General features: G+C 40.6%; 2 long non-coding RNA genes across 2 annotated transcripts; both read left to right on the top strand.

Moving 5' to 3' along the window:
- Positions 1-33,647: 33,647 nt before the first annotated feature.
- On the top strand, positions 33,648-80,853 carry LOC135422639 (uncharacterized). The gene is made up of 3 exons (XR_010434535.1): positions 33,648-33,993; positions 76,030-76,114; positions 79,628-80,853. It is a non-coding gene; the product is annotated as an uncharacterized LOC135422639 (long non-coding RNA).
- A 25-nt stretch (positions 80,854-80,878) lies between these two features.
- LOC135422638 (uncharacterized) lies at positions 80,879-139,218 on the top strand. The gene is made up of 3 exons (XR_010434534.1): positions 80,879-85,457; positions 86,495-87,339; positions 138,367-139,218. It is a non-coding gene; the product is annotated as an uncharacterized LOC135422638 (long non-coding RNA).
- The last annotated feature ends 4,008 nt before the right edge of the window (positions 139,219-143,226 follow it).

Here is a 143,226-nt window from a genome sequence, read left to right as displayed (position 1 = left end):
TATCTGAAATCTGACCTGTAGTGTGTGTGTGTGTGTGTGTGTGTGTGTGTGTGTGTGTGTGGCCCCCCCAGTCAATAATCACATTAGCACATCTGTGTGACAGAAATAATAGCTTTTGTCTCCCAAAGACGCAGAGTCCTGTTGCCAGGCAACTCCATCCTGAGGCACCAAACCAGCGAGGAGCGGGTGTGTGGGAGGACCGAGCCCGAGTGCAAGAACTGCTGCTTGTGCTGCTGGTAGCTATAATTGGGGGAAGCTTGGAATATACTGTTTTAACCAGAGAGTCGGGATAACAGAGCCCTGACAGGCTCAAAACTTTCAATTAGGTGGCTACAGACTGTGCCTGGTTCATCTCTTCTGTTCTTATGCTACTGGAAAGCTTTGGAAATGCTGCAGATTGGGGTGGCTCCTATCAGAGGTGCTAAACCCACTGCAGCAAAAGGATAAACACGGTCAGCCTTCCCAAATTCATGCCAGAACACATGCTTTGATGGTTGATCCTCCTCAGGGGCCAGGCTCTTTCTGCCCTCCACTGTCAGGGATTGCAGCAGCTCAGATGCTCTGATGTTATTCATGTGCCATTTTGGTCACAGCCTGGCAGTCTCATCATCATGCAGTTAGAAAAAAAACATTTCACTTGATAATCAAGCCTTGATCAATCAAATATAACCCCATTCATCCCAGAGAGAAAGAGGAGTCCCTAAAATAATATGGATGGCTGTTGATATAGATGGGATGGGAATTTCTTTTGTCTCTTCCTAGATAAAAGAGGAAAGACTGAAGCATGAAAAACCTTGGAGAGGGGAAATTCTCTTGGATAAAAGGGTATTGCATCCTTAGGGACATCAAGGAAGACCCAACAATTTCCATCAAGAGAAAAACAAAGTTAGAACTGCATTTATTTCCAGGTCTAAGCCTCTGTCCTGTGTTTCCATAAGTGCATTTATCCAGATAGCCCTATGGGATGCAGTCAGAAAGGACACTGAGGAAAAAAAAGATTGAAGAAATGGAAAAATTAAAGGTGGCTAAACATCTTGAAAAGGCAAAAATCATCCAAGATAAAATGAATGCTGAGGTAAATGCAAACACTTGAGATTACCATTAGACAATATCCTGAGCAGAAGGATTGGAAACATCGACAGGGTCCAATTTTGGTCATCTCTAATTTACACTGGGTGTCTGTTCCAGTGGTCCTTTATCAGAGCTGGATGTGGACAAACACTAATGCACATGCAGCTGCTGCAAACTGATACTTGGTAAATCCAATTTCAGCCCTGGGATATTCATAGTTGTGTGTCTTCTGCATATGGGGTACATCTTGAAACACATCTCTTTGATCTCAACTTCACTGAGGGGAAGTGGAAGTTTTCCAGTGACCTAAATGACCTGAAATCAATAGCAACCAAGCTCTAAAATGTCATCACTGGATTCTCACTGCATGATGACAGCCAGGCACAACAACCCCCCATGTGTACGGGCATTAATCAAATAAGGGCTTCAGGAAAAAAAAAGTTAAGAGATTCCTTGCATAAATTATTTAGTGATTGTTATTCAACCTTCTCCATTTACACATAAGTCACTGTATCCAACCGGGTAAAAAAACCATTTTCATAACCTGTCTTGTACTATAAAGCATCTTTGATACTTCCCACAGAGACATTTGTAGAGTATTTAGGATGGCAAAAGTACACAGCTCCACGTCAGGACGCTTTTGCTTCCACATGAATATTTGTTTTGCTGGTGCTCAGTGGTTGAGTTGTTGAACACACCACATTTTTTACAAGCTGTCTCATGTTTTACAGCAGCATTTAAGCTCATTTCTTGTTCAAGACCCCACAAGTTAACAGAGGGGTAACTGTGCTGGGCACAGCCATAACGGGAGAAACTAAGCCTTGGATATTAGACAAGTGTGAAGAGTACCATGTTAGATTCATGTCTTGGATAGCACAGTTGTGGGTGGCCATAAATTTGGCTTTTTTTTCCTTTTGGCTTTCCTGTGAAATTTGGTTTATGATCTGAAATACAGGTAAGAAAGGAGGTCCTATTCCTTTAAAGACACCACATTTTAAAGGGTGAAGAATAATTATTTCCCAGTTTATAAAGAGGAAACAAGTAGGGATTGTGTCTAAGTCCTACAGATGGTGAGACACAGATTCTACCTTAAGAAATCAGATGGCACAGGTTATCTAAGCTTTGCTGCCTTCTGGAAAAAGGCAAATAAAGACATGAAAAAGCCAAGTGAACACTGGGGAGCATGGTGGGAAGCACAGAGTGCACTTCGGGCACAAAAGTTTGGAGGTGCAGAGACGTATCAACTTCTCAGTGCTTCAAAAGAAGTAGATGGAAAGGAAGCCACAGTTATGGGTCAGGGAAACTACTCTGAAGACAGTCTTTGAAATACTACAAAATCTTCCAAAACAGTTTAAGAGAACAATTCTGTCCATGTCAACCACTGTTTGCTCTTTCATCAGCCTGGGAAAAAAACATACAGGCACCCACTGAGCAAAGATGTGCAGTCAGTTGAAATCACATGCCTCTGGGTCTCGTTATAATAGTGCTGTAGTTATTTGTTAGCATGAAATGCCTCTCCACTGCAACGGGGGGCTTTACTGCAGTACCTAATTTAATCTTTCAGTGAATGTACTCCCTTGAATTCAGTGTATTTTGTTTGACAGTTCTTAAACGCCTGGATGAATCTAAACATCGAAGAACTGGAGTACACACATTATTTTTCCGCAGATTCATTTAGCTTTCCAAGCTAACAGCCAGGTTATTAATAACGAGTTAAATAATATACTTTTCAAAGGTTTGATGGGCATTTGAAATCTGAAAAAGAAAATATAACATTTGCTACTCAGCTTCCCTCTGAAGGTACCCAGGTATCCCTTTAGGAAAGGTTTTTTTTTTCCAGGTTCATACTTACATTTAGGAAACTAATTGCAAGGGGGGAATATGAAAGCACTGTTAATAACTTTCCTAACATACGTTTTGCAAAGCCACAGAGCTATTGTTAAACCAGAATTTTGGCTGATAAAATGGCAAAAGCTTCCTGACCTCTTGACTGCATTCCTTCAAAATCATCAGCAGTTCTGCAGTATTTTGCAGATGCAACAACTGACAACCAACCCATCCAGATGTACCTAAATTAGATTCACAGATTAACTTTACAGCTCAGCTACTAGTGGCAGCCTGGCTGTAGAAGCCAACCCCTATAGAAGTAAATTTTTTTTAAGAATATATCATTGTCTTATGGCTCAACTTCTCCTGTTGGCAGAAGTTATTATTGATCTAACCTTTCTATTCCAGTAGCTCTTTGGAGCTCTGTGGTGAATTGAAGCCTTTAGCATAACACCACAGATGCAGGGAAAGATGGTCCCTTTTCCTGACCACTTCTGTCATTGCATCAGTTAAAATAGATTGAAAATAATAGACAAAACACTGAATTCACAAACCTTTCTGCAAGATCAAAGCATACTTCAAGATAAAGGCAGGAGCAATTGTTCTGAGTAATTCAGTTGTGTTTGAGGCTTGCAGAAACTGAGCAAGAAGGATGGGTTGTACATGTGCAGCATGGGGGTCTCAGGGGTTGAGACAGACAGGTCTTAAATATTGAAAGGTGACAACAGGATCTAGAGAGTTGCAGAAAATAATATCTTATACAATAAACAATTGTATCCAACTGATATTCTACAATTATTAATATCCAGAGAGCTGTCAATCTTAGAAGTGAGCCAACGAACACAGTAGCTCAGCAGATCTGCTCCTGGGCCAGAGTCAGGTACAGCTGCTCTGTCAGGTGAAGAGCCCAGATGTGTTCTGACCCGGCTCAGGAATGCCAGAACATCTGGGTTTCTTGGAAATCTTTATTTTTTTTCCATCCAGAAATTCCCTCCAGTCAGCATTAGAGGATTTTCCACAGTTGTGCCATAGCTCGGACACAGTCAGGGATTCCAGGCTGGGCCCATTGCATGTGCTGTGAGAAATGGGCAGCAAGCCTGGAACCTTCTGGTCTTGTTGGGTTTATGGCGCTTTATGGAAACATCAGCTCTCTACGTGCCTGTTGTAGGTGAGAGCTTTCCATAAGATCAACATGGTTCACATGCACAATCTTCTCCAAAGAACGTCCTTTGCAAAGAAGCAAAGATTTTCTTCTCTCTGCTCCCTGCCTTTTATTTGTTAGCTTTTTCAGGAGTGTTTGAACCTGTCCTCTCACACTTAGCTGCTCTCTATTTTTGCTGAAGATTTCTCCCTTTCAGTATAGGACACAAAAAACAGAGGGTTTCATTCATTATTGGCTGGAAGAAAAATATTCCTGTCTAAAACAAAGCTACCAGCAAAACAGAGAGACAAAGAGAGCAAGGGGAAGAGATAGTGTCCCTTCAGGGAAAGGAGCTTAAGGAGAAGTGCAGGAGGAATACTGACTCCAGATCTGCTGCAGGTCTATTTTCCATAAAGATAATAATAATATGGGCACAAATTCATACTAATTAGGGCACAAAATCATACTAATTGTTGAGTGCTTCTCTGCAGGATTCTCTAGGAAGGAAAGAAACAAGTGGGGCTGAATGGCTCCTCCTGGGGTTGGCACTGAGACAAAGGTTTCCCAAACTCACCCAAAGGATCTCACTGCTGAAAGTTAAAAATATGTATTGGAATTTCAAAGCATTTTTTTTTTTCCCATTATAAATTCCCCTGGACCATGTGTGAAAAGGCTGGTGAGGGTGTACTGACCACTACAAGACCACAGACAGACCTATCCAGGTACTGAAAACCAAGGATGCATAATCCACGTTGCTTCCAAAGCAAGATTGAACATTGAAAACTAGCATCTCTGCACCAGGCTCTCATGATAAAATGATTTCTTGTCTTTTACACTCAGCCTGTGATGGGGACATCCTTCACCTTTCCATTGCTATGGGCTCTGCTCCTTGCTTTCTTCCAAAAACACAAGCAATGCTGTAAATGTCTTCTGCAGCCAGCATGACATGAGCAGATTCCCATGTTTGAAGGGAGAAGGATCCAGTTTGTACAACCTTCTTACACAGAGATGGAAAGGGAATTCCTCCTTATTCAGTGGTTGAGTAACTTTCCAGAGGGACATATAACACAGACCTGTTCTGATCTCATTCAGGTACTGAACAACCAGTTGTCACTACATTGGATTTATTCCTCATTGTTTCTTACCCTCTGTCGAAAAATACATTCCCTCTAATTTTCTACATAGTTTTCTTAAATAAGGACATCAGTCTCCCTGAAAGAAAATCTTTTATTCAAAGTTCACAGTGTTTCTAGCACGTGTATATCTGTAGTTCTGCTCAGAAGAAAGCGATTGTTTTCAGAGTCCTTTATCATATGCTGCATCAAAAATACCCATAGTCAAAGAAACTGCTTAGCTGAAAATATTACTGGGTAATCCCTTCCCTAGGGTTGTGGCTGTAAGCTTCACTCAACTTTAGGTGGTGATTTTCCAGAGATTTTAATCATTTTAAGGTTTTGTGCAACAAAATCACTGCAAAGTGCTTAGGACTCACAGCTGAAAAGGGAATTTGAATTAGAGTTAGAGCAGTGGAATCTGGAAAACCTGCAGGCAAGCGATGCAGACAAAACATAGCAGCAGAAACTCCTAGACTAAGCCTGATGTATTAGAAGAAGAGATTGCCCTTGTTATCAGTCCTGGAGCAAACAGCCTTTGTTTTAAACATGAAAGGCTCTACTGTGAGATCTCCCCCACCAGTTTCTCCTCACTGTCCAGCCACACCAGAATCTGAAGGACTGAACCACACTTCTTCACTGGATAATTCCTTTTCCCCAGCCTTGGACTGAAGGGTAGTGGTGATGGTTATCACACACAGATGTGTTCTTCCTTCTCTGGGGAACAGGAGCTCTACATTTCTTAGATGTAGCTACCAACTCCCTGGCATGTTCTGACATTCCCACACTTAGTCCTGCAGTACCTCAAAAAAACCAGTAATGAATTAGGTTTTAGTATCCAAACACCTAATTATTTGTCACTTGTCCTGAAATCACCCTACTGGCAGGCCAATACAGACAATGCAAGTTCTGAGGCTCGGAGGTAAAAGCAAAGGTATAAGTGTAAGATGAATTTAAAAGATTTTCCTCACTCTGTGTCATCCATCGAACCATCTGCCAAGATGTTTATGCTGCCTTGCAGCGGGGTTCTGGTCCACAAGCAAAACCTTCACCTTGAATACAGCTTTCACTGGAGGGGATGATGCTTTGTGCCTGTCCTATTGTTATGCACCCAAACTCTTTAATGTGATTGTATCACCTTCAAGCTTCCTCCCCAAGCGTTTTCTCATGAGTCACCATTTAATCAGGGGTCTCATTTTAACACTCCTCACATGGGATGGCTGACTGCATCTGTCTCCTGATAACAGTGATGCTTTTTGAACATGAGCAGGCAGGATTATCTGCTAGCCAGAACATCCTAATGAATGTTTCAGTATTTAATTGTAAGCAGACGTTAACCCATTGCAAATTAAATGTACTTTTCCACCTGGGAGGGCAATACTTACACCTCAGTGCACAGCTTTTTAATATAAAACTATAATTTATGTAAGGTAGCAATGATTTCTTGAGCAAGTTCAGATAGATGAATAAGGTATGTTGTTCATTACTAGGTTTTGATTGTGATAGATTTTGTTTGGGACAAAAAGTTCTTTAACTAGAGTGATGAGAGATATTGTGATGGAAGTTCATCTTTTCAATAGATTAAAAAGGCTGAAGAGGTGCTTAGAACTTCAAATGGTCATTACTAACAGATCTTACAAAAATCAGTGAATAAATATTATGTAATTATATTTATATAGAGAAGCAAGTGAAATATAACAGAATACTTGTTCTCTATTATGGTCTATCTTAATTTACTTTCATGCTTCCAGGAATCCACATAAAAGCACTAGACTAAAAAAAAAAAAAAGAAATAGAAAAGGTATGAAAGTTTTCTGGTTTAAATAAATTGTTTGGTAATGACATCTTTCTTACCAGTTGGTTGTTGCTGAAATTAAATTGTGGTCTATTGTTTTCAGACAGTTTCAGACTTGACCACACTCCCTGGTGTTAGAACTGTAAATCAGTATTGTTACAATAGATTTGCAGGTCTTCACATCTTAAAAACAGTTGCATTATCACTGATTGCTGAATTTGAAAGTTTCAGAAGGTTCTTCTCATCCTAAAATCTGTCTTGTGTATGGATCTGTGCTGCAAGAAACTCTGCCCAAGGGTATTTGTAGAAAACAATCTTTCACCATCACTTTACAGATGATGAATGAGAGAAGGGAGAGATTAAGTGCCTTCTAGTGAGAGCAAATCTTTTGCAGAGCCAGCACTGAACTTACATTATTTGATTCCCTCTTCAACACCTGAGTCATGAGCTCATCCTGCTTCTGTACTGACATTATTGAAATAACCACAAATGGGACCATGACAAAACTGCAAAGTTCTCATGCTTTGGAGATTTCCTGGAGGTGAATGCAAAGGCCTCACTTTGGTACCCCTTCCTTGGTGTCCATTTTGGCAAGTGTGTAAGTATTAGTCAATTAATCATTTTTGAAGTTTAATCAAGGGCTGAAGTTGTAATCAATTGGCAGCCCAATACAACACAGGGATGTTTTTCTGCCTGGCTGCCCCTCGGAGCATCATTAGCAATTATCTCTGCTGAGTGACCCCTTGATCCTGCACAGTTTAGCTGAAAGAGATGTATCCAAGTAGCAATTTCACCTTTTACCTTCATTGTATGGTATTATTCTAACTGTTTATTCAATTTCCAGCCTTTCCACAGCTTGCACAATAGGAAAATCTTTAGTTAAACGTGCAATTACTGTAATGAGAAGATATAATGAAGTTATTAAAGAAGATTAAATATTTTCTTGTTTTCCCCTCCCCCTTTATTTATAATCATCTTTTCACTCCTTCTCCTCAAATTGCAAAGAACTAGCAATTTTAGTAGAACTCACCAAAAAGAATTTGTAGTAAAAGTAGTAGCAGAAAGAACCACAAGGAAGGAATCTCATGTCAGTCCATCAGGAGGTTTTCTGAAGCAACCCAGTTCCTCATAGTTTTGCAAAGACAGATCTCAAATTCTGTATCTTACTGCCATGTTATCAAATTATGGCATTCCCTGTGAAAGGCAGGGGACATAGCTGTAAAATGCTTTGTTCTAGCATATTTAACTATTGTATATTTATTTAATTAAAATTCCTGTTTTCCCACCTTTCTATGAAGTACCTCTGTAGGCAGAAAATGTCCTCTCAAAAGCTAGAAGTGAATCACTGGAAAATCAGCCTTAATTTGAGACAAACCACTTAGAAACCGCAAGAAAACACTGAACACTTTATAAAATGTGGAGAACACATTTTAATATTGGATAAAGACTCTCATACTTGTGTAACTTGTTGAAAAGGCTAAATAAACACAGCAAAAGGAACTAAAACAACCCCTTGTTCCCAAAACGCTGGTAGACTGGTCAAAGAGCATGCTTTATAGCAGATGCTGAGCACTCCTCCCAGACACCGACATCAGCTAAAGAGATTTAGCAACATTACATCTTCACAGACTCAGCCTACTTCTACCACTGAAAAAAAAATCCATGTTTATTACACGCCCAGATACTTGAATAGCTCTTGAGCTTAACCAAAATGTCCTGCCAAAGGCACTCTGACAACACTCTCAGCACAATACCAGCCTGTCTGGGATCTAGATCACTCTGCTGTAGCGGGACTAGTGCTGTGGAAAATATGTACAAGGTAGCAAAGACATGATCCAAAGTGTCTCATCTAGGTTTCTAAACCTTGGTTGTGAAGATAATCTCCCCGGGGTCATGGATTTGACCTTCTCCTCCCTCTCCATTCTACAGAACGGAAGAAGAGACCAAGATTGCAAGTGCATATAGGGCAACATGAGGACAGAGCATCATTGGAGGGGTTTGAAGATAAATAGCAGTAATACCACAGCTGTATGAAACTGTCATAAGCAACATTCTCATTGGACAAGCGGATAAAATACTGACTTTACACTGAGCAATATTCCTGGGAGAAGGCCCCTAAATTATTCCTTGGGGTATCTTGCTGCTACAGAGGCATGATGGATATCCATGCATTAGTGGTGCCATCTCAAGCCATCAGAAGTGTTGACACAGAAGAAGCAGTTTGATTAAGTGTTCCTATTGGGCTTTATATATAAAAAACTGTATTGGATGGAGAAGCAGAATCTCACCTTTGCTCCGTCTTTATTTGTATTCTCAAAATGTAACAAAAATAGAATAAAACAACTGAAAAGACAAGACTGATCTCAACACCCTCATGTTCACTGGAGGCAGGACCTCCTTTTACTGGCTGTAGATCCATCCAGTTCTCGGGGTTTTCATTTCTTTAAGTGACTATCTATTGATGTCCTCTTGAGGTTTTAATTGCTACCTCTGCAATAGATGATTTGACTGTGCAACACTCAGCACAGTGGGGGTTTAGGCATGTGCAGGTCTTCTAAGCAAATAGATACTTCTCTGAGGCTCCTACTGAACAGATGATGATGATTCCTCTTCTCTTGTCCCTACCTTTTCTGTGCAGGATCCCAGGAGAAAAGTCTGCTAATTAGGAGAGGCTGTTGTTGATTCTTCATCTGCTTCAGAAACTACTGAAGCCCTAATGAAGAGCTTATGAGTGACAGCTGATTTGCACAGTTTTGGGAACTGAACCACAGAACATCACACAGGTCAGAGCATCGGTATTTGCCAATATCTGTTGTCTTTGACAGACTGTTGTGCCAGGTGTGTAGAGGGCATTTGCTGCTAATAATGATTTAACAAGAGCAAATAAAATCTCCCAATGCAGAACAAATTAATAGGCAGGGCAATAGCTGTAATGAGGTTGTAAAATGACACTCAACACCCTCAAACAGGGCTGTATTTTCTGGCTTCCCATTTTCAGGGATCTGATTATACTTTGTTTTGATATCACCTGAACTGGGAAAATTGGAGCTACATGAATTTTGAAAGTAGATGTTCTCTGTTTTCTTCACCCGGAAAAGGACAAAGATGACATAAACGCTGGAAAGCACTATAGAATAATCACACTCATTTAAAACAGAAATAATGGTAACATATATTACATGTACATAAGTGGAAAGACTAAAGACTTATTTGGTAAAATAAATTAGGCATTGGCTCTCTTCCCTTGATCATAAACTACATGGTAAAGACAAATCTCAGTTTCAGTGAGTGTATGGAAGTGCACTGAACAAATTTCAATAAAAATGCCGAAGAATTTGTTCTTTCAATACTCAACAGAGTAGATGTTGGAATGAAATTCAGTATCTGAGTACAACTGACACAAGCACTAGCTGACTGCTTCATTTAATAAACCAGGAGACCCAAGACTGACTCCAGATCCCATAATGGACATCCTGAGTAGAGACTGACTGAAATAGAGTGCACTTGTTGTTACAGAGGATTTTAATGACTCACTGAAGTGTTTGAGCTCACAGATCAAGAAATTGGAGGTAGGGTTTGAAGGAGGATGGAAAGTTAAAATCAAGTAGAAGACTGAGGTATCTCCCAGCTCTTTTGAGGGCTTGTGAAGCTCAGTGCTGTGCTGTGTGACAGCTGCTGACCCGTGTTTGTCGTCCCTCCAGTGCTTCCATTGCTCCTTGCTCCTGACCCCTCCATGCAGCCACACCTGATGTTTGGGGGATGCAAGCACCCATACACTTCAGGCTGTCCTGACATCACTCTGCAGCGTGAGTTGTTCAGTCTCCTGTTCCTGTCTGTATTATCTGACACCAGTCCCATTGCACTCCAGGGTTATCACAGGTAAAAGCAGGTGTCACTTCTCTGTGAATTCTGCCTTTACAATGGTTATCACAAAACCAAAGCATTAATGATAACAGTGCAAACTTCTCTACCATCTATATCTCTAATGATATGGCTTGTGTGTCCCTAGAGGAGGGAAAGATATTTGGATCTCTCTCTCAATTATTTTTCCGGTCTATTAAACTGTCTAAACTCCAGGTTCTCAGAAATATATAAATACATAAATATTATGTATTTATACAGAGAGAATAAATGAAAATTGAGGCCTCTGCTCATCTCACACAGCATCCTGGTTGATCATCCCCAGGAGACCTCTTCAGAAGCATGGCTTTATGACCATGAGAGAAAGTAATGATGTGCTGAGAAAACTTGCAAGGGCACAACCCTGTTGCGCACGAAATGGATCCCCTAAGTGATTCATCATTACCATTTGCAAAATAAATAGGGATGGGAGAAAAGGAAAGGGTGGCTCTGTTTAATTTGGTGTCTTCACACAGCAAGAAGCCGCTGAGGGTGGTGAAGGGAAGGGACAATGGCAGGAGTGACAGAGAGGAAATAACTTCGTGTCCTCACAAAACTAACCAATTGAAAGGAAGTGTGTTCCCAAGGTACAATGATGTAAATATATATGCCATGGAAGTTTAGCTATCCCAGCCTGAATTTTATTTGGCTTCCTGCCAGTGCTCTGAAAAAATGCCCTTATCTGTGTCTGAGACTCTGAGTGAAGGTGGCACCCTGCCATACACAGCCCATTTCAAACACTGCAGATCATATAGATTAGTTACATACCTGCTTTTTAGTGCATAAATGTACTTGTCCATTATTAGTGAGATTTGGTTTCCCATCTCTGGTCCTGTGTGGATTTTTAAGGAAAAGAAGGTGAAGGGACAAGGTGCAGCTCATCACAGCTGTCTTAATTACCAAGATTATTTTTGCCTGCATTTATCCCATCATACTTTAAACACCCAGCTCATGTACCTATTCATCTTGTAAGGCCCCAAAGTCAGTGAAGGTCCTCCACTCCAGTGCAGATCTGTCACCTTTTTGAGATTCCCTTTTGTCTCTGCTGTCATTCTGTAGCATGGCTTAATATTCCTGTTGATCCCTTCTACCTCTGCTTTCCAGAGTGTGCCTGGCTGGGAAGCTGATTCATTAAGTGAGGAGCAGAAAACAACAATTTCATGTTCTGAACTTGTCCTTACCTTCCTGACAAACTCCTGTGCAAGTCACACCTCGCACCATCTCACAGAGATGACTTGCAGGCCAGGTCCCTCGTCTGCACAGCACCAGTTTGACATCTCCAGCACACACTGAAGTGACTCCACTGGAAAATTGTATCTTCAGCTACTCTTTCCCATGGGTTGGAAAATCAGATTATATTTTCATAGCTTTCAAACAACATAACACAGGCAGCTTGCAAAGCAAATAATGCTGAAATAATCATGCACTTTTTAGTCAATCATTTCACTGAGATGGACCATGGTTTAACTTAAAAATGTTGAAGAGGGACAAGGCATGAGCAAATACATGCATAGAAAGAGTTCATTTGCTGTGGTTTTCCATTCCCTTCACTATGCTGTTGTTGCTTATATTTCACACAAATCAATTTAAGAGTATCTGGGGAAATCGGAAAGGCTCATATGTCCATCTGCCTTCTCTAGCATTTATTGAATGGGTTGGACTTTGGGTTATAAATCTGCTCTTTGGGGAGGGATGGGGAAGCTTCTTCCACTCTGATAGACTACTGGAGCTCACAGTTTTCCCCTGCAGAACATCTGCTGCTCAGCTCTGTCCCAAAAATAGATAAATGGGGTAAGTAGGCTAGATTTACCTTATATCTCATAATGGTCAGTAGTGAATATTTAGGGGAAAAGGGGCAACAAAGATCTTTCCCTTGGTAAAGTCTTCTAATGCCTCACAATTTAGGAACTGCTAGAGTTTGAGAGTGTGCTCCTAGAGACCAATAAAGTGATTGAAAGGTTTTTGTCTTCCCTTATTAATGGAAGTGATGTGGTTTAGAAAACTGAAACCCTTGTAAGCTTAATCAAGTATACTAAGAAACTGAATATTGTAAGAAATCAACATTTCGGGGTGTCATGCCATACCACTGTTCAGCAAATACATCTTCATGCCTTTCTTTTCCTACAGCATTAATATTAAAGACACTATTTTGAGAAGGTTCTTCTTCAGGATATAGTAAGTGAATCCTTAGTCTTAGGTCATGAGGGCTGAAGTGGCTGTTTTCTTGTCAGGGGAGATGATCCAAACTCAGAGAGGAGAAATATTGTTGGAAAGGTGACAGTCATCCTGCTAATCTGTCTCTGCAGTCACACAGTCTACTTACAACTAGAATCTCTTGGCAGCTTCAGAGAGAAGTGAAAACCACTTGTAAAAACTTTTCTAACAAACACAGGCATTACCTCAGGACAGAACAAGTAGCAACCAGTCCTTTACAAGTTATAGTTTCAAAATGCTATGTATTTCTCTTTGCCTGAAAACAACTGAACACTGTAAATAACATTACTGTTTTGGGACAGCTTCCTTCAGAATCTGAGAGCAGCTTCAAGCTGGTTAGCCAATTTGGAAGGCAGAAGATGTGAAAAGTTTCATTCTGGAAGATTGTCATGAGAAGTCATGAATGAGATGTTCCCATGATCTGATACAGCAGGATTCCAACAGAGCATGGCAGTGCAGGAAACATGCTAGACAGAGCAGACTGAGAGCAGTGAGGGTGGTTAAACCTTGGAACAGTGTCCCAGAGAGCCTGTGGTAGTTCTGCCTGTGGAGATATCCAGAGCTGGCTCTTCCCCGGCTGGAAAAAGTCTAATAAGTTTGAAAGTAGATCGAACATTGAACTTGACCCTTCTTTGAATAGGGGCTTGATCAGATGACCTGTAGATGTCCTTTTCAGTGTAAACTATTCTACAATCCTATGAATCCAGACAAGCTCATCAGCAAAGCTACTTTCTATTTCTGTGCTTCTACTTTCCTCCCTGGCATTAGCCTGGCTGGTCTGTTTTGCTCAGTACTCATTGCAGAGGTCTCTCTACACCTCTATCATGTCCAACGTGACGAAGACTTTGACCAGACCCTCAAGGTGCTATAACAGCAGTTATATCCCTTTGAAAAACAAAGGAATTCCTTGGTTCATGCACAGATGGTGTTATAAATCTGAACTGATCTAAACAGTGAAAGCCAGTATCACAAGTGTATGCTCAGTTTTTTCCCTTCTTAAGCTGTAGAAAAATATCCAGTAATCTATGCTTATGCAGAAGGATGAAAAATGCATCAGCTCTGAGAAGAGCACGGTAGTACCTACAGGAGAACATTAGGTATGAAAAGCATTCACAGCATGAAGAGACAACTCAGTTTCAGAGACTGCAGCACAGGTAGCTCTGTTGAGGTTTCTTGGAGCAGGTTTGGCACATTTTGCTAAATTGGTCATAGCTCCAGCACTTTCCCAAATGTGCATCTGTCACAAGCTCCCATGCCAGTAAGGCTTTTCACTGGGTGTTGGTTGCATCTGCATGTTTTCCTGCAACAAGAAAAACCGTATGTTTTAAGTAGCTTTTTACTTTCTTGGCATTTCAAAGAACAACTGGAATAAAATAATGATGAAAATAATAAAAAAAGAGATCCAGAACTAGGTTGGCAAACATAATCACAAGGTATATTTAAAAGCCAAACGTAGCTCAGTGCTTTGAAAATCAAGCACCATGGGAAGCTGAGGATGTGTTGTCCCTTGGCTTGATGTCACCTTTTAAAAGAAACACAGTAATTGAGTAATCAGCTTGCTGGTTGTCATGGAAATCGCTGCTGGCTGCTGCAGGGAACCAGCCTCCACTCTTTGTGTTTGTGGTGCTGAGGGCAGGCACCCACAGAGGGCAGCACCCACTGCTGCCCTCAGCACCCCTGTGCTCGTGGGCTGTCCAGCCCCAACACCTGCTGCTCTCACAGCTGAGCCCTGGCCTCTGCATTGAGCAGCAAAGGAGAAAAAATATAACATGGGCATACCATGTCCTGGAGGAGGATTCAATTCACAAACCCAATGGCACCTTCTGCTGTCAGCGATGACGTGGGTTGTGCTGTTTATCTTTTCACAGATGGCAGTGCCAGTGAGGTTTGGATCTCATGCTAGTCAGGGGCTCGTGGGGTTAATTCCAAATTTAAATGCAGTGTGGAAAGGGAAAAGTACGTACAGGATCCATACCAGGAAAGCTGTTTGTCAGTGGCTTTACATGGTGATTAAAGTCAACTCATGCTGATCAGCATTTAAACTTTAAACCAAAGGGCAGATCTGCAAGCAACAGGACATATGCATGTGGATGAAAGAAGGAAAACAGGTTAAGTTGAGGTTTCTAAAGTGCACAAAGGAAATTACTTCTATTATCCACAGCTGGATTTATTTTTAATTTACCTGCTGTTTCTCCCAGGGAACCCTCTCATTCGGAGCTAGAGAAGGTTTTTGAAGAGTGAAATGACTGTATTTTCTGGAGAGAAAGGCGTGAGAGAATAAATGATACTGTAAATAAGAGATCTGTTCAACTGAGAATAACTCAAAATCTTCCATTTTGCTATCTCCTGTCGTTCCTAGTTGCTAAATTGGCATTCTCTCACCACACCAACCTGGAGCCATTAAAAGACCTTTTCACAGGGTTTCCTTCAGTTACAGGATGGAAACATCTGAACTTTCCATATACTGAACAGGAGACAATGTGTAATGCTCCTTGCTGACAGCTGCCACAAACAAGGAGCTGCATGAGGCACCCAGAAATGGAGCACTGTATCAGTGAACATCCCTACTTCAACATCTTGTGCTTCCTGTGACACTGCCCCTGGCATGAGTATTTCTGCACTCGCTGTCCTGAACATAGGTTGAAGTTCCCCTGAACCTGTAGTTTGACCCAAAACAGTGGTTAAGGTCAGGTTTTTCTAAGCATGCCTTCTACACTAGGTGAGAAGGGCACTCCATGGAACAGATGTGCCCTTTGTCCCACTCCTCTTTGAACATGACAGGCATGATGCATGGTCCATGTTAATGTGTTAATAAATTCAGTGCTACCTTAGCTCCTCCCACATGTGCTGGAAAACACTCCTTGGTCATCAAGTGGCACTTTTAGATTTACAGCACGGAGTCCAGTCCAAGGGCTGCTGAAGGATCATCCTCATTGCCACAGGCTCATGACCAGCTCAGAGCACTCATGACTCCAGGGCAGAACTGGTGCAAACTGGGGCAGTGCTGAGCCAGTGGGAGCACAGTGATGAAATATTCCCAGGGAAGGAGTCCCTGACCTGCAGTCACCTCCAGAGGCACATCATTAGGACAATATTTGAGCTTCATTTCTCCATGCAAGCATCTGCTGAGGTTTTGGCCTTAGGTCTCCAGTTGCAAACTGAACATCTCCTTGATAGGAAAACAGATAATTTATCTTGATAGGAAAACAGACAATGCACTTTGATTTATCCTTCTTCAGGCACTGGTATATTGTGGCTATGACATATACATATACAGAGAATCAAGGCAAAACCCAAAGTCCTTCAAACACATAATAGCCAAATAATGACTGTAATGACAATGCTATCACTCCACAAAAGCTGAAGTTTGTACTAAAAAGAACAAAGCACATATTACCTGTCCTCCTAAATGACCAAGCAAACAATCTAATAGAGACCAACACGTGCTTCCTCAGATTAAGGTTCTTTTCAATATTTTTTTTCAGTCATGCTGCATCTTAGAGTTTCATAAATAAGGTCTAACCTAAGTGACCGACGAAAGACGTTTGTGTCTCCAACACACTAAAAGATTTCTCCCTAATATGTCTGATAACATCTCAAATTAATATAGTTTCATTTGTTTGCTGCCTCCTGCATACTCAAAACATGTTATCATAATTCTGGAAATTCTCATTATGAAGCTGATTCTAGAAGCGCCAGAGGAGACTGCATGATACACTGTTACTCAGCAGAGTTTAAGTAAATAGTATTTATGTCCCTCCTCCATCTTAAAGGGTAAAATGGTGTGTGGTTAAAAGCTAGCTGAACTCAGAGACATCTGCCAGCACAGCACAGGAGAGTGAATATGAAGGCTTATCAAATTTTACTACACCACAACTCTTGAAAATGTCCTTTAAAAATTAGTCCATGCATACTGGAAATATCATTCTCCTATTTGTAATAATCACATTTCCCTTTGCTTCTTTTAGTTTAGCACACTTTGTTTTGCACTCTGCAATGTCCTTTGCAGAATATGCCATGCTCAAGTTTATCTACCAAGTTGGAACAGTGAGAGCAATTTTAATTAATCACTGTAAGGTTCTCTTTTGCATGAAGATGGCTCAGCCTCTCTGACCCATTAATTAAATTGTGGAATTTACAGTTCCTTGAAAATGTTGAAGAAGCAAAAGATTAGTCAGATCTGAGCTGTGTTTGAAATGGAAATTGAGACACATTGGACTGTGGATAGGAAAGAGCAGTGACATGTTGAAAAATACTTTTAGTTCAACAGACATCCACTAAGCCAAATCCAACTGGAAACATGAATCCTCAGTGACAAAAATAATAGAGTAGCAAGAGGCAACAGGTTAGATCTTTAGGGGTGAATTGGCCAAGCTCCTTTAATTCCAACAGAAACTCCAGCTTCCACAGCAAGAATTTGGTTTCCACACTTCTGTGAGTGAAACAATCTGAATTATTCCTCTTTGTTAACAAATTAAATCCTGACACATTTGGGCAGTGCCCTGGAGAAGAGAAAGCCAAGTGATGAAGAAGAAAGAGCAAAGAATATGGGTCCCCGTGGCCACAGCTGAGCTCTAACCCACAGAGTGTCTCCAGGAGAGTCACTGCACTTTTCATGCTGCAAATGAACCTGCAGATGGGTGAAAATACCAGACTCTCATTCTAATTCAAAATATCTCTCCATGCTGAGGTAGGAAAAGTAAATGTTTTATTGAAAAAGTAGTTTCTTATAAAGTTAATTCATCTATAAGAAAGTTCAGATTCCTTTAAATTCCTTCTGTTGGTTACTAGCATCAGAATCAGTTTAGTAAATCCAGTTGCTATTTCTTCTGGGAAATTTTTGTGGAGTACAAGAGAGAATTGTTTATATTTCCCTGTTCTCTCTTGTAATATTGAATTAATTAACATGGACCTGCTGTGGATTCCACTCAGACAAACAACTGGAACTCCAACTCAGGTGAAGCACATTAACATCTCTCAAATCACTAGTGCTTGTCTGCATTCCCAAAGCACTGAACATCTCTGTAGTAAGTGCATCATAGACATGGAGTATGATGTTTCCTGTCTCAAAGCCTTGAGGGATTGACACCACTTTAGTCCAGGAAAACATTCTAGGTCTTAGTTAAATTCATGCGTTTGGGTTCAGTTGGATTTGGGTGTGTAGGTTGTGCCTGGCCCCAAGGGGAACTGGAAAGGAGGATCAAGCAGGTCTGGAACATCAGGAGGAGGGATTGCAAAGCATATAATTCTGATTGTGTGATTCAGTTGATTTTCTGAATCTTCAGGGCTTTTATCAATAAAAATATGCTTGATGAAGAAGTATGGCTGTAAGTTAATGACATTTTTTAATCTACTAAGATTTTTACAGTTCTTTTTCCCCAAAAGAGGCCAGGAGAGATCTGTATTCAAATTGTAGCTGAAAAACTCCATATCAGCAAAAGTAATTTCTTCACAAAATTTAAATCATTGCCAGTATTTAATATTAATCTACTTGCTTTTAACCTCCACAGACTGTCCATACTTGTTGAATTTATATGTGTCCCAGCCCCAGGTATGTACCCTCCTACTCCCACTCCTGGTATTCCCTATTACCACCCTGTATGCACAACAGCTGCTCCAGGGCATGCACATAGCTAATTTGGGCCAGTGGCCAGGCAGATCAGACATGCAAATATTCAGCTTTGTAATATTTGGAGGCTCAAACTGCAGATGCATTGGGAAAACCACTCAAGAAATTTGATTTTGTATTTGTATTAAAATGATTAGAGTGACATTCTATTCTGCATGACTAGATATTTGTTTTCCTAAAATCTTTCCTAAATGCAACCATATTCCCCTCCCCTAGACAGGGATGTTTCCAGGATTGCTTCAACCAGTCATTATGTCTAGGACAAGTCTTTGGCCTCCTTAATCTTGGCATGACAGTATTAACAATCCTTACAAAAAACATTTATCCACATCTTAAGCCTTCTTGGCAGCATTAAATCATCTCCCATCCCACGTATACAAGCTGGCTGATGGATGTATGCAAATGCTTGGCTGTAGGGAAAGACGTTTTAATATACAGCCCTAGTAAATTACTGAGATTATTACAAGAAGGGAAAAGGCATGATAAGTTGTTCTGTTGTTGACTATATATTCCCAGGATACAATGGTGATAGACAGGCAGACAGGCAGGCGGATATGTTTGGGATACCTGTCTAGCTGAGAATCTCAAATACAAATAATGCCCGTGTTACCCAACCATTTGCTTTGTAGCTTCTCAAGGTCTATGAGCACTGCTCTCCTTCCAAGTCTCACAGGTTTCTAATTTAAGTGAATAAAGAAGTAAGCCTTTCCATTTCTATTTGCTTCTTACAAATAGCTCCCAGCACAGAGTACATTGTGGAGCAGTGGGTATTTAATACCTGTGAGTGGTCCTTTGCTGCTTGGGCTATGCCTACAACATTCTGTATTTTGCCTGTGCCTGGGAATAACATCAGTCGTTCATGTGTTAGTGCAGTGCTGATAAATCCAAGTGCATTGGTTGCCCCAGGGCTGTGATGTTGGACCCTGCTGCATCACTGCCTGTCAGGTTTGCTCTTGTGTTCCCCACGAATCACTTCCTTTGCAGTAATTGAAAATAAAATTAATAATTAACCCCTCCAAATAATTAATTAGAATTATTCGCGGCTGTAACTCACACGGTGGCAGCAGGTGGCGCTGAGGAATCCACGGAACAGCTCGGGGCTCCGGGGCCGATGCTTTGCCCTGCACATCTGGATCACACCAACCAACTTCACCTGCCTCACTGCTGCACAGCTCCCAGTGCTACTCAAAGAAAGGGAATAGAGGAGGAGGAACTATAAATCCCATTTTGAAGTGCAGTTTCATCTTTACCTCTGGCTTGGTAAGAAATTTGGAAAAAAACCAACACCATTCTACAGAAAAAACATAAGTTTGTAGTATATTCTAGCAGCTTATAGAAAACTACTTAATTCTCTACTTGAAATCCTTTTGGACATCTCCATAGAGGAAATACTTGCATGATGGAGATGAAAAATACATTTCCAGATTTGGAGAGCAGAGGGACAAGAGAATTAATTACCAATACCTCTATTATTATTATTATTATTATTTTGCATTCCGTGGAGGATTTTTTTCAAACCACTTAAGTTACTTTTGTGCTGTTATTTTTATTTAGTTGCCTGCTTTTTGAACCAATATCCAAGCACTTACAGGAAGAGTTATGGATCTGGAAGCAGGTTTGTTGTCAGCTGGGCCTGCTGTGTAAATAGAGACCTGTGCCTGAGTGGGTCAGCAGAATGGACTGCATAAAAGAAAGAAAAAAATATTATTTTTGAAAGTAAAAAGAAAAGGGAGATAGAGGGAGATTACATGCATATGTTGTTTCCACAATTGGCAGCTGACTGTGCTCTGCATTTCAAGCAGATTAAGGTCTTTGTCCCTTTTAACAACAATAAATAAATAATAATTTAATTTTAGTGTTAGTATTAGACGTCGTACTAGGACGTACTAGGGGGTTTATTACAAATTTTGTCACTGAGTGTGCTCTATAAAGTAGAATGAAATCTTTTAAGTGACTATCAGAACTTGGCCTCCTATGCACAATAACAGAAATGTTTAGCGTTTCTGCTGCTTTTGGCAGGTCAGAGCTTTCTGCAGACCTTAAGTACAACTCCACAGGAGACCTTTCCATGCTGTGTATGTCAGCACCAGCAGAGCTGGCAGGCAGGACTTTCCCAGCACTCGTGTTTACGAGTGCCAGCCTGCAGGGAGTGGGCAGGGGCAGGTGCTGTGGGAAGGGGCTTCTCAGCAGAGCATGGGCACAGCTGCTGGCCCTGCACCATCCCAGTGCAGATGGCATCACTGGCTGCTCTCCCAAGCTTTGTCTATACAAACCTGAGCTACTGGCTCAGGAGCTCCCCAAAATCTCCTATGCTTGTATCTTTGACTATCTTATTTAACTCCGTGTAATGTGAAAAGGGGGCAATCTTGAACTGTCCTGTGGGCTTGGCATCAGTCCAGAGATCCTGCCAAGGAGCAAAAATGGAAAAGAAATGAAATTTGTATCTGGAGCCCAGGCCATACGTGAGGTTTTCTCTACGCTGTGTACCAGCTGCTGGCCCTACCTGTGGCCTCAGTTGCAACTGGGATGTGTGTTTGGCTTCAGTACTGCTACTGAACCCCAGTGCTAGCACAGCCCTGCTGTCAGGGCTCATTGTCAATTTGAGAAATATCTGGGGAGAAAAGGGAGTTAAAGTGAGTTAGACTATTGATGAAAGGCTTAGACAGTATTTCAGGAAGCTGTCTGTGCCAAGACAGCTGTAGCTGAGCCCAGGAAGTTGGGTGGAAGAGCGAGTAGCAAACTAGCTTTGACTATAGTAAGGAGACATTAGTGCTAAATAGTCCCTGGTTTGGGTGACACTTTTTAGAAATGTACACGCAATTCTTCCAAAATAAGAGGTCCATAATAGACCTTGGACTGGGGAAAATCTTTAAGGCCTTTTCATTAGGTTTTCTTCCAAGGGTCAAGCTCAAGAAAACAGGTTTCAGTTTCTACATGCGTTGATTCAAAGGGACATTTGAAGCATCAGCTACAATCCCTGTTGCTCACACTAAAAGCCTTAGAAAAGGTTTTCCCAAAGCACCTCCAATGCTGTGCCTGGAGTTAGCATGCTCTGTGGAAACTTTTTAAAACCTTGCTCTTCTCACTATTGACTTTGCATGACATCTGCCTCACCCTGTAATACGAGATCTGTTACTAGTCTGTAACATCAGTCAGCAACTTAGCACTCAATACTGAAGAAAAAAAAAGCTGTTTATGTGCTTATGACACAAGTACATAACAATTTTTCAACTAAGAGCTTTATTGCCTGGTTGACCTCTCATCCTGTAAGGACAAGGGAGTCCAAGATCGGGAACATATGCTTAAGATTTCTGCTGTCAGTATTAATAAGATCAGGCATAGAGCAGTATCTGTGTAAGAGTGGGAAATAACAACATAGCTGTAAAGCTGCTCATCCTTAAATCAGGGTGAAAAGGTTTTCCCTTGTGACCAGAAGACTTTGCTTTTCTTATTCACTGACAATGTTTTCTGCAGTTATCTGGCTCCTGGGAAGTCCTGCAGCATCCTGTAGTATCACCATCTTCAGTGATGTTATTTTATGTTATTTAAGGAAGTGAGCCTTCAAAAATGTAAAATCATAGCAAAAAATGTTCTTTCTAGTTCCTCTCAGTGCCAGTATAATTAGGTCTGTTTTAAGCCTGGTTTTCCAGCTATGATGGACATTTGCATTTCTTTTGCACCCTGCGTGCACCTGCATGTACAGTTCTGGCAGAGGCTGTACCAGGTGACAGTTCTGTGCACTGCTCTGGAGAAGTGAAAGAAAACCTCCTATTTCTTTCTGTTTGCTTGCTAACCCTTTAAATCAGAAAAGATTATTTGATGACAGCATCAGGGTTGAAAGCACTACTCGTTCTGTACCCGCCAGCTCATGGCCGGCCTGACTCAAACCATTCAGGACAGCAGGACTCCCTTGGGCTTGGCTGGTCCCCAGCTTTTTTGGTACTTCTGGGTGTTTTCAGTTTGTCTTGACCTGAGCTTTAGTGAGCAGCACCTTACCCCTGTGCTGTCTGAGCACTGCTTCTTCTGGAAGAGACAGAGAGAAAGCATTTCAGAAGTACTTACATGAGTTAAAGGCACCACAGGGAAGGTCAGGGTGTGCTGAAGACTGACTTCTGCATACTGCAGAGACAACCACACAAACCCCAAACTAATGACTGTGGGTTGCAGCAGTAGTTTAGATGTGGTAGCACAGGGATTAGAGCTGGCTGCCAAACTCTCTGAAGGGGCAGGGAAAATGAGCTGCCTGCTGGGGCCTCACTGACTCTGCTCGTCCAGCTGGGCATTGTATTTCCATACATCAGTGCCTCAGATAACCACCTTCCCTGAAAAAAACCATCACATGAAAATATTCCAATAAACCATAATTAAAAAAAAAAAGGAAGATCATCTTGGGAAGTGTGATCTATTGCAGGAAGCAAGAAGCAGAGAGCACATAGGTAAAGGTTTCTGGAATAAACCTCCCCTTGTCTTAAAAATCTGTGAACAGAACCCACAGCATACACCTGTGATAATACAGGCAGTCTCTGGCACTGGCTTGTGCAGGTCCCCTCACACTGCAGGCAGCTCTGCTGGGGCACAGTCAGTGCTCAGGACAGTATTTTCAAGAGAAGTTCTGTCTTTGTAGTGGTTGAAGGAATTTCTCCAGGCATTACATTTACAAAACACACAGGGATGAGGTAATGTGGTTCTGCTTCTTTCAGTGTCATTTAATTTCCTTCACTTAGTGTTGCCCCATCTTTTTTCATTCGTGCACTTCATGTCCAATTTCCATCGACCTTTCATTTCCTGTGAGTTTAACTACAAAGTACCTGTCTTGGAAATTTCTCTGTAGATTGAGACTTTATATTCCCCTCTAGGTATTTTAATTTTTAAATAAAAACAATTAATAGGTGAAACCATCTTCCTTGATACTGAAACCTCCACCTCAATGAAACATTTGCCACATACATAAGAAGTTATAATCTATTTAATTCCTATAACTTTCCATAGGTACTACAGAAGAAAGGTTTTTCTACTGCTTCATATTTGTAATCCTCTATTTTTTTTATTCTCAGAGGGAGCTATCATATGAGTTAGATTGTTAGTCTGCAGAAGGATCAATTTACTTTCCCCATCATTTTCCCTGTCAATTGCTTGACTTCAAAAACCAAAACATATACAGAAGCTGAGCAACAATAATTTTTAAATTCTGACCCTGTGTCCTTTGCACCTAAACTCTACCATCAGGTTTCATTGCAGGGATTTTTCACTTTTTGCATTTTGTCTTTCCATCTCAATCCTTACCTTTTTCTTTTTAACATTTTTCTTTTCTCTCTCCTTTCTCTTTTTCAGCCTCATGGTGCATTGGTCTGCATAAATGCAATAAAACTGGTTAAAAATATATATCTTTATGTACCAACACACTAATTTTATTTCTATCCACATTTCAAAAGAGCAAATTCATTTTCAGACAGAAAATACCTATGATGCAATTTTGTTTTAGACTGTGGGTAACATGCTTCAGCTTTTGACAATACTTTTAAAAAGATAAACCTATTCTGTAGCATTAATCTTTACCCTTCACACATAAAATAGTCTGGATTTATAAGTGCCAAGATACTGATGAAAACTGGAGCAAGAAAGGGAAGGAAGAGTGAAAAGAAAAACTTCCCAGGTTACCCAAAAATCAAACACTATTAATTTTTTTGGAAGGTGACTTTCATGGGAAAGAAAATGCTAGACCTATTAATACTCATCTGCAGCAAGATTTCTCTTCCTCAGTAGCACTGCTCCATCTCAAACACACTGGGACTGTATCAGAGTCCCCTCTCCTGGGGCCTCAGTGCCTGTTCTCTGCTCCCTGCTCCAGCCATGGGGCTCAGCTCCTTCATAGGAATGTGAGGATAAAAGAGGAATCACCTGATTTGTGCCTGTTGTTGACAAGCAACTACAAAGAACTTGTCCTGCTGCAGTTCTGTGTCTTTTCCCTCATGCCAGGAGATGTTGGTCTTTGTCCAAAGAGACTCCAAAGCACAGAGAATTGCTAAGGACAAGTGCTGGGTCTTGGGTTGGAAAGGAGTAGGAATTCAGTCTATCTCTTTTCTTTTGGTAACAGAAAAGTCCTCTCTCATGAATCATGGAATCAACTGGGTTGGAAAAGAGCTCTGAGATCATCAAGTCCAACCCTTGATCCAACCCTGCCGTGGTTCCCAGACCATGGCACTGATCCAGTCTCATCTTAAACACCTCCAGGGATGGAGAACCCACCACCTCCCTGGGCAGCCTATTCCAATGTCTGATTACTCTCTCTGTAAATAATTTCTCCCTAATATCCAACCTAGACCTCCCCTGGCACAGCTTAAGACCGAAATTCCCATGCATCCAGGATGGGTCACCTGGACCCTCCAAGGAACTCACCACAGCAATTGCCATGCTAATAATGCTCATGAGGTAGGAAAGGAACACCATGGCACCAAATCTGTAGCCTCTACAAAAGCCTCTAAGCTTTGCCCTTCCTGAGTTTTCAAAAAGGCTCTTACAATGCTAAGAGCACTTCAACAAAATAATACCACAAAGGTTTAGTCACCTTAAATATAAAAGTTGATTCCTTCTCTCCCGTTATTCTCCCCTTAACCCCCCAAAAAAAGAAATGGCTGTATTTCATTTTTATTTGTACTTTCTGAAGAGTAATGCATTTCCAAGAAAAGGATTAAATCTCCCAAAGTGAGGTAATAAAACTGAAGCTGTAATGAAACTCACTGGATATACAGGCAGATATTTCATTTAGGCATTGGAATAAAATTCTAGTTACAATCCTGATCAGAATAATTCATGACCAAAATGCCTCATACTATTTTTAATTGTCCTTGTTTTTCAAATAAAAGTTAGAGATGGTTTGACTAAATCATTGTCTGTCAAACTTTGGTTGTGAATGGCTCAGTGAATCCCAAGTGACATTTTCAGTTTTTAGAGCAATTCATTTATTTATTTGACTATACTAATAAACCACATATCCAGAGATTTATATTCTTATTCTACTACTAAAAATGTATGAACCATATGGAGGTGACAGCATGGAACAACAAGAAAGAGCTTATACAGAAACTCAGAACAATATTGCTAATTTTTTTTCCTACCAAGACTCGAAAAAAAAGAGCTTTTTCTTAGAATTCTAGAGAAGAATATCATAGTTACATAATTCAGATATATTCCTGCTTTTTGAAAAAATATCTGAAGCGCTTGATTAAATCAAGAATCGAAGAATCACGGCACATTTAATCTGATTTGTTAATAATGGTTGTAAATACACTGTATTTAGTGACCTGACAAAATAAACTTGTTTGGAAACTGAAACAAGGAAAAGACACAGCATGCTCATAGCAGAGAAACATACAAATAGGAGAGACACAAACCAAAATGCAGAGAGAAAGCTATTGTGTCTTATAATGTACTTTTCAAACCAGAATAGTTACATTCATTTTAGGAAACATTGTTCCCTTCAGAAAGATTTGCAGTAGAAAGGGAGGTAATTGTCTTGTTATCAAAAACCAAAGAGTGTTTTTCCTCTGCTGAAAGAAACACTTTTCTACCAGAAGCTTAATGGAAGACCATATAGATTCTTTTTCTCTCCCCAATACCCAGAAAAATACGTGTGATATTCCAGCAACCTTGTGAATTCTTGAAGTAAATTAACTGCATCTTTGCATTCCTCAACTTTTATAACTCTGTGACTGACAACTAAACCTAAATTTCCCAGATGTGTTTCAAGCATGACTCTCTTCCTTTACCAGAGAGGCACACAGCAGAACAAGCCAAGATTAGATCAAATTTTCTTTCTGGCTGCTCCTTCCACAGGAGGGTTCACTCCCTGAACTTTTACTACAAGCACCAGGCATCACTCTTCCTTTTTTCCTTAACCAGGTCTTTACCCATTACCCAATATTAGTGCAAAGTACTCCACAGGATTTATCCATCAGTACTTGTTTCTCTTGGTTTGTTCCCACCAACAGCCACAGCTCAAGTCCAAATTCACCACTCAGGTGAGTTAGTTCAATGAGTAATGAGTTCAGGCACTCGTTAGTGAATTAGTTCAAAACATTACAAGACATCCAGCAACCAGGTCCAAACAAGCCATCAATCATTTCATAGACATATAATCAGTTTCTCAGATGACAGATCATGTATTTTCCTCTTGATTATTCTATCATTTCTCTATCAAATGTTTCTGAATCAGTTAATTATCTATGCCAGGGATGCACATAAGCCCCAATCATTACTACACAATTTTAGCTGCTATCTTCCCATCTGCATGTTCCCATTTTTATTGTCCTTTTTCCAGTCCTTTCATAAACTGAAGAGATCTTGCTCCTTAGTTTACTTTCCAACTTATCCTTCACACTTTCAAACATCCCATAGTTTAGCTGCAGAATTAGGATAATGAGAATTACTGTTCTTCAGCCCTGTATGGCACTAATTTACCCTTCAGACCTAACCAATGTGGTCTTTCTCCAACCCTAAACACTAACAGTGTTATCTTTAATAAATTACAGATCTACTTCAGCATACAAGGCCTCATGCAGAGCCAAAGGAAGATGGGAAATCTGTCTCTACAACTAAAGTATCTTTGAATCAGAAACACCGTTCACTCTGCAAATACACTTTACCAAAATATGATGTATATCTAATATAGGGATCTAAAAAAAAGTAAATCCTGTGTTCTTGGTATTTGGTGTGACAGAGACCAATTCTCACTCACACAAATGATGATTCTGATGTAGCTACTGCAAGGAAAAAGTATACCACTGGCCATGGCATGTGGACTATATTCATTTCTCTGACTAACTCTAGAAAAAAAAAAAAAGAAAAAAGACATCAAAGAGACATTGCTGATGAATGAAGGATTTCTATTTCTGCTCTTCCACAAGATACTTCTTTTGCAGCTGGACTGTTGAAGAAGATTTGTCATAAAATTTTAGAGCATCTTCCATGTAGTTGTGATGTTAAGAGCACATTTGCTCTTCATTACCCTACACATCTTAAATTGCTTCCTGTAGCTCTGATGGACCATTGTTCACTGTGCTATTGTTGGGCAGAAGCTGCAGCTTGAAGATGAGAAACTCACAATGGGAGGCTGAAGTTGTTCTCTTCATAACAAAACTGAAAAAACAAAACCAGGCAACCCAAAAACTGCCATGCAGGATAAAGTAGGAGCAAGAATCTGAGCAGACTAATCATTTCAGATGCTAAACATCTCACCAAACATCTGTTTATCTCAGACTGTGCATGAAAGCAGGGGGAGGTTTGTACAGGAGTGGTTCTACCACTGAGTGGGGAAAGCCATCACACCAGTACAAAGCAAATGCAAATCTGCTGCTGCTTGTAAAACTTAATCAAGCCCACGGAATCTTATTTCTCAGCTTCTCTGAAGATAAGTTTGTCAGATGGACCAATGTTAGTGATGAAATAAAGATACAGAAACAATATCTGGTGAACATAAGGATGTACCCAAAATTAATATGGTTAGAATAGGATTTCAGCAGAGGCAAAGAAAAGTTATATCCCAATTTAATACACTCTATAAAAGAAGAATGCCCTTTTCAAGTAATGCCCAACATAAAAATACAAAAAGTGGGGAAAATCATTGCACAGCTATCTGTTTTCCCACACTTACTTACTCCAAATGCTTAAGTATCTTTCTCTGAGTAAGCAATGAAAAAAAAAATTAAATATTTATCATAGAATCAAATACAGGAAAGCAGTTGATTTTGACTGTGGGCTCACACACAAAAAACCCAAAAGTATCTGTAGCTTACCACTTTCCAAAGTCATATGAATGACAAGGTAAAAAAAATGGTTTTAGTTCATTTAGTTATACTTTTTCTTGTTAAGGAATAAGGAGCTGAACTTAGAAAAGGGGGAAACTAATAACCCCTTAAAAATGGCAGTGTTCAAAAACCAGCAAAATAGAAACAAAAGTGCAATATGTTTTCCAAGATAAAGGCAGTGAGAATATTTAAGACTATAAAAGAAAATAGAAATTCATGATGAAGAGGCTCACTGAGCTATCTCCAGCTCTATTATCAGTAGTGAACTATCAGGCAGATGCACTCCATGGCATCTGTCATTGCAAATGGATTCCAGTGAATTTTATAAAAATAAAAAATAAAACTTGCCTGCAAAACCAGCCAGTACCTTGTCTGACCTCAATCTGACTGTATTTGGCTATAAAGCCAATTTAAACTCACAAGGTTTAACGTGAGGCTAAGTAGCACAGCCATTCCTGACCATGGAGATGGATGAATTATTTTGCTCTTTATGTTTAGAAGGTGATCAAATGCCAAAACAGAGATTTTACAGCTGCCATAGCCTCACCTCCCCGCCATTCGTACACAGGTTTCAAACATTCCTGTGGTGCTCAGGCAGTTCAGTTTGCAGTGCAGACACATTGCAGCAGGTCAGAACACCTGCTCTGTTCTCAGAAATCATTTGACTTTTCACTTTAGTTACACAAAATGACACATGCAGCTACCAAAGCCTAAAATTTCTCTGGGTTTTGCCTCAACAGAGTTTGCTTTCTGCTTAACACAGTAAGTCTCCAACTTTCCATGAAAGGTAATGTGTTTCTAGGGAAAAGATCACTCACCGGCTCTCCAAACACACCAAGTGGGGCACCATCTCTGGTCAGTGAGAAAAGATGGGGAGAGAGGAAGGCAGAATGCAGCCTGTGCCCTGTGCTTGTCACACCTGCTCGGGCTGGGGTTTTGGAGACTGTTTTTGGTGTGCAGACTGTGCCTGTTACCCCTGCTTTGTTCTACCACGCAACAGGGATCCCCCAGTCATCCATTTACATTTTTGAAAGGTTCTGGAGAATGGGGAGATCCTCCACAACTGGAGAAAGGCCAAGAGACAGAGGACATACATTGAAATAAGAATGTTTCAGATTGAACGGAAAGAAAACCCCCTTCACTTGAGGGTGATCAAGCCATGGAACAGGTTGCTCAGGTTTGCGTATCCTTCATCTTTGAGGGTTTAAAGACCCAGCTGAATAAAACCCTGAGCAGCCTCATCTGTCCCCACAGCTGATCCTGTTTGGAGAAGGATGCTGGACTAGAGACCTCTTGTAGTCACTCTCAATTTGCATTATCCTATGATGTATTTTTATTTCCTCAGTCCTTCTTATAGACAGATTGTCATGGAAATGCTCTAAAAGTGAAGGCATAGCAATGTTAAAAGCTCACAGCAGCATTGCAAGTAATTTAACTCAGAAGGATTACCTCATGGCCACACATGATAACTAGACAAAAGCTGTGTTGACATCTTTGTCGTCTCCACAAGCATCAAAAGCTCAAGAGATTAAAAAAACTTAGACAAAGTTTTCTAGGCTTCAAACTCAGAACCTTAAAAGACTTAGCAATGTAGGGAGTAACTGGAAAGCTCAAGTGGTCACCTGGGAATGACCAGAACAGGCTCACAAGATCCCACATTCCATATATGACTTGTTTTTATAGTTGCTGGTGGCTTCCAAATGCCGAGTACTCTAAATACCTCCCCTCTAGTACTAGGAACTGTGTTTTTACTTATGCCCTGGTGACTCTTTGAAATCCCTGCCCTAATTCTGAAGGCATGCAAGCAGTAAATCAGTAGGATCATATCTACTGCCCATCAGCCCTCAATTCACACTACAGCAGTCCATGTCTCCTTCAGGAAGCTTTTAGTAGACTTCCAGTTAAACCAGCAAAAGCTGAAAGTCACCAATTTAAAACAACTGACAAATTTATGAGGTACAAGTTCACTGAGTAGAAACCTATCTCAAGAAAAAGCAAAATCCATGTTTCCGATTTAGATAAGTCAGTAAAACACTCAGAACTGGTGGAACCAGACCTGCTCAGCCAGTGGATCTCCCTGGTCACATCAGTTACTGTCCCTTCCTGAGAGCTGTATACCCAGCTACCCACTCCGATAATGGATCCTGGGTTTTAAACTGTTCAGACAATACAAATAACTGTAATTCATATTTTTCCATCTGAGAAATGTAAATGACATGAGCTGCTCAGTCAGCAGAATGGAGAAAGGAAAGAAAACCCACACATAATAAATTGTGTTTTATTTTCCACAAGGTTTCAATGTGCAGCAGAGCAGGTCACTTTTAGTTTCCTGGAAACGTTTCCAAATGCCTTAAGACGACTCTATAACTCTTTCTCCACAGTTAATCAAGCTTGGAGTAAGTAGATTTTATAACAACTTAGCATTAAGCTAACCCTTCCAAGTAGATGTTAATTGTAGATAGGCAGCTCTATTTCTCTATCAAATTTACATAAACTGATTTCCATTGTGCTAACCCAGGCAAGGTGCTGGGCAGACAGGATTTATGTTCTGCCCACCTGCTAGGTCTTAAACAAGGAGGGAGACAGATGGAAAAGACAACTTGCCTGCAGTATTATTTATCTCACCAAAAGGCAATACTGCAGTTTGCCATCCTCTTTTACTATGGCTAGTGCTTCCCTGAACTTGCCTTTCTCTCCTCTCTTGCCCAATATAGCCTTTATTCACCAATTCCTGCAACAGAAACTTGGTTGGAAACACCATAAGCTGGAAGGGTAAGCAAGGCCTGAAAGAGGCAGAAAAGAAACGTGGCCCAACCTGCTGTGCTATTCTCCACAAAAGCCCAACTCTCAGGAAAAACAACCAGCAGCCCCTGAGAAACCACGAGCCTGCCAGGACGGCCGGGTGCTGGCAGGGGGGTAATGATGGAGAACGGAGCAGCCTGGGCAGCTCCATTGGAAATCTCCGTGTGCAATTGAGCCACCAGCATCACTAAACAGCCTGAGCAGTACCTGGGTAATGTTTCTCTATTTGTGCAGCATGCAGCTGGAATCCCAGGGCCAAGAAATTAAAAACCAATCAGCTTTATTGGCCTGCCGATGCCAGGGCAATCAACATTCATTTCTGACAGCATATGCCCAGGCACTGCTCTGCCTTACATGAGCACATCTCCCCCAGCCTGGGCTGCTGCTCTGCTTGCTCAGGGCATGGCAGTGGCTGCCACTTCTTGGAGCCCCTCTTTGGGCCCTCACTTCTGCAGAGATAGAGAAGCAACGAGGTTAGAAACAACAGCATCCTCCATCATCCCAGAGGAATTTCAAAACATCTTGACAGTTCCATTTGGATCAGTAAAACCAGCAGCACTAAAAAACTTGTTTTGTTAAGTGGAGAACTAAGTTTCAAAGACAGGAAGGGGCATTTGGGGTGAAAAATGCGGAGGATTCTTGTTTGCACTCTACAAGAGGTTTCCCTAATGCTTTAATTAAGTGCATATATTTGGAAGTGCTTAATGGTTAAATTAAAGCCTAGATATTAGTTCTCTAGGAGGAGCCGTGTTTTTATATCAGAGTTCTGCATTTATAATTGAGTAGATCACATCAAAACAAGATGTATTTAAATCAGAATATACTTCTAAATTTACCTAACCTCCACACATAAAAATTCCCAGCAGGTGCCTTGTTAAACAATAAGGAACATAGGAGGTAGATTGCTGTTCTAAAGCCTTTGGTGAAAACTAACTCTAATTGTGTGCTTACATCCTTTTTTTAATCAATTGTAATAGTAAATCTCTCTCTGCTACAAAAAGAGACTTTTGCACTTTAAGCCAGCAAGCTAAGCAGTGTGATTTCAAGATATCATCTGCCTTAATATTTAGGACCTAAATCTCAGAGCATTAATATTTGATTCTGTGAGCACCAAAGTATCTTTGAAAGCATAAGCCTAGTCCCAAAGTCTTTACATGTATTTTTTTTCCTTTCATGCACCAAGTTCAAACACATAAGACCCAGGCATTATTCAGAAGGAAATCTTCACCTTCATGCTCATGGAAAAAAAAAAAAGACACAACAGATAGAGTGGACATAATCTAAACATTACTGGACATGAAAAAAAACAAGCTCCTTATACAAACCTTATGGAAAACGAAATACTCTGAAGTTAATTAAAAGCTATTCTATTTCGCTTCACTTTCCCTCCTCCTTTTATTAAAGCACTTAATGAATCTGCTAAGGTTTTTCAAATGCAGATGCTGACTATATTTACAAGCAAACTCTGACAAATACATGAGGCTCTGAATCCTCAGCTAACCCAGACCATAATTTGATCAGCAGCCTGAAGCAAGAGAGGCACACACACTTGTTTGTAAACAGCTTGGAGATTTTTCTCTTTGTAATGCACATTTTGCTGCTTGACTCCTTCCTACCAGAGCATAACTGTGAATTTTGCTACATCTCAAACCCCATTCTACTAAAGGCTGAAAACCAGAAAATTTTGGTCATGCCAACATAAAGCTTTAACTTAATATTACCCTCTTGTAAATGACAATAATAAACTATGAAAATAAAAGGCTGAATTATCAACTTCAGAAATAGCAAGAATACTGAGATTACAGGTACTTTATAAAAAAAAAAAAAAGTTCTTTTAGAAGCTACTGTCTTTTACTCAAATAATAATGACAACCTACAAAATGGCACCACCACCCTCCCAAATCATCTGAAAAAGCTTTGGTTGGTCACAAAGCCTTTTATAGCAGGAAATTTAGTGTGAAATCTGATCTGAGACCTGTGGCCTCTTGGGAAATGTAGTTTCCTAACTGGCTAACCATCTGTTTGCAGGCCTTGTTTTCATCACTGAAGAAATGAAAGGAGACATTTTTACTAGGAGTTTACTTTTATTTACCTTCTAATCCTGTGTGGCAGGTCTCTAAGTAGTCTCTTTTTGGATATGACTTGACTGAGCCTTTTTCTAAGGGAAAGAAAATTTGAATTCCTAGGGAGGGGATTATGGGTAATCTGCTACTTTAAAAAGGAATGAGTGAGTGTTTTTCTGGTTTAATTTAATAGGGATTGTATGTGGAGCTCTCAGGAGAAAGAAGTGCTGCTGCTGGCATTTAGGCAGGAAAGATGGATATTCTTTTTCATCAAATGAGAGCTTAGAGATGGGATCTTTTGTTAGGGGTCTTCTTTGAGTTGGACAGCCTGTAGAAACAGGAAACCAAGTTATGAACAGCTTTTAGGTCCAAACAGAGGGAGTAGTAAAAAGGCTAGCAGGGAATGAAAGGAGCTAGTGAGATTTTGTTGCCATTTTTTTTTGTTTGTGTGTTTGTTTTGATTGGTTTGCTTTGTTTTGTTTTTTGGTAGTTTGTTTCCTTTTTAATATTTATTTATTTTAGTCTTTACTTTTTTCAGGCTATTGAGGAATGCTCTCTGTCCCTCTTCTGACCAGCCCCTAAGTGTTAGACTTACAAATGCCTTTTCTGGAGCTACACGAATCTCTTACAGAAAAGGTAAGTTATTAGACTGTAGTTGGTTTTCCTCCATTACACTGTTGACCCAGCTCTGACCTTCATCTTTGCCTGGCCAAAGCTTGTCCAGTAAAGCCTTTTTGCCGAAGCTTGAGGGGTCCCCACACTTTGGCCTCACCTGAAAATGCTTTGAGTGTTTCTGGTGTTAATAATGTCACATTAATTTTTCAGGTAACTGGGTTATGTGTAGAAGCAAAAGATCATCACTTTTGGAAATGCTGTGCGAGGGCATTTTCTTTACTGAAGTCTGACTGTAGTGACTATGCTGAAGTAAGAAATCTTGCCTCATCCACTTCTCCTCTCTTTTAGGAGTTCTAAAGAGATTTGAGCTCTGATTGTTTTAGCTGACAGGTAGATGAACTGGTTCCCCTTCATCTGAGTTGCAGCCTTGAGTGGGTGTAATGTAAGAACAACTCTCCTCTCAGCTGCTTCTCTGCTCTATGAGAGCCCATGACACTACATTGTTGAGGGTAAAAACCATCATCCTCAAGGCATGTGTGTGCTTGGGGCAGAGGGGTACAGGAGGATTCCATGCTGCTCACCAGGCAGCCCTGGTTTTGAGCAGGGATGTCCCAGAGCTTTAAGCCTCCCAATTATTTTTCCTTGGTCTTTCTCAGCTTTTTAATTGTTGCTGAATGGGGAAAAAGAGCACAGGCATGGGCATGCTTAAATCAAATAATTGTCCCAATTCCACCCTCCTGCTCTGCAGCACCTTCTGGGAGGTGGGATGAACAGCACCACCCAGTAGTCTCATTTATTAGAAAATATAAATGAGCACATTCAATCTGAAGTGAAGACCCTGTTGTGCATAGGTCAGCTTCATTTGAAATCTAAGGATACCCAGGGAACTGGTTTACTGTAAGATGTTAATTAGTTTTATTGAAAGCAACAGCAGTTTAAGAACACAGCAAAAATACTTTTTCTATGAGTGTTTTGTCGAGAAGATAAACTCACAACTAGTGACTGGGAGGGAGAGCAGAAAGATAACTATCTGATTGAAAAAGACAGAAAAATATTACCATGGGTTTAACAACTTATTATAATAGCCAATGATATCATCTTGATTTCACAGTGAAACTCAATTTTATGTGTCAGCAAAGCAATCTTAAACTGCTGAGCAGATGTCAGCTGCATATCTGCCATGTCAGTGATCAGGAAAGATGTTTTTCATGAGCAGTAGCAGTCATTGCAAGCAATGTTATTTTTTCATGTACTTTGCAATGAATGTGGAGGGTTGCAAGGCTTTAAAAAAGTAATTCCTAGTCTCTGCAAGTCATGGATTTTGTTCATTTATGCAGTTTTTATAGAGAATATTTTCTACAGCTATTGGGGGAACAAGTTAGAAGCCCGGAGGAAGCATTGGATAAGGGGCATTTGGAGAACACTTTAGGTAGTGCTGGTATTTCAGTTCATTATTTTCAAACTAAATTCCATTGCAAATCTTCACAATCTTTGTAGAGCCTGGGCAAATTCATAAAATTCTTCCCTAAAATACTTGCTCAGCCTTTTTAAAATTAGTTCTGCACCTGAGTATCCCATTTCAGCTTCCTCTTGGCTGGCGCTGCTGTGACTTGAGTCTTTACTGATACACACAGTTCTTGAAATTGCAGTTTAAATTCTTATACATGAGTAATGATACTAGAAAGGACCTTCACCCATCTCTCACTATTACAAGTGGTATATTTTTGCTGGAAGCTAGGTAGGGCTTTGAAACAGTGAGCAGGAGATGGGAGACTGGTGCATTATGAAAAAAATAAAACCACTGCTTTTAAGAACCTGGGCGGGGGGGATATAAGTGAGCATTAAAATTGAGAGTATTGGATGTTAAACAGGGAAGCTGCCCACTGCCACATGACTGGATCTGAATAGACTGCACTCAGTCATGATATCAAGATAGATTTCCAGGTTTGCAGTATTTGACCAGACATATTTTTTCTCTGTGTGTTCTCCCTGATGTCAGAGACTGGCTCAATAACCTCACAGATCGCTTGTAGGGGATTGTGTCTTTTTTTGGTTTTCAGTTCAGGGGTTGACTTTCAATTCCATTTCTTCCACTGGGATCAGATATTTTGAAGATTTCAAGATTTGTTACTCCTCAAGGGTGCAAAAACAGGACGTAGTGATTGGTGTGAGCTCGGTTGTGCTATACCTTGACTCAACTATTGACTCTGCCTTGAAATTTGAAGGCTGCTTCCAATGCTGCATCTTTTATTTTTCCTTTTTCCCTTTTTTATTTTTAAACTTTGTTTTAGCTAAGAGCTTGCATTGCACAGCAGAGCTTCCAGCCTCAAGACACTGAAGCAGAGAGAACATTTGAGCTGTTCTTTTGTCCAGTGTCTCATTAGGATCAGTGATTTCACTCTCAGCATTGCAAAAGATTTCTCAGCAGGTGAAATTAATCTGATTTTAAGGTTATGACTAGTGATTCTTTTATTTTCCATATTCAGGTCTTCACCCTAGAGAATGCAGACTGAAATGAAAAATGTTGATCTTTAGATCCAATGCAATAAATGAAGAGCACTAGCTAGAGCAGCACCAATTTTGACAGGACAGCATGCACAATGAGAGAAGGAAAGGAGTCTCTATCTCATTATCTATAAATGATGCAAATGAATATTTGAATGGGAAAAGATGAAGCCACATGATTTATTCCTTCTCTTCCCAATGGGATGGATTTATAGTAACTGCTGTGAAAGGATCTGTGAGTGACTGGGCATGTCAAGTGAAGGTCAAGGTGGATAGCTGAGGAGTGCAGTCATCTGTGGTATTATTTACTGGTCATGAACAGTAGAAGAGGTAGAATTAGAACTACTGAAACTTATCTTTATGTCTGAATTGTCATTGTACATGGAACCAGGTGCCCTTTACAGAGGTCATGAGCAGTAACATCCTCAGGCTCTGCTCTCTTTGTCTGGAAGATGCAAGTTTTCCTTACAAACTGTTCAGTTCTTTGACCACAGCAGAGTGTGCTTCAAGCAGGGCTTGGAAAAATGGGAGGAGACACTTCCCATTCAGACACCACCTTGATTTTTGTTTTCTGAGATGAACAAGAGCTGTAAATTCAAACTCAGTTCCTGAAATTCAGCTTTTTACTGTTGCTCCCCCAGGCCCAACAGCACAGGAAATCAAAGGGTACCAATTCTCCAGCCTTGACTTGCAGCTGCCACTGTCTACAAGCATATGCAATATCTGGGAAACATTCTTCCCATTGCTTAATCTCTTTCCTGTTATTTATCAAATCCTGCTGGCTATAGAATTCGAAGGCGATAGCACTGATCTTATTCCGCTTCTCCAAATTTAGTGGATTTTGAGGTGAGCAGGCATGCTGCATTGGGCTTCTGCATTCTGCTGGCCATTACCATTCTCGGGAGTCCTTCAGCTTTCTCTGCTGTTTCATAACAGAAGAGGGCCAGGAGGGAGGTCAGGAAGGTGGCACAAGCCCACCTTCCTGCCCCAAGGCAGCAACAGCTCCTCCTGAACAATTGCTGCTGGGTGTTGGTCCAATCAGTCCTTGTTAATCCCTACAAAGGTGATTGCTACAAATTCCCAGGCCAGCCTATGCCAGCAGTTTCCCTTGCAGTCATTAAATAATTAGTACTGTACTTTAACCTGATGAATGAGTCAGGTTTTATCTTTCATCCAGTGGTTGTTTTTGTGCCTTTATGAAATACTGAATAGTCATTTACCACTTGGTATCTTCTCCCTCTGAATATATTTATGTGTTGTATTCAAGTCACTTCTGGGTAGCCTAAATAGATTTTGATAAGTTAAATAAATCTTTCTGCTGACGCTGATCTCACAGATTGGATTTGAAGTATAATGGTATCACTCTAATCTGCCCATGAGGAAGAAAAAACAACATTTTTCCAAAGACAGAGTCAAACATAGGATTGCACATCCAGTCCTTGCTATATCATCAGGTATTCCAGGGAGACTACATTTGTCTAGACTTTTTATAGCTGCCCTTAAAAAAATCCCCAAACAAAAAACCAGCCCGAAATCAAAAAGAAAACTCTGCTTCCTGTGTTTTAACCTGACATTGGTGAAAAAATTGTTTTTATTTGACCCTGATGACAAGTCCCAACAACTCAGCTGAAGGGTTATTTCATGGCAGATGAACTGTCTTAATTCTTAAACATTCTTGTAAAAGAACATGTGACTTAAGACACTTTCAGTCAGATTTGTGTATATATATATAGCATAGGCCACTCTCCTCACCATTAGAAAGTTGATCTGTTCATGGTATCATATCTGAATTGCTACCAAATTGGACAGTCTCTCAAGGTTTTCCATCTGAAATGCCTGAAATCTGATTTAGCAAATTCGTTGCATTGCAGCTCTGGCTGCGAAAGTAATCTCTTGTGAAGTGTGTGTAACCTCCCATGGAATTTGTCTGCAACTGAACAAATACCTTGTGCTTTTCTTAGAAGGAAAATATGTGTTTTAGAAAATTTCCTTCATTATTCTTTACTGCTCACTTTTGTTGGAGTTCGGGAAAAGGAAGGGGACAATTGGAGTAGGTCTTATAATGTTACATTTTTATTTTCCAATTTGAATAGCTATCAGAAGACTGTATGAGAAGCAGAAGTCATTTGTGATGTTTGCAACACAAAGACCCACCCTGGATGATTTACAAATAAATGATGTCCTGAAAGAGAAAAGAAATTACTTCCATGGGGTGCTGCGTTTCAATAGTTCCAGATAATTGCAGTTAGTAAGGGCAATTGCCGCTGATTGCTGCCACGGATCAGCATTCACATTGCACTAACACTGAGAAACGAAGCTTCAATTATAACTCCAATCTACAACCCACTTCAAATAATTGAACTATTTCCCTTGGCTTGAGTGGACTTTACTGTGCAAACAAGCCCTCACTGCTGAGCTCTGCAGGGGAGGCAGAGCAGCCGGACTTTCTTACACTGGTTTTTGAATTGCCTTGGCAGGTCAAGGAGCGGGGTCCAGACCCAAAGCACAGCTCACAACAGGGTCTGCAGTCCTGAAGACCTGGGAGACCACTGCAGCCAGTGTGCTCCTGTCTCCCAATCCCAAAGTATCCCATAGGTTCTTTGTCTGGCCATTCGTGCAGTGGCATGTCATACTAGTGGTAGTGCCAACATAGTATGGAGGGAGAGAGGAGTTGGAAGAAACAGCTCTAGAGCTCCTTAAAATTTCCATGCAAGCTAAAAGAATGTAGATATATATTTGTCAATTGCTGAACACTTTGGGGGAATTGCATGGACTGAGTAAAAGGAAATATTCCAGGGTGAATTCCCAAGTAGATTGCTAAATATACTCTATGGCTACAAGAGTAAGATCTGCAGTAAACTGCCCCATTCCTGTTTTCTTCTTGGTCTTTCTAATACTTGTTCTAGGTTCAAACATCATATACCATTCATTAGACTTCTATAGTTAAAGGAAAAATCTATTTCTTATCCTTGATGGAATACGTGTAACTCCAGCTGAAGTCTGGGAAGGGGCAGGAAATCAATAGGATTCTGTTTAGCATAAAATTAACAGTGTGGAATATAAGTGACTGCCTTCTGTACACAATTTAATTATTGGAAACACAACCACCTTTGAAACTGAGCCCAGGACACATTTTCTCTGTAAATGAATGAGCATTCTCTTACAGTGTAATGCACTGGAAAAGACTGCATTAAAATCAACTTGCTCTTTTCTCTTAGAGTAGTTCCTGTAAGTGAGGAGCACTGGGAATCCTCTTCCAGTAAACTTTGTATTGAGTACAGTACCATTAGAATATTCTTCTTCTCCCTATTGTAGCCCCCATTCCCAATCACTGGAAGGAACTGGCAGTTTCTATATACTTTGCAGAAAGTCTGTGCTCTTCCTAGGAATGAAAAAAAAAGAAGAAAACAAGGAAATGTACCTGTCTGGTGAGGAGAAAATGTCATTAACTGTAATATTGTTTCAGTTTCTTTCCATTATTTCATTAGAGAAATTAATGTTCCGTATCAAGTAAATGTTCAAACAGGGAATCATGTTTTGGTTAACATAATCCGAAGAATGGGACTATTCTTTGTCTGTGCCTTTTATTTTTATTTTTTTCAAGGACTCCACCAGGGCTTGGAGGTCCCCGTAGGGTTTTTTTTTTGCTTTACTCACTTTTAGGATTTAATAACTGAATTCTCATTTTTCCCATTCTCTTTTTTTTTTTTTTGCATACTGAACTTAGTATTTACAATCTATTTGTGTACACTTGAGTTGTCCATGAAATTAAAAGTTCAGTGAAGAAATTACTCAGGCATTTGAGTAATTAAAAAAAAAGGGGGGGGGAAAATTCCAGCATAGAAGATTGTTAATCTTGATAATCTTTAGCATGCTCAAGACACATATTACATGGGTTGTTCTTAAAAATTCCACTAATAGTGCTGGAGGTTTTGCCTCCCCCCAGCCTATAAGTCTATTTATACAGTCCCAAATGCTGTAAACACCTTTGTATTCTACTTTCCTGACATAATGTAGGAAATAAAACATGTGGCTGTTAAGTGATACCCCAGCCTGGAATTATGATGTTGTTCCCCACACACCTAAGAGCAAACACATATTTTAGGTGATGATCCTGCTTAGAGATTTCCAGCATAAAAAGCTGTTGTCCAAGTGTAAATGATGCCCTTGTGATCCAGTGAATCACAATGCAGAAAATGTCTCCTTTTAGTGTTATGATTAAAGCTCAAAATATTCCAGAGACTTGCAAATGAAGAACACCAAAAACAAATGCTACCCATTTTTAGCTGAATCTTTGAATTCCCCTGGGTTTGCAGAAGCAGAATACAAATTTCTGAAATACTCAGCTCCTCTTCCATTAGCTTTTTGCTTTTTCCATTTTCTCCAAATAGAAGAGGCGGAGGCACATGACAAGTTTTGAATATATGTTTAGAATATGTCTCTTGGAGCATTTTAGCTGAAGCCTGGACAGAAATGCATTTTCTCTGAAGGACTGAAATTATGACTTAAGTGAAAGAATTTGGATCAATATGAGATAAATGCTTGGTTTGTGCCTTCTTTTGCTGTGTTTTGTTTTTCTAATACAAATAAATCAGAGCCCACAAAAGGAGTGACTGGTACAGGAGCAAAAATGAGCTTAGGATTCAGGGGACTGCCTCCAGTTCTCTGCTGTGATTTTTAGCCTTTTGAAAAATCTAACCCTCACCGTATGCAGGTTTGGGTTTCTCATTTGCCAAGTGTCAGTAGCAATTTGCAGGGTGTGGTGACAATATGCACAGTGTGGATTCTTGCATGTTTGGCTGTTTGGAAGGAAGGTTACAGATATTCCATCATTTCAGCGCTGTGTTTGTGCCTTCTTTCTCCTGAGGACATCCTTCATTAACTGTCTTGCAATCTCCAGTGGCTTAGTGTCCCTCTATTTTGTTTCCTCTCTGTGCTAGAGGCAGACATGCTCATGAAAAAACACGGTTGTTTTTCACAGGAGGCTTTAGCTGCCATGCTAATGCAGGCACTCCAAAAGCCCTGAGAAGGCAGGACTGCTTCCCAGTGAGACTTCAAACAGCATCATAAACTGTTTGTTTCTCACCACAAGATCCCTTCTAACTTTTGAAAGCTTCACTAAAGCATTTTCTATGTTTGCATTTCCAGATTTCCTACTTGAGGGAAAAGGAGGGAGGCAAAGCATTGCTGTAGCAAACTGTTTAAAGTGAACTTTTCAATTTCCCTGCAAATGAGTGAATTTGCTACCTCAAGGGAAGCTCCAATAAGAAATCCCCAGAAAAGAGAAGGAAAAGGGAAGTATAAAACTCTAATATTCTTTCTCAAATTTACTGGGCCTGCCAAAATTTTTAGAAGTGTCTTTAAGTTTCTGAACCTTTTGATATTCAAAACTCTCCATTCCAAACCTCAAAAACAAGGAAGAACTCAAGAATTTTTGACTTGAACAGTGAATACATACAAATAAACTTATTCAAGATATAATCATAATAAAAACTGTGTGTAGGCAGGATTCTAAATTACTAGGCTTCAGGCAGACCCCTCCACAGGGGAGGGCTCAGAGGAAACCTCTGGAGGACAAGCTGAAAAGAGCTTGTGCCTGAGATAGCTTGTCTTCCTCTTTTCTTGCTGGAAATGAGATGTTGGATTAGAGTCTAGCACTGTGCTGGGGTGGTAATTCCTTTAGACTTCTGATTCAGGAGTTAAAATGAAATAATCAAAGGTAATCTACTGAGAAAATAGGGGCTAAAGATTTTATTGTTTAGTGTAATATCACTTAATGCCAGAAAATGACTCATCCTTGTGTACAAACCTCTATCATTCATCTGCATTCCATGGTATGTTCAGCAATTATTTTTATTTGGATAGAAAAGTAAAACTGGGAGATCTATGGCTAGGTCATAGAAAATGAAAACATTTCCTTTTTCAAAGCATCTTTACTTTCAGCTGCTGGAGGTTTTGCTGTTTTGTTTTGTTTTTTAATAAAGAGGGCCCAATCCTTCAGTCCAGACTGGATCTACCAGAGCAACTTCACCAGTTCTACTGCCAGCTCCTCATGCTCCTCTTAATCTGGAACCTGGAAGCCTGCTCTGTGTTCCCTCCTACCTGTTCTTTTCTGGGGGTGGGAGAGGGTGGGGTGGGCTGGAGTGTCCTGTGAGATGGGAGAAAACCAGGAACATGTTCACCTGCATTTCAGTTGTTTCCTGTGGCTTGATGAAAGGGTAGAAGCTATTTATTATCCAGCTCTGCACTCTGCTTATACCAGAATTTTGAGCACCGTTGGCTTGAAACTTTTAAATTGCACTATGTATGCATTTTGGAGATTTACTCTTTACCTGAAGCCGTGATTAGGGAGGACATTTTAGATACAAGATGCATCAGAAAAATATTGTTGTTCTGGAGGCACAAGAGAAGTGCTTAATTTTCAAACCTGAGATGATACAGGGTGACAGGATAATAAGATCCCTTCTTTGCATGATTTCATTGTGAGCTCTCAGAAAATACTATTTATTTCCCAAACCCCTCGAACGTCTGCAAATACCTGCACCTGGAGAATAGACCAGTTTGGTCCTGCTGCCATGATCCCAGCCTCGGAGGGGCAGAATGCACCACTATCCATCTCCTCTCCTCGGGATCTCAGCTTTGCTCAATTAACTATTTTTGGTACTGCTGCCCCAGAAAATGCTTTAACTGTGAGGCTTGTTTCCAGCTGCTGCAGGATAACAAACAATTAAATAAAAGTCAAAACTAGTGAATCTGAAGGAGCTGACTTGTGAAAAAAAAAAACAACCGTCTCAACTTTTTGTTCGTGGTTGATGGGGTAATATTTTACAATGTTTTCTCAGTTTTATGGTTATATATGCCTGGTGACTGAGGCAAGGCTTGATTTGTGTTTTCCCAAAGGTCCCATACAATGGCTGTAGTACCTCATCATCCCTTGGCCCTTGCAGTTTTGAGGGAACAGCTTCTATAAGAAATGCTCTGGGTTTCTAGAAATGGCTCACGCAGTAAAGACTTGCCAAAAATGTGCTGGAGAGAGGTACTGGCTGTATACAACTAAAGCCAGTGGATTAGGGACTACAGTCCTCTTCAGCAAATCTGGCCCTGGGTGTGAAATCAGGTTAAATTCAATTTATCCAGATGCCTCTGTGGATGGCATAGCCTGTAAGGATGGCACATAACCAATAAATGAGCTACTATGGAAAGAGTAGCCCCCAATATTTGTGATGGTATGACAGTGTTAGGTAAATACCATTTACATATCTGAAACTAGAAATGGACGTGTTTGTCACTGAAAATTGGGAGGTCTATAGATTTTAGACTTCATTTTGCAAAGTAATTGAAAGGAGTGTGTTGGTAGGAGGTAAGACCTTGCTAAACTCTAAGGCTCAGAGAACTGTAAAAGAGAAGAGATGAAAAATACAGTGTTCTGACTATAAAGTTGGAAACTTGTGCTTGTTTTCTTCCTATTCTAGGGGGGGGGGGTGTGGAGTGGGGGAGGAGAAACCTCTATTATGAATTATGACAGGGCTGACACTGACTTTTGCTTTTCTTGAAAATGCAGATTGCACATTGATTTTCTGTTCATTACAGGTATTAGTTAGTACATTTAACAACCTCTGGCTAACAAAAGAGGTACGAGGTATGTTTTTTTACACCAAAACCTTGCTTCTTTAGACAGTGTCCAGCACAGAGGATCCCAGTCAGGGGAAGAGAATCCTAGAAGGCAGCTGTTTTAGCACTGTGTGTCATAAAGGAGAAATCAGAAAGAAAGAAGAACTTCATTCTTGTACAAATTTACTAGCCCTTAGGACACAGAACACAGAGTACTTATCTGTTCCTTGATGTGGAGCAAATTAACCCACAAGTAGAAAGTGAAATGATTTTCTTGTTCATTTAGTACTTGGTACTGGTTTGGAATCTGGCCCCAAACCGGGTTAACTGCTCACCTGTGTGGTGGAGGTATTTGAACTGCTGGAGGTTGGACCACAAACCTGTTTAGGTTCCCAAAGTAGAAAGGTTCTCCTTCTCACAGAATTGAAAAGGATTTCAGCGCTTGACTAGATTCTTACATAATCCTGGCCTGTGATACAGGATTTCTAAAACTGTTTTAGGAGATCAGCAATTGCACAGCAGGAAGGAGACACAGGTCTCATGAGATGTTAGGAGATAAGTGGAGAAGGTAGGAGTAAATGCAGGAGGTACATATAGGGCTACGGGGTTAATTTACTTCAGCTAATTGATTTCTTAAGATACATTTCAGTTTGTAAAAGGATTTATGCAACAGGAGACACTATAAAACGTGATTTACCATATGGCCTCAAAACAGATGGAGATATGGAGAGACTGGAGAGTGGAATGGAAAGGAGGAGGTGGCACATTACACCAACTTCAGGCCAGACTCTGTCTCCCCAGGAGAGAGGATGTAAGCATGTAATCCTGTAATCTGTGTGTCTTGGTTGTACATCTCCATGAATAATGCACCAAAAATAGGAATCTGCTATAGCCTTCATTCTGGAACTTTAGTTCCTAATTCCTATGTAGAAGTCCTTGCCTTTCATTCTGGGGACTGATTGTTCAGTCACATTTGCCAAGTGAAATACCAAATGTTCATGTTGCCAGCAACTGAAAGAAGACAGACTTCTAGAGGTTGGAGGAATTGTTTAATTCTCCTTTTTCCTCTCAGAAAGTTTTTTTTTTTAATAATGTGAATGACAATATTAATTAAAATGTTTAATGCTAACGTTGGCTTGGATATCATGGCAGACTTAAACCTCTGCTTTAGCTGAGAGTGTGTGTGTCAAAAGATCCTTCTGTGCTGCTTTTATAATTCTGTCAAGGAAATTAAGTTTTCCTGGCACACTAATTGCTGTGTGTCTGTGAAGTCTAATAGGTGTGCGTTTCCTTCTCTCCCTGGGCGATTCCTTTCCATGATGAAAACTGGCAAGAACTGTTGTGTGCAGGGCACCACATTTGCCTTTCCACTTAAAATGTGCCCTCTCCAGCACGTCTCACTCCTTCTGCAGTTGGAGTTTATAGGAGGAAAGGTTTTTTTTTTCACCCTGAAAATATTCAAGGCCATCAAACTCCTCTTGATCAGAGCAGCACTTTCAGTTTTTGTCCCAAAGGTGTGATAAATCCCTGTGGACTTAACCCTGATTCCAAATTGCCGTATAGAGAGCAAGAGCTCTTTCTCAGACATACTCTAAATCTATCCCCCCTGATCATTACTGATTTGAGGGTCTGATATTTCACTGTCATCTCTGCTTGAGTTGATTAAGTCTCTCAATCTTTAGTCTAAAGGAACTGATATGAACTACCCTGACAGGACAAAGTCTTCCCTCTTCATCTCTCCTGCATTTCAAAAGAAGCCTGAAATGAGCTGATAAATGGGATTTCAGATGATGGAAGAGGCCAGTCAGCAAAGCCTGTCATGCCAGACTCCTTCATTTTCAAAGGTTGCAAAGATGCTGACTCCTGGCAAAGTTTTACAGACCTTGGATGACTAAGCAAGCTTCATTAACTCAGATTTGACTAATTGCTCGTTTAGGGAAAACAAATAGAAACAGAAAAACTCAGAGCCAGCAAGCCAAATGGTGTGAATAGGATATAGAGAAAATTGCTTGAAAGCCAGCTTCAGGACATGTGCAACCCTGCGTTTATTTGCTGCTGTTCTCATCTTTTCTCCTACTGCATTTTTGTCACTAAAAGCTCGTGTATCAGCCATGATTTTCACAGCTATTGCTTTGTTATCCACTGATTGCACTCTTTTCACCTTTCTTCATTCTCTTATTTAGACCATTTCAGTAAAAAGGAGGCAACAGAAAAATGTCATGCCCCCTCAGAGCAACACCTAATTAAAATTTGCAAAAAATCTGGAGGATGAAAATCAGGTAGTCAAGATAATCTATCTGTGACCCGATTTTCTATTCACCACTGCTCCTCAAACACCAGTGTAAGTAATCCATGTATTCTTTACTCACCTCCTCTTTTTACCATCCCTAATTTGGTCCTAGTCTATACTGTTAGTCTAGCAGTTTCCAGAAGTCTGATTTAGTCGCTGATATAACCAAAAGTATTGCTCATCTTGCAGTTTCTTTCCTGACATGGTTTATTGTCTTGGAAGTTTAGTTTATGGGTTTAGTGGGGCTGGAGATTTTTTACCTTTCTCTGTTTATAGTTTTTATACAGTTCTTTGCTGAGGCCCTTGTTCCACCCACATCCCCAAGTACTCCAGTAACACACCTCAGAAAAAAAGGGAGAATGTGTTCATCTGGTAATTTATTCATGATGAATAATTAGCCATTGTCTCACACACCAACTTGACTGTCAGGAGTGCTCAGATGGTTTTGTAATGAGCTTTGAAAGGTGCTTTATTTAAAGACAGACAGTTCTTCACGGGCAAACCTTGCTTCACAATGGGAAAATAAACATGGCACTTAACATCTTTAGTACCTTATTATTCATGTTATCCTGGGCAGCAGAAGACTTCCTGGATTGCCCTTGTGCCCTGCATGACCAGGTGCCTGATTTCACTTTTCTTTATATGTGGGGAAACAATTTCAGCTGAAAAACTGCTGATTGTTGGCTTTGTAGTATCTCACTAATCTTAGAGAAGTGCTGTGGGTTTGTGTTCACTTTAATAGACTGAAAGGAAGACCTTTTTTGTCTCTATGTGTCTGGTCCAGTTACTACTACATGTTCCTCAGGGGCTTGGGGGGGATAGTTCCAAGTTTATTTGTCAGCTGCCCAACACAACAGCATCCTGGTTCCTGCTGTTCCTGAAAGGTGTGACTTCAGTGTCCATATCTGTTACTGGAGAGGAGATTTTTATTCTAATATCAATTTATAGGCCATGGAGGTCTCAATAGGTGTTTTGACTCATTGTGGGATGGATGATTTGGAGGAAGTCTCACCCATCCTGCCTCATACATGTACCATGTGCAATTACAGTGTGACTCCCTCCCATGGAGTATTGCCAGGGTCCCTCAGGCCCCCTTGGCACTTCTCCAGACACTGGGGAATAGGCACCAGGGCAATGCTTGCCTTCATCATTGCTACCCATCCTAAATACTTCTGTGTTCTTTCTTGCTGAACTCTTTAAGCCCTCTGATGGATCTCACTTAAAAGAACTAGCCCAATTTTTTTTCTAGGCAATTTGTGAGCATTTTAAGTGTCTATCCATACATTTCCAAAGGTGCTTTTTTTTTTTTGCGCTTCCATTACTGTAAGTTATGAAGACCCTCTGAGATGAACTTTGGTAGTTTGATTTCAGTGGGAATTAAGCCTCTGAATACGTATTTAGCATCAGGAAATCAGTCTTTAAGCATTAAATAACAATAGCCAAATTCTTATTTTTTTGTTTTAAGCTGAGAAACCGAGTTGTTGCTTTGCCAATTCAAGACACAATTTCTTTTTAAACATTCCCACAAGCTTACAGGAGACAACAGGCACAAATCACTTTATGTGTTTTGGTAATTCCCTTATTTTTGCAGGCACCTCTCATTACTGTGAATTACTAATATTTTTGTTAAATTTATTATTATTATTATTATTATTATTATTATTATTATTATTATTATTATTATTATTATTATTATTATTATTTTAACTAATGCTTGCCCTGAATCATTTTCATGGCTCTGGATGGATGGTCTTTTTCTGTCTCTGTTCTGTAAACAGCAAAACGAAGCTGTTGCTCTGCCTTGTTTTGGAGTCTTTAGTGCTGCTGTGCACCTGTCTGCACACTTCTATGTTTTGCTCCTCATAATGAAGTCCAACGGCTGCCGAGCCAGTTGAGGAGGGAGAACATTTCCATTCAACACCAACATGCTGAACCATTTGTTCAAAACTGCAACTCCTTTAATCACGTCTGCTGCATCTTAATAGAGAGCCTTGTTGAAATTAATTATTTCTGTTGGTATGCCCCGGCACTCGAGATGTTCTGGAGTGAATCATGATGGAACCTCTCCTAGACTCAAGATAATTTATTAAACACTACATTCGTTTAGAGGTGAAACATTGGCAACAACCTTTAATTTAAATCCTGTGATGAATTTGTCAGTTTTATACACTGTGTAGCAGTGGGGGGGAAGGATAGAGGAAATAATTGTAATTGTCATAGGAAGCACATCAGTAGGAATAGAGAGAAATAGCCCCTATGGACTGGAATGAGAATCCGTGCTGTTCTTTGTGCCTGTATCGACTGCCTTAAAAAGCTGGGCAACTCAGAATTACCTACATTCACCCCAAATTCCTGCGAGAAACCTAGAAACTAATTCATGCTGGAAAATTCTAGCAAACCCAGATTTCTGAGCCCCACAGTAGCAAGTGAAAATGAAGTTAGGTGAATGCAAGGCAATTTATATTAGACAGAACAATTTATTAAATAACAGTGGAAACAGCATGCAATTGTATAAAGCAGTGCTGGGTTTAAGATGTATATTTGTATTGTATCATGTTACTCACAGAAAGCTGTAGAATGGCCCCCAGGAGGAAAGAAAGGAAAAAAATATTCAATTAAGTGGTTCTGTAGGTTTTTTTTACCTTGACTGTTACAATATATTTTACCTGGTTTTAGCTTCTGAAGATGGCAAACAGCCTGAGCTGAAACTTTATGTAAAAGCTGAACTGCAGAAGAGAATTTATGTCCCAATTGTTGTTTGACAATTGAAAATGAAATTTTATCAGCAAAAATGCCAATCAACCTTCTCTTTATGGGATGTTGCTAAATTCCCCTATGCTTGTATGATAAAGATAGTTGCAGTTGTGTGTGATTACAAAATACAAAAGTGCAAAAGGTTGCCTGAAGAAGTAAGTCTGCTGCACATATAGAGAAGGCCAAGGAAATACTGATTTAGACAGCTGAAAATTAAAATATTTGCCACTTCCCACTTAGCCAGTTCCCAGCTGGCTTGAAGCGAGTCACATTCCTTGTGATGGAATGGTCCAAGATGAAAGTGTTACTGGGGATGTGATCTTCCCCTCCTCCAAATAAAAGCAATCAATTATTGAAAAGAATGAAAAGTTATATGAAAGCAACAGTGGAATGGCAAAATGCCAGAAAGGGAAAAGACTTGGTTTCATTTTGCTTTTTTGTTCCCATAAGACACATCAAATGACATTCCCACCATAACATACACCCCTAATAATGGCAATAATAGCAGCAATATGTCTGTCTTATTGCATACAGTACCTGTGAGCAGATGACATTCTTAGAGCTTCTCAGTGATTTAAAAGCTCCTGCAAGATTAAAACAAGGGGCAATTAAACGGAATTCAATACAGAAATAAAATCAGTGTGCCATTAAGGGAATTATTTTGAAATTAAACCAAAAATACCACATGTATAATAATAGTGATATATGATTCTATCTGGCCTTGTAACTGCTTGCAGATTTGCCACCGAAATCAGTGGTAATCATATAACAAGGTGTATGTCAGCTCTAATTCTGTTTTCTACTTAAACATGTAAACAAATGGAAGGGAGTTCCTACTGCAGTGATGTGCATGTCAGGGAGGTGAATGTTAATTTTAAGATGCCTAATGCAGTTACAACTGAGGGGCTCCCTTAGTTTCCATAGCCCTGTTTCTGCAAGCAGTGCTGTGAGGGAAGGAGGAGGGTGGGAGCAGATTCCCATCTGACCTTCTCTGTACACTGAAGATGAGGAGTTGCAGCCAACTCTGCCAGGCTGGGAACAGGGACTGCCCAACAACATTCAAAGGCCATCGAGAGGCAAAGCTGTCCCAAACTCCAGCTGAGTCTCCACTTGTGGTTTCTTTCAAAGAGATGCCACCACCCTGGACTCGTGCTGACTTTAGAGCACTTGTTTACATATGCTGTTCTGGAGGCAGGAAGCTTGGAGAACTTTTTTAAACCCTAAATAAGGTAGGGTAATCAGTGTTACAGCATTGAAAGGCTCAACAGTTTGTCTGATGGCATTAATAAGAAACGTAAAACTTAGCTTTTGAGCTTTCAGACAAACAATTATCTTCCTTGTGATGGAAGTTGATGATAATTGCAGGCATGGTTTAGAATTTTTTTTTTAATTGAAGAAACTATTTTTTTAAAGAATTTGTTCACATAAGTCAAAGAAATGAGCTTTCTTTTGAGCAGACAGGTTAACTGTTTTAAGGTAACTTGTTTGCAATGAATGCAAATACTCATCCATGCTTAATTGCACTTTTAGAGCCTCACATTAGTAATATGACATCTCTTCTAGATCTTCCTGCCAGTTCTCAGGCTTTCATTAAAAAAATAAAACTCATGCTTGGCTTTCAACTTGGAACTCAGAACTCAGAAGATGCTTGTAAATTTGCACTATAGGAATATCAGCTTGAGAAATCAGTATCTACAGAGTATTCATTTCTAGAAATCTATGTTCTTTTAAATCTAAACAAAAAAACCCAAAACCAAAAACAACCAAAGAAAACCTCTCTGGGAACTGCTCGGTCCCTGGGGGTTTGAAATACATGTGTTTCCTTAGGTTCTGTCTGCTTATTTTGGTGCAGGCTCCCATGGTGAGGAACAGAAGATGTGCTTTGGGTGCACAGATTGTGTTTTGGCAGATCTGTGGGCTGAGGGGAGCAGCAGCATCCCTCACAGCTGTGCAGCTGGGACACAGCAGAGCTGTACTCCACTCCCTTTGATAAGCTTTAGGATTAAACCCCATAATTTACATTCAGGCAAATCTCCCATGCAGCTCGGCAGGTTTTCTCTCCTTCAAGAGAGAGGAGTAATGACCCAACTTCCTGAGAACACCAAAAAGGAAATTTGCTTACATGTCTTTTTCTTTTCCCTTTCCCTCCCCTTTCCCTGAAAGAAGATTCATTTGAATTTTTCCTGATGCCAGACACCAAAACCAAATCCAGCAGTGAAAAGCAATACTAAGCACAGTCCCAGAGAAAAGAAGTGCTAGCAGATAAAAAGCTTGAAAAAGCCATTAGAGCACCTGATGTTTTCTCACATTTTTTATTTCCTTCCAATTAATTACTAGGAACAGTTGCAACTGTCATTACCTTGTGTTCCCCAAATTCCCCATGCAATCATTCCATAAAAAGCCAGTGTATCTAGTGGACATAAGTCTGATTTCTTTCTTATCATGTAATGTTACAAAATCTTTCTGTCCTTATCATACTGGTGATGAACATATTTCAGCAGGTAAGGAAAGCACATCCAAATTTGGGATGTATCAATTCTTCTTCCCTTGTTTCTTTTCTTCATGGATGATTTTTTTCCTGTGGAAATTGTGAATTCTTAACTATTGCATGGCAGGAGCAGCATGCAGACCAGCAGCTGGTTTAGTAGGTCTCCAAAAATAGATTGCCCTATGTTCTGATGTGTGCACAATCTGTCAGTGATGTAACTGATGTTCTTGGGACACTCTGAGCTTTAGTAGATTGTGGATACACTAAAGTAGATATGAACCCAATCGAGTTCATTATTAGTGACAGTATGACAGTGGCAGAACAGAGCACAGGGCAGGCAAAATACCTGTGTTAGTTCAGAGTTTGGGAACCACTTGGAAGCCTGGCCTAATGTCTGTTTGCCCTGGGTACTCTGCTGGATTTTTGACTCCCTTGTAGCTTTGAGAGCTGCAGGTGCTGTTCCCATAACACAGCTGACTTGCTTTTATGCTCTATCTGCCACGCTCCACTTTAAGTGCCTTAGCTATTCCATTTTTCCCTAATGAGATGGGTACCGTGCATCTATCTGATGTCAACTGATTGCAGAAAGAGCATTCAGTTGAAGTTTAATTAGCATGTAACTGATAAGTCCAATTACTCAATAATGATTTGGAAATTACATGAGCTACATATTTTGTGATTGTGGCCTCGTGTAAAACATGAAACTTGTGAGGAAATTTTAGCTATTTAATGAACACTTGAAAAAAACCTTATTCTGTGTTTAATCAGATATCAATTAGTTGGAAAAGGGAAATCTTAAATTAACATGTATTAACAGTGTTAATTGGCAGGAGCCTTCGCACTGAGTCAAGTGCAGCATGGAAACCCATTTCCACCACGGTGTGTAGCATAGCACAGAAAGTGCAGTCCATGCAATGCCTCTTACTGTGTCATAATTTTGTAAGAAATTCAATTAATCCCTTATACTGGGGGTGGCTCTGACACATAACTAATTCTGACTTGTTTTAAAGGATGCCTATGAAATTAGGAATGCATGGAATACATTATCTCTGGCATATTTTTAAAACCTTACTAGTTCCCCTTTGAAACTAACCCTTGGTCTTTAATTAACAGACAACGTATTGCAATATTAAATTTGACACGTTGCCATTTTGGCAGGATTTGAAGTGAATTTGTTCATTATGGTTGCCATGGAGCACACTTCATTTAATTTATGATCATGTGTCCTTATTGATGGAAGAATATCTTGGGGACAGCACCCACAATGTTACTTCAGAAATGCTGGCTTATATTTAAATAGGCGCTCTGGAAATCAGAGTAATGTGGGCAGTGGGAGTATTTTTGCTGCATGTTTCTGGTGTTGCATGGTTATTTCCCCATGAACTGTGCAAGAGCTTTTCTAATAATTTTTGGTGTCAGAGATTGAAATTTTGGGAAGGTATTGGAGCCTACCATTCAATGAGAGTTAGAGAAAAAAAGTTTTCTGAGACAATTAAGGATATGAAGGTTAGGTACTTTCAGTGAATTGGCATCTGAAGGAGTATGACTCTTTTCCCATTTAACCCTGCAGGGATCCCAGCTAGACTGGTCATTCAAGTTAGATGCTAAATTGCCTAAAGGTATGTTAATACCTTAAGAGGTTGTTAATAGTCACCAACAGACTCAGAATTGTTCAAATATAAGTATAACCTGGAATTAAGACAGCCTAACATGCCTTTCCTTAAATAAGTTGGTAAAACCACAAAAAAACTGCAGAAAAAAATTTGTGATTGTTGAATTTTCTCATTAAAAAAAAGGCTTTCATTCCCTTCTGCTTGATCTCTCTTAGCCTCTTAAAGTCACATATGACTCCTGCTGCTTGTGGTCCATCAAAACATCATTAAAATTTAAAAACCCCAAATATTCTGCATTTATTCATGGCAGAAGGAGGGAAGGGGAGGGTTACAGACCTATTGTTTCTCTCTTTACTCACAACCAAAAGGTTTTTTTATTTTCTAGATATATTTGGGTACCAGATGGCAGATTCATTTCAAACTTGTCAAGCAGATTAACTGAAGTTAAGATCCTAAATCCATTTGAGGCCTGATGATCCTGCTTAGCAAAGATGACAATGATCTCACCCAAAGTTAGGCATTTTGTACTTGAGAAAATAAGACAAGTTTATAAGTCAAAATGTTAACTCAAATTTAAAGCTCTATTCTGAGAAAGGAATGTTAGACTCTTCTGAAACAGGAGGAGGCAAAATGAAGTGTCCCCCACTGAAATTTTTCCTTGGGTTTCTGTGACAAAGACTTTTGATCTGAATTCCAGGAATACTAAGTTTTTGCCTTCCCTCTCTGAGCTTTCTAGAGAAGCATATTCGTCTTGTTACCACTGCTGATGCTGCCCAAAATTCATTTTAGGCTGAGTGATTACAGCTGTTGAATGGTGCTGAACACTTGAAGTAGTGTAAGGTGTTGCACTGGTATTGGGTGATATCAATATGGATATTAGAAGTGCCTAGAAAGCAAGGTAATTCCAGTTGGCTTTTGGGCTGCCTCTGGTATAGCAGAATCCTGTCATGAAGTCAGCTGGGGATGCTGACAGGGTTCAGATGCATTGCTGTCCTGCTGTCAGAGGTTGGCCTTAATGGAGCAAGACTGTCTGATTAGAAAATGCTGCCTAATGGTGGCTGTAATAACCACTTTTGCTGAAAATAATTTAGAGCTATGCATAAAAGAGGCCATGGGGAAACATTAGCTTTACACGGGAAGGGACCCTCTTATTGGTTTATGGGTTGATCTGGTATTCCAGAAGAGATAACACTGTTTTGTGGGGTTGGTTATTTTCAATTATTTTTTCTATTTCTCCAGTAAAATTTCTCAGGATGTTGAGACAGAATAGAAAAAATGGGGGAAATTCAGGCCAAAGTCAATATTTCAAAGTAGAAATAAGTATAGGTATGTTGTGAGTAATCCTTAGTTCAGCACAGTCTGACCATAAAAAACCCACAACCTACCAAAAATATTGAAAGGAATTTTTTTTTTTTTTTTTTTTTTTTTTTGCTGTAGAAACATTTTATGGAGTGTGAAGATTTGTGTGTATATGTGTGTTTGTGCTCTGGCTCCAGACTCCTTGTGTCTGGTTGGTCTATAAGAAACAAGACAGGGCTGAACAGCCTAATGAGGCTTTAAAACCCGTGTCTCTCCCCAAGCCTGACCCCAGCGTGGCAATTTGAGAGGCTGAGCAAGAGACTTTGCTTCACTTGCAGGGTGAGGTGTGAGCTGTGCTGTCAGCCCAGCCTGCAGGGGCTGGCTTTGGCCTGAAAAAGCCCTGTCACCTCAAGGCAATTCAGAATATACTGCAGAATCCTGGAGAGAGCATCACTTCTCCCCCTTTTCGTTACAAAACTCGGGGCAAAGTGGTGAGAGATCTGCAAGTGTGGCTTTAATGAGCTGCAAACATGGCACAATGATTCAATATGAGCCAGAAATTAGTCAGGCTGAGTAGCAAAATGACACTTTCTTTTAAAAACACCACAAAAGCATACTGTAATTTTGTATAATTACTGATCAACTGCCATTGATTTATGCCTCTCATTTGCCACCAAAGGACCAGCCAGAATTTAGCCCAAGCACCAAAAAGCAACTAGATGCCTTTCTAACAGAATGTACCAAATAATTATGCCAGATGCACCTGGGCTTCAGGACCACAGGGACTTGTGCCATGGGAAATTGTAACCTAAGAGCATGAGTTGCTCCTGAAAATGAAATACTTTCTCCAGTGGAGCAAGTCTTGTCCTTTGCTAACACACTGACTCCTATTTACCCTCTTGCAAGGACAAGGAGTCCCACATAGATTTAGCACTTTATTGAAGAGTCTCAGCTGGTCCCCAGGTGTTATGGGCTCCTTCTCTCACTAAAAGTAGGTGAGATGTCTTCACTGGTTGCCTAATGCATTATGAACATAAATCTTTTCAATCCTGACTGTCACAGGCACTGACTTTTTTAGCCAAACTTCTTGCTGCTTTTATGTCCCGAATCAGCACTACCTGGACTGTATTTTGTGTAATAGTCAGGGACATGATGCAAGGACTAGGATGGGGCTCCTGACCAGCTGCTATTCAGTGCTGCTGGTCACAGCTGGTACCTGTGGCTGTGGGCTCCAACGCTGAGCTGCTGCTGCAGGCTGTGGGTCTGTACAGGGAGAATATCCATTCCCCGGCCAAAATAAAAGCTCTAGGTGGCATTGTTGAGGCCAAACATGTCAATCGATGAGGATGTGAATAATATGTTCAGATCCTGACCTTCTGATAGTTTTGTGGGATAATTTAAATCAATATTGCTGTGTGGCAAATTATAATTTCTGTTGTCTGACACAATGTTCTGTGGGAAAAATTTGCCTCTCTGAGGAGCACAGAATGTGAAATGGAAAGAGCAAAAGCTTGGTTTTCCTTTCTGCTGGCTCCCTGGACACCGAAAGGAGACCGAAACCTCAAGAGAAGTGACAGTGTGATTTTTGACACACCACCTGTATTTTCAAGTGCCACTAGGCTGTGTGTGTCTGGATGTGTACAGGCACTGAAGGTCTGTATGTGAAGTAAACTTGCATGGACTTTTTTTTCCCTTCCAGCTGTGATAGTGGAGATTTGAATTGATTCTTATGAGGGCAGAATTTAAATAAAGTGAAAAAGGCAACAATTCCACAGTGCAGGGTATTGATTTAAAATTTCCTTTTTGAGCAGAAAGTGACAGGTTACAGGGCAGAGAAGTACTATGAGAGAAAGCAAAAGGATAAAAAAGGGTTAGAGAGAAAGGACAAGAAAAAAGGTTAAAAAGATCAGCTATAGAAGAGGGAGAGACACTGCAGAGAATGGGGCTTGCAGGAAAAAGGCATCTCCAAGAATGCTTGGGAAAAATGTGGAGTAGGGTAACAAAAGGAAACGAAAGATCCATCGAAGTAGAGGGTAGGCAAACCAAACAAAAGATGAGGTAAAAAAATAGAAGTAGATAACAGGAGCTGAACCACTTCTTCTCCGTGGTGAAATCTAACCCTTCTCTGCTTTCCTTGGCTGTTATCCGTACAGGGCTGGGGTTCTCCAACACCACTGGTGGAGGCTGCTCTCTCTTAGCACCAGCTGGGTGCACTGGGCTGCTCAGCTGGACCAGTCATGGCTCCTACTAGTTTTTCTGATGAGTGGTTCCTAGCTCCAGGGCTGGAAAGTTAAATCTCTAAGGGCAGTCAGAGAAATGAAGTGACTGTCCAGGAACTCTGCATGGTAAATGAAGAGCTAGTTACAGTACAGGTAAAAGAGACTCATTAATAAAAATGACTGAAGGTAAAAGCAACACCTTAGGATATGTATTCAAACCTGTAGTCCAGGGTCTCATCTTTGGAGACACAGCACTTGTAGGACTTTTTTGGCTAAAAGACAATGGAGGGCCAGGGTTAAGCCAAACAAACTTTCTCTCAAGGCATATCGGAAGTTAGGGAGGCGGGGAATGATTCATCATTCCGAATTCTCAAAATAGATTTGCTAAATTTACAAATTCCATGTTAATTCCGATTCTCTTCTCCAGCCTTGACTGGCAACAGCTGTTTCCTTTGTTCTGCTTCATTCCTTGGCTTCATAATTTTCCTATCAAAATGTACCTGTTTGTGTGCTGTGAGATGCAGAATTGGTTGGGAAGATGATGGCAGGAAGGGAATCAGTCTGTATGTAGTGAAGGAAAGGAAGAGAATTATTTTTTGCTTTGTTTCATTTTCCACTGCCCATTTTCTGTAATTACTCTAGCAAAGATTGTTTGTAGGCATAATTCTGGAAAGAACAAAGTTTTGATGATTGCAGAATATTTGGACAAAGAAAACTTGCATTTCTTTGAGAAGCTTCTTTGAGGCTTCTTTACCCTCTTTCAAACACAGAGCACTGTGACCTTGTTGGTCAATCAAGCAAAGCAAATTAAATTTGAAGTAATTAATACTTGTCACAATGTGCTTGGGAATATGCTAACAACCAAGAACTATTTGCAAAGAATTAGTTCAATTAATTAAACAGACAAAGATGAAACTAATCAGATAAATTATTCCTTTTGTCCAGGTCTAATGGTAAATGTCAGTGACAGATTTCTTTTGGCCATTGCACTGCTAATACATTGCCTCCTCAAGTAAGCAAAAAAAAAAAAAAAAAAAAAAAAAAAAAAGAAGAATAAAATGTAGCATTCTCACAGTATTTTTATTCTGGTTTAATTTGGAATTTTGAGAACCATCTCCTGTCTTGAACTTCTATATTTTAGAAAGAATGAGAGTTAATTAATGTTAAGTGATTGCAAATCTCAGAACCAGAAAGATGAGGAGAACTGGGGCCGCCCAACTTCTAGAGAAGGGGAATGCATAAAGATTGCACAAAAAAACTTCAAACGTGGATGAGGATAAACTGTTTTGTATACTGGCTTGGGCTGGGAAAAATTACCATGGAATAAAATAACATTGAGAAGTTCTCAAAAAAAATATTCTAACTGGAAGGTTAATTAAACCTGGAGGAGATAATCTATAGTCTCCACCCTTGGAATATTTTAAGAACAGCCTAGGCATGACTCTAAGTCTAATATGCTCCACCTTGAGACAGAGGGATAGGCAACATGACCTTTATCCTTGTTACTGTCATGTCTGTGATTCAAGTACGAGTTGTGTGAGGAAGTAAGAATTAAAACAGTGAGACTATTTGGTTTTACCCGTAATATCTATGGATCGAAAGTCATCTGAGCATCATCTACTTAAAATTGGTATAAACAAATAAAGGGGTTTGGGGAGGAGGAGAAAGTAGCTACACTGCTTTGTATACATGCTTTGAAAAAAGCTTTCCCTGTTTTAGGGGGTTATTTTCTATCTGTAAGCCAAGTTTAGCTGTGTCAAAATCCCCTCGTGTTAATGCACCTCACCTGTAATGAGACGCAGAGGCAGGTGGAGACAGACATGAAGATTGTTCATTCCTTTACCAGGAACTGCAATATTATGTGGACTGGAAAACAGAACCATTTTTTTGGTTTTGGGTGGTGAGATCTGCCATGCTTTCTTCCCTGTGGCTTCCAGGCTACTTCATAATGGTTTTGGAAGGTCACTGTCAGTCATGTCACAACCCACCTCCATGCCTCAGGGGCTTCTGATGTACCACTGGTTGCAAGTGAATTTTCCCTTCTGGATCATCCTTCTTCCTTGACAGTGCCCACCTTGACCCTTTTGGTTATTTTGAGGAGCTGCTCCCTTACCCAGGAGCCTCTTTTGTTAAAGATGGACATGGGATTTCTCAGGAGCTTCTGCAGGAGTGTCTCAGGGACTATTCTCACTTAGGTGACAAGACAGTGACACAGAACTGAATGTACCATAATGCACCCAAGACAAGTTTTTGAGACACTACGTTGTCACAACCAGAACTAACTCCAGAGACCATTATATGCATTTATTATACAGTACTAAAGTATGAAAGACTCAATTAAAGTTTATTTGATATAAAATTAACACTCCTTTCTTCCTCCTCACTGTGCTGATTACGTTAAAACAGAACAATGAGGCAGCTGCAGTGGAACAGTATCAGAGAAATTTCTGTCAGCATTTACTATAGCCCAAATTACAAGGCTGGTTTTTCTCAGCCAGTTCAGCCAGCCAACTGGCTGCACACACTGCAAATGCTTTTTCATACTACCACGAACCTCAAAAAGAATACATTGAAATTTTCCTCCTTTTAAAAAAAGTTAGAGAATGGTGCAAACACAGGAAAAATTTCCATATTCAGCTCTTGCATTGTGCTCCTCCTCCACAGCTTCCCAGGGCTCGGGTCCAGTGAAGCTTTGCCGTGCTTGTACAACTTTGAGCAGCTACACAGTGCCTTTGAAGTCCCCGTGACTCTCTCTAAAACAGTGCAGCTAAACACACATCTCACTTAAACTTTAGTTTGATTTTGAATGTTGAAATTTTCCAAAGGAAAATACTGTGTTTTACAATTAGTTCTATTCATGTGATTTTAGTAGATAGGGAAAATTGAATAGTAATGATCATCTTTGAAAACCAGTCAATGAAAATCAATTGATTGGACTGTGTTTCTTTTACTTTCTTTTCATGATAAAATAAAACTTCTCCAAACAGGTTTACTTTTACAGGGTCTTTAGCTGAATTTCTCTGGAAGCTTTTTGGATCTACTCCTATTAAATTTCATACACTTCTATTCCAGTGAAAAATAATATTTCAAATGATAAGTCTGTTGAAACCCTTATTTTTTTATCATAAGGATTTTTTTTTAAACACATCCCTCGATCTATTTTTTTTCCTCTATGATGGAGCTGGAATAAGAATAGTAATTTGACAATGTAAATTTGCATGGAAATATGCTGCCTAAGAACCCATTTATTACACCAGTTATAACTCAAGCAGATATGAAATGGCCCAAAGGTAAAACAGAGCTGATGGCAGAATAAAAATGAGCATGCAACTTTATATGGGCTGAAGTTTGTTGACTTTGTGATTATTTTCATTTAATATGTCTCCAGATGAATATTAACTTTTTTTTGCTGGATGTTTCCTTCTGGCTCTCTTGTACTGGAATTGGAATAGTGGGTGATCTGATTAACGTTTTCTTTAATTTAAGCCTTTGTATTAGAAACAGAACTTTATGACTTTTTTAAGGGTAATTTGGTTTTTCTATTTCCCAGTGACTCGAAGGGGATATTCCTACACCAAAAGCAGTCACACATTGTCATTAGCCACTGTAATTTTTCTTCCTTTGGAATAGTGGACATGTACTTCTTTCCTTGTGTTCAGATTCGTTGAACATGATGTCAAAAGAACAGAGTTCTATTCCAGTTCAACTTTGGCATTTTTTTCTTTCCTATTTTCCATTCTTATTGTTTCCTGACTTGCAGCTGATAAAATTAATTCACTATGAATTTTTTTCAAGGTATGGAAAAAGTAAAGTGAGTGTTTAATAAGAGAGAGCAGCAAAGGTACCTCTTCTGAAGATATCCGAGCCAGCTTCTACCTTGCTAAAATACGCTGAAAAGTCTGTGGATCCTCAGCTGACTTTAAAGCTTGTGCTTTCTATGTGAAGGTGACATTTCCTGGAGTGGAGACAGGAAGAATCTTAAGAAAAAAGGATGAGATTTTAGATTTTTTTTTCTACTACTTACGATGTAGTATTTTTTCTCTCTTATGACACAGACTCTAAGACATGGCTCTGAATGCTAAAGCCAGTTAGTTGTTGATTCTGTGCATCTTGCAGCCCCCACTGAAGTCAGATAGTGCCTGTCTTCAGTAAAGTCTTGCTATCCTTCTGAAGAGTCATCAGGCTATAAAACCAAACTTTGAAGCCGAAAATGAAGCTGAAATGTCACAAGGGTTAATTGGACAATAATTACTTTTCTGGTCTCTTACTCTCTGCTAATGACAAATGGAAAAAACAAAAAGAAGCCAAAATAGCTGATGTTTCTATACTGCAGACAACAATGACCATCACATGGGTTGTTATAATCATCACAGACTTGTGGTATTTTTCAGCTGAAATAGTTTACTGTTATTTTTTATCACTGACTAGTGTTGTTTGCTGCTTTAGAAATTAGCTCTGTAATTTTAAGTATCTTTTTCTCCCATGTATTATGGCCATATAAATAGGGTAGTATTTTTCTCTCATTGCTTTTGTTTGGTTTTCTGACTCCTTCCATATTGATTTGTCTCAATGCTCTGTGAAACTGATTACATTTTCTTGTTTAGAAGTGAGGCTTCTGGAATTCTGCATTATATTTACCACTCAAGAAAAAAAAATGACAACAAAACCCCGAGTTTCTTTAAAAATGAAACAAAAGCCTCATTCAGATGAGAGTTAATTTAATGAAAGTATTTAATCTTCCTCTCCTCCCTATCCTGAAGCAAGATGTTATGGCATTTCTTTATTTTAAGATCTCCTTGCCATGTTTATTCTGAGTCATTCCCAGTGTACTGGCAGAAAGGAATTTTTATTCTGTTAGGCCTGCTGAGATTATCCTGCTCTGTAACAAAAAGCTTTAGTCCTTCTGGTTTGAGTATCATCAAGAGACAGAACTAAAGGTCTCGTTATAGTTTATTAACTTAAATTTAGTACTGCTTGTCACACGAGTTTCTATTCCTTTTTGCATGACCAGAAAAAGCCATAGAACCATTTGGGCTGGAAAAGACCTCTAAGATCATGGAGTCCACCGTGGAGGGGAAGATGGCAATTGTTTTTGTGGCAAGTTCACGTTCTGCCAGGTTTCATAGAATCCTAGAAAGGCTTGTGTTGGAAGGGACCTTGAAGATCCTCTAATTCCAACCCCCTGCCATGGACAGAGACAACTTCCACTATAGATCAAGACAAGGATGGCTGAGTGCTCTTCTGGTGGTGGGAGACTCTCTGAAGTGGAACAGCCTCTGCTGTTCACAGAGGAGACAGATGAGGTTTGGTATTCCTGGTTGCATGATGTCAGCCTTTTTGGAGACAAACAGACCCATCTCCAATTCTCTTGGGAGCTGTAGCATATTGCAGACAAGCAAATGCCTAATTCTAATGACAAGAGGCAAGGCAGCTGCAGCCCAGCTGCGTGGGAACCTTTTACCAATATCAGGACTGGGATATTTTTTATCTTACAGCCTAGAAACTCTGTTGGAAAGGTTTCCTGATGCCTTTTCTGCTTTTGTTTTGTGTCTCTGCAATAGCAGAGAACACTATAGAAAGGCCATGTTTATGGGCATACCACTCTTAAATCCAGAAAAGCTATTTACCATCCAGGTGTAACCATGCAGATGGACACAGCAGCCCTGACTGTCAACTATTTCTTCTCTTGTTATAAATCTTTATCTTTACATACATGTGACAGTGAACATTAAACTTGATCTCAGATTCTGGAGATCCATGAGAGATGGGCACATTTATTTCCTGAATGTTGATCTCCACCACAGGGAAGCCTGGACTCCAGCCAGCAGGTTTGGTTCCTCATCTGGCACTCCACAGCATGTACCCACCCAGAGTGCTGACAAATGCAGAACATGATAAGGAGCTTTAGAAAGAGAAATAGTTTTGTAGCTCTGCATTACAGTTCCATTTAGCTTCCAAATTGCTTCTGTGGAAAAAGATCAGATAAAATATGTTTCATGGAAAGGTCCTGCAGCTTCATATCATATGCCATGGTTGTTTTTCCCAGTATAACAATATCATGTCCTTCAGGTACTGTGAGAGGGAGTGGGGAGAGGTGGGAGTGAGACAGAAGAAAGAAACACTGGGTCTCTGTGTTAGCTATGTGTTTAGGGACCCAGAGTTTGAAGTGGAAACTAAATCATCCCTCAATGTAAAGTATATCTTATAGTGGATTTAAGAAATTCCACAAATGAAAAATGACCACAAGTCAGGCTATTCTTTCTCTTTCTCCCACTTTCTGCCACGTTTTTATAGCTGTCATTGAACAAAATCTGTGTCAGAACAGATTAATCTCTTGAATTATTCTCCCAAGAGCAGGAAAAAGTCTTGGGCCCTATGTGAGCGGGATCAACAAGGTGTTACAACAACCTGCTCGTAGGTGGCTGCTGGGAGAGGATCAGAAACAGGGCTGCTCTGAAAGTGCTTTGTCGTGGAGGGCACCTTTCCAAGGGATCACTGAAAGAAGCAAGAGATGGAAGACCACTTCTGTGTGGTGTGATCAGCCTCAGAGGGCTCAGACACCCCTTTGCAGCGGGACAGAGGTCAGGGAGCCAAGGGAGAGAAGATGCTAAAAACATGACCATGGCAAAAGGCTGGTGGTTGGCAAGTTGGTTGATACCTCAGTTTGTAGAGCTGGAAATGCAGTGTCTGCTACAGAGACACAAAACAGCAAGGGCAAGAAGTGAATGGAGACAGATGGAAATGTCTTGCAAAGTGATTTGCTTGTGTCAGAGATGGATAATACATGGCTGATTGGGCAGAGGTCCTCAGTCAATTTTTGTTGAATTTTCACCAGCTGAACTGCATTTCAACCAGGATGGGATCCAGAAATAGTTTTTAACACTCTGGAATATCTTAACCCCTTCTTTCTGCTCCACTGCTTAGATTCATACCCAGGGGCTTGGAGGAAATACCATGGTCCTTGTCAACAGCTGCTGAAGGCTGCAAGTCATTAATGGCTGGCATACTCACTTTGCAGTACTTGTGACTTCCACCATGGACTGTTTCAGATAGTAAATAAAAGCCCAAAAGTGCCTGGTTAGAGAAAAATATTAATTTGTCTGTAGGGAGAATTTTTGTAGTGCTTGGTCCCGACGACAAAATCATTACAGTTGGAGTATTAAAAAAATGGAGGCAATCTCTTCATGACAAGCAAAGAAATTACTTTGTCCAGTACTTCATGATCTTTTAAAATCTGTATTAACTAATATAAACTAGTCATCAGGGATTTTTTTTCAGTGCTGTATTATTGACAAGAGGGTCCATAAAGCATGTGCTCTCAAATCATTACTATCTCAGGATGTAAATCCTTAATGATACCATATATATCAAGCCTGTATATTATATAGACAGCTATAATAGTTCTGATGTTCCAATGAAAACGCACTCTGAACAGAAGTCACTGCACTCTCCACTGCATACTTAATCAGATTTTTGGTCAATGTATTGTGAGCAAGATTTTAAAACTCCCAAAACTACAGTTTATAGAAAATTATGTTTGACAGAGTAAAAACACACTCCAAGTCACTGTCTGCAGCTGAACTACACCTTCAGAATATCCTTATGAAGTAGGGAAAATTCATAAATGCTGTTTTGTAGATGGGGCAATGTGGCTGCAGACAACATAAATTATGTTCTCAGGGTTGTGACAGATTTCCCCCTATTTGCTCGTCTCCCTGGATGTAGGATGTGGTAACATAATCATACTACACCACCTTTCCCCTCTTGCAACTTGATAGCATGAGCATTGTCTTCAGATAGGACCAGAGCTAGGCTGACCCTCATCCTCACATTTGGTGCCTCCTGCAAGAGGGAGAAGGTTGTTGGAATAACCTCAGAGTAAATCAACCCAGTGTAGCATTCATGAAATGACAGTCTAGTTTTCTCTAGTCTAGAGAAAAAACAAATGAGCATTTCAAGAGGCAAAAAGAACATTAAGCACGGTTGCTTTTCAACTTTTCTCCTTTCTGTGCTGTGGCAGGAGCCACGAGCTCTGGTGAGGCCCCATTTTTGAGGGACACAGAACTGGGAGTGTGCTGGAGGGTGGCTGATTCACTCTTTTATTGGGCATGGCTTTGCCCACCAGCATGGATCACCTTAGCATGCAACACGTCTGCAATCTGCCTGCCTCACTTCTTGGATTTTGTGGTAGCAGTATGATTTGTACCTCTACGGGAAGTCAATGTCCCAGAAAATCTTCCTCCGGTATTTCTTCTCTCTCAGATGCTTATAAAAATACATACTTTTAAAAAGAGGTCCCTCAGCTCCATCATGTGAGGGATTTCAATAGTTCCATTGGGGAAGAAGAAATTACAAACATAGCAAACTGAATTTTATATCCCAAACCTTAAATAGTTTTACTGGGGGAGAGTGAAAGGGGCTGTGCATCCCCCTCATTTGCCTTCCCTTTCCAAAATAATCTCTATCTTCATTTATATTGTGTCTTTGTGGTTAATCTTCTCTCTCATGTCACATGCTCTGAAACATCTCTCATCTAGAAACACTGCCTCCTGCATCCCTCCATCTGATTTCCTCTTGGAAATCAGCCAGTCTCAAATTAATCTTCTGGATAGAAAGCTGGCCCTTCCTGACTGGCTTGATGGGTGACTCATGTCTCTGCTTCTGCCTGCACACCAAATATGGCAGCCTGAGTCACTGTCCTTCATCACATCCCTCGCTCTCTCTTCCTTCCCTCCCCCGGTCAGAAATTCTCAGCCGATGTGTGCATGAGATGCCTGAGATGTGAGACAGTCCCAGCACTGACGTGACCCACAGGCTCCCTGTGACCCTCATATGCTGCCCTTCATCTCCGTGGCTCAGTGCTGCACCCAGGGACAGACTGTCTCATCCCACATCATGTGGGGAGGGGTTAGTATACTGATGGAAGTTACAGAGTAAGTCCCGTCTCAGAGTTTGGTTCTTCAGTCACTTCTGGACATGATCACTGGAGCTAATCATCTAGTTAATTGAACTGTCTCAAATATATGCCAATATTGAGCCTTGGCCCAGACCTTTTGTTTATGTTTTTGACCACCCCCAATTCTTCCTTTGGCAGTATGTCAAAATGTACAGATGGGTCAAAATAGCTCATCATTTCCCAATAAAATATGATTCTTTGCAAATAGCAACCCAGAATGTCACAGTTGGTATTCACAGGACTTGAATTATACATGTGCAAGCTGGAAGTGCTTTGAAGGCTCAGCCATCCAGAACAGACACAGTGTTCACACGGAACACTCCCCAGTCACATCCTACCTGCTGGCCCTATGTCCCCTGTGGATGTGGTGGGAAGGCTTCTGTCCTTCACCCAGACTGTGTTGGCCTCATACAGAGCTCAGCCAGTGAAAGCTGCTACTGTCAGAGAGATGCTCACCAACAACTCATGGGTACCCTCCACTCAGAGGAGCTGTCTGACATTCAACCACTGAATGGTCTTCAGCAAGCAGAAAGTGTCTAATTTAGTCAGATAACTTATTCATTGTAAATAATTTGTTCGGCTCCAGTACCCAGCAACAAAAGTGTTTACTTCTCCTGCCTTCCACGCAATGAGGATTCTTCTCTCAACATTATTGGGGGAGATCCAGAACAATCACATTAATATTGAGGTTTTTTCTTACCTGCATGTTCTTTAGGAATGGATATAATGTAAAACTGTAGATACATTGGTGTTAGGTTCCACCTCAGGGAGCTGTGCCGAGAAATCTCTACTGGGCATATACAGTGGTGCACATTCCAGTAAGAACATATTTCACAGTTCAGTGGGTATTAGAAATTACTCTTTTTGGTTATAGCATTTTCACGTAAGTGACACCTTTAGCTGTGTTGTGAAGTCTGTTCTCTATTCCCCTAGTTAAGAACATAACAGTGTAAGAACTGGGTAAGACTGAAACAGTGTGTCAGTGGGTGAGACTGAAGCTCCAACTAGTCGAGTCCAACTGTCCAGCAGCAAGGAAGACTGATGAGAAAAGAATGGAAGAGTAAAGCAAGCACAGAGCAGTGCTTCCCCCAGTTTCCAGAAATTTACAGCTTGGGGTCATTATGAGTTTATGTGTTTATTTAGCAATCTCCGGATATCTCTTCTAGGAGCTGGTCTAATGTGTGTGTGTGAATTCATATATGGCTTTGGTCAAGTCCTCCCTTTGTCATTGTTTAGATTTACAAATGTCTTCTACTCTTACTAAAAGACACAGTGAAATTTTTTTGTTCATCCACTTTAACATGTCAGTACTCTGAATTTCCCTTTCAACCTCTTCCAAAATGCTTGCAGAATTTCCAAGAAAAGAAATATATCGCTTCATAATGTCCTGTCTCTTTCAGATGTTTGAAAAAAACTCTGTGATTTACAAGAAAATATGTAGCAAATTCCAAGGCCAAGTAACTTACCTTTATTGGTTTTATTTCTGTTGGTGTAGCTTATCTCAGTGGCCATTCTGTGTCTCCAGGTAGAAAAGTACTTTGTCTTTAAAATCAATAATTACACCTTTAATGAATATTTTTGCACTCTGTATTCCTCTGCTGTCATTACCTTCTCCCTTTCCTTGTTCTTACTCACATTCTTGTAATCTCAGCATTACTATTCTTCTGGCAGCCCCGTCCCAAAGGTAGGCATGACTTCAGAAGCCACCTGGATGACTTCAGAGGAGATGTTGATAAATAATCCTGTATTTAGGCTGTGTAAATGGAGCTGAACTTTGGTCTGCTTGTTCTTTGCAGCCTCCCAACTAAACAAGCAGAGAAGAAAGACTGTATGCTCAGCGACCTCAGGCTATCCCTTACTGAAAGCTTTGCTCCAAAGTTACTTGAAAGGGGAGAGAAGCAAATCTGTATCTGTAAATAAACAGCAGGCAAATCAAAAAGATAAACATCAGAGGATGTTCATCAAGGGTAAATAACAGAACAGTTAGAAAGAGAGAGAGATAACTTCTTACGCACTAAAAAATTCCCATGGTATCTATAAATAATTTGTCTGTGCCAAGGAAGAATAATGAACAAATGCTGGGCATTCGGGTGCAAAAGGCCCCTGTGCTCAGTTCCTTTCTGAAGGCCTCCCTACTTTCAACCCATGGTTGTGTTTCACTAAAGAGCTGGCAGTAGCATTTTCTAGGATTTAATGTGGCCAAATATTCAACCATGGAACTTTCCACTCAGTTTGGGAATCTCAGCAAACTGGAAACAAGACGTTTACCATCCCAAGTCACCCAAGTGTTGAGACTGAAGAAATAAAAAGAGATGGAATAGCTCCTTTTGGTGATGTGGATGAGGAACATACACGTAATTCTTGACCATTAGGGCCAGATGCTCAAACAGTGGGCCAAGAGGTGCAGTTAGTGGTCTGTAGTTGAACCAGGTACATTCATGGACAAAGAAAACTCAAAAACTGACAGTGTAGTGTGGTATTTAGTTGATCTGTGATTGTACTAGACTCTTCATGGCCAAATGTTTTACCAGTTCAGCTTGGATATGAATCCTCAAAGATGGGTTTCACCTGATCCTCTGGTTCTTAATTGCTATTCAAAAGAGAAAAATTATCTGCTTCCTATTCATTTATCCTCACCTGCCCCTGCCACTGACTTTGAGCTAGGCTAGAGGTTTCCTCAAAACTTTAATCTGCAGAGACTCCTAATATTTACTGAAATCAGCATTTCTACAAAGAACATTTCCTGTGTGCTCAGTGATGTCACCCCTGTGACAGCTTTGCTTTATTGTCTATAAAGAAATTGAGATTTATGGAGCATGTTGCTCCTTTTTATGAAAGTTTATTTTATGGTGTGGCTGATCTTATGGCAAACAAAGCTTTTGCTTGTATTTCCAGGTTTTTTTTTCCCTTTCTGTATTCAAGGAAAACACAGGAAACAGAGTGGTTTGGAAGCTATAGCTTTTTAAGAGTTATTAATATTTTTTAAAAGCCTTAAAGTATAGAATTGCTCAAAATGGTCTTGTGGCAGCCAATTTGTCATTATATTATGATGCATTTATGCACCGACGCTCATTCAGCTATTATTAGTACCTTCACTGAAGTAATGTTCAGGCATCTGCTTTCTCAAAGGAGTAGAAATCATAAAAAAACCCAAAGCCAAACCAACAAAATTTGCTCTCTGAACTGTTTTAATCACTTCTGTGGGAAGGAGTGTTATCTAAGAAACAAGGTCACAAACTGGTTTCTCCATGAGAATGGCAAACACACAGTCCTTTTGAAAGGAGGGGAGAATAGAAGGCAGGGACTCTGATTGCAAAAATACTTTTTGTTCCCAGTCTGCTCTGGTAAATGCAATGGTAATGGCTGGTACTTCATGACCTCAAAAATTTATATTTATTACTCAAGCCTTTTTATTGAAATATTGCAAAATAGCCAAATCCTTCCTGCTCCACTTTCCAAAAGAGAGAATAACTACTGTTCCCTTCATTTAAGCCACATTTTTTACCATGAGTAGCTATTAGTTTAGGTTTTAATGCTGCAGAGGACATAAAAGGAGGAAATCTTTGCCCTTAAGTATTGAATAGAAAATGGATATGAGAACGGAAGTCAGAAGGGCAAGCAGTGTTAGCTCTACTTTATTGACAGGAAATGGAGAGCAAAGGATGAGTATTTCTGTGAAGTCTTTCCAGAGAAAAATGGTGATGCCAACAGTGTGTCAATGTAACAGAGTCTCTATTGCCACAGAGACAGTGGAACAAAGATGAGGATATTAGATTTCACAAGAGTGTGACCAAAGCTACTTTGAAATAAACAGCAACCTTTGGATCGACTCAGCAGAATCTGTTTTATTTTTAGTGATTTAGTCAGTGACTGGGGCTGAGGATTTTACCTTTCACAGACTTCTGTCTTGTTTTGATATACTGATATCCATTTTGCCTTTCAGCATCCTTAAATGTGATGCAACAAGGAGCATTGCTTCTTTATGAATCTGTGTGGCTCCCAGTACACAGAGTGTCTCAGGACTATTGCAGTATCCATATGGAATGATAATAACAAATTACATGTTCAAAATCATATATTTAATCCAAGGTGCATCCATAAGCTGAATTTCTGCCAGTCTAGTGGCTCAGTCCTTTTCACCTAAATTTTCCCCAGCTGACTATCCCAGTGTTCTGCTATACAAACAGCTTTGTTGGAGCTGTCACTGCCTTTTGTCTTGCAAGTCGTTCTCTGTGTGTGGCAGTGGCAGGGGTGCATCATATTTGAATTTCACTTTCTCATGGGGCTTTTACAACTCTGAGTTCAGACCTTGCCCAGATGGTCCCTCTGTGTCAGAATCCATCAAGCATTTTCTTTTCCATCACTCATGAACAGGATCTGGGGATGTGGACACATGCTACTGCCAGAATAAAAACAAATGCCAAGCACAGAAATCTCTCTCTCTTTTCTTCTTTCTTTTCTTTTCTTTTCTTTTCTTTTCTTTTCTTTTCTTTTCTTTTCTTTTCTTTTCTTTTCTTTTCTTTTCTTTTCTTTTCTTTTCTTTTCTTTTCTTTCTTCTCTTCTCTTCTCTTCTCTTCTCTTCTCTTCTCTTCTCTTCTCTTCCTCTTCTCTTCTCTTCTCTTCTCTTCTCTTCTCTTCTCTCTCTTCTCTTCTCTTCTCTTCTCTTCTCTTCTCTTCTCTTCTCTTCTCTTCTCTTCTCTTCTCTTCTCTTCTCTTCTCTTCTCTTCTCTTCTCTTCTCTTCTCTTCTCTTCTCTTCTCTTCTCTTCTCTTCTCTTCTCTTCTCTTCTCTTCCTCTTCTCTTCTCTTCTTTCTCTTCTCTTCTCTTCTCTTCTCTTCTCCTTTTTTAATGACTCTGGGTGTTGGTCTCATGGGATGTTCATGTGTATGGTTCAGAAGTGACCATACATTTAAAACTTCTCTTAAAAATAGCTAGAATCCATTAAAGGCCCCCATTTATATTCAGGGCATCTCAACACTGAGCAGCATGAAAGGAAGAGATCAATAATCACATTGCATGACCCGACTTCTTGCTCTGCAGGCTAACACAAACTAACTGAGCTCTAACATTGAATCCAGTCCTCACTGATTTGCCCTTCAAGTATAGTATCCCACCTTCCCTTTCACTTAGCTTTCCTCTAGGGATATTTCCCAATTCAGCTATGATAACCTTGTTTTACTTCTTTGCAGTTTATTCTGTATCTATCTTTCTCCTCCTAGTTCTATCATTTGGGAATTAATGGCCCTCCTGAAGGGCCTCATGTTCACAGTTATCTTTGTATAACCTTTATTTTAATGCCACTCTCCGGTGTCACTCTCATCCTGGGAGAGTGAGAGGACCATTCTCATTCTGGCCCTACAAACTTCCTTCAGTAACAGGTGTGTGGCAGCTGGAAGGAAAACCCTGTTTAACCAGGAAATGTGTATCATGAGGGAAAAGACAGTAGGAGATGTGTGGTGACCTGTTGTGAGCCAACAGTATGGCAGAACTAGGCACTGTTTCCTAAAAGAAAACTAAAAATGGCAACTAGAGGGGCATCTAATTTTCTTTGGTTTTCTTCAGTGTTTTCCTAACTCAAGTCATTCTTTACACAAGATTTATCATCATTAGCTCAGGTGCTACTCCTTTTCTGACTGTTACCTATTCCCAGGCTTTAACAACACTAACAAATCTCCAGAGTTATCTAGAAGTGTTTTAAGTACAATTCAGCTCTTTTGTTGTTTTTAAAAACTAATTACGTTTTGCTACAAAAATAGCTCTTGGCATTACTGATGCCTCTTCCAGCAACAAAGCAATAGCCAGTGGTATCTCCTATTCATTAATGCTCCAGGGTGGGAGAAGTAGAGGAGGCAGGCATGTAGCCAACACTCAGAGTTGAACAAAGGGAATGTATTGTGGGAGGATGGAGGGAGAGAGAAAAGCTGAACATGGAATTGATGCCAAAATCCGATGAATGCAGCAAAAGCACCAAATGGCCAAAGTGAGATGGCCTTCTGTGTGACCATGTGCCAAGTCAGGGAGAAGGAATGCAGGGATGTGTCGATGTTTGATTCACTGCTGATTTTGTGTCATGAGGAATCTGGCAGTCACACAGTTTTTGCTGTGTATCACAAAACTCCTGTAGTAAGAAACCATATAAAAAAAAAATTATGGAGGGCAAAAACATTGGCACAAGTATTTCAGGCTGTCAGTCCCTGTAATGAAATCTTGCTTTAGGTATAGTATCAAATCCCTCTAGTCTACCCTTACTTTCACTTTATTTATGACCAAGTCTCATTTTCCACTGCTCCCAACTGCACAGACATTAAAAAAAAAAAAAAAAAAAAAAAAAAAAAAAAAAAAAAAAAAAGCTTTGAATAATGCCACATGGATAGAAGAGTTCTGGTTTTGTAGCATATTGTGCTTAAATGACTCTTGCTTTATACATATGTGAATTGGTAAGTCAAGCTTTGGCCAAAAAATACTCTGGAGTATTAAATATCTTTGTGGATTCAGGCTTATGGCAGGACAGGAACCTCAAGGGTTTGAGGTATCAAAAATGGTAGATCCCGTTGTCTGTCTGAATTTGTAGAATCTGAAACAATAATTTGGAGGCTTGAACCACCTTGCTGGTGTGTGCAGCCTCAGACCCTGAGTGAAACACCGAGTGACAGCGTTTGTAACTGTTTCACTGTGTTCTCAAAGGATCACTGTGTTCTCAAAGGTAACCATCAGGGTTGTGCAGGGTTGTCAGTTTTTTTCTAAAAGCACCCTAGCTAGGGAAGCAGGGAATATCTGGGGACATGATTTGAAAATTTGTAAGGCACCCAGAGAGAAACTATCACCGCTTTCTGTGCAACAAAGATCCTCCAGAATTTTCAGCACAGACCAAACACTGCAGAAGTTATCAAAGAACCAAATATTTTTTTCCTGCACTGTTTGTTTTCTCTCTTTCTCTTGTACAGTTTTGTGCTTGCTTTAAGTGCAGGTACCAAAATGCTGGTGTGGGAGAAGAATTGCTGCAATACAGTTTGAAGGTTAAACATCAAGGTATCTTTGAAACAGTGGAAGCAGGGGGTGGGATGTTCTCCTGAGATTTGTGAGCTTGGTTTTCTCTTCTAGCACAGAAGTAAAAGAATCCACATCCAGACTTCCCTTGGCCTGTTCTCCAGCTAAGCACCGATCCTTTCTGCTTTACTCATGTCTTATTTTTCAGCGATCTTCAAATTTGACATTGAATCCTAATCCACAAAAGGTAAAAAACTTGGATGCTTCAGGTGTTTTCAAGACGGATAATAAATAGCCAGAATTTCACACTGTTCTTCTTATCACCCACTTGAACATCCAAGGGCAGAGAATTGAATTTTGCAAGTAATTACCAGTGTGTTTCAGAGTGAAATTTCCATTAGTTAAAGTAAGGCTTTCTTTTTTTTTTTTTTTCTTGCAGTGAAATGGGAAATTCGCTTGCTCTGAGCAAACTGAACATATGTTTATCCCATGTGAAAATCTGCTATTAGTGCCCACAAGCCTCTAGTTTACACAACATCTATTTTCTTTTTCAGTGGGTAATGAAAGAAGTGTCAGAGACACCCAGGCTCTTCTATAATATCACAGACTGTTATTTCAAGGACCTGGGAGCAAAGGTGATGGCATCCATTCCTCTCATCAGATTCCCAATGTTGTGCACAAAAAAATAATCTAATTTTTACATATATATTTAAAAATTGGTGCTAAATCTCCTTTAAAAAGCCAAAAATAATACAGAAATGGAAAGCTTTCTTAAATATTTTGTTCCATTTATTGAATGATGCATTATAAGAAGAGGAAAATCTTCTGCTGGATTTTGTAGCAAAGTTTTGGCCGATGTTGTTAATTGTTGTATTTGTTTTTAATAAAACAAACTGCCTTGGGCTGAAGCTGAATCTCATGAGCCACATGAGTGAAGATTAACTTCTTGTCCTTCCTGTTTTGTGAAGCTGTCAGAAAAATGTCACTTTTATTTTTCACAGTTTTTTCACCCTTGAAGTTTTGGATACATCCCTGCTCAGCATCCTTTAGAGCTAGAAACAAACAGCTGCTTCCCAACTTGTTGACCTATTCCGCTGCAAGGGGCAAGGATATTCCTTCTAAAATCTCATTATTCTTATTATGCCTAGTACTTGGAAGGTGATGACCCACTGCTACTCTTATGCTGATGTTTTTTTTGAGGGGAAAAGATGCTCTAAGAAATCAGATCCTTTTTTCTGCATGTTTGCAGTGATGAGTCCCATGATTTAAATCACAATTAATGAATCTTAATGCATTAATCTATAGAACTGGAATATTACATTAGACAGTGGATTTAATATAGAGCAAGGAGACAGCCTTTCTAACCCTTGTGAATTTTAAAGACTCAAAATCCAGGAACAAAGTCTAAAAATCCAAAAATTATAGGTCAGGAGGTTCTGAGGGCAACCTAAGGATGCTTTTTCCAGAACAAGTTAAAACTGAATGAAACTGAAGTCGCGGGGGGGGGGGGGGGGGAGGGAATCAAAGAAAAGTAACCAAATTCCTTCAGAACTCAGGTAGAATGGTTGGGTTTGAAATTTGGCTGCAATTTCCTGTGTGTTGTGCATGTTATTCCATGTGACTCAGCAGCCTTTCTAGCATAAAGCATTTCCAATTGAAAGAAAAATGTTGCTGGAAGGAGGGGATGTGAAAAAACATCGGATTTGTGGTTTGGTGTTTTTTTTTTTCCTTTTCTTTTCTTTTTTTTTTAAAATCAAATTATTTATTTGGATCTTCAAAATGTATCTATTCTTTTTAGAGAGGCATGTTCAGAAGGGGAGAGCAATCCCTCCCCAACTAGTATTTTGTATTGTTCCTACCTGCTAATTAAGGGAAGGGATTGTCAGAGAATCTGACAGACACATCCATAATACCTACTTGGGAGTGTTTCAGCAGAGCTTTGTCCCTCATCCCATCACACACACACATCCTAAATGGCTCTGTGGCACATTGACAGCCATGTGTCAGAGAAGTCTGTGAGGAAGGAGACGGAGAAGGAAGATATTCCAGGCTTTCATGCTGGCACCCTCCCGATGAGTAATTCAGTCAGCTCGGAGCCTCCTCATGGTCCTTTCCATCACCCCCACCCCTCTGTTCCCAGCAGCACATTTTGTCTCCTTCAGGAGTCACACCAGCCTCTCAAAGCTGAATGGTACATGATGTGAGATTAATTGGCTGAAAAAGCATCCACAGAATGAGGGGAGGTGGGGAGATTTCTTGTCAGAACTGTTGTTCTGTCACACACAGAAATGGGGAAAAGAAGGATCTAAATAAAAGTGAAAGATCTAGATGGAAAAAGTGTTGTAAATGAAAACAAAATGCTTGTCTGGAAGTGGCTGCAGGGATCTGGGATGGGGGAAGAAAGAGGACACTGGGGAAGGGAGGGGAAAGGAAGATACGGAGTCCTGGTTGACCACAGTAGAGCCCGTACAGAAGTCTCTCCTCTCTGTTGCTCTTCTCTCATGAGTATTGCTCCCCTTGAAGCTGAGTTGAAAATGTCTAATTCCTGCCTTGCAATACCTGCTCACAGCTGCTGGAATAATTTCTTGTTAAGTCAGTGCAAACTCTTCCATAAACTTGGAGTTCAGTTCTTTCTCACTAAATTTTGGGAGCCCAGCATATTCCTGAAATTTTGAAATCTATTTTTTTTCTTTTTTCCTTTTTTTTCCTGTTGAACCCTTTTTATCACCATATTCTCCATGTGCTGGGGCTTCCCCTGTGTTGCCAACTTTCTTGTTCCTCTGCTTTCCACCCACGTGATTTTCTCTTTGTTGTCCACAAGGAATCTGTAGAATTGCTGTTTTAATTTATTTTTTTGATTTTTAATTTCCTCTCTGCTTTACATATGCAGAGTGCTTTTGGTATAACCCAGTGCAAAGACTATTTTGGTTACTGGTTTTTGAGAAAGAATTAAATACTTGTGGTAACAAAATTCTGAAATTCCCCTCCTAGGAATTCTGGGCTTGTTTTGCTACTTGCAGTGCTGATATTCTATAAAAATATGTTGTCTCATTCATTCTAACTGACACTGGCAGACATGAGGGTCCTATGCAATAATTAAGACTATTTTTATATGCAAGCTAATTTTTCTTGTAGCCTACATATCATACATTTGGTGTTCAAAAAGAAATATTTTTTTTTAAAAAAACTTGTTTTCATGCCAAATATTTCATGCTGAAATTCAACAGATGAAGTAAAATTACTTTTTTCACTCAGCTTTGCTTCTGATTTTCCTTTCTATATAAGGACCAGGTGCTGACTTCCTAGGTGATAATATCCAATAATGTCTTCAAATAGGAGCTAGGTATTGGAGACGAAAAATAAAAGCAAGAACATTCCAGTGGGAAGGACAAAGATGGACTGAGAGGACTGAGAGCTTGAAGTAAGTCTTGACGATGGTTCTCTGAAGGGTTTGAAATGAGGTTGAACAAATGTTTCAATTCAGCTTCATCAGCATTTGTGTTGGGACAAAAGGAGAAATTACTGGCTTCATGCTCCCCTTTTATACCCCTCTAAGATAAATGGCTCACAGTGGCAGGAGAAGGAGAAACTACCTTCCCCCAGGATGTGGGATCAAGGTGAAGTTCCCTTCCCTACCTTGGTAGAGCTGTAGGTGTGGGAGAGTCCTTCAGGTATCCACAGGACACTTCCTTGCTCTCACATCCCACACTGGCAGCCTGGCACTCGCACACACAGGGTGCCCACCCTCCCACCGCGGGCCTGGCTGTGATGGGCTGCAGGATCCCCTCCCTCACCGAGCTCTGCCAACCACACTGATTACAGTGATTGCCAAGTCGCAGGAAGCCTCTTTGTTCTGTCACTTTGCTGTAACACCTCACGAGGAGACTTGTTGTTTCAAAAAAAACCCCAGTAAAAAGGCAAACAAGCAGCAGTGTTTGCAAACCCGAGATGGCACGTTAAAGCATCCCTGGGATGGATTTCTCCCTGTGCTGTTTGTTGACCATTTGTTTCCTTTAATTGAAGCGTGAAAGGACCGAGCATATCCAATGCAACTTCCCTATGCTAAGTACCACCTGTCAGGCAAATAAAGATGCTCCATCAGTCACTTTTCCTTTGAGATTGTAAGTTTTCAGAAAGAAATGCTGGCACACACCCACGCTACTCCCCCCATCACTGCATTCTCTTCCCATCCAGACTGCAGTGTGACTAGGAGCAGAAACAACACAGAAAATCCATCTATCTCAGTAGTATTTCAAATCTAAAACTTAACCTACAAATAAGTAACTTACCCCTGGCACCTTCACAGTAATTGGGCCCAAGTTTAGATCACTTTCAGCTCACTTTCAGCACTAATACCTGAACAAAAGGGCAGTAGCTATAAATAAATCAGGATCGAATATATTATTAGAAGATGTTATTAGAAAGATATAGGTAGACTAAGTGGAGGGGATGAAAAACATACCAGCCCAGCCACTCCAGCATAAACAAAACAGAGTAAAATTAGAGCTGGCTGTAGGCAGAGCTTTGAATGACTGAGGAGTGCATTTGCAACCCGCTGAGCAAAGGCAATTCTGCCCCCACACTGACGCACGGAAGATTTGGATTAATTTCAGTCCAGACAGGTAGTACAGCTGCAGTTTGGGGCTGATAGCTTGGTAGGAAGGCAAACCAGAGGGCTGATGCAGACCTGAGTGTTCTGCACCTGCTGGGTAACAGAGATATAAATGCTGGAAAAGGGGCAGCCAAAATGTGTCTCTTAAGCAACACACAGCTTCTGAACAGTTTTAGCACAGCTTCCACAGCCGAGGGGTGTGATGTGATGCTGCTGTGAGGACCAAGGCAGTAATCAGTTTTCCCTGTCTCTGAGCTTTGAAGGGAAGTAGTAGGATTTTTTGTGGGGGCTTCAGGAACAGTTGGATGGACACCACTCAGGGTGGGTTAGCTTGGATCTGTCCTCCCTTAGTCATGGTCAGGGTGACATTTTCAAGGTGCCTTCTGGATTTATGTTGTTTCTGTGCTAGGACAGGGCTAACAGACACCTTGAGTCCTTCCCTGCACCATGGCCTGCGGAGGTTGCCACAAGTCTGTTCAAAGTCTCATTGTATTTTCTGTTTGCCATTGTTCGATAGTTTTATTCCATTTTAAGATTTGTGAGAATAGGAACCCTTGTGGTGAAAGTCTCTTTACTGAAGATTTTTTTAATTAAAAGAACTAGTCTCTTTAAAATGTATTTGTTTGACATGCCAGAAGATTTCCTCTATGAAGAACAGAGAAAGGGAATAAATGTTACAATGCAGAGTAAATATGTATGGAGATAAGACAGAAGGAACGGGAATTTATCTGACTTAAGTGTTTGCTACACCCAGGAAGTGAGTTGTGTTGCACATCATTTAAAGCAGATTTTTTTTAACAAACTTTCTTTTAAAATCTATTGCCACAAAAATACATTTGGGACAGCAGTTTGTACCATATGGGTCAGTTGTTAAAAATATATATATCTTAAAGGTGAACTTTTCTTTTGGTTTTATAGAGTGGTTCAACCAATCACAGCAAATGTTAATCACAAAGTACCGAGTCCCACAAAACCCAGACAGCTCAGTGCTTTGTGAAGCAAAAGGAAGAAAATTCTTCAAGTTCATTGGCAACAGAACTTTTTTAACCTTTATTACCCATTCTTCTTAGGACATGGGCATTGTTCCATGTCTTTCTGACCTTTCAAATCTGTAGGGAATACAACAGGAGAAGGAGGGACAGCTGACACTGTGACCAGTGCTTCCTACTCCATCACCTCTTTGCTCTCCTTATTTATGACCCTGTCAGAAATGGTGTTGCATAGCAGTTCCAAAGAGTTATTTTATTGAAAGGTTCTTAAATATTTTTTAAAAGATGAATTATCAAACCTCTAACATTATGTGCATGTTCCAGGAAAATGAGCACATGGGCAGGGTAATGAAAAAAACCTTTAATTACCTCAATAGCTTCTTTTCTATCGGCATCACTCAGACAGGTAGTTTATATCTCAACAAATGAGGTGTTCATTGAGGAATATATATATTTTTAAGTATAAAATTGATTTTTATGCTCTGCATTTCTCATTGTAAAGACACTTTTCTTTGCATCTTACTTTTATTGCTTTTTGATAAACAGCAGCTTCCATGGACTATTGTCAGTAATGATCTTCTGATTAACTGGTCCAACTATTTGCAACATAATCCATGGTTTCCCAGTGAGAAGTCAGGAAACCAAGCAGGAATAGGGTCAAAATACAGATTAGGGGAAATAAAGCGCATCAGGCATTTGGGAGGTTATTTCTCTTGCTTTTGCTCCATGAATCCCTGGGATGGGACTTGTCCTCAGCAATAGCTGTGCCTGAACCTGCCAGACTGGTTGTAGCCCTGTGCTTTCGGGCTCCTCGTGGGCGCAGCATTCACGGGAGGTTGCTACTGAGCCAGCTTTCATTTAACCTGGCACAAACCAAGGCTGTTAGAGAAGGCTGTTGCAGACTTAAATAAAAAGAAAAGCAGGCAGTATAAAGCTCCAAATGAGGCTGGGTCACAGGCTAGTAGCACTTAGGAAATTGTTATAGCACTGCTAAAAATCCATTATACACAGTCATGCAGAGAAGTGGTTGGATTTACATGCAGGTGCTGTCTCTATCAGGAGTATGTATGTGTTCTCTATACATGGGCTAAGAAACCCTCAAAGAACTGTTGGACATGAGAGAAAATAATTCTTTCTCATTCAGTTTGTTTTTAACTGCTTTTATTAATCTTGTATTTATTCTTGAAGCTCCTACTTGCTCTCATATACAGTAGAGACTGAAATAATGATAAACAGGTTCATACAACATTCATATCCAGTGAAATATTCATATTAACCTATATATGAACTTATTTATCTAAGTTAAATAAATGGATATTTATATATTTTTCAGTCAGGAGAAAAGAGAACATGGAGATGTCTAGACAGCCAAGTTCAGGAAGAAGTCACCTGTGGTCCTTTTTGAATGATTGGGAAGAAAAGAATGGCAAATAAGAGATCCCTATCTTTTGATTGTAAAGGCACCTCAGGAAAGAGAGGAGGTAACTGAATATGCTAAACTCAGCCATGCTTAGCAAATGGTTTGAAATTGGTGCAGAGCTGTGTAATTATGAAATTTAGAGCTAAAATCAGCATATGGACATTGTGACTTTGAAAACACAGTCTTGGGCATCAGACATTTATCCTGAGAAAATTAGGCTTATTCCATTAGTGTTATTGGCATTAATTGGAGTAGTGGGTTGAAATGTTCACAAGCTGTTGTGCAGGTAGAACATTTGAGATGCCTGCAGTGTTTATGGGGATAAATGAGGAGGGGGAGGTATAACAGTTGTGGTGTGTGTCTGTAGATGGCCAGTGAAAGGTTGTTCTGCCTAACTCTTTGCTTTTAGCTACTGTAACAGTAGATCCATCAGATGAGTCCAGTTTTCCAGGTGTAAACCCTTACTGGCATACGGAATATGTTGTTTTTCTGCTGTAATAGTGCAAGAATGGATCACATTCAAAGGGTAGAGTTGCTACCTCAACACTGAGGATACCAATGTTCTCCATAACATCCTTGTATATGTTGTTGATAAGGAATGGATATGGGATTCCCATTACCAAAACTGTTCAGTTAATTGAAGTGCATTTCAGCAAATATGATATAACACTATATTGAATGCATAGATTTCTTTCACACAAAAGCTCTCCTTTTTTTGAGATGCTTAATTTGTGAACTAAGTGGTAACACCTGAAATGCTTCTAGGCCAGCTCATCTGAGAATTAGATTGGCCAAGAGAAAATTTTGGCCTCATTGGTAGATGTCAGCATCAGAAATTCTGTGACTTTAAGCACTAGTGTTTGGCCTAGGATAAAAGGATTGAAAAGGCTGTGGATTTCTGTTATTTTCTGGAAGGTTTAAGCATTATAATCATGTTGTGCTCCTCTGAGACTTTGTCTGGCTGCAAAGAAGAGTTGAGGAATCCTTTTTTTCCATCCCATTCCTGCTATGTAAGGAAGGGCACTCTAGCTGTGCTTGGAAGTGTCTCTGAAGGGAGCACTGAAAAGTGTTCAGAAGAGCCAGAGAGAAAAGCACAGCTTGTCTGCTGAAGGGTTCTGTGCACAATTGCTGAGAGAAGTCTTGATTGCTGAACTCCCTTTGATACAACTCCAAATGCCTGTGTTAGGGGAAATAAACATGAAGACCACATGCACTCCACTTCCCAGCAAGTGTTACTTGATTTTGTCACCCATATTTTGAATTTTTGCAAGGCTTGCTGATGTTCTTGAACTCCACACACACCTACCCCCATCTAAATGCATGGTACCCCTTGGTGCAGCAGTGGCTCATTGTGTACTCTCTGTATTTCAGAGCAGACAATCCTGTCAGAAATTTCCATGATACAGTGACAGCAGTTTTCTGATCTCCTTTAAATTGCAGAATTACTTCCTGTTTTGAAGGAAAACTGGAAAGGAAAGTGTTCTGGAGGTGGATTGGTCTGGTTCAGCTTTGAGAGTGGGCTGTTCAAAGCCACTTCCAGGCAGCTTCAGCTGACTACAGAGTCTTGGCCCAAGTTCTTCCGCATGGGAAGCTGCTTTTCCCTGTCAGACTTTGTCTTCAATTGAAAATTCCAATGACCCCAGAGGCTGTTCCAGACCTCAGTTATGCTCAGTGTAGAAACAGGTGTGTACCTACACTGTAAAGTGAAGAGGCATGAACTAAGAATTGGACAACAGAGGAAAATTTGGCCAGGCTCTCCCAGTTAGTCACAGGATGAGTACATAAGCTGCTAGATTCAACTCAGGAGAAAACAGGATATGAATGACTAGACAAAAATGTTACACCTACTCCCTGTCAAACCATAAATCCAGTCCTAAAAGCTGGAATGAAAATCTACCAGTCCAGGCTCAAAAACCTCTCAAACATTCTTCCAATATGGTGATGAGTGTCTTTTCTTTCATATGAGATAAGAAGTATTGCCTGTGCTGGTAAGTAGAATACTGAAGGTTGGAATAAGAACTTAGAACCCGTCTGAGGCTTCTTAGAGGATTCGGTGCAAAGAAAAGCTTGTTTGGTGTTTATCCAAGGATAAGAACATACCAGACCTATTTCCACTTCATAGCTACCTTGAGGCAAATTATCCACTGACACAAAATATGGGATCTCTAGTGCTGTTTTCACTGTTGCCAGGATGTAGTGAAATCCATCAGCTCTTCAATGGAAACACAAATACTGCAGAACTCGGTTTCAGTCTGAGCCTACCAGACTCATTCTCCGTAGCTTAAACTCATGGTCTGAATCTTCAACAGCATCAGAGGGACACAGTTCTTCATTTCATGGGAACAGTTCTTTTCACAGTCTTTGATTTTGTCTCACCAGTCTTTCGTAAATATCTTCTTCAGCCTCACGTATCATAAACCTGTAGGTGCAAACTATATCTGTATATCTATATCAGCAATCAACACCCTGATGGAGAGCGTTAAAACTCCAACTGGGTGAGAAAGGCTCCCTTGACTGACAAAAAAAAAAAAAAAAAAAAGAAGAAAAGGATAAATTTGTTGAATAATTTGATTTCAGTGTTGTTCTGTATTTTTTCTAACTGAGATGGATTCAACTCCAGCTCTTGGAGGATTTTCAGTCCTGAGTGTCTTATTACTCTTTCATACTTGGCTGTCTAAGGGAATGTGGTACCCTATATTCACCCTAAACTAAAAGAAACCACTTTCTAGAGTCAGTCTTTAAAATCATCTTTGGAGTCCTTGCATGACCATGGGAAAGAGGAGAGAGAGGGGAGCAGTGTCTTCCTGACTAGGGCTCAGAGATGGCTTCAGGTGCCATCACATCAGTGAGACATGAAGCAAAGAAGCAGTTCAAGGAATGATGTTGTAGATGGGTGTGTTGTCACAACACCACAGGCAAGAGCTGGTCACTGATGTAAAGCTGCATATGCCAACCCTGTATTGCTGTCTTGGGAAATAACATGACAGGATAATGTAACACAGGCATTGTACAGCCAGCAAGGTGGAAACAATGCAGCAGCGAGGATGGAAGGGAGATGGGAGCTAAAGTGTTTCAGATTATCCTATAGAGAACAAATGTGTTTGATATACTATTCACTCTGCCTCATATAAAAGTTTAATGTCTTGGGGGTGCCAGCTCTGTACAGATCTGTGACTGTAATCAAGCCACGAGCAATGGCTGTGTGAAAGATCTTGGAAAAGTTTCTTGGCATCTCCGATGGATGTGTTGCAAAGCAATGACCCATTTTTCAGTCACTGGTTTGTATTTGATATCCATGAAGCCCTACAAAATAGAGAGGGAAGAGAAATGAGGTTGCCTGAGCTGAAAGAAACGGCTGTGTGAACCAAACCATTGTGAAGTTCTATATCTTGATTGCTTCTCTCTATGGAAAGCTTTGCCAAGTCTAAAATAATTTCCATAGTAGTGTGCATTGCTGATATAAAAGAGATAGAAAATGCAATTTTTTTTTCAACTTTTCAGCTTGCAACTTCTTTCAACTTCTACAACATGTCAAATTCCTTTCAGGGTATAACTTGAACTTGTTTATCAGTGATGAAAAGTGCCCATTTGGGGTTCTTTCTATCAGCACCCAAAGCAGAGATAAGTTTTCCAATGAACCATTCAGAACACGCACTTTGAAACTACCCATTCATTAGCTGACAGATTGTACCTGCAACAGACCTGAGTAAATTCTCAACTATTTTTTTCGAATTTTTTCTGTTCTAAATGGATTTTAGTGGCATCTCTTGACTCTTGTTGGCAGGAATGGAGATATTTACCATCTGTTCAAATACACATTGGCCATGGTAAAAAATTCAGACAATTCCCCAAACAAAGAGCATGGGGAAGCAACCAATACAAGCTGCTGGCTCCTCATACAGCTCAGGTGCAGACAGAGAACAATGCATTCAGGTGGGTTGTTGGCACTGAAATGAACTCATGAACTCTCAAGGGTGCTTCCAGCAGAAATGAAGTTATAAAAGTATTAATGACAAGATCAGAAGATATTTGGTTCTGGCTTAAACAATTGTGTTCTGTTTGTTTTATTGTGTATGGTGCCTAGCTGGTCTTTCTAAGGAGGTATAGAGCAGAGAAAAAAGGAAAGGAGATAGTTGCATGGAAATGAACTTCAGAAGTTGTAAGACCATGTTAGAGCAGCTCATTGTGCCTTTTTTTATATACTTTGCTCAGAGAAAGTGGCAAGGAAGCATATCAACTCTTTCAAGTCTTTAGCTGAACCTGCTCCATGCTGTAGTCTTCCAGCTATAGACTTTGCCCGTGAAGGGAGGGTGAATTTTGGTCACACTCCCAGCAACCAATTTCCAGACAAACCCAGCACAGTTGGTGGACCTGAATCAAGATTTGCTTGTAAAGATGCCCATGCTGTTAAGAACTGTATTTGCAAGTAAGTGCAGGTGGAGAATTTAGAAGGTTGCTGCTGGGAGGAGTGAGTGTCTCTCAGTGGTGTCTCTCCTTCAGAAATAGCGACTGCTGCCTGTGCCTTTTGTGTAGCAGGGTCTCAGATTAAGTCTCTGCCACTCATTGTGTATTTGCTTTGTGTTTTGCAGAACTTTCCAGCTGGAGTCACACAGTACGTTTGTTCCCCATAGCATGAAATCATGACATCTTACTGCTTTTCCCTGGAGCAGAGTAACACATTCATTTTTAATTGTTGACCACTATATCAAAAATCCTATTTCCCAGAGTTTAATTGTTTTGCATGATGTTTAATTCATGGCTTCCCTACAGAAATCAGCTGTTAACCTTTTAAAAAAATATATATATTATTTAGTATTTATTTATTATTTAGCAATAACATTTTTAATTGTACAGGATGATATAATTTATTTATATTCTCACTATAAAATTCCATGTCCCTGTGCTTCCTCTCCCTTTCTCCCCCACCCCCTTTTTTTTTTCTCCTGGCACTTATGAAGAACAATAAGAGCTGTAGAAATGTTACTGCAAGGGTTTCAAGAACAAGTTTTTGAAATAAGGTGTTCTTACACAGGACAGCACTGAAGAAACATTTAAATCCTCCTGGAGACACTAAGCCAATGCTTAAGAGCTTTTGGAAATCAGGGCATAGGTGAACATATTTTTCTTTCTTTCTGAATATGCTTTCTACCATCTTCTTGCAAATGAGCTGCCCTGCAGAAAAGTTCAGTGGCAAAACTCAAGCCAAACTTTCAGAGGATTTGTAGAAACAGGAATTCAGAGTTTCTGCCAGAGACCTGATGCGACGAGTGATATTCATCCAGCCAGGAGACTGTGCCATCCAGAATGTGTCTAGCAGAATTTCACACACAGCAAAGTGCTCTTGGAAATGTTCCAGGACAATAATTATTGGATACCAGGGAGCTGCAAATAAGTGCTAAGAAATGAGGAAGCACAGCACTTGCACAAGATCTCATCCCCTGTTCTGGCTGCACAGAATGCCCTTTGCTTTGGCTGCTGTGGCAAAATCTCCATCTTCTCTTTCCATGGAAAGGATTGGGTGCTGGGAGATGTTTTGTAGTTTGCCCAAGCCCTGAACCTCCTTCCAAACCCAGAGACTAGGCAGAGGCTGCAGGAGTCCCAGCCACCTCTCATCAGAACAAAGCTTTCCCATGATGTACAAGGCTGCAACCCAAATCCAGCTGCTCCCACGGCAACAGAATAGGGTCCAACCCTGCAGGCAGAGATACCAGAGATGGATATCAGCACGATTTGTATTCATAAGGTTTGTATTAGCAACATATTCCTTACCATATGTGGACAGAAATTTACATATATGGAAATATATGTATTTCTGATTGATGGGGCTGTGAGGCTGGTGTTAATGTTTGGTCCAGCATCAGCCTGGAAAAGCATGAAAGCACAGATTTACCTTTTTCTTAAATGTGGAGAAATAAACAAGTTACTCCTGAAAAACATTGCTGCACTTGGGACTGCTATGCAGCTCCATTTCATCTGATGGAAACCTGAGCACTAGGCGAAATTTCCATATTTCCCTCCTTTTCCAAGGGAAGTGGTAGACCCAAGAAAGCAAGCCAGGATGAGTGTAACCACTTGTAACCTTGTAACCACTAAACTTCTGCTGTGGTTGATCCCATCCCTTCCATCTTTTTTGTTTACAAAATATCCCCAGTGCCATCATCACCCACACAGGAGTTGTTTCACTGCTCTGAGTGAATGCTCTTATGTCAGTGCATCATCAGAGGAGGAAGTGGCTACATCTGGGTAAAAATCAGTTTACAGTGGAAGAATCACAAAGCTTTTAATGATGAAACCAGAAAACAGTCTAAGATTTTTGCTGAGTGTGTTTGGTTTAAAAGCAAAATTTCCATAAAATCCTAAGGGAGCAGAGCAACACTTCCTTTCCTAATTTTTAATATAAATCTTGGCAGAGATGAAGACTGAATGGCTAAAGCAATTACAGGAAAATTCCAATTCAGTAGGAAACAGGAAAAAAAACAACAACTACAACAACAAAAACCTAATCATTTCTAAGAGAGAGGATATCTGATACAGCTGCTGCTCTTTCAAGGACTACTTAAAAGCATTTTTGACTGTTTTTCTCTGGAAAATATTTCAATCAGCATATATCAAAAAAAGCCTTTCTTCTCTATTTCACTTTCTTCCTTCTTTCTTGCTTCTACTGCAATGTAAATTCTACAGCAAAAGAAAGAGAGAAAAAAAATCTGTATAGCACAAATGACTCTCACTTCAAGCAAATATTGCCATAAGTAATTATACTTCTCTCTGTTCCTGTTTCAGACATACTGATGTTGCGAATGAATTAACCAAGGAACATAATGCTTCACTGCCAACTAAGAGCTAATCCTTGAAGTTTAGTGCTATTACACTTAACTTATTTCAGTTGGAGCTCAAACCATGACACATAGAAGAACTGATACCAGTGAAGGAGATGGATTTCTTGTCAAGAACGAGTCTCGCAATTCCTTTGCTCCAAGGAAATTTGAATGAAGAAACATTCAGTTTGGAGACATGCCTATTCTACTTAGAGAAAGTTAAAAAATGGATTGAGGAAAGCAGACAGAGCTAGAAAACATTGCAAAGAAAAATTATAATTTTTAAACACAAAATTCAGGTTTATGAATTTCTCCATGTGAGTTTTTGACAGTGGTCCATCCATACTCTTTGGGACATTTCTTCTGGACTTTACACCCGAAGCTCTTGCAGGACAAGGATTTGTCTTGCTTGAATGGTCTAGATCTGCTTGTGATTTCCAGTGGGCTCCCTTGGTGACTTTTAGCACATGCTTCTGGTGCTGGAGCACAATCACAACAGTGACCCTCTTTTAGACTGGAGCTCAGTAAGATGCGGGCCCTGACATAGATTTTGGGTGTGCCAATGTTCCCAAATCCCTTGATCTATGCCACTTAATTTTAAGCAGTCAGTAGGACACCTAAGGAGGGAGCCTAATTATCCTAAGGCACCTTTCACAGTCAGTGAGGTGATCAAGGTGTCACCAGCACATGAACCTGAGATGCCCTGCAGTGCCCTCAGCTGACTCACCTCCATCAGATACAAAGAGATGCTTGGCAGGAATGCAAACAGCAAAGGCAGCAGGGAGAGGCATCACCAGAGCAGAGCTTCAGGTGAGTCATTTGCATCTGCAGAGGGAACATGGAAGGAGAAAGGGACCACAGTCCCTTTTCCTAGAAAAAGCATCACAGTCCCAGTTCAGCAGCCCAGTTCAGGGGCTCTTGGACTGTGCATATGGTCACTGGGGAGTTTTTTGAGTAACGGTTGTTTTGCTTTAAAAATAAGGATGGGAACAGTTTCATGTAGCAAAGATCTGCAGAAAGGATCAGTATTCTCTGACAATTCGTGGTCAGAGAAAAAGCTGATATTTGCTGCATGAGCTGTCTGTGGTTGCTGCTCTCACATTCTTGTACCTCTTGCAGGTGTGTCAGGATGTACCCTCAACACCCCCAGTCTGCATGAGTTGTCCTTATATGCTTATTAAATGATGGTGTGCATTTGTACTCAGACTATTATAAATCCATTACTTCCCCCAGGCCACAGGAAATGATTTTAAAATGTGAGGCTTTTCTACAGGGAATTGAGAGATAAAAACACTAAAGCTCTGAACTTGGCTTGCACAGATCAATGCAGTGCAATAACTGGGAAGATGAACCAAGCTTAAAATATTACAAGTGTGATTGCATGAAAGCTTAACATGACATTGAGTAATTATTACTACAAAAGTCTCCTAAACCACCTTAAGTAAAACAAAACCAAAACCAAGCAAAGAGCCTGTAAATCATAAAAGCAAAATTACAGTGTTTGCACTTAGAACCAAAGTCTGGGTAATATAATTGCATAGTAGTGAGTAAAACTTCAAATTTCCTTCACTTTCCTTTACTTTTTCAATAAAATTAAGAGGTGTAGGTGAAAAGTCTTGGATGGGAGATATCAAAAGATTTTGAAAATTATTTTTCCACTGAAACTTTCACAAAGATTTTTTTTTCTTCATCAGTAACTTTGTTTCTCCATCAGGGAAACAATTAGTTCCAAACCTGACAATTCCTATTTGTGGAGGGAACAATGAACAAAAGAGGAACAAAGCAATCTTTCAAACAAGATTCAAAAATAGTCATTAAAGTTCCTACCAAGTTCAGAAGCTGGTTGAACTAAGGCAGTCATTATCCAGTGAGCAATAAGGTTTACCTGCATTTTCAGGGCAATGAGATAATATTTCATCCCACCATAGACAGTCATGATGTACCAGTTAGTGAGTCTTCCCATTTTTTTCCATGGGTTTATATTAAGCAGAAAATAAATACTAATGAAATGTTCCCTTTTCTGAAGCACTGAGCCACTTATAGGAATAATTTTGAGGAGAGGAGTAGGAAGTAAGTTTGTATCTTACACTTCTGTCATTATTTGACTTGAACAGATGGAAGCTCAACCACTTGTGATTAAATCACTAAAATGAATAGGCATCACTGAAATGGTGGTCACTCATTTGGTCAATTCTAAGTGAAGAAAATTAGCAATGGATGGTGATGGGTGTGGATTTCCTTAAAACAAACAAGAGCAGCCTTTCCCAATAACTCCAGTCATGTGCATGTATCCCCATATTACATGCATTCATGGCCAGGGAGAATCCTGGCTATGAGTCTCCATTTCCACTTGGGATGCGTTCATGAGCCATCCAGTATCCAGGAATATGCAAATCCCTTGAAATATAAATTGTGCCACAGGTTATACATGTAGAAAGGCTTTCTTTAAATGCTGCAGCTGCCTAACCCAGAGCTCTACAGCATGAGGGCTCCCAGAGATGTCTCTAAATACATTTCCCTATTGAGTGGGATCATGAGCAGTGGGACCCTGAACATGTTTGTATGCTCAGCATGGAAAGTATGTTCCTGGTTTTGGAACACAGCAGTAGCTGCATAAATCCATGTAGGATTTAGAAATATTAGGTTCAGGTCCCTGCCTTAGAGTGGGGTTAAACTCTCAGTCTGAAAGTGTCCAATTCTCTTGGCTATTAACTAATGTCTGTTATTTCAGGTGGTGTGTGGGAAAGTAGACTACACCCCCACTGCCCCTGGGTGTGGAGGAAAGCAGCTACTTTGCAAAGTACAAAAATGTATTAAAAAAAATAATTAAATCTGCCAAACCTATAAAATACTATTCACTCAACAGATCTTCAATCAGTTCCTCAGCGCTCCATTTCTAATTATTTGCCATCTGGTGCAGCCCCTTCTCTTCCAAAGACATGGAACATTCTTCTGGAGCAGGCACACACAGCAGTGTTACCCATACACTAACCACTTCTGACTGGCCATCCTGGGGAGCCTGATTGTTTGAAGCAAATCACCTCCCCAGGGATGGCGTGATTTATTCCTTGCATCCGGATTGCAAGTTGTTTTTTTCTTCGTTGGGGGAAAAAAAATGCTTCTGTGCCATTTATAATGGATTTCATTCCAATAAACAGCCATCTTCTGGCACATTATGACTGTGGCTTATCAAATAATAAAGCCCCGTCACTCTAAATTGCTGGGAATGGGACCAATCCAGCCAGCGTCGATTCCTGTGTCCACTTTGTCATGCCAGGACATTTTCAGTGGCTTGGTGTGTGTGGGAGTCATGCCTGTCAGCAGGGAAGAACCATGGTGTGCCCCAGGGAAGCTGTAGAGACAAGTGGGTGTGATTTCTCAGATTCTGATCCTTCATATACTATCCAATTTAAAGTGCTACCTAATGTTCATTAGGGATGATCACAAAGCCATATGGCCTAACAAATGCAATACGTAGTTCAGCATGTTGGCAGAATGACTCCTTGTTAATTCTGTCTCCTATTCCACCCTCTGCCTGGTAGAGAGGATAGTGAGGAGGCTGGTTTTACCGTGCTGAAGAGATGACAGACTTGATAACTTAAGCATGGAGCATTTCCAGAGCTTAACAATGAATGTCACAAGCTTTCTGAGGGGAGGAAAAAAATAGGCACAGATTTTCAAATGCATCAGCAGGTTGCAAAAAATGTGCTGATTAGCCATTTGTGTATTTGACTCAGGGTGGTTGGGACATGGGAGATCTCAATTTAATTTCTATCCCTGCAACACTTTCCCTGTGTGACCTCATTGTACCTTTTGGTCTCTCTGTGCTTGAATCCTCCCACTTTCTCCCTAGGACAAGGAGTGGGTCTTGGTGCACATATATTTATACAGATGTGTGCTGGTTTTTCTTGGGGTAGAGTTAATTTTCTTCATAGTAGCTGGTATGGGGCTGTGATTTGGATTTGTACTGGAAACAGCGTTGATAACTCAGGGATGTTTTAGTTGTTTTTGTGCAGAGCTTACACAGAGTTAAGGCCCTTCCTGCTCCATCGAGGAGGCTGGAGGTGCACAAGGAGCTGGGAGGGGACAGAGCTGGAACAGCTGTGCCCAACAGACCCAAGGGATATTCCAGACCATGTGGTGCCATGCTCAGTGTATCAAGATGGGAGAAGAAAGAGAAAAGGGAGGCAGTTGGGAGCGCTGCCATTTGTTTTGTCTTCCCAAGTTACAGTTACACGTGATGGAGCCCAGCTTTCCTGGGGATGGCTGAACACCGGCCTGCCCATGGGAAGTGGTGAATGGATTTGTTGTTCTGCTTTGCATGTGTGCACAAATTTTGGTTTAGCTATTAAAATTCAGAAAATTCAGATATTATTTCAAGTTGGATGAATGAAAGCAGGTTATCTAGTGACTTGGAGGGAACTGGGACCATCCAGTGTTGCGGGACTTGTCTGGCCTTAGGGCTGGCTTCCTCCCATATTCAGGTTTACCCAGTAGCATCCCTATCATTAGGCCCTGCTATCCATCACAAGGCAGTGTTTCTTTCTGTGACCCAAGGTGATGGAGTGCCCAAAAATATTTTCCTATGATATTTTTGAAAATTCAATCTTCATCGGTAAATTCGAGAAATTATTTTCCTCAAAACTTTTTTTTCCCCCCACGTTATTCTCAATATATTAAATGAATCAGATCTAATTTATGGTGACTCTTGATCTGCTGAAACCACTGTGCTCATCTCTGTTGTCAAGTCCAGGGCTTGAATGTGTTCTCTCCACAGCCACCAAGTGCCTGCAGGAGTGCACCTCTTACACCACTGCGTTTCCTCAGCAGTAGAACAGATGAGTAAATTTGAGCAAATCTCTTATTTGAAACAGACCCCACAGAAAGGAATAAAAATTACATCAGCAGCAGTAAACTACTCTCACAAATAACAGCAACAGTCTTGAAGCAAAGGTTGGCTGTGTCTATATAGAGAAAATACTTAGTGTCTGTGTGATATACAAGGAAGCTTATCTCTTTGAGAGCAGGAGACTATAAAAATACAATTGCCAGAACGAAAGAAAATTGAAGCTGATTGCCATAGCAACAAAAGAATTACATTGATGAAACAGAAGCACATGAAATCCTTGTATACTACATTAAAGACAAAGCAATCAAAAGTAAACAAGAGTGGATTGGAATTTGCTTGGCTAAAGCTGGAAATGACAAATGTTACCAGGTGATGGAGGCAGAAATGAGCCCACAAGAAAGGAAGGGGCAGCCCTGTGGAGCTGGGAATTTATCCCCCATTTCCTCTGTGAGCAGGAAAAGAGGACCTGGGAAGGCAGCTATGGGCACTTCCCAGGCTTTGAAGGCAGTTGGTGGAAGCAAATTCCCAATTAGATGGTCAGTAACAATAAGCAGTTTTCATCTGTGCCTTTTGCATCCATCTCCATGACTTTCTCTCCCATGGAGCTGGGTGAAACAAGCTGCTGTTGTAAAAAAGGAGTTTTCTTTTTCCAGCTGCATCTCTTGAAACATCCTGCTTAGACTGGCACCTACTTATCCATGAAAATATGTAGCCCCTCCTCTATGGTAATACACTTTTGCCCTTTTGGGTCTGCATGGCACAGTGAGACTGCAGCAGAGCCAGCAGCTTTCCAGAGTGCAGTGGTGAAACCACACTTTTAAACCCATACACAAATGTGACAGTTTTCTGATGTGAGGGGTGAGAGGGGTTGAAGACCAAGACCCCAGCACCTCCCACAGCATCAAAGCTGTTGTGACAGATGCAGAGCTGTGCTGTGGTTCCTTGTGAGGCTCTGTGCCCCTGCTTGGGGATGGATTATTGCAAACCTGCGGGCTGCTCTCACATCCTGAATCCCTCCCACTGACAGTTGGTTGGATGAAATTACCCAGGGGATAAGCAATATAAATCTCAATGGTGTTACACCAGAAAAAGAGGATCTTATGTGCATCCCTGTCCATATGAGCTCAAGCACAGCTTTCCTTATTCTTTGGAGAAGGAGCTAGTGTTATCCAAGTTGAAACCATCTGAAGGAAGTGTCTATACATCATGGTTCGGTCTGAAAGAGTAAAAAAAATAGGATGTGTTAAATGGAAGATCTTTCCTGAATGCAGCTATAATTAAAATCTTAATATTTCTTATCATAACAAAGCCTTGGAGTCAGTCCAAACGTTGTACTTGAGCACAATGAAAATATTCAAAGTGGTGGACTGACATGTCCTTAAGATACAGGAACATTTAATCTACTAGATCTTAGTCTGCAATAATGACCAAACCTTTCAAAGTTACCACAAAAAATTCTTAAGACTAAAATAAAGTTGACAGTTCCTTTAATTAAACTCATCTTCCTTTCAAAGGAAGTGACAAAAAGATTTAAGGAAGATTAATTAAGACTTAAATGCACAGAAATGACTCAAGGCATATTTAAGTAAGACTTAAATTAGTCTTTCATTTGGACATGGGAGATTCCATTAACAATAATGAAATGAAGAAAGACAGATCTTAAAGCCTTTGCTCTAAGCTCTGCTTGGAGGCTGTTTCCGAAGTCCTACCCATCTCCCAGATTTTAGTGCAATCCTGATTATTTTTCTTTAATGTTTCAATCATCCTTTTTTTTTCAGTTATCTCCTTGGATTTCTGCTGTACTTTAATGAAAGTCTTCGCCTTAGCCCCATTAGGGGTTACATGTTTCCTTACACGACAACCTGTTCTCCTTTGCAGTACCCTGAATACAAAGATTGGGTTTGGTGCCATTTGGGGTTTTAGGGAACATTTGTTCAAACTGAAATCTTGCTTTCCATCTGGTAAACAAAAGACAGCTGTGCAGATCCTGACTTTTTGGTGCTCCCTAAAAACCTGGTGCTTAATAGATAACTGCACTGTGCTCCTGCACAGAGGTGGCACTAAGTTGTGAGGAGAGAAACAGATAACAATTCTCCTGGTTTGCACTGAAGTAAAGGTTTGCAGCACCCTGCCATGCGCAGATGGGCATGAAAGTCATCCTGGTCACCATGGTAATAAGATAATCAAAACCAACCCTTGAATTTTTAACTCTGGATGATGAATGGCAGAGACAGAAAGTGCCGGGGCACAGGTGGAAAGGGTGGCAGGGGAAGAGTTCTGTGAAGGAGAGTGTAGCTGCATCTATGGGGCACAGGCAGCCTCCCAGTTCTTCCTTCCCCCAGGGAGACAAAAAATAAATCATTTCAGTAAGAGATTCCTACCAAAGCAGGAGGATAATGTTAGCAGTTTCCCTGTAGATTGCTCCTACACTCGGCAAATATGTGAACTTGTGACCAGGGTGGCCGTGGTGGGGTCTCTGTGCCTTCTCCAGGGTGGTCCCCAAGCTTCTGTCATTGCTATCTTCACCTCTGCTGTCCCTGTACTCCTAATTTCTGTCTTAAATCTGCCTTGCTACAGTTTAAGCCCATCATTTCTATCTAGTGTGGGTATTGGGAGGGTACTGCTCCCTGCCTCCTTAAAGGACAACTGCTGTTGTGATGTGCCTCTATATCTCTTCTTCAGGCTAAAAAATCTCAGCTTATTCAGTATTTCCCTAGGGTCATCTTACGTAGACCTTTCATTGCTCTTGTCATTCTCATTTATTTTCCTTTATTCACAAGAAATGTATCCTCCTTTTCAGGTTTACTCTTGCAATAAAAGGACTCCTTTGGCATTTCTCCTCTGTACACTGTATCTTCCGACTCTCATTGATTTTCTTCTTATTTTTTTTTTTTTATCTCCAGTAAACCAGACTATAAAAACAGGGGAGCAGGGGGAGAATTAACTTCTCTTCAGTTTTGTTGGGGTTGCAAATTGGATCCATCCATTTCTCTAAGCAGGAAAACAAACAAAATGCCAATACTCTGGGGAGCACACGTAGCAAAACTATGCAACAAGGAAATTTGTAAACCTAGTTTCTCTCTGTGGGTGGCTAAATGGCTATTTAAAGACATTTAGCATCACACACGCAGTTGAAGAAACAGAATAATAAAAGGAAGAAAACTGCATCTTCCTATTAAAGAAACCCTTAGTTTTATCAAAAATTAAGGGATTGCTGATTTAGGAGCACAGGGCTGAAACTCTTTATGAAAGAGGAACAAGCTTCATTTGGGCTTGTAATTGCATTAACATGCACTGATGAATACACACTTAAGGCAGTGTATTCCAGGTCCATGGAATTGCTGCTCCTGTTGGCCAGAGTCCAAATATACTTTGGGCACTGTGGAGAAGGAGACAAATGGGTGCCATTTTCATGGCTAATGATCACAGGTATTAGCAGGCACCGCAGCAGGGGTGGGGAAGGAAAGATGATGGAAAACTTGCTCAGGAAACAATGTCCGTTGCCCTCCTTTGTGCACAGCAAGCAAAGCAATGCATTTGTCCATGCTGTGGGGAACCAGAGTTCTTTTTATTGTAGACATTCCTAAATCTAAGGAACAGATGTACTGCAGGTGTCTGTGAAGGCCTGGGGGAGTCCTAGGGGTTGCTGTGTTTTTAGTAGCTTGAGTAGGGGTAATATCAGGTCTCAGCAGTAGAGAGGGATCATTTACTCTGCTAAACTCCATCCTGCCTTAATTGCTCTCTCCTACTAAATCCCAGACCAGTTAGCTTAAAACTAATTTAGCTATTGCTGCAGTAAACTGCTGTGACAGCAGTGTCTGCAGACCTGCATTCTCCTTATTGTGCAACACCTAGAGCCAGGAGACCTTTCCACATAGTGACTTCCAGGTCCCACAAGACACAGAGAGAGGTGCAACTGAGATGTTCACTTCAGGCAGGTTACAGATGAATCTGCTGTGAAACGTCCCCAGGACAAAAGTCATACTCTGCCTTGCACCTGGATAAGAAGAAATCAGATAACTTTGTTTCATTGATATCCTGCCCCATCATGAAGGGATTGAAACTTGGATATTCTGCTTTTCTTTTTGGTACCCCATGCTGAAGCCTGTGAGAGTAAGTGCAGGGCACAGGGGACAAGGACCTTTTTTTCCTAGGTTGGGGTACAGGCTTCTTTGGGGCTTTAAGCTAATTTTCACTTAGACAGAAAAAAAATCAAACTGGATAAAAGCTTCCAGATAGTGCAGTCCTCATGTGCAATCTAATAAAAACTAGAGTACTTGTAGATATATCCAGCTTCCAGTACACAGCCCCAGCCACACTCTGCTTTGAAACCTGGCACACCTCAGTGCCCTGCTGCAGCCACAGGCCAGCTGGCTGTGCCTCCCTGGTGCTGCAGTTGGCTTGCAGTGAACCTCTTCCCCCAGAGGGAAGAGCTTGGATCAAAAGTAGTTTGTATTCAAAGAGCAACATGGTTCAGGCTCAGGTCTGCAATTACAGAAGTTGTAGTTAAGAGCTGTCTGGGTTTACACATCCTTTTTCCAAATGGGGCACCAGCACATGTCCTCCAGTTAAAACATACCTGCACCAGCTCCATTCAGTTTGGCTTTTAAGTTCAAAAGGTCTTTGGTATATATTCTGGAACTAAACAAAACCTCCAGATTTCTCATCAAATAGAATCATTCTCCAGTCAACTCAATATACCCCATCCTACACCTGTGGGTTTTTAATTCATCCTCATCTCCAGCATCACAGGAATTCCCTTTTGGATTCTGAAATAGAAATCAAATCTCCACACGACATTGGCAGCCTGCCATTTGAAAAAAAAAAAACAAACACAAAACACCACCATATTTAAGGGTTAAGAGGAGGGAATCAGGAAGAACACTGTGTTTGGATTGGAAATAAAAGTGATATACCTATTTGTTGACAATCCTCTGTGCCTATCAGCACCATCGCAGAAAGTGGCAATACAGACTGTTTAAATTTAAACACTGTAGATCAAGTTTTACACTTGCACACAAGGTGTAAAGGCAATGAGCCAACCAACCTAAAATTAATCTGTGTGGGAATGTGAGATATTGTAGGTGTGCTGGGTAATGGATTCCAGCTCTTCAGTGCAGCAGACTGGAAAAGGCAGGGGATGCCCTCAATTTGTTTCTAACCTCTTGCATCTTAGCTCCCTTATTGTGTTGCAGAGAAGCAACAATTTGGTTTTACATAAATTAAAGGGACAAACACACCTTCTGTGACGCTCCTAACTTGCTAGCCATCTTGGGATTGTGGAGGGGATTTGGAAAATAGAGGAAGCTAAGCTGACAGAAGATCCAATTAGGGGGAGGAGATGAATAATGGGGCCCTGGGAGACTTCTGCTGCCTCAGGAGACCCCAGGATTTCTAAATCCCCAAACTTTCTAAATGAGTCATTTGAAGGCACAATGCAGTGTTGTGGCAGGGTTGAACTGAAGGGCTGGTATGAAGAGGCTCTAATTTTATTTTTAGTCCCTAGATGTAACAAAAAAACAGTGGCAGTCACCTTCCCCTCATTCCCTCTGCTCTTCTCCTCCTCCTCCTCCTCCCATTGTTCCAGGACAGCTACCATTGGCTCCAGCTTTCCAGCTCAGCATCACAACCACCATCACTGAGATATTCAGGAGCTCCATCAGTATGCTCAGCTGGCCAAATCCTCCCCTATCCCTGCAGGGAGCCCACTGCAAGGCTGCATTGCAAGTATGCCCAGGGAGCTGGGAACAGGACTCTGTGACACACACGGGTACACCCACAAACCTCTGGGCCCAGCCTTGTCTTCTCACACAGCTCCTTGATGCACAAAAAGCTCTGAAGTTCCTTTATCCTTCATTTAGATTTTAGTCCCTAAAGGGATGCAGAAAACTCAGTTCTAATAGTGCCTTATGTGTAGCTTTCTTGTGTTCATGGAGATAATATCATAGTTTTGCTTTCCTGAATATTTGGCATTGTTGTGCCAGACCATATGTCACCCAGTTTGTGGATCATCCTTGGAGAAGCCAAAGGAGTAATTCCTTCAGCCTGGGGAAAAGCAGGAAGAGTGTACAAATTCCTGATCTCATAGGGAAGGGGTGGGGGTGGGGTGGACAACCTGCAAATGGCTCTTGTTCTCTGAGCACAGCCTACAGTCCTCCCTCTCCAGGGAAGAGAATTTACACTCTGCAGGAAATAAATTGTCATGATGATGACATAGGCATGATGTATCATTAAGCACAGCTCAAAGGAGAAAGGCAGGACTGATGCAGCATCTGGCTTTTGGTCAGGCCATCTCTGCTTTGTGGCATTGTCCTGGGCTTGAACCTAATGAAGACAATATCATATGTGTATCTTTCTGCCCAGATCTGGCACAGCATCATTTGGTGGTCAGTGCTCCAGCACAGAAAAGTGAGCCCATGTTTGAGTGCCGTGACACGGGGCGTGGGCTCCACCAGGGCTCAGCATGGCCCGTCCAAAAGGCCCATACCCAGTTATGTCCTCTCTCCCTCCTCTCTGCCTTTCATTCTCACAAGAGATTTGACAAGCAATTCATTAACTCCACAAGCCTTCACACAGTCAAGACTAAATTTAGAATTATTATTCATGGAGATGAAAGCTAACAGAGTGTCTCCATTACCTCTTGAAAGAAGGGGTCCATTACAAACCAGTGAGGTAACTGCTTCCACAGGTGCTCTCTGCTCATAGGCACACGTGATCTTTCAGTTCCAATTATCCTCAGGGATCTCATTTGTTTCTCAGAACCATGGGTTGGTTCAAATATGAAATCATGAGACTTCTCATTCTTTCACCAACTCCAGTAACTCTTTGGATCATATTCTTTTTGGAAAATGTGATTTCTTTATTTAGTGCATCTGTCTTCAGTGGCTTGAAATTCCCCCCAAGAGACCCCAGGCCTGGATGATGGCTGGTGGAAAACTAGGCTAAATCTAGCTCTTAATGTCTAAAAAGCATGAGTTATTGCTAAACTGAATAATAGCCACAGTATTTATTTATGGAGTTGCTATGCCACTGCTACCTTTTCCTAACTTATTACTTTGTAAAAGCTCTTTGGGATACGCAGAACTTGAAAGGTGATATATTAAACTGGATTCTATTATATTTCCTATTGCTATCAGCAACTTCCCTTTTTAGCCTGGTTTAAGGCACCTATGTGTGTTTTGTGAAATGCATTCCTATTCCTGTGCTCCAGGCTCCCAGATGTCCATTTTAGGTAGTAAAGACCAAATATTAGTAGGCGCTACAACTAACATCCTTTCAGAGCACCAGTCTTTATTTCTGTCAAAAGTATGAAAAAAGGAGTTTGAAATGAGAGGCCAGAGATTGGAGCAATACATTCCTCATTCAGCACTCCACTGCTTGGATGAAATAATATTAATCTCAGTAAAATAATCAGTCTTCTTACCCTGAAGAAAGATTTTATTTTTTCCATTTCTATGAAGACATTTCTTTACCAAAATCTACAACTTCTGATATTGTCTTCTCCCCAGAAATTCATGAAACTGGGTTTTCCAGTTTTAAATCCAGCATAATAATGTGGAATGATAACTGTTAACACAGCCCATCGAAAATGGTAACAACTATTGACATGACAGTGTGACAAAGTAACATCTGAATTTTACTGTGCTTTTGAAATAAGGAGGACATGTGGGGGTGACCTGTAGATGTCTGAGGGGAGATTAAACCCCATTGCAGTGTTTCATTTAAAATGCAGAATAGGACCTGCCTAGAAATAGGTGAGTTTTTTGCCCTAAGGGAGCAATACTCTGTTAATGGCCGTGGCATTGAAATGATAAAATGTTAGAACCTGCTTTAATCATGAGATCTCTGTAATAAACTAGACATAGAAGCCAAATTTACTGAGACACAAGTCAACTACTGAGCTAAGCTTTCTGAGCATACATTTTGTACAGAGTTACAGAAGCCTGTAGGATAATTAGTATTACCCCAAGAGTAAACATGTCCTTGCTAGGAGCTGAGAGATCAACCATCGCTCCCTTTGTCATTTCTAGAAAGCAAGCATTTCATTTCATAAAGATTTCTTTTGTTCCCTTTGTTCTGAGAGATTATCTTCTTAACAGTCTAGGCACTTAGATCAAAGTGTCTGATTTCAGAGGGATTTTATGGTTGTTGTTGCTGTTGTGTGTTTGCTTTTCAAATAATTCTTGATGTATCTTGGAGCAAGAAAAAAAAGAAACTCTCTACGGGTGGGTAAAATGAACCTAAACTCTCAATCCCACATGGAAGATGCTGCAATCAGGCACATCCCATCAGTTCCAACACAGTGATGAATCCAGCTGAGTTACTTGTAATAGTGTCTAAGAAAACAGATGAGCAGTGGAATCCAAATTTTCAAAATAATAAGTTTCCACCGGGAGGCTGCATAATTCTTTTTACAGATGGACATCCCTGTAGACTTTAGTACACTTAACTATTATTAGAAGGAGGGAAATGAGGAGAGAATATTTTAATATTTGAGATTTTGCATTTTCCTTACTATGGTGATCTTAGAATTATAGCTCTGGGACTTTTTTTTTTTTAAATGAAGATTTTAAATGCTTACGAACACTTTTTAATTAAAAATATACATTCTCCATCCCCTTTTCTTTGCAACTTCCATTCTGCTTAAGTTGCTGGGATCCGAGAGGAACACTGGGGCTAGAGCAGAACAAGGAAGTGGGTGGATGGGGGTGCTGCTACTAAATCAGAGACATAAAAAATCAAAGGCAGCTGAGACACAGATTTATCCCACTCAATCCTGGACTCTAAAGCCCATGTTCTGACAGTAGGCATTTGGGCTGCTACCTTCAAAAAGCAATTAAGATCAAAGATGAATGAAATGTTTCCAATTAGACATGGCTAATACCAAGGATTGCTGAATTTGGTGAATTCTGTACCTTCCATTCACCTTCCCACATACAAATGCTCCCACACGGTGTGAACTCCAGAGGTTTTTTGCGGTGGTTGTGGGTTAGTTTGAGGTTTTGGTTTTGGAGACAAACATCAAGTGATTTAATGATGAATAAGGCAGACAAAGAGAACTGGAAAAGGTCCATTATGTTCGTCCTTAATTCATCCCTGCCTCCTGCAACAAGAATGTCCCCAGGTGCACTGCTGAGGACCAGCATTCGATTAGACGTTACCATGGCTATCGGAGTGGACATCGCACGGATGTCTGAGAGCTTTAAAATTTTGGGTGGGTTATAGGGAAAATGCTGTTGCTTGTTCTTTTCCGATTTCTAGGGGATAGACATGTATACATATCCACCATTTATGTACACCAAATCAGTGCTGAATAAATGAAGACCCCAAATTATTTGCAAAATTAATTTAGATTTTAAAATGAGGTCATCTCGGATTCATTCCCTTCTGATCCTGTGCTTTTGTCAAATGATAAAATATTGATTTTAACTGTCTGGTGTTCTCTGTTCTGCCACAACACGAAGATTTATTTGAATAGATTCAGGAATAAATACTTAAGCTGCGATGCTTGTCTAGTGCAGTAATACATTCAGAGCAGTGACTCCCACCCTGTGGAGCAGAACCAGACCATGGATTTAACAAACCCATGGCATACTCCAAGTGTTCTCTTCTTACAATAAACTCTTCAAGCTGAAATTTGTGCAATAAAGGAAATGTGTCTAGTCCAAGGAAGTTGAGTTTCTGAGTTTCAGACACAGCATGTTGCAGAAGTGATTGCTATGAAACCAGCATGGTCTGCAGAGATCCAGAGGCTGCTCCTCTGGTAATAAATCAGTGGAAAAATTTCAAAGGCAGCAGGGGAAAGGATGGAAAGAGAAGGCTCACAAAGCCCCAGTGATTCCAGAGTCTCTTTCTCTGAATAAGGATACCCATGGTTACATCTCAGCAGGTCTGGAATCAAATGCTTGTTTCCTTCTAGGAATCACTAAAACACCTCCAGCCTTCCAAAGCCCAAATTCTGGAGCAGAAGTTGGTGCTGCTGCTCTTTGTCATGGGTGCTTTGTTCTCACTTGCATGTGAACCTGGTTTGTCTTGCACCTGAGCTGCATCATGTGAATGAAATTAGCTGGGCATCTCTGAAGAGCATTGCATCATCTCAAGAAACCTTTGGATGAGTCCGAGGGAAAAGAAGACTTCAGAAATTTCCTTGAAATTGGGAAAAAGTATTGCTGTGGGGCTACAAAAATCTTCTATTGCAAAATAAAATTAAAATGTCGCCTGGATTTTTATTTAATTTTAATGTTATAATTATCTCATGATTGATAATACACAATATATTTGCAAAATGAAATGTCATTTCAAACCCCCAAAGATCAAAATATTCATTTGAAATCAAATTGAATATTTTGACATTGTCAAAGCGCTTAAGTTCTATATTTTTCCTTGGGAAAATCTAATAAAAATCAACAGAATTGCATACAAATGTACAATTTCATTAAAACAGAATTTTTAAACAGAAACATGTTCTGACAAAAAAAGAAGAAATATGTGTCTTCGAAATTGACTCTCTGGCTGAGAAGATTACCTTAATTATTGATTTGCTGGCTAAAGAAGTAATTCAATTGAATACTGATATTCTTTTAGTGTAATGACAGTATTTAAATGCTTTATTTACAAACAGGGGACAGCAGAGGAGGTTCCTCCAGCTGGGCCATTTACTTACCACAAGACTAACAGGATAAGCTGACAGAAAGAGATTAAGAAAAAGGGAAAGAGTGTTCACTTTGCACTTCTCCCTCTTCTGGCAATTAGAAGACCACAAACTTTCTAATTCTGGCACACAGATTATTGCCTTTAACAGATACTTCCACATTCAATTTTTGTGTATTTATGTAATCCTTTTCAGTCTAGTAGAATGTTATTAAATTCTCTCACATCTTTTTGTCTTGCAGTATAACAAGGACTATCCTTTTCCCTCATATATTTCTTCTGCTTTAATTTCAATTCCTTGATTATTTCACAAAGTTAAGCAACGTAAAACCAAACTATACTGTTTTATCCATTTGATCCCACAGCCCAAGCTTGACACTGAGAGACTCCTGAGTAGAAAGAGAGTTCATCCATTGACTTTCATGCCTTTCTTTCTCATCACAATTAATCAGAAGGATGGATGCTTCATGCTCACTAAATGTGGAGTTTTATGGATAGTTCTTTGCAGTGCCACAGCACAAACACCATCAGAGATGCTGGCAAATTTCTGTATTCAATCTCTCATGCAAATAAATATCGACTATTTATTTCGTGCAACTTATTAGTCACCTCTCCCCCTCCCTTACACTTTTTATCTCTCTTAAAATTATTTATTTTTGAGAAGCAGTAGGAGAATAACTCAGAACCAGCAATTTGCCCAGTGTTCAGCCTTGCTGCTTGCAGAACAACTGACAAGAGACTCAAATGTCCCCAGTGCTCCAGGCATTTGACTGGAGGGGACAGACAGCCTCCAACTACTGAGTGACTCTTCCCTGCAAATTCCATTCAGAAGCACACTTAACATGCTTAAAACGAATCATGTTCATCCTTATTCATCACAGACTTCTACATGATGTTAAAATCCTTTACTAACAATGAACCTTGGGTTCATTAGTTTTGGCTGGCCAGACAAGCCTCATAGTATTTTCCTATCTCTTTATTTGGATGAATATGCAAATATTTCTATGACAGATACATGCATAAGCAAACTTGCAAGTAGGTTTTTGCAAATATGCATGCCACTCTGAAATTAGCTCTCTACAAACATTCCTGCTGGTAAAACTCATTGTTAGAGTGTTTGCAGAGAGCTAAAAGATAAGAGGATGGATATAGCTGGACTGAGCTCATTTAAATATCCAAGCAAATAGTTGCTAAAGTTTTCCATTATTCTCCCAGTTTGATTTTAAAACTATTGTGAAAGATAGAGGTTTTGCACCTTCTTAAACTGCTGAGGAACCATCAGTGAGTATCTTCTGCATCAAGCCAAAGTCTTTTTGCACTGACAAACTACACATGGCCATTTACTGCAACACTGTGGAGTCCTTCAGCAAGACATAAACTGTACCTGAGTAATGGAAAAAAGTCTCCAGGCACTGAGCAGCTACTGCCTGATTTGGGATGGAGCTCTATAAAACATGGTCCCACATGTGGAATACCCAGAAGTGCTACAGTTTGTTCACAAAGTTCATGTTCAAGCCCTGGAATGGAGTGACTAGGACTTCTGATCACCACTGTGACTCTTTAATGGAGGAGCAGGCAGAAATTTGCAGAGCAACAGCCTTCAACCAGCATTATCAACTCTGCCCATACGATAGGTAAGCAGTAGAATAAAGCTGCTTCATCCAAAAAACCCCACAGTGGTTCCAGATAATATATCTGGTCCAATAATTTCTGTGGACATTTTGTCTGTTACAGTCAGGTGTGTCCAATTATCATTCAACAGGTAACTTCTTTGTGTTGCTAAACACATCTCTCACCTCTTTATTATTCTCCCTTCTCTTTAGCCTTATTCCAATAACCAAAATACAGGAGCACTGTGAAATCATTTGGATGCATCACACTTCAGAGATACAGTTTCGAAGCAGAAACACTGAAATAAGAATAAATGAAAGCTTTGATAGAAATAAATTAATTAAAATCAGATGAATATCTTCATATCTAAGAACATGAAGTGGATTTGATTTCCAGGTCACATAATTTTCGGAGTAATTAGTAGCAATGTTTCTTAATATATCATTTAAACTGATTACACGAGGCAGAAAGTAAGAGCATCTTCATGGGAGTTTAATGCAGTTTAACTAATATGCTTTCACTTCAAACCTTCAAGTAATTCATCTTAACTTGCTAGGATGTCCTTGTGCACCTAAGCAAGCTAAAATGGATTACCTGAGTGTTTGGGTGATTTCTTGCTCATCTTCACCTGCCAGGAATGTACCTGTAGCATTGGGATGAACAGAGGGGGTCTACGGAAAACCCCCCCAGATGTGAATTCATGGCTACACCAGATGCTCTGTGCCTCTGCTGCCTGGAATGATCATATAGGTATTATGTTGTTTGGTGTGCAAGTTGTCAGGTAGGAGCTCCTCACCTTGAGGCACTGGGGGGAGAAGGGTTGGGTTGTCAGTGTGACACTAAATGGGGCTCGAAGGGCAAGATGGTGAGTCCCCTCACATGTGCTGTATCCCATGGATCAATCACTAAGTTCAGGATCCAAAAGTGGATTTCTCTGTACTCTAACCAGTGTGTCATTTTCAGGTCTTAAATTTTTTTCTTTTTTTTTTTTCCCCACTATATTCCCCTAACTCTCCAAAGAGGTAGCAAAAAGGAGCTCTAAACTCTCTGAAACTGCTGCAATTAATTTGTGTTTATGTTAAAAAATAAATATTTTAGTTGAGAACAAAGCAAAAAACCCTGCACCCTATTTTTACCTTCCTAGTATAATTTGTGAAAGTGATCATATCTTATGTTTTTCCTGATAGTGATGACAACATGGCCTCTATATTTTGCTAGAAGAAAGGAGAAATTTTTTTCAGATAACCTCAAACCCAGACAAGCTTCCTTGAGTGGAAAGTCTGCTCATGCTCATTACAGAGTTTACACGTTCTTGGTGTGTCTGAAGGGAGGTGGAAGAGAAAGGGGAAGGAAAAAGGAAGAAATTAATTAGAGACAGTGGAAAAATCCAAGGAGTATGTTTCAGCAGGAAGACTTAATATAGAAAGAAAAAGAAAAAAAATTCTCTATTTTACAGAGAAAGCACATTTTAGTGTCAGGCTGCAAGCCTCCTTTTAGCCAGGATAACATATTTCTTCAATGAAAAAAGGAAAAATTGATTCTTTGGAAGAAAAAAAATCCTTGTTTAAAATACAGGGGAAAGGTCTATGAACTCAATCGAGATTTTTTTTTTGAACTCAAAGTAAATAATTTGAGTGTATAATCAAATATAGCCAAGTTCCTTTTGGGTTTGCCCAATCCTAGTCCTCCTCTGACCACTTCTGTGCTTCTGTTTGCTTCTAAAATACATCAAAGATATGTCTGAGATAAAATACATCAAACAGCAGCAACCTCTGGAACCAGAGAACTTGTAAGTGAGGAATGCAGAGAACAGCATGATAATCATGTTGAATACAGAGAGATGAGACTTCTGAGGAGCAATGCCCAGTGGACCTCTTGGTTTGCCATAATGATTATGCTGTCTATGCATTTACCTTGCATTTTCTCTCTAGAAAAGACTGGAACCTTTTTCTGTAAATCTCCTCTGAAGCTGGTGGAAGGTACTGATGCCCCATCTCTCCATAGCTCTTAGGATATCTGCTTTTCCCAGACAGAACACAGGTGGGTAGTCAGGAGGATAATGGAGCAGTTACATTACTCAGGTGTTTTTCATTTTGAGAGGCTGTTTGGGAGCAGCAAATGGCTTGCTGGTTTCTCCTGGTGTATCTAGCTAGCCCCTGGGTTCTGTTTGTGGTGGTAGAGGGAAGAGCTGGGATGAACAACCCTTCAGCCTGCAGATATCTATCCCACTACCTTTTACATCCCATTTAATTCAAGTTTCCTACCTGGGAGGAGCCAGAGTAACATCTTGGTACCTGATGCAAAGGATGGAAGATAAGGGTGGCAGCCACACTGCTCCAGCTGGAATGAAATCAGAATGTGCATAGGAATTCACTGTGAAATATCAAGCCTGGAGATGATCCAAGGAACTGTGTGGTTCTCTGTGTGGTCCTTTATCATTCATGCATTGCTCTGGTGTCTGGCCACAGGAAGAATAAATTGTAAAACACTTCATTTTTGAGCCATCTTATGTAATCTTGTCTCCTTGGGGTGCTGATAAGATGTTATGTATTTATATGTCCTTTACATAGGAAGAAGTTGCACCACCAAGTAGAAGTTGTGGCTCTTATGTGACCTATATGACATGTGATGGGAACACTTCCAGCTCCTGCAAACCTGCAGCCTGAGCACCAGTTTCACACTGAAACCCTAATGTTTGGTGATTCCACACTGATAGACCATACTGGCCATCTTTAACAGTTTAAACTTGCTGTGTTGAGGAGGAATGAGGCTAAATCACAATAGCAGTCCCTATAAAGCACATTAAAACCCACAGTGTCTGTCTGCCTATGGAGATGTAGCCACAGAGCATACAGGACTGCAGTGCTGGCACTGGAATCAGGGGAGGGAACATGTAAAGAGCTGTAACCTTCTGTCTCCCACTCCCTGTAAGTCCAAATATTGTAGAGCAGCAAGACTTTCATTGTGTTTGTAGTCACAGAATGAATATTACCAATATTTAAATTGCATTTACTTTGCCATGTCTGGATATGACGTTCTCACCACCATCTCATCCCTTCCCTAACCCCAAACCCTGAGTTAAGGGTTATATATTGCCAGAGTGGACACACAAAGTTCTATGAAAGCAAATTAAAAGTTTTGGTTTTGTGAGGACAGTATATATTTGCAAAAATTACCTTCCTATTTGCTTTCATTGTCACGGTTTTCACTTGAAGTGTGCTGAAATAAATCAAAGTTTTCTGCTGTTCCCACACCTAATTCCTTTCCCAATTTCTGTGCCACTGGCTCTTTTTACAGAACTATTTTGTCTTTGACCACAGCAAAATAAAATTCCAGCTGTAAGATTTCTTTCTCTTGCTGAGGCAGAATTGCCTTTTTTCCAGCCATTTTCAGCAGTACTTGATATCAGGATCAAGCAGCTGTTTGAAGCCTCCAGCTCATGCAGAGGAGCTGTTCCCTTACCAGGGAACAGGAGAGGCTGGGGGGTGATTGTGACTGCTCTTTGGTATTCCTTTCCCAATTAACCTCTCCTCATATTGGCAGTAATATTTCTTGGCAGCACATTAAGATACTTGAGCAGCACTCGTGTGATAAAAAAGTGCATTCCAAGGTAGGTCAGTCAAACAGGAATATTTCAGATGGGACAGATGGGGCATTTAGCAAAAAAGGAAAGGAATGGCCGTGAGTAAAAACCTCTGTTGAGATCTCTTGAAAATGTGTTTTTCTGTTAGTTCTGTAGATCTTATATCTCTCCCTTAGGCTCCAGCAAGAGGCAGAGAAGGTTGCAAGTGTAAACAGTGTTTAAACAATATTGACTGTGTTATTCTGCTTTCGTAGGTTCTGAAATCTACAGAATCCTGGTTCTGACTTTTTATTTCTCGCTTTTAATAAGCTTCTAATTGATCTTACAAAATATGGGAGATGCTGTGATGTCTATTTTATAATGTGCTGTTAATTTTCTGCTTTACAAAAACCCTTCTTTTCCCTAAATTTAAATGACTTTAGTCTGAAAGGAGTGCAGAAAAATGTATCTATACTCTAGACTCCAATGCTGTAAGAACTATTTTGCTGTCATCAAGAGTTATACTTTCCTGGACAGACTTTGGACTTCTCCTCAGACCTAGACTTTGCTGTGTAAGGACAATCCTCTGGTAGAGTGGGATCTCTTCAGCCACGTGGACATCAATACTCTGGGTGGATGAATGAAGATAAAGTAAAGTAGGACCAATGTTTCCCACAGCTGCAGAAGATCCATTTCATTTATTTCTTTTTATGCTCAGAACTGTGAAGGGCTGTTCACAAAGGGATGGCAGGAACTATGCATAGATTTTATCTCTTTGCAGAAGTAATTTGTCAGGCCATAAAAATGTGGATGTGCTGAGCTTTTCCCTTTTGCCACGTGTTCTCCATTTCCCATAATGTGGACACCAAAGCTGTTCTGAGTGCTCCAGTAGGAAATCCAGGCGGAATGGGATGTGAAGGCCACAGAAGGATGAAGCAGCCAGCCTGAGGGTACATAGCAGGAAAGCTGAGTGAGTAGGAAGAGCTCTGATGCCCTAAGAGATGTTTGCACAAAGATTATGAACTGGGCCTCACAGCCCAGAGACAGCTGGAAGGATTTAACACAGAATCACACAGAATAGCTCAATGAGCTACACTGGATCCTCAGGCCACATACACATCTCATCACATCTAATTAGCCCACTCTGTTTAAGAGCAAACTCTTCCCCAACACACTGTGAGCAGGATTCTTCTTGCAGCTGAAGAAAGTCCCTTTCTGGTGTTCACTGAAGAAGTTGTGCACTGCCAAGCTCATTGTAGAAAAGGTCTTCTGCTGACCATGGAGAACAATAGCAGCTAAGCCATATTGCTAATTGGTTTTCCAGGGCCAGATAAGCTCCCAACCCCTATCTGAGTCCATTTGTCCCTAAGGCTGTAACAGCTCTGCACACTCAGGAATTTTCAGCCTGTGGAGTTATGATAAATAGAGGCAGGTAATGGCAGTGCAGATAGACTGTGTTACTGGAAGTCTGCTCTTTATTAGCTGCAGGATGACTCCTGGGGCACCCCAGGTTTAATGGCAAATATCTTCTTTCAGCAGCTGTTTCCCCATACAACTCAAGTACATGCACCTTGAACTGAATTGCTGGTTTTGTCCTGCCTGTGAATAAGCCTCTGAATTACATTTGAAAATGAATTAACTATCCTGGGCTTTGAATGATGGTGTTGACGACCAAACTCTGAAAAACTTAGACACTGGTCTCATTTCTGTTACTAGTGATAAATAGGAGCCAGAGCCAAATGCTTCAGATAACTTTAAATATTTGTAAACATCTCCAAAGCTGAACTACTTAGGCCTTAGGATTCAGGGGTGCTTTAATGTCTACAGAGCAACCTGAATTTTAATTTAATAATTATATCTGGAGCCAGTGTCTCAGCTTAGAGCAGCTCAATAGAACTTCTATTGTAAGATCTGTTTTAAGCTATTTACAACTTGGACAAGTTTTGAGAATTTGAATTGCAGGCTTTTGAATTAATGTGGTGTTTTAGAAAAGCATCTGTTTGTTAAATTGGTGTAAAACCAGTCTGAGAATGAGATAAGAGAAAAAGTACATTGTTAAAAAAGTCTTCATTTGCTTTCAAATTCAAAAGCAAGGACTTGACATGCACCAAGGAGAAGGAGTTGTCTCATTGCCATTATTCCTAAAAAAAATCCAAAAACAAGACAAAACAAGAGCATAAGGAAATGTGAACCTCAGGGGTAAAAAATTCCATTAACAGAACTGCTAGAGTCTGGCAACTAAATTTGCTGAAGAGTCTGTCCCAGCCTGCAAGCCATGTTCTTTGGAGTTGATGATGACTCAAGAGATCATTCCCTTTCCCCAGGGTGTCATGGGCAAAACAATCTGGATTTGGGGAATTTTTATTTGAATTATTTTAGTACCAGTCAACACAAATGTCTGATCACTTATTTGTTTATTGAGAAAAAAGAAAGTACAGACAACTAAGAAAGGACTTAAGTAAACACCTTTCCTCCTCCAGCCTCAAATTAAGTCAAAGGCCTATCCTCCCACCTTCCCAGCCAGAATGTTTCCTGTTTTCACTCCTGGTTACACTCAGTCTGTCACAAACCTTTGGTGAGGCAATGGGTGGTGAATCAAGTGTGTTTGTACCAGTTCTCCTCACTGTGCCCAGTCTGTGATGGTTCATCCATGGCCACAGTGGTGGGTTGGCCATGGCCATGGACTTGGTTGTCCCTGCCCAAGAACAGATTTCCCACGGCCATGGTCCCTTCAGGCTTGTACCCTCGGGCATGGAGGCTTTTCCAAGAACTAGTGTCTGTGCAATTGGAGCCATCCAATGTGAAACACCACTGTCCAGAGCAGGCAGCCAAAGGAATGAGGATGGACTCTGCATCATTCATTGCCGTCGCTGGTGCTGAACTCCTGCTCCAGAAGGGGCAGAGACCTGCAATGTGCTTCATTTAACAGGTGAAGTACCATTGCTGGGAGAGTGAAGAGGATCCCCAGACTCCAGATACAGAGGGGCTGAACAGTGTTTTTCGTGCTGCAGTTGCACTGTGTCCTGGACGTGGGGAGCAGACAAAAAGGATTCTGACCTCCATCAGCTGCAGTGCAAAGGCTGCAGTTTGTGCTGTCAGTAAAAAGTTCAGATACCTGGAAAGCTGTGTCATCCCCCTACAGTACTGGCACACACAGAGGATGGCAGCCTGTTGCCATTGCTTGTTCTGTGATTACTTTGTTAACAGAGCAGAGAACTAGTCCAGGAATCACCTAGATGCTGCATGCTAGATTTTAAGCAGGTGCGAAGGAAGACACAGGGTATTTTTCTACTTTATTTTACATAACTCGCAACAAAAATGTATTGAAACTTTACATGACTTTAGAGGTGAGACCTCTTCCACCTTGACTTTAAACAGGCTGCTGTCTAATTTGATTCTTGTTTCTAAAGAGTCATCATTTCTGATGCAGAGAAGACTCAGAGGCAGTCACGCACACTTTCTTTGCCACCTGCACAGTCTCGAAGCAGAACTGAAGCATAAAGACGTGAAGACTTTTATTCTTGGCACTGGGAAGCAGGGGGATATATCAGGACTCCACACTGCAGTAAACAATAATAATTTTGGGAACAAGCCACCACCATACACCACATTTTAAGAGTGACAGTTGTCACAGAAAGGTCCTAGAAGTGCTCATTTGCATCTCAGCTCAAGCCCTGACAGCAGCACCTCTTTGGGAGAATCCCACCAAACACAGTGCATGTGCAATGGGACATGACAGGCTGTATGTCTGTGGGCGAGTCCCTCAGGGGTTGTTATAAGACTCAGTATTGTGTGCTTTTAACTGCCTGAGAAAGATTATAATTTTTCTGTGCCTGGTGCAGTGTCTTCCTGCTACTATAAAATGCAATTTACAAACAAAAACACAAGAAAAGGGATTTTAAATACTCTGGGCACTGTCCAGGGCCAATTACAAAGCACTATTTTTTCTGGTCTACAGCTGTGAGTAAGGTTTATAATAATTTACTGATGTTGTTAAAAAGAAGTAATTCTTTACACGTCTGTTTTTCATAGGCACTTACTGGCCTGCAGAAAATGTAATTAAGCAGGATTCCTGCCTGTTGTTTTTTTTTTAACACAAGATCTTTCTGTTCCAGTGCTGCTGCTAACTTCATCAAGGGACAGGGATCACATCTAATCCTAAATTCAGAATTTATCTCTAAGAAAGGCCACACAGCCTGCAAAGCTTCCTGTTTTTGCTTGCTCCATCCCCTGGCTATACATACCCCTGCTCACTACAGCTGTCTCCCACCCCACCTTCTGGGTGGAGTGGTTGCTGCGAGCCAGGATTTAGGAAAACTCCACTATTAGAGAAAGGGGGTGGAGGCTGGGGATGGAGAGGCTCCTGGGAGTCGGTAATGTAGTCGGTAATGGCATGGAAAGCCTTTCATCTCTAGGTTTCTGGGCCAAATTAGCTGTAGTGACCCAAAGCCTTTTGAAATCAAGTAGAGCTCTATTTTATTTTAACTTGTAATAAATAAGAAGACAATTTGACCTGATTTTTTCAAAGGGGTAAGTGTGTGTATGCCCTCTTGGGGGTTCCTCTGAAAATCAACAGCTTTGAGTAAAAGAGAGGCAGTTTTCCTCCCCAGCTGCCTTTGAAGCTTCCCAGGCAGCCCCATCCACAGCCAGGGCATCCCTCCTCCTAGAGCACCGGGAGGGGGATGCTCTGGCCCTGGGAAGCCACCTCTGCCCTCTTCTCATCTCCTCTTCTCTTCTGACTCAATTAGCAAATTTTCTTAAAAGGGAATATTTCCAAACATTGATTGACCCTAAGAGTGTGTTTACAGAAGAGACATTTGTAATATCTTGTCATCTAAGCAGGTTTGTCAAGTGTCACATGGTGAATGTGGACAGATGAACTTCTACCTCCGAGAGCAAGTCTGGAAGTCACTTTGGAATATATAATTTATATAGGAATTTACTGGCAGCAACATCCCAGTTTTTTTCAGCTGTAAAAAAAATGCATCATTCAGTTACATCTGTTTATAACAGCATAAGGCAGTCCTGACTGATGAAGTGCCATGTGGTATTTTCAGCTATTTACATCCTCACTGTTTTTCCCTATCACAGAATATCCTAAGTTGGGAGGGACCCACAAAAGGATCATTGAATCCAACTCCTGGCCCTGGACAGGACACCCCAACAATCCCACCATGTGCCTGAGAGCACTGTCCAAATGCTTCTTGAACTCTGCCACCTTGGGCAGAGGCTTGGGGCTGGGGAGGTTCCCTGGGGAACCTTTTCCTGATATCAAACCTAAGCCTCCCCTGACTCAGCTCCAGCTGTTTCCTTCAGTGTCAACAACTTTTAATTCTTTTAATTCATGTAGGCTCCTGTCTTAGGACACCATCCCCTCATGAGTTAAGGAAAAATTTTATTTGGTCTCTTGGCTATGTTAAATATCTATAATGAAAAAGAAAAAAAAAAAGAAGTTCTGTATTTTTTTTTCCCCAGTGGCAGATTGGCAGGATTTCCTTTCCACCTGTCCTACATCAAGGAAGATTCCTTCTCTCAGCACTTTTGCTGCTGATAATCAACAGGAAATATCACCACAATTTTAATGGAGCCTGACAATAGTAGGACATCTGGTATTAACTGAAGCTGTTAACCATATTTGAAGTCTAACTATAGCATGACAGCAAGGAAGTTATGTAAGATTGCTTGTCACTTTGAGTTGCCAGTATAGTAGAGTATACACTTACACAATCCTGGCACGCATCCCTGTGTGGGGTTTCTAAGAGTTACACTCGCTCTACGCCAGTCCCCAGACTATTTTCTCCCTCCAGCCCTCACCCTGTGCTGCCCAGTGCACCCACCCCACACCCTGGGAACGGGGCGCTGCTGATATTCTGTTTTTTTGGGTGCTGCATGTCAGGACACACAATCACCTCAAAATACACTGAAGAGTCAGCAGAATTTGTCGTGCCACATCTGGTGCAGCCCTGTGGAAGACACCATTCTGCCAACAATAGCCCAGCAAGGCTCTGTCATTAATGAGGCACTGCAAATCACAAGAGTGACTGTGTCTGTTGGCCAAGGAGAGCAGAGTGACCTGTGTCCACCAGGAATTTGCAACACAGTGAGGAAACAGCCCAGGACAGACCAATAACAAAGCGTAGGGTAAACAGGGTTTAGCTGTGGGAATATGGACTAACATTATAAGCCAGTATTTTAAATTCTAGGGATCTTAAGTTGCCTGTGTATTTATAAAGCCAGAATAAGTCTTTAATATTTCCACTAGAATAAGTCTTTAATATTTCCACTATTAGTGGGTTTGTAGCAAAATTGGAGTGTGCTGTGAACGCTTTGGGGGTATAGATCTAATGGTATTAAAAGGACCAATGGGGCCAAATTCTCTTCTAGGCTGTATTTGTGCACTGTTAATGACTTCTATAATTAAAGGCATAGTATAAGTCTATGTCTCCTTAGTATTTAGGTACAAATCTGCCTTTTCTCACCCACGCAATTGGTTCTTCTTAAGGCTGTAAGGACAGAGAGGCAAATGGGCAATCTTGGAAATTAAGAGAACTGCACTAGAAATGAAGAGGCACAGAGAAGTAGACCTCAGATCCCATTATCTGAACTCATTTTATTAAGGGCATATTTGTACTGTATTTGTAATTCCCTTAGATTCGCCTACCCATTGCCGAGGAATGTCTGCAGAGCAATTATGTTATCGCAGATGCTAATGCCACCTCAGGGAGGGAGAGAACCAGAAATCGTGCAGTTGTGAAGAGAAAATCTCAGATTTTAACGATGGTTAATGAACGCTTGGCATGGCACCTTTGTGTTTCCACCTTTCTTATCATGGAAGCTTGTTCCATGTGGAGCTGGAAAATCAGTGGGGCTATACACTTGCCTGCTGGTGAGCTATAATGTAGCAGCTGTTAACAAATGAGTTGTTCTCTACATAGTTAAATTAGGCCTAATCCTTCTTTGCTCTGTCTGTGCCAGGTCTTTTCTTTTTTTTTTTTTTTTTTCTTTCTGTATCTCAGTTGAGGCTGAGAAAAAGGGGACCTGAGGTACTTATGTGGTTTTCCCTCCCAAGGCTCTGAAAATTAAAAATGAGTTGTCACTGGCCCAAGCCCCATGAAGGCTGGGAATTTCAATCGATATTTCTGCCCCATTTCACTGCAGAGAGTGGGATGTAATTATTACAAATGTCATGGTAACAAACTTGGTGGTTTTCACAGTGACAGTTGCCACTGCAGAAATAGCACAACACAGAACAAAAATTACCTGTCAAGCAACTCATTATGTTCATCCAAATCCCGCTTGTTCAATTTTCTGTTGGGCTGCACCTGACACAACACTTCCAAATGCTCTCACAGATTACCCGTGTCGATCTCTCTTGGGCCACAGACATCCTCCCACAGAACACCTGAGCAGCTGGCACCAGTGTCCCCAAGGTCTAGAGGGATTTCAGTGCCTCCACGGAGAATGTCTCACACCCAGTGCAAGGTTATACTCTTGATATAGGGTCTGGAGAGAGTAAGAACCTTAAAGAGCTATCACAGCTGAGTGGAGCATTGTGTGGAGGTGGCTGAGAGGAGACACATTCAATCCTGACATTCTCTGGAGCTGAAGTGCCCTGGGTTATGACCTGCTCTTCACAGAGTGGGAGATGTGACTGGTTTGCTAAAATTGTGACTCAAGTCAGTGTGTTTACTCAGAAAGCAGGAAATTTGGGTTGAATTTGCCTGTTTCCTCTGATCTGGTGCTTTCTAGGGCCCTGGGAAGTGCCTCAGGCTTGTTCCAAGATGGAGAAATAGGAAAGCAGATGGGCATGCAGGCAGGCAAAGCAGGACTCAGTCTCTCTCCTGGTGAAGTTATTTTACAAAGGAGAATTCAGGATTCATTGGACCAGAGATACTAAGACAATTTAACACTTCTGAGTCTTGCAAGACCACAGTGAAGGTAACCTTGAACTATGGTGTCTCACAGAGATGGCTGAGCATATACTCTATTGAACAAGAGTGGAACTCAGGTGCCTTAAACCACTGGAGGGACATTGGCATTGAACTTGCCAGTGCCAAAATGTGACTGGCACGTGGTGTTCCCTGAACACCGTGCTCTGCCATAGCTGCCTGCCAGCAGAGCCAGCCTGGCAGGAGAGGCATCCCCCAGGGCTAACCTCATTTTCTCTTCCTCATGGTTCTGGTCCTAAAACTGAAAGTGACATTTCTCTGCCTTTTGGACTTTTAAGTTCTTGAGGTTATTCATTCTGTTCTTTTTGCTTCAAAATAACCCAATAAATACATTACTGAATAGGCCTTTTATCTGACTATGGACAGGAATCTGATCAGATCACAAAATGCAAACACTGTTTGCATCCTTTAGTGCTCTTCCTGAGGGGAAGGGACTGATGTACACAAACACCAGACTATTAAGCAATCTTTTTTCCAGAACATAACTCACAAGGGGGAGTCATATGTCTACTCTTTGGTTCTTATACAGTGAGTTGACTGATACTCTGAGCTTTAGTACCTTATGCAAAGCACTGCTGAACAATATTTGCAACCCACAAAATTGGGAGGGTGGAGGAAGCAATGAAGTTAGCCAAAGTAACAGTTGTAAATTCACAAGGCAAATCTTCACTGAAAAAAAAAAATAAATAAGATATCTTTCACTAGTTCTCTTGGAAAAACAACTCTTTGAGGAAAGAATTTCAGAATAGTCTAGTGTTTGGGTTTGAGCCAAACTGTGATTGATTTCAGCAATTTTTATACTTGAGTACAAGAAAACTAATCCAAATAAAATAAGAAAGGACCTTTCACAGCACCAAAACTCTCAACCATTTCTATCTCTTGTTTTCACTAGGGAGGCAGATTAGGCTGCAATGAGGATGCCCTGGTTCATTCACCAACAAGAAATTCCCTACCACTTTCCATAGGGACACGGGGCCTTGAAGTCAATAATTTCTATGTGTAATAGACCAACCTCATCTAGGAAGTTCTAGTATAAATTTATACCATATGAGAATTTTGCTCAAGATATGATTCAAGCAGCTAAGAATGAACAAAGTAACCTACAAAACAGCTATTGATTTCCCAAAGGGGTGCTTGCAATAGGAAATCAGTTGTCAGTGTGCAGAATTAGGGCTTTAATTGCTCCTAAACCAAAACAAGGTGGAACTATATTTTTAGCCTTTCACAGTGCTTTTCAGTATTGGAGAAATTCTGGGATGAGTGCCTATAAATTGATGCAGCACATCTTTTTGACCTGGGCTACCGAGGGATTGACTATGCCTCAACAAGGAGCATTTAAGGACAGGATGCTTTTTTGCTTTTTACTTCCTTTTTTTTTTTTTTTTTTTCTGATTAAGTGTTTTGCCAAGGCTGAACCTGAAAAGAGCAAAATTCTACCCACTCTCCAAAAAGAGCAGCTCAGGATTATATATATATTTTTTTTTTATGTTTCACAGTTTTAAAAAAAAGGAATATGCTTTCATTTGCCTAACACTTTTATTAGGGTTTTTATGGACATCTGGAGGTAAGAGATTCTCCTATGTTCCACCTCATGTCTCCATCCCTCCTTTATTTCATTTAAAATAAGAAAGGCTAAAAGGAGGAAATACCAAAAGCTGGAGATTTTTTTTAGTTTACTATTTTGATCCTTCTGTCTCTCCAAAATAAAATTTTATAAATTTAAAGAAAAAACAACAAGAAAAATAATTATTATTATTATCGAACTTGTTTCCCCTAAATTACAATGAGTAGTTTTGACTCTGTTTTTCCTGCCAGGCTCATACTATTGCAGCTAAAGAATGCATGTTGGTTTTGAGCAGGCCCTTCTGCAGATGAAATATAATTTTAATAAATAGAAGAATCTATTGGCAAGGGAAAACAATCTTGGTGGTTTTAACCTGCCAAAAAAAACCCCAATCTATTTTCAGCCTTTGACCTTTCAGATCAGAAAATTCTGAGAAACAGTCAAAACTAGTTTGTTTTCAGCTTTCTCCATCATTTATACCCAATCTCTTCTCCACCCACAGGTTCACCCACTCCATTGCTAATTAAAACAGAACTCAATATCTTTGTCTCTTATCCTTGTCACTGTGCAGTCAATAGGTTCCCTGTTCTCTTGAAGCTGGAACAATTCTTTGTATCTGCAGAGATGGGCATAAGGAATTATTATACAGTGTTGAATTGCTAAAGCAGGGAAGGACAACACACTGTCTGAGCTCAGGTAGAATGAGAAGAGGGAGATTAATGAATCTGAGGGGGCTTGAAGTCCTCTCCTCATGTGCTACCAGCATGGGGCATGTGCGTGTTCTTGCTGCCATGGCCCCTAGAAATTCTGATTTTTCTACAGATATGAAATCCAGGTTGTGATCAATAAGTGTCTCTGGACTAAGTTCATATGAAAAGAAGGTGGGGAAGGTTAGTGGAGGGGAGCTGCACAAGTTCTTTGAAACTGGAGAAGACAAAATCACTTTTTTTAGTGGTTAATTTAAGGTCCTATCTCTATGTCCTTGGAGCCCTGCATTGGTTGAAGTCACCCTTCCCTGCAGGGTTTTGTCCTCTGAACTCTTCATGAAGTTTCAGGGGCATAGCAGGGATAAAAGGCTAAGAACAAAACCAGAGAACCAACATTTTTTTCAAATTCTTGGTTTGATCTCAAAGAGAAGAATATCCACAGTCCAATCCAACTAGCAGATCAGTGCTCCTCCCCCTGTCCTGAAGTCTTTTCTGGGACATTTAGGCCAGGTTCCCACTGTGCTGAGATTCAGAAGTAGCTTTACAAAGCTCAAAAGCCTCCCAGGAGGAAGTTCCTTTCTCTTTTGCTCTTACGGAAGTCCTGTGGTGCCCCTCTGATTGCTTTCCAGCAGACCCAGTTTCCAAAGCCTCCCCTCCAAACACAAAGGGGCATTTCTTTCACCTGTCCTCTTGTGTTTGGAGAAGAGAAGCCACTTGTAGAGCATGTTTGGTAATAGGATATGTCTCTGCTGCTTTGCAGCATGCGTCCTATAAATGGCTTTGCTATGGCATTTAATCAATTGTTTCAGTTGTTTATTACCTTGTATATCACAATGCCATGGAGATAGTTGCTTCAGTTAACTTTATTGGATCTGAAGTAAATACACAGGATCCACTTAAAAGTCCTCTTGAAAGGATATGCTTTGAATGCACTGAACCAAAGCAGGCAATGAAACTCGCTGCCCAACAGCAGAACAAATCTGTGTACAAAATTAAACAGCCGGCTCTGTGCTTTCAGTAATCTGTATCACTGTCTTTGAGTGTGTGGTGAGTTCTAAGAGCATGCCTCAGCACAGAAAAAGTCTTTGCCTTTGCTGTTCCTTTTTAGATAACTCCCATAAAGGCAATACTGGGGACCCTGGCTTCACCTGCCACGGTGACTGCAAGGAGTAAACAAAACTGGATGTCCCACAGCTCTTGGAAAATGATCAGAGCAGTTTCAGCAGCAAGGACCAAAGAGCTCCAGCTTCAGCAGCCTCACAGAAAGCAGAGAGTAGAGAAATCTGGAAGACCATATATTTCCTTAACTCCACTGTTTTATCCTCAGCTTGGTTTTGTCATATTTGACAGATGGCTTATGGACAACTAACGATGAAGCAGAGATGTCACTACACATCTCCACAGAGAAAGGGATTGGAAAAGGCAAAAGGCACAGGGCATTCCACGATGTAAAACTTGCTAAGAGCTCAGTCTGCCTCCTGAATAGTCTTCACTGGTTGCTTACTGTGATAGGATGAACACAGCCACTCGAAGAGGCTTTTTTTCCCAGAAAAAAACAAATTAAGTAGAGGCCACAGTTCCTGACAAGTCTGGCTCCAGCTTTAACCAAAACCTGATTTCTTGCAGGCAAATGCAAAAAATCAAGGTTGGCAGCCCTTCACATAGCGATGTGGCATCAGGGGCCAGGCACACAGGAGTCAAGCAGTGCATTAAGTTGTCCCCAGGAGTTGTTCCCAGCAATTTTTTTGTCCATATCTCTTAGGCAGAATCTCCCAGCAGTTCTCTGGCTTAGTGTTGATGGACAGCATGCCCCAACCTCTGTGCTACACACATTTTGGATAACAGCTACATGGTGTGGACAGTCACAGAAAGTGGGGGTACCCAGGTAAAGGGGTGCCTTCGTGCCTTCATGGCAGGGTTACAGAGTCCTGGCATCTCTAGGGTGGCTCATGACCTGGTACACTGACAGCTCAGTTCTCTGAGTAAAAACCACTCTAAAATCCACCAACTGGGATGTACCTCCTGTTTCAAGCAGTCAGACCCAAGCACCATCCACAGTGATCACTGGGGTTCCCACTAACCCCAAGGAACACTCCACAGTGCCAAACACCATCCTGGTGATTTCAGGTTCGCAGCAGTGGCTATGTAGGTGAAGTGAAAGCCCGGAGAAATTTTGTGAATTAATCTGTTCCAGGCAGTGAGCAGTAGACGTGGGCTGCTCTCCCCTGCTGCTTGCAGAGCCTCTGAGGGCAGCACAGCAGGCAGAGTCGTTCTGCAGCCTCTCCCCAGCAGCTCTGCAGAGAGCTGCTGTCATACTCAGTGGAGCATCTAATGCTTCCCAGCCAGCCAGAGAGGCATCGGAGACAGAAATTCGGAGATGCCTCAAACTCCAGGGAACACTAGTCAGCAAGCTGCTGTCCAACAAGCGGCAGTAATCCGAAATAAATCACACAAGCCCAGATTTTTGCAACAGAGGCTTATTACTCAAAAGAAAGGACATATCCAGGCAATGAGGCATGGTGCTGCTAAATGGTTGGCTCAACATGGGTGTGAGTAAATACAGTAAAACTCTATTCCTGCTTCCCCCCAGAGTGAAGACTCAGCCAAGTTCTTTAGAGGTGAAAGCTCAGGCCCTGTGAGCAGAGGCAGGGCCATTGATTTCCTTTTCACTATTTAAGCTGGAGAAGATGGTCCCTGCCTGATCCACTTTTGCATCACTTGGGTCACAGTTTAACTGGCAGCTAAAAACTTTCCCGACTCAAAGTCCTGTGAGATCTTATTTGTTTTTCTGGAATAAAAGCTTCTCCTCCCATATTGCTTCCATTCAAAGCTCAGGTCATGGAAGCTACAGCCCTGCAAGGATGCAGGACTAGGGTTATCCAGCAGAGTACTGTATATCCTTCAGGGCCCTGTTGCAAAGAAGCCTACGTGAAGCAAGGTATTCTGATGGGGTTTTAGCACTCACCATCCCCAGGTCAAACAGTTGCATAATTCCATTCTTTCACATCCCACTCCCATGAGAATGTCAGGTTTCTTACTCCTTTCGATAAAAGTGAGGGTCTGATGAGAAGAGCACATTCCTGTCTCTCCCCAGTTTGCCTCCTTGAGAAGCATTTGTCACGTTGATTGTTCTGGCCATCCATCTCTGGCATGTCATTAATCAGTCAGAACAGCACGCTCTCACAAACTGCGGGGCACAAGGGCAGTAAGAAAAGCTGGATTTTAATTTTTCATGTTTATCATGTTCATAGTTCTCCACAGCAGCACAATGATTTCTTTCTGTTCATAAAAGACAATTGGGAAAATTATTTGGTTTCAGTTTAACAAGGTAATGATCCAATTTAGTGGAGATCAAAGCAAGCAGTGTGGCAAATGCAGAATGGTGAAATTAAGTTACTTTATTAATGCACAATGCACTTCCACCAGAATGATTGACTGTCCATTAGGTTTACTGAGCTGCAATTAGCAATTATCAGCAATATCCTCCTCTGTGTAGGCAAGCAAAGGTCTGGATCATATTCCTACTTCCAGACAGTGGATATTTCCACCTTGTAAAATGATAATCAGTGTAGGAGTGCAACGTAGTGGCCAATTATAGAAAGAGTCTCTTTACCCATGTCTTATTTTTCTGATTGATGCATCATAATACAATGAAAATTATGCATGTACTAGTGATCTCACTGTTATGCTGATGGATAATTTGATGACTGGCAGTGGTCTAAAATTCACAGAAAATCAGAAATAAATACATTTCTCTCATCCATTTTGGTGCTTTGTCTATCAGCCAATAACCCCCCTCATAATCCATTACTGGCAAAATCAGTGGTAGCCATTCTGTAAACAAAGTGATGGGCAGAGGAGGTGGAGTCGTTTGCAAGCTTTAACTGGTATCTGACAGCATGAGGAGGATTTAGATTCACATTAGTCCCTTATCTGAGTACATTTCTTGTTATCTTCTGAGACAAATCTATGATCATTAAATTCTCTGATGACAATTATGTCACTTTATTCATTATTTCTCCTCCTTTGATCTTTATAAATGTAGGAGAATAAGATCTTTATTTATGTAATATTCATCTGTTCCTGTTCCTTATTCCTCAGGCTGATAAACCTACAGTCATCTGAAACATGCAAAAGTATTTTTGTTTCGACAGAGGCTCCATGGATTTTATCCTGCATAGTGGCTTGTATATGTATGCATATGCCTATTCATTTCTGTGCCTGTTCTCCCTTAATGACTTTTGATCTTGCTGTCTAAATTAAAGCAAATTTGACAGCCAGGAAAATTCTTAAATAAATCGAGTTCTTACAGGTCTTTTGAAACCAGGTTGTCAGAGAGAGTAAAGAGAAGCTATTAGCAGAGAAAAGCTGCCGTTTCAACTCCTACCAGACATCAAACAATCTACAAGAAACAACAATGTAAGAAAAAGTTTAATTTGGCATTTACATCTTGTCAGACTTCAGAGAACCTACAAGGCACATGTCCATAACAACCCAGGTTCCCTGCATTGCTTCACTTTGGTTTTGTAGCTCTTATAATTTACCTTTGGATAAAAAGAGCTTGCCAAGTAGAGAGTCTTATAATTTGTAACTTGGATTTCCATGCTTGATGGACATATTGTTTAGTATTTAGTGAGCTGCATATAACATCAGGAGTGCTATTTACATTTAGTCAAACAGTTTGGAAGTTGCTAAATTGCCCATGTGTCTCAAAAACGTGCATGGCTTCTCCCCCCCCCCAAATATCCATCTTAGTGACTCTGTTATCAGCACAATTACTGGTTTTATCTGCACTGAGGAGCCGTCAGAAGCAGAGTCCTGGTGCACAATCTATTTACTCTGCCAAGATAAAATGGCTGATGTCCCTATGCATGGGGACTGGATATTTCCTCTGGGTAGTGCAATTTGGGAACTATTGGAGTTGCTGCCTTATGTCAGAGCTTCTCCTCTGCTGTGCTTCATTGCCTTCTTGCCAGAGTCACTGGGGAAAATCTCTGCACTACGTGCTTTGAGAACTCTGTCTGTCCTGAGCAGCACGACATAATTTATATGTAGGACAGTGATGACAGCAGTGAAACTAAAATAAATAACTATTCAGGGAGTGGGATTGCAGTCAGGCTGTAGAAGTACATAACACAAAAAATGGAAAATATTCTAGAATTTCCATTTACAAAGACATGTACACCATATCCTGACAGCACATCAGTAAATATTCTTGATGAATAGTAGGGGTTCATGGGATGTTTGAGTGGTGGAGGAATTCCTCCTCCAGAAAGAAGTTCTGACAGTTTAAGTAACTTTGCTCTCTCAGAGCAGGCGACCTGCAAGATGTGAGGGCATGATGAAGAACTCTGTTTTACAATTAACAGAGTCTCAGTCCTAAAAGATAGATTATGAACTTAACATCATAATAGACAATGAGAGAAAGAAAAGCCTCAGGAGACTCTTGTTTCCTCTTATAGTTCCTATCACATAAGTGAGATAAGCAAGACTCAATTTTCCCCTGGGAATACCCTAAGACAGATGACATTCTTGGCACTGAGGCCATGACTCAGTGTCTCTCCTGAGGGGCTCCTCCTCCCACAGTAGGTAGAACCACAGGTCTTTTATAGCAACACACAATTTACTCTCTGACATCAGGGTTAGAGTGGCAGGTGGTAGTTTAAGCATGTCCCAGCAGAACAGGACATTGCTCTTGACATGGTAATAAAGAATATTTTAGTTGGCTCTCAATTCACTTCTCACTTTGTTCTTCATTCAAGGACAGTTAAAAGGGATTCACTCATCTCACTAAGATTTCTCTAACATGCCATGCATAGTGAGAAAACTAAAAAATTGACCATGCTTTTGTGAATCATATTCTATCAAATCCATTATCATCTTTTGAAAAGACAACAGTCCTCCTCCTCCTCTCTGGAGAGATGACATTTCAGCTCCAGGTGAGGCAATTACAGAGCTGATTGCAGGGGATGGAAACTGCTGTATAAACTCTGTGATTAAGAACTTGATTTGTATTTATTTATATTTGATATGTGTTTTATTTATTTTTTCCATAACTAAATGGAATTGACATGCCATTGGGAGCATGTGAACAAACCCTCTTTTATTGTTCTCTTGGGTTAAGAGTAAATATTAGAACCTCTCATTTTTCGATAGGGAATTGGAGTATGATTTTTAGTGCTGCCTCATGTGAAAATCACTGCATTCGTTCTCAGGCACAAAAGGATTTTGAATCCAGGCAATATATGTGTTTAAAGGAACACACAGGAAGCTTTCCAGCACTTCTGAAGTCATTGGTATTTTTCCATTCACAGTGTTGTACCACTGTTACACCACTGTTACATCCATCTATTACTCATTCCTTGTATACTACTTGCCATCCCTTTTTTAGCTAAGCTTCTTCCTCATAAACTGCAAAGATCTCAAGGCTGAGTTAAAATGTCTCTTCTTTACTGTCAACATTTTTTTAATCTAAAAAAAAAAAAGGTAACCCTGAATTAATGTTTACCTGGTCGTGGTCATTGGTCCATTAGAACTACCCCATTTGGACAGGTATCTGGATTTTGGTTTGGGTTCTCATGCCTTGAATCTGAGTATTTTTAAGTTTCCTCACCCTGGACACCACAGGAACACTGTACATTTGCTTCTACATAGTCTCCTGGGGGACAGGCATCCAAGGTGGTCATCTCTTTCCTCTGCCCTTGTTGCATTTCTATGTGTATCTTAAATGCCTGATCAGTCAGGTTAGAAACACAAGTAACTCCATACATTTCACCATTAAAAAAAAAAAAAAAATATTAATTGAAATGTATACTATGTGTGTTGGTTTGCCAAGTCTTCATATTTTGTGGGGAAAACGGAGCTGTTGAGCCCTGTGAGGCTGGAGCACAGTGGAAGCTACAGTGCCATGGGCAGAACAGCCAGGGAACTGCTCTGGATTAGGAGACTGCAGGAGGCACAGAGCATCACAGTGATTCCATATAAAGATCCTCATCCTAATCCAGACTGGCCCAGAAGACAGCACATATGCTGTGCAGAGTATGTGTTGCTCACATAGATAAATAGACTGGTATGATTAGAATAATGATGAGAGCAGTGATTGTCAGGATGGCCATCAGCTACTTCCATGGCTGTAGCTGTGAGTGATTGAGTGAATTAACTGGCATTCCTTTTGGCTATTGGGGTTTCAGATCTCTGCACTTAAAGTATGATTGTTTGGTTCTTTGTTTATCCACTTACATCTGATGTGAGCTGTGTGCTCACTACAGCACCAGGGCTGATGCAGCACAAACATCTGACCTAAAAGTAATACACTGTTTTTACCAGCAGGGGTAGAGCTGGAAGTGTGCCAAACTACCCTATAATTAACAGTGCTAATTAGTGGGTTTCAGGCAGACCCTGACTGACCATTTTTTCTGCAGGTACAACAAGGCTGCCTTAGCTCTTCATCTAGGACTGAGAGAGGTACAAAATTCACTTAGAAGATGATGATGGTAAGGACATTTTATAGAGACCAGGTACATAACAGAGGATATTGCTTCCATTTTTCATGATCACAGATAGCTCAACACTGTTAGCTCCAAAGAGCTGTCCTGTTTTGGAGGCATCTCTTCTTGCTGTCACTGCTCCTTCTCCTTTGGTGTGTGCACTGCACTCAGTGCTTTGGGATGTTTTGTCAATGCTTTCATCTCCACCAATTCAAACTGTTTCTGTTTTTGTCCCTCATCCCTTTTCTTGACTTTTACAGATCTTTTGCAATATTTCTGTCATTTCTAAAGTTTGGTTGGCTTCCAAGGCAACACCATCTGCCTGTTTAACTAATATGCTTCTCATGCCTTCTTCCTGATCACTAAAGGTGATGTTAAATAAGAACAATCTTAAGACAGATTCCTCTGCTATATTTTTTAGCTACATCTGACAATTTGATGCCTCAAAAATCTATCGTTACCCATTGTTTACCATCAGTCAGCCAATTTTCTGGCCAGATATGGTGCTCATATCCAGTTCTGTTGAAATTATTTTCTTCAGGCCAATTTATACTCAGTACAGAAGAAAATTAATCCTGTGGTAAGATAGGTGTGATGAATTGTTCTCTGCTCATGCTTATCCCCTCCACTGAAAATGGAACAAGCTCTATATCCCACCTTGACTCCATAAAAATTTGTTAGATTAATATAAATGTCTATTTCTCTCCTACTTGTCTAAGATACTCCATGGCCATTTTCTTTCTGATTTACTTGGAGAATTCAGTAGTGCAAATTGATATTACCAATATCAGGTACTCTCAATTGAATGAATTTTTACCATGTTTTATATTAGCATTTGTAAATGGTTGATAGAGGGTTAATGAACAGTAATAAGTATTAAAAGCATATATGAGGTTTGTTCCAAACTTGTTACATCACCAGCAGACATTACTGAAGTTTGAAAGCAATTTATTGACCTAGATAACAATCTGTGTGTTTAATTGAAACATTTATTATTCACTTAGTAATCTTCTATGAACCGTTAAGAAAATAAATGGAATATGAAGTGTGACTGCAAGTTTCTCAATAAGGTTTACACTAACAGGACCAAAAAACCCAGCTCTAATCTCTGCCTCAGGTTCTACATAAAGTCCATTGAAACAGCACCAATTTATTGTTGTCTGTACTCTCAGCAGAGCACGTGAACCCAGCACGTGAGTGGTTTTCATGCCCAGCTAGGCAGGAAAGTGATGTTATCTTAGCAAGCCCTGGGGCTGGGAGGCTCTGATGAAGACCCTGTGCTCACCATGCTGTGGAATAGAAACAAAAGGGGGAAAAAAAACCAAACAGAAATTCCCAAACAGAAATGCTTCCTACTTTATTTTTCTGTCTGGCCTATTTGAACTAGAACTGTCCTAAAGGTCACATCTAAGGAAAGAAGACTCAAATACTTTCTTGGTGAAAGTGTGATTTCAAGCACCCTTTGTCCTCTTCATGTCAGCTGGTAGAAAGCACACTAAGCCCTTCACTCCAACAAAAGATAAAAGAAAGAATATTCACAATACACTTTGGTTTGAACATACTGTGGTCACTCTTTTGCCACCCTTCTCCTTCCGAGCATCTTTTTCTCTGAAGAGTTTTCTTTTCAGAGCTCTCCATGGCATTTGTCATTATACTTTTTATATTTACTGTGCTTTTGCAAAGTGCCACACATAAAGGAAGGAATTTGTCAGTGTAAGTTTTTCATCTTAGAAAAACCCACACCAGAAGAGCAACAACAACAAAAAAAAAAAAATGGAAAAACCCTACAAAACCAACAAGTGGGATCGCGTAGTAGTGATTCTGTTTTTTGTAACATTAAGTCTTCTCAAAATCGAGGGAACAACTGTGGGCTGAAGATTAAAGGAGCATATACTTCAGAAAAAAAAAATTGACTTCTTTAGTTTCTGACTTTCATGCATTCACAAAACAAACTTCTTAGTTCTATGACTGGCATAAACTGACTGCTATTGTTGGGTGAATACCCAAAAGCTGAGACCTAAAAATGTCTATGGAGCTTGAAATGATCTCCCACTGTAAACTATTCAAGACCTCCTAATAGCCAGTGAAGAAACTATTCATGTTTATTGCATGGGCTGTCTTATAGACAGAGGACTCCAGCATTCAGTGCTGCTGTTTAAGTATTTTTCATCCATATGTAGAAATGTTAATGAGAAATGGCTTGTTGAAAATCATCTGAGCTTGATTAGCTGCCAGCTCTTGACATCGTGGCCAGGAGCTTCACAGCAGCATTATCCAGCCCTTCCTTGAGAGCAGGGCATGTCCCCTGCTGCTTGCTCAAGTCAGTGGAGTTTGTAGCAGCAAGGAGACACCTTTTGAATCATCCTCCGGTAATGATGAGGGAATGAAACACTGCTGGCATGATGCTGAAGTAGAGGAATTCATTCCTGCTGGAAAGATGGCTTCTCAGCCAGCAGAGCCAGTCAGCTGTTGAGGGGGATAATCATGTAATCTAACTCCTTCACAGAGGCTTCAAGCTTCATTTTAACATTGCTTCTCACCCAGTTAATAGTTAGAAAGCTTCAGTTAATTTCCATCTTAAATCTATCCGTGATCAATTTATGCTTCTTTGCTCCTGTGCCAGTGGCACCATTAGCTAGCAGAGTTCTGTTCCTCAGTTCATTTATAAAGGAAAATCAGTTTTCCTCTTTGAAATGCTTCTTGCAGACAAATTTCCCAGTCCTCAAGTTATCTGACCTGTGCATCTCTAACTTGAATGAATCTTCACTGAACATGAGTGAGCAGAGGAATACCTGGCAATCCAGCACTCACACAGTAATACTGATCCTTCTTTATCTCTACAGGATATGCATGTTTTGCTATCTCCAAAGATTAGGTTTGACTTTTTATAGCTATATAACACCAGTGGCTTAGAGTCCATTTGCAGTTTGATTAATGTATCAGGGTGGTTTTTTTTTCCTCTACTGAACTCTCCAGCCCCAGCAGGAATTGTTGTTATATACTCTTAAATATGCATAACATTTTTAAAATGTCAATATAATGTAACAAATAGAATGACTTTGCATTTTACATTGCATTTATTTTAATTTCCATTACTCCAGTGCCCAAAGTAATCTATTTATTAATCCGTAATATGCTGAGCATCTTCCGAAATGAAGATGGTTTCTCAACTTTGTGCTATTAGCAAATTAAATTCCCACACTGAAACTTTTTTGTATGCAGATATTAATGAAAATATTAAATAAAATTAGCCCTAAGGATGATCTTCAATTTTGCTGAGGGTATAAAATTATTCAGGGAGTAAAAACTAAAACTGATCATAGAGTTCTGCGGGAGGAAGAAACTGGCAGATTAAATTCAATGTTGATAAATGCAAAGTAATGCACATGGGGAAAACAACACTAAATACACATATGCAATGATAAGCTCTAAATTAGCCATTATCATTCTGCAAAGAGATCATAGAGTGGCTGCAGATTGCTCAACAAAAACATCTGTTCATTGCCCTGCGGCAGGCTGGAAAGGTAAACAGAATGTGAGGTATGAAAGCAACCAAGAGCAACAGGGAAAGCAGAACTGTGCCACTGAATGAGCCCAAAATTTGCCCACACTTAAATACTGCATTCACTGCATCACAATGAAATAGCCAAAAACTAGTGAAGATACGGAGAAGGACAACAAAGACAATCAAAGACATGAGATAGGTTCTGTACTGGGAGAGATTAAATAGACTACAAGTTTTCAACTCTGAAAAGAGCTGACTGGATGAAGAAGTGATAGAGTTATATAAAAGAGTGGCTGGCAGGAAAAGGTGAATAAGGAATGATTAGTCTCCTCCTGTGAGAGGAACTTGGGAGCATCAAATGAAATCATGAGGCAGAACTTGTGTAGCAGACAAGGACAGAGGAGATGCTCCCTGCTACCTTACAGGAATTAGCAATATGCATGCACACATAAAACAGTACCATGACAGCATTTCCCAGTTCTCTTTAGATAAATAGAACTCATTAGATGGGCGAGTGCTGTGTTTTGCAAGTATAACTTCCTGGGACTAATGCCCGTGTTATCCTACAAAGGTAGGTAATGTTTTGCTTTTTCTTATTAAAGGGGGATTATATCATATAGAACTTGATTTTAAATGGAATGTGTTCTTTCATACTCCCTCTATCCTTTATACTTGGGATACTTCCAGCAAACTCCCAGTGAGTTGCTGCCAATCTGGTCTGTGACTTTGGTGCAGAACCCATGAAATTAGTGGGACACAAATTAGTATTAGCAGAAGATCTCCTGATCATCAGGAGATCAGTTGTCACTTTCAATGACACTTTCTGCCATCCTGATTCTTTTAATTGTCCTATACAGAACAAAAAAAAATAAAGTCTGGTAAGGTCAGCCCAAAAGGAGAATTAGTCTTAATTTTGGAAATCGTTTTTTTTCCCAGTTGTCAGAAGCAGCTGATCCTTCCAGAATACCTCAGGGATGTCTTAGGTCAGACTAAGACAATGTTTACACTGACAAAGTGTGTGGGCAATGAGGATCAGAACATCTTCTATGGGTCTGACTCTATAGCTGGAGAAATCCAAAGATTTTCTAAACATGTACTGCATCAAAAATAATAAAGTCTGCCCAGCTGTGAAGAGGCCTTCTTCCCAGAGAGGCCCAACAGGCACATTTCTCAGTTTGTCTGTCAAATGGAGAAAGGTGTCTGTTCCCCAGACTTTCAGAGAAGGAAGATCATAGGAATCCCAAGTTGCCTAAATACTGCTTTGTTTGAGCAGAGGCCAAAAGAAAAAAAGCACTCACAGTTAATTCCCAACCCACTTTTCTGAAAAAAGAGTTAAGAAAGTTTTGCTAAAACTCCCTTAGTTTGTTGGAAATTCTGGCATGGTAGCTGTGTAGCTTACTTAAAAGGTCAATGAGAATCTCATGAATAAAACCTAACTCTATAATGAAAACACAGTATTTAAAATTTCCCTGGATCTCCTTCCTCAAAACTGATTAAGAACAGACCTGCTGCTATCCTGTAAAATGCTTGTAAATGACTCATTCGTTCATCAGCAAAGCCCCAAAAGTTCAGATGCAATTGCTTAAGAAAGAACATTTTCAAAACTACGGCATATCGGTTGGAAGATGCTGATAACTTCCAATCCGCAGGAGGGCCCTGCTAAAAAAAGAGCTGAGATAACTTCTCTTTTAAGGTTTCCCCAGCTGACTGATTCAAAAAGTCACAACAGAAAATTCAAAGGTCACATTTTCTCAAGTGTCGCTGAGAACTTACTGTCTGAGAAATTAGATGAGATTAAGATGCAAAACACTAAAACACTGTGAAATCAAATTTAATCTTCCAATATTCTGCTGCTTTATAAAAAAAAAAAACCAACAAAACAAACTAAACAAGGTGTGGGGAATTGCATTTTAGGAAAAACCTTACTGGAAATATGTCACTGCCAGTGGAGTTAATATACTTTTACTAGATTTTGCTATTTTGCTTCTGGAACCAGTATAATTTATATCAGCTAAAAGCACTTTTTAAGATGAATTGAAAGCAAAAGGATTTACCGGAGTTTATACTCTCATGAATTTCTTTTAGATATCTCTGAAGGACAAAATTGAAGGTTAGTTTTGCTGCCTCTATAAGCCAATCAGAAAACTTGAAAATGATAAATTTTCTCCAGATGATAACTAAGAAAAGATTGAGGATTGTCATCCACATTTAGCAAAATCTTTTGCTATTACAAGGTAATTTGTTCAGCTGCTCTTGGGCATCGCAGCTGAGAATGGGACTAGAGGTTTATTACAACAAATAGTTGATTTGAGGGGCAAAGTAGAAGCTCCTAAGGGAAAACCCTTTGAGACAGCATGTGTGAGAAGCTGTACAGGTCTCTCTTCTTGGCTTATTCTCCCTGTCCGTGCCATTCTTAGGGCTAATCAGAGGGGTTTGTTTTCCCTTTCTCAGGTATTGACAGTGGACTATACACCCAGCACCAGGCACATTTGGGGAAAGGCAGGAAAAGGGGCACAAGCAGGAGGGTGCAGGAAGCAGGAATTTCAGGCAGCAAAGAAAAAAGCAAATCTGTACAAATGGTTGGAAAATCATTGCTGACCATTCCCATAGCTCTAGGAGGCTCAAACATCATCAGTACTTGAATAGCACCAGTAACTGATGCTCCTAAGCATCACATAGGTCTGTCTTGAGGACAATGACCTGAAGCCAAAGGCTTTCTGAAGCCTTGTCTAGATTTCAGTTGCCACGGAGCAAGTCTTGGAAATTTGCCCCTATAGTACAGGACTGGACACTTTCCTGCTCAAGCTTGCATCTAGGAAAAAGTCACAGCATCAGGACATCCCCTGGGAACCACACATGTAAGGTACAACACTGCCTGCTGGAGTACTTTTGGATTCCCCACTAGCAAGAGAGATAAATCTGTAAAGCTTTTCTGAGCTTTAATTTTTTCATTTAGTATTTTCAGATGCTAACAAATCCTGCAGTGATTTGGTCCTCCTTGCAATATGAGGTGATTAAGATCTTTTCTATCACAGAGTGCTCAGTTTTTCCTTCATGCCACAGTCTTTATTCCCTATGTGGTAATGTGGTAGCAAGTTATAGTACCACTCAACTTGTCAGGAATATTTTTTTTTTTTCCTTTTGAAAGCATCCCTATCTTCTAAACACGTATTCTAATCCTCCTGGAGCAATCTCTGTTTCAATTATTAAAAGTAACCTCTTAGACACATTCAATTAAAAATGAAATTATTTGAAATGCTAGATTGCTGGTTGGAGCAGACTTCAGTCTTGCTGTGGTTTTTCATTCCTTGAGCAGTGACAATGGAATCCAGATTTCAGCAGGTATGGTGCAGAGCCACCCCACCACTCTGTGTCTGTGAATCCTCATAGAAATATTTATCGATCTAGCTACAAACTCACACGTGTATATGCTACTGCTGGAATAAGTTTCTTTGAACATGATGATTTTTTTTTATAATTTCCATCAGTTTAATGGAATTCACCTTCCTTTTCTAGCAATGGACTAACTTCTTGAGATGCCTAGATAAAAACTTCTTCCTTATCCTGATGAAACCTCCAAGCACAGAAATATGTACATTCTGAGGGCAAATACAGACAGCTGGTCAATTCATTAGGTAATTAGGCTACTAATGAATTGGACACACTTCTTCCTCATCTAATAATAATAATGATAACTTCCCACACAACATTTCTCTATTTTTTTTTTATTTTCACTCTACCATGTTCAAGCTCATTTGTGTCATTTCTCCTTGTTTCACTTGGTTCTCTTCAAAGCTGGGTGCCTCTCCCTAAAGAGCAGTCTGGCATCCTCAAGGGTGACAGTCCAAGAAATGGAAACCTGGCTCCTGTTTCTTATTCCCAGTCTTGATGCAAAGCCCTTGCCTTCTTGCACTGCTTGACTGTGCAATCTGGACACAGGACCTTGATGTTCAGTAGGACCCAAGCGTCCCAAACAAAGCTGGAGCAGTTCCCTTCCCACTCCCGATACATCTCATATTCTCTAAATCCATCTGCACTCTTTGCACTGTCTTAGCAACGTTGGATCAAAATTTGTAATAATTTCACTTGGCAAACACAAAAACATAACTTGCTGAATTTTGCTGTTTTTCAAGCAGATCATTCAGAAGTTTAACTTCCAAGCAATGCTTCAGGTTGAAGAACAATGTAATGGCTTTGAAAAGGAGAGTTATCAGCACCTGGAAATGACAGGGTTTATTTTGCATACCAGCCCCATGATTTGGTCCCAGTGTCATTATTTATTAAAATATATATAAACAATAAAAAAAGCACAAATTAGCTCAAAAAGATTTTTTTTTTGAATTTTGACTTTTTCATCCAGCAAAGCACAAAAATTAAACATCTGCTAGGTAGGCTCGTAAGATGAGTGTTCTCAAATTCAGTGTTGCCAGCCTTGGGGTTTTATGGTAATTCCTACCCAGTTTACTAAATACCATAAAACTTCACTTTCTTGAAGCATGCAGTCAGTTAAGAATCTCATCTTTTTCCTTCGAAAGTCTTTCTCAAGCTCTCGCAGTCTCTGTGGAAAGACTGAAAGCATGGCCTAAGTACATGCCATTGATTTAGTAACTAAAGGCAAACTAAAAGATCCCAAATGAATTATACTTCCAGCAGCAGCTTTGAAAAGGGAGGTTGGACCCGAGGGCCCCTAGAGATCTTTTCCAACTCAATATTTGATTTGATTCTCCAAAATTCTCACTTCAGAGGATAGTTCGAGGGTATTTTGGTATCAGTCTCAGGATTTGAAGAGCTCACTGTTGATATTGCAGCTCCCACAGATTTCAGTGAGAGCTGTGGATGCTCAGACCAAACTTTGTCAAATCTCCATCTGCAAAGCATCATTTCTCTCCCTCCCAGGGCCTCTCTGGTCACTGGGATCTGTCTGCATCCAGCTCTGGGTTCCCCAGCACAGGAAGGACATGGACCTGTTGGAGCAAGTCCAGAGGAGGTTGGCAAGATAGTTAGAAGGGTTGAGCATCTCTCCTATGAGGAAAGGCTGAGAGAATTGGGATTGTTTGGACTGGAAAAGACAAGGCTACAGGGTGACCTAATTGTGGCCTTCAGCACCTGAAGAGAGCCTGCAAGAAAGATGGAGAGAGACTTTTAAAAGGAGCATGTAGTGACTGGAAGAGGGAGAATGCTTCAGACAACGGAGAGCAGGTTTACAATAGATATTAGGAAGAAACTCTACCGTGAAAGTGGTGAGGCACTGGAACAAGGTGCCAGAGAAGCTGTGGCTGCCGCATCCCTGGAAGTACAGGCTGGATGAAGCTGTGAGCAACCTGGTCTAGTGAAAGGTGCCCCTGTTCATGGGAGGGTGGTTGGAGTGAGATGATTTTTAAGGTCCCTTCCAACCCAAACCATTCTGTGATTCTGTGATAACACCCACTTCATGCAAGATTTGAGAAGAGCATAATTACAAGAACTAGCAGGGAGTCCCAATGAGGTGACAGAAAGATTTTCTTGTTCAGGGAGGACATCCTGATGTATTTTTTTCTCTTTTCTTTATATTTTTTTTTTAAATTTAATATAGGACATCCTGAAATCCTCTTAAGCACTAAGAAGACTGAAACCCAACAATGTGAAGCTTTTGTAAATGTCTGGTGAACCCGGGAGTGGGAGCAGTGGTTAGACTCTTTTGTCTTCATCAAGGCTGAGCTTGGGCTGTGAGCAAACCATTGACACTAGTAAAGCAAAGCTTAAAATAAGAAAAGAAATGCACCTTCAAAAATGCCCACAACCTAGGTCACCAAATGAAATCAGATTTAAAGAGAAATCAAAGAGAAAATAGGCAAAGGTTTAAAGAACAAGCTAAAATGGATTCATCAGGCAAGAGGTTAAAACTAAATAAATACAACTGTTTGCAAGTTGTCCAAAAGCACAAGTCCTAGCATGTATCCTTGCCATGGTCACTGACTGGGTGAAAACCTTTGAATCTGTACTTTTATACGTTTGCCTGAAATAAAATAGATGTGAGTGCCACTGTTGTGACTGCATGGCTGACACCAGCTTCTGGTGTGGGCAACTGGGGGTTCAGTCCCTCATACAGCCCCCTCTGCCACACCCTGAGAGCCCCTAGCTTTTTAACTTCTCTCCACTGCACTGTTCTAGATGGCACTTGGTTTGGATTTAGCAACAAAGAAGAGAAAGCCTTGCAAAAGTGGTCTGTGACTCCTGACAGCCCAATTCTGCACATAAGGACTCTCAGGCAGCTCTCAGCTTGTGGACCTCTAAGAGCCCACCTCCACAACAGGTACTTAAAGGGAGGGCACATAAAGAACAGTGCTTTCCACCATATGCTTAATCTGCAGGTTAGTTGATTCACTACTATTGTATTTAATTGTTCTCAATGAAATCTGTCTAATTGCTTTTCTTTTTACCCATCTGAGTAATAATAAGAATATTAATAATAAATATGCCAAGACTTTTAATAGAGAAGAAAATTAAAAAAGTCATTTCCCGTGCAAGCAGGTGACAGAAAGTGACTACAAAGATGAGAAATACTTCTTTTCTATATGAAACAGAAGAGGAATAATAGGAGCTGGCACAGGTAGGCTGACAAAACTACTGCCTTGTGTAAGTTACTGGTAAACGTGGGTGCTGGGAGGTGAACTAATGACCAGCTGCCTCATTTCCCCAGTATACACTGGAAAAAGGATTTGGAAAGTTGTATGCTGACAGTATACACATGTCAATATAGCCACATGAATATTCATGAGTGAAAACCGTTCTACTTCTTAATAGCAGCTTATAGCCAAATGCCAACATTCTTATCCAGAAAAATCTCTCATTTAGCTGGGTGGGAGATCTGCCCAAACTCAGGCGTTCAGGAACTGATTTTAAATGCATGCCACGCAAAACAGTTTCCTGTTCTCCTTCACCCCCAGCACTAGATTAGCACCTAGAAATACCAAAATTCAATAGTGGCAACTGTATTTTTAGTACTTTAGGGAGCTGCAAATAATCTCTTCCAGAACAATCAAGGCTCTTCCTCTAGAAAAATTCTCTGCTGTACCAGACAGCTTCTCCAATGGCTTGGTGCCTTGTAGCCATACAACATGCTGGAATGCCATGCCCAGGGCAGAGCCTCGAGGTGCTGGTGGATGGGACAGTTGCAGAATATTGGAGTTTGCACATTCCTTGAGTCCCAGCTCGCTGGTTTGCAGAGTACTTAGTGATAGTAGTATGGAAAAGGCTATAGGAAATGCAGGATTTTGCAGTGGTTCCGAGGCAGCATTTCCAAAGCGAGCAGCCCTGCTCAGCTCACTGCTCTCCTTTGTCAGGCAGGGAGAAAGCCAGCCCTTCTTAATCACCCCGAAGTCAATGAGGGGCACTGCCACCCTGTCACTTGATGATTAATTACTGCATCTGCAGGCAGGGCTGCCAGCAAACCAGTGGGCATCATCCATGACGCACATGCAGCCATGTATTTAAAAGGAAATCTGTACAGCCACGGCAGAAGCATGGACTCGGGAGGGGAAGGGGGGGCCTTGCCCCAGCAAATCGACATCTGCCATCCAGCAGCTGCAAGACCAACAAAGCTCCTTCAGAAGGAAACAAGAGAAAGCCCTCAAGCCACTGGAGGAAACTGTGCTATTATTCATCTTCTTCCCAGTGCAAGTATTCAATCTCTTCCCACCCAAATGTTCCCAACATAATTATTTCCATGGGTACATCTAAAGCCACTGGTGCTGGAAATTCATGAAAGAGACACACTGGGAATCTTAGCATTTCACTGGACTTAAGAGGTCAGGCTTTGGGAGGACCTTTAAATACCACAACAGCTGGGAATTCTGATTTTATGCAGTTTTGCTGTATTTACCCTAATTTTAGGTACCAACAGAACTGGGGGGGGGTGATTACTTGTGAAGATATGGTATATATGTATCCTCACAAACACACACAGCCCTATTTAAAAGATGGTGCCCAGGAGATTCACAGGAATGAGCAGGTTAGGATTTCTCTTTTCTGAGCTATTGCAGAAGCGCTTATGCCTAAAAAAGAAAAGAAAGTAAAAAAAAGAAAAAAGAAAAAAAAAGAAGAAGAAGATTTGGAATTAAATAAAAGAGATTTTAAAGTGTTACTTTCTTATGACTATATCCTCTCCCAGCCTGGTACACACTGGAGGGTGACACTTCAGTTCCATCCACACCCTTGGGCCTGTCCCCTGGCTTAGAGTACACGTGGCACAAGTGGGTGGTGTTCAGTTTTCACTGCTCCTTTGTCCCAAAGCTGGAGGCATCTTTTTGTTTTAATGGCACATTGTGACAAGACAAAGCTAATGCCCTGAGCGGGATTCTATTCACACAGTAGTACTGGATTAGGGATTTGATTTTCCTTTTTAACAAATCAGTACAACAGATGGTTTTGGGAAAAGAAAATGCACACACTACTGGGATGTAGCAGAGCTTCCCAGATCCTTGCTACATAGGGAACAGCACTAAAAGGCAGCTCTATGAAAGCCAAGAACTTATGAATACTGCCTCCAATTTTTTATTTCCCCTCTCAGAGCAGAGACCCCATGTGTCCCCAGCTGCTATAAGGTCTCCCTGGAGTCTTCTCTTCTTCAGTTTGGACATTTAGTGAAGGAAATTTGAAATGGCACTGTCACCACCCAATCAGAATAGTCACAAGCAGTGTGAAAGGGAACTAAGGGAAACTCTCCATATCTCTGGTGTTCGACAAGAGACAATCTGTTGGAAAGATCCCCTTCCTTTCTCCATGAAGCCACAGTTTTATTTCCCACTCAGACAAAAAATTTGAAAGAATCTGCCAACTGTCCCAGGATACAATAGCATAACATACTAACAATAGTTTCACTTCTTGGCTTTTGACATCCACTCACTATTATGGACTATTTAATAACTGAAGGGAAAAGGAGATGCTGCAATTTTCTCTACAACAGCTGCATCTTCTCTTTGTCCTGATCAGCCTTATACTGGCTTCTTACAGCTAAGTAGCATCAGGAGGGCATTATCAGCAGCAGTGCCCTTATCAAACAAAGCCACAAACCCACCCAAAAGTCACTGCATAGATTGTTTCTTTTCACCAAGCAAAATATATTTCACTGCAGTTCTTTTTTATTACAGTTTTGAAGCCTTTGTGTGCTGCATGCTTGACACTTAGTCAAGTGTCCTTTGCGCTGACTGCTGCTGTAAGTTACTTCTTTGGAACAAAATTTGTCTCTTTCAGAGAAATAATTGGAAGAAGGAGACAGAGGGTGACCTTAACACTGCAGATTCCCCTGAATTTTGTGCAACAGGATGGGGGATGTGTCTCCAAGGTTTCAGACAGGGAGCAAGGTCCCCCTCTTCATTCATGGCATTACCTAAGGGACAACAGAGAGTTACCTTTTATCTGTGAAATTTTGCAAGGTGAAATAAAGAGATCTATTTTCCCCAGAACAGTGAGCCCGGAGTGCTGCAGCAGCCCCGGGTGGTACTGCTCCCTCCTGCCTGGACCACCACGCACTTCCCTCCAAGCAAGAGGCATGACATAACTCTGAGTCAGTTCTAGCTCTCTCCCTGCTGTCAGTGAGCAGCTGCCAACTTCTTCCTGCAGCACAGCCCTTCTCCCGAGGCACCTGCTTTGCTGCAGTAGTGGATGTGTAGGTGGGGACTCCGCTCCTTACCCACTCCATACCTTGCTTTCTCCTTGCCTATCCAGCTTGGAGGCACAGGAAACAGCAGTTATGCAGACAAACATCCTTTCCCATGAACAAGAGAAACAATGAATCTCACAGTTAATCCCGCAAAGGGAGAGGGATGCTTTATGCTCCTGTATTTCATTGCCAGACCAGTCAGGAGGATGTTTTACACCCTGAGTCTTTGTGCAGATGGAAGGAATTCATTTCAACACTCAGTCTTTGTCTCTCACTCCTGACTTTTCCTGTTTCTATTACTTTTCTGCTGCAGGTGAAGCTTTGTTCCAGACAAGACGCCTATGGCAGTGGACTCAGCCAAGAGGGCACTGGCTGTGAGTGTGTAGCACAGACAATGAGAGAATTGGTGAGGGGAGACCTGCAGAAAATCACAGCAACAAGGAAAAGAGACCTCCAGAAATACAATCCAAATATTTCAGCTCTGTTTCAGCAGCTGTCTCAGAAGACTCTGTTAAAGCAAGAATTTTTGTGCTGCAACTTGTTACCTGAAAAATAAATTGGGAACAAGAAGAGGAAACTGAGTTCTCAGACCGGTTTATCTGTATGAGAGGCTGACTTTTTTATGGACACAGAATTTCAGATTAACAAGTAGATAGATGCTTCTGACATGTTTTAAGAGAGGCTCCAGGGACAGAGGTTTTGAGGGCAGTGTGTGTGTTTAAGTGCAGCTCCATCAGCTTGGATACAGAGAGATTCATTTCAAATGAGGCAAATGGGGAAGAAATGAGAGGCCATTTCTGCACTTGCCTTGGCCATGGCTGTCCTTGTTATCTGTAGTTCTGAGCTGGATTCAAAGTGCTTATTCAAACCAGTATAATCACTATGAAGAATGGCCATTTCCAGCTTTATTGATTAATTTAATCCAGTAGGTATGCTTGAGGAAATAACCACAAGAGGTCTTAATGTAAAAGGCATAAGTACGTGTGTAAATGTTTTGCTGGTTTGTGCTGAGAAACATGGACTTTTTGGGACTGTGTCTTTACCAACAAGTATGGGAATTCTTTGAGCTTTATCTTTTTTTTTCTGTATGTCTGTCTGCACTTCCTATAACTTTTTACCTGGCCAAAAATAAACCAGAGTTTAATTTCAGACTGGAAGAGACTAAGCTTGTTGTGGGATCTTGTGACTAGACATTTCAGGCTGAGTTTCCCAAGCAGTTCTCCTTCCCCTTCATTTTTGAGTATTAAAGAGAAAACTGAGAATAATTTTCACTGTGGGAAAATGCAAGTACTGGTTGCACTGCAGCATAAAATATAGACTTGCATGAGAAGGTCAATTTTTTTCCTGTCAGCCACGTTCTAGCGAGAAGCAGAGAAGTACACACCAGATATGACAAGACCCTACCACTCCTTCTCATCCTCTAGCTGTAAATAGCCTCCAATTATTACTATCTCAGACATTCAGCCCAGTTCTCTAATGAAAATATTTTGTTTTAGCAAATTCAGAATGTCCTCAAAAGTCTGTTTATTATGAAAACCTTCAGGAGCAAATAAAGAATTTGGCAAAGGACTTTATGGGATCAGAACTGCTGTAGGCAGTTCCCATGCCAAAGAGGGTGAGGGATAGCAAAGCAAACATCAGTCTTACAGGCACTGTTAATGCCTCTGCTCCGTGAGCACTGGAGTCACTGGTGAGGGGTAAAGCAGCTGAAGCTCCTGGTCCTTCTGCCCCCGGGAGCTGCAGCATCTTCAAGGAGATGGAGACAGGGTGGCTTCACACAGAAAGGCATCTGCTAATCGGAGAGGGGAAGGCAGCTTGGAGGACGTGATAATCACAGCCCATCACTAATGCAGATAACAACCTTTCTCACTCATCTCCCTGGCAGTGTATCTTTTTCTGCCTCATTGGAGGCTGGGGCGGAGAATCAGGATTGTTATTCATTTACCCAACCTGGGCTCTTTTTCCAAACAGAATTCCAGATGGCCAACGATTTTGATTCAGGTGAACAGCTCATTTAGCAGGATTGGGCTGACAATTCAGCGATTTCAAGAGCAAACATCAGCTTGAAAGCAAAAAAACATAGGGACAAAGCCATAAAATATTGAAACAGTGATGGATGTGCACCTGAAAAAGGCTTGTGAATTTTAAGGATCTGCAGACCTACCTAGAGGAAATCTTTCCTCCCCATACAACTGCATGTATATATGAATTAAAAAAGAACTGAGACAGCTTTCTAGAATATCTTAAGACAATTAAATGTTTTTTTCGTAGTACATCCATCCTGCAAAATGTCAAATACAGTTTGCAGAGAAAATCAAGCAGAAGCCAAAGAGGAAAAGAAGGTCTGAAGGTGAAGAAGCAAGTACCACTGAGGAGTGACAGAATGTCAGAGAGCAGGGCTCCTTGTGCCCCTGACTGCTTATTTATTTTTGTAGCTGATAACTGTGTATTGCAGCAGAGACTTATTTATATATATATATATATTATTTAAAAGACTAGATTTACAGACAAATAAATGACCCTGAAGTTGTTTATTGGAAACTTCTCTCCCCCTCAAGCTGGATATTTCATTACTTGTACTGAGCCCTTGGTGGAGCAGAGAAAGGCATACAAGGAACACCTGAACTCAGAGTCTTCTTCTTTCGGTAGTTACTGCTCCTGCACTTAGAGATTTTCAGACTCATTTGTTTCTTGGGTTTCAGGGCACAAATCTCACTTGGCTTTGTTACTCAGCAAGCAATTTAGGCAGATCCCTAAACATGCCCCACCCCTGGAAGCATTCAAGACCAAGCTGGATGGAGCTCTGAGTAACCTCGTCTAGTGGAAGGTTCCCTGCCCATGGCAGGGGAGTTGGAACTAGAAGAGCTTTAAGGTCCCTCTCAACCCAACCCACTCTATGATCTTCGGCAGTGGGAGCAGAATTGGCTGATGATTTCTGTCCAGACACCTCTGTCCTGCTCCAGCAGGACTCTCTGTGCAGGAGGAAGAAGCCCACTGCTGTAGAGCTGCAAAGATCCCTCCTGGTTTCCACTGCTGTATATTTAATCACTGGATAGTCCCACTGGGGAGAAGAATCTTTCCCCGCTATAGATTCATACCAGTAAATACATAGATTTTTCCCTCTGATGTTGTTACTCTGAATTAAAACCTGTATGGGAGCAGATTGCAACCCAGAATGATCATTTCCAGGAAGGGCAAGCATTATCTAAGCTCCTAACTCTTGGATGAACCCTGTCTTTTGCAGCATTGTGTTATGAAATGGAGTCTCTGAAAAAGTTTATTACCCTAGATTTAGACCCAGTTGGTTTCATAGTAATGGGCCCCTCCTCACATCAGCTGCCTTCTCAGAGGGCAAAGGCAATTAGAAAACAGTGGAAAAGAAACACTACTGTATTTACATTTTTAATAGCATTGGTTTGATGCCCTGATTTCCTATGAAATCTGCTGTGAGGATGGTTATTAAAAACATAAGTGGGATTGACAAAAGAATGAAGAGTCTCACTTTCAGGGTGCTGGGATGGCAGTGACCAGAGCTCATCACTGGGCTGGCTGGGCCAGCTCCTGCATTCACATCCCTGTTAAAAAATATTTCCCTCTGGATCCCCCTGTGAGACACGTCACTGGGTTGGTGTGGGGAAGCCTGAGCTGACCCAGGGCAGGAGCTGCAGCAGTTTGGCACCAATCCTAGAGACACCAGTAAATGGAGGAACTGCTACAAAGTCCTCCCCTGACCCAAAAGTAGGTATTTTTATGTGCTGCAAGGCTGTTCGCTCACTGTCTGTGAAAAGAAGTGAAAGAAACCTCAGGTCAGTGGACACTCATGAATTAGTTTAAGATCCTGGGTTTATATTCTCAAATAGTTAGGTATGGCTCCTGGTTTGACTGTGGCACAAATTTCCAGCTATTATTTCCAGCACAAATAATGCCTGAAGTGTGGGAGTAGCATTCATTTGGTACAGAGGGAATCAGTTCAATCAGTCATTTCCATAGCACGAAGGTAGAAAATGTCTGAAAAGAGAAAAAGATAACAATATCACAGTAAAGAATTCTAATCCCTTAATTAAACAGAACAAATTAATCCCTAGGACAAAGAAATATTCGAAGGTCAATTTATTTTTATTTGTTCCCAGGAAATATCCTTTCTTATTCTGATAAAATAAAAAGTCTGCAGTTTGAAAATACGTGTCACTTTTCAGGGAAAAAGAAGAAAATCTAGGATTTTTTTTCTCCTTCTGTCCATCTGTTGTTATTTCGGTTTTGACATAAGTACAAAACATAATGCATCAAAAATTACTACAAATGGAGGCAATCTGAAAAGATCAATAAACAGTTCAGTGGATTGGAGACAGAGCAGTTTTGCAGCCTCCCAAACCAGCATCCTAATGTTCTATTTTAATTAAATACAGATTTTCAAAAGACGGTTAGCAGAACAAGTACAACCCAGCAGGTTGGGAATGTTGATTTCTCTTCCTTAATTGTGTTGTGAAGCCACCTCCACAGATAATAGAATAACAAATTAGCATGGAGGACAAAAGAACATAGTAATGACACAAATGAATAAGAAAAAATGAGGTAGAGAATAAAGCAATGATGGGGGCTAAGCTGTGCTGATTTCTGTCCATCATCCACGTACATGGGCCTGGCCCAGAAACCCCCAGTGACAACAGCAGCCACTCACCTGTGTCACCCCATTGTCCCCGAGCTCGTGGTGCCCACAGATGTTCCCTTTCAGCTGTTGTTTATCACAAAGCCAAACACCTACTCCTTGTCCACCACCCTTTGCTGATTTATCCCAACTAAGACATGGAACACACGTTCTCAGAGTTCCTGGGCTCAGATTTAATTTTTGGGGCAATCAACTTCAACAGAGCTGCTGATTGCAGCAGGACAGGGATTAGATCCCATGTGAACACTTAAAATAACATTTCTCCACCTTCCTAGTATTAGTTTCCCCATGATGCATTCACTGGGGCCATTGTTGGGGGAGAAAGAACCACTATACAATAGGTAAAAAATAAATTTTAGGGAATATCTCAAGGGACAGGTTTTTCCACAAACTTTGATTTTTTTTCTTAAAGGTTCCTACAGATATCAGCATTCAAAACCTGTCAGAGAGCTTTGATGCTCTTTTTAATGATGAATCAAGCAGAAAGATGGCAAGAGGATGCACTGT

Source organism: Pseudopipra pipra, chromosome 15 (assembly GCF_036250125.1).
Source record: "Pseudopipra pipra isolate bDixPip1 chromosome 15, bDixPip1.hap1, whole genome shotgun sequence".
Classification (NCBI taxonomy): domain Eukaryota; kingdom Metazoa; phylum Chordata; class Aves; order Passeriformes; family Pipridae; genus Pseudopipra; species Pseudopipra pipra.
Note: the sequence above shows the minus strand (reverse complement) of the source record. Positions and strands in the feature narration are given on the sequence as shown.